At 54.9% G+C, this 138446-nt stretch overlaps 5 protein-coding genes and 1 long non-coding RNA gene across 10 annotated transcripts; 5 read left to right on the top strand and 1 right to left on the bottom strand.

Annotated features, from left to right (window-relative positions):
- Positions 1-77127: 77127 nt before the first annotated feature.
- Positions 77128-84790, top strand: LOC130141680 (uncharacterized). 2 transcript variants are annotated; one of them, XR_008819135.1, is made up of 3 exons: positions 77128-77401; positions 79679-79882; positions 84650-84790. It is a non-coding gene; the product is annotated as an uncharacterized LOC130141680 (long non-coding RNA). The 2 variants fall into 2 exon arrangements; XR_008819136.1 differs by lacking the exon at positions 84650-84790 and having other exon boundaries at positions 77128-77246; positions 77352-77401; positions 79679-81015.
- Positions 84791-89732: 4942 nt separating this feature from the next.
- THY1 (Thy-1 cell surface antigen) lies at positions 89733-95636 on the top strand. Its single transcript, XM_056322851.1, has 4 exons — positions 89733-89888; positions 92270-92341; positions 92484-92819; positions 93499-95636. The coding sequence occupies exons 2-4, from the start codon at positions 92305-92307 to the stop codon at positions 93609-93611; spliced, it is 486 nt and encodes a 161-aa protein (XP_056178826.1). The 5' UTR covers positions 89733-89888; positions 92270-92304; the 3' UTR covers positions 93612-95636.
- Positions 95637-98915: 3279 nt separating this feature from the next.
- On the top strand, positions 98916-114999 carry USP2 (ubiquitin specific peptidase 2). Of its 2 annotated transcripts, XM_056322876.1 has the most exons (13): positions 98916-99028; positions 102487-103250; positions 111058-111108; positions 111400-111523; positions 111771-111882; positions 111963-112073; positions 112241-112305; positions 112399-112502; positions 112576-112656; positions 112811-112889; positions 113006-113113; positions 113307-113427; positions 113544-114999. In XM_056322876.1, the coding sequence occupies exons 2-13, from the start codon at positions 102528-102530 to the stop codon at positions 113629-113631; spliced, it is 1767 nt and encodes a 588-aa protein (XP_056178851.1). In that variant the 5' UTR covers positions 98916-99028; positions 102487-102527; the 3' UTR covers positions 113632-114999. The 2 variants fall into 2 exon arrangements, with proteins under 2 accessions (XP_056178851.1, XP_056178852.1); XM_056322877.1 differs by lacking the exons at positions 98916-99028; positions 102487-103250 and adding an exon at positions 108118-108456.
- Positions 115000-115595: 596 nt separating this feature from the next.
- Positions 115596-120657, top strand: MFRP (membrane frizzled-related protein). 2 transcript variants are annotated; one of them, XM_056322774.1, is made up of 13 exons: positions 115596-115970; positions 116074-116185; positions 116434-116562; positions 116919-117074; positions 117155-117398; positions 117492-117622; positions 117780-117905; positions 118059-118135; positions 118295-118428; positions 118636-118766; positions 119281-119415; positions 119572-119699; positions 119778-120657. In XM_056322774.1, exons 1-13 carry the CDS (start codon positions 115917-115919, stop codon positions 120000-120002), a joined length of 1782 nt encoding a protein of 593 aa, XP_056178749.1. In that variant the 5' UTR covers positions 115596-115916; the 3' UTR covers positions 120003-120657. The 2 variants fall into 2 exon arrangements, with proteins under 2 accessions (XP_056178749.1, XP_056178748.1); XM_056322773.1 differs by having other exon boundaries at positions 115597-115970; positions 118280-118428.
- A 1479-nt stretch (positions 120658-122136) lies between these two features.
- Positions 122137-125045, top strand: C1QTNF5 (C1q and TNF related 5). Its single transcript, XM_056322914.1, has 3 exons — positions 122137-122286; positions 123197-123429; positions 124028-125045. Exons 2-3 carry the CDS (start codon positions 123216-123218, stop codon positions 124543-124545), a joined length of 732 nt encoding a protein of 243 aa, XP_056178889.1. The 5' UTR covers positions 122137-122286; positions 123197-123215; the 3' UTR covers positions 124546-125045.
- Positions 125046-130258: 5213 nt separating this feature from the next.
- RNF26 (ring finger protein 26) lies at positions 130259-134143 on the bottom strand. 2 transcript variants are annotated; one of them, XM_056322822.1, is made up of 2 exons: positions 132607-134143; positions 130259-131235 (listed from the first exon to the last, which is right to left on the bottom strand). In XM_056322822.1, exon 1 carries the CDS (start codon positions 134039-134041, stop codon positions 132614-132616), a length of 1428 nt encoding a protein of 475 aa, XP_056178797.1. In that variant the 5' UTR covers positions 134042-134143; the 3' UTR covers positions 130259-131235; positions 132607-132613. The 2 variants fall into 2 exon arrangements, with proteins under 2 accessions (XP_056178797.1, XP_056178798.1); XM_056322823.1 differs by having other exon boundaries at positions 130259-130638.
- Positions 134144-138446: the final 4303 nt, after the last annotated feature.

Genomic DNA, 138446 nt, shown 5'->3' with positions numbered 1-138446 from the left:
TACAGGCAGAGATGACTGAATAATTCATCAATAAGCCTACAAATTTGGCTTCCATTCCTGTCCGTGAGCTCTCTGCATGAAGATGCCTCTCCCAGAATCTATTCATTAGGTGAGGTTACTCATAAAAATGGCAAAGGGACTCTGGGCATGAAACCCTGGTCCTAGTGGAAGTTTTGAATTTGCTTTGCTTTGCAGCAGGAATAAGTTGCAAAAATTCAGGACTGAAAATGAGAGCTGTTTCAGATTGGCTATGCTGCTCACATGGCGTTGTCTGTCTCCTGAGTAGCTGAACTCAACCCCTGGAATGAGTTTCCAGGGTGAATAAGAATATCACATTTGATTTCCATTAATGTGCTATAACATTGCTTAAAATTCACTTCTCTCAGTCAGACTGATCTATCTATCTATCTGTCTATCTGTATAATTTTATTCCTAGAGCACCCATCACTGCACCATCTAATTATTAATTCGTCCACTAGAATGTTTGCTGCAAGCTCACATCAAAGGCGTGTAGATACAACTGGAGTAAATCAGTTGAAAAATGCAAACAGATACTGTCTGAAATCTGCTGGCCAAGACATTTCCCCATATCTAGTCCCAGTTTTCCAGGCCCTTTTAAACTGCTGAACACCACTGGCAAATCCAGAAAGGAGTGGGGGGCAGGGGGGATGAAAATAAACGTTTAGATTTGCTCAGGGGTGACACAGTTCCACTGAAAATGGCAGAATCTGATGTCAGGGAGAAGAGTATGGTTATTATTTGTATTGCTGGGGAATGTGGGAGCCCCCTGCCAAGTGTCAGGACACCGTGTCTACAAGCAGCCAGCGAAAAAACTAGAATGGCCCAAGAGCAGCAGGCAGGAGGCGGTGATAATTCCTTGAGACAAGGCACAAAAAAAAGGGATAGATCACATCTTGAGAAACATAAAAGAAACCAGCACAGAGAAGGGATTACTGGGCTCATTTAGGGAATGGCAAACCTCAAAGCGAAGGGAATGGCATTTTTGTCGAACAAAAGTGGAGGCTGAAAGGGCATCTGATATCTGTGGCGAAAAACAGCAGAAGAAAAAGAAGGAGGGACCTGTGGTCCTCCAGCTAAACAGTAACAAAGAAGGGGGGCAAACAGAGGAAAACCTTTGTGGTCAGAGCAGAAAGAAGGATGTTCTTTGCCATCAGGGCAACCAGACCCACTGGTATTTGTGAGGACAAACAATAATCAAACTGAAGATGCTCTCCACGCTGGAGAAGGTCATGGTCCATGGAGAGGACCTGCCATAGACCAGTGCCACTGGGGCTGCCTGCATCCCTGGGCACTCACTTTCTGGATGTGCCAGCACACTCCTCATCTGCAGGGGGCTGGTGCTGGTGGGGCATCACCTGCGGAGCTGCAGGACCCCTGACCCCTGGCAGAGGGGCAGTACCATCCAGCATCGCTCTCCTTTACCCCACCAGCACCTCACCACAGCCCGCGCTTTGCTTCGGCGCACAGACTTTCATGGAAGTGGAGGAAACAAGCGCAGATTTCACCGTCAGTTTTCCCATGGACCTTAAATCTTCCCCAGCTCCAAGAGAGGGAAAAGCAAAGCACGTTGCTGTCGGCAAACGTTGCATGAATGAGTCACTCTGCCCTCACCCTGGTTCCCCGCCGGCCCCACCAGGTGACAGTTCACGTGGGAGGATAAATATAAATAAAGAGAAGGAAGCTGAAGCATTTTGATGACTCATGTAATATTCATTTTGAATTAATTTGTACATGATTCTATAAAAAAGATACATTCCATAAGATTATTTTTTGCGAGCTCTAATTTGCTGCTGGCAAGGAGCAGCGTTTGGGTCTTTTATGGGTATTAGTTCCATAGTGTATAGCAGGAGGCAGAGGAAGTTTAATTATGATTCACTGAGCCACATTGTGGGTATGTTTTAAAGCCACTTAATTAGTGTAGAAATATACAGCTGTAATTATCCTGAAATATGGCCTAATTAACCTATCGAAAACCCATACACGTGGCTCAGGAAACTTGGAAGCATTAATAGTCTATTAATACACTGGAGCTGACAGCCCATCATGCTCACATTTGGAACAGGAAGGCAGAACCTCCTTGAGTGTGATCTCCCATTGAGAATCGCTACGTGTGAGGGTCAGGGCTGACCTCCCCCTGTGCTGGGAAGGGCTGTGGCAGGACCGGTGCTGTGAGCTGGAGTGAAGCTGCTGTGGTCCAACTCCTCTGCTGATCGTCCCAGCCCCTTTCCTCTGTTCTGTCCTTTCCTTTAGTCCTGAGACAAGTCTCCCTGTGTCTGTGTCCTACATCCTTCCCACTCACTAGAGCGCTCACTGGGCGGTCGTGGAGGAAGCACAGAGGCTGTGCTCAGCCACCACAGCCACGCTCCATCACTTCCCTCTCTCTGCAACTAGAGACCATTAAATGCTGCAAGGGACCATTCTCTGGTGGATGAATTCCCAGCCCTGGAGCAGAAAGCAGATGATCAGGTAGATAGCTAAAGCATAGCTAAAGCAAAAAGGTGATAGCAAAAGGTTTTGTGTTTATTCCTGGGTGTTAAAGCAGATAAAACCAGGAAGAACCAATTACCACTTCAAAGACACCTTGATGTGTAGGGTTTCCCAAACTATCTTGCAGACCCAAGAAATCCGGCTTGCATTTTGCCCTTGGAACACTGCATATAGGAGCCTTCACAAAGCAAAACCTCAAATTAGTGCCCTGTCCCTTGGCCCTGTCTCTTTACGGATGAGGAAACCGAGGCACACGCCTGGAAATTGAATTCCCTGACTATGCTTTCCTTAGCCTTGCTCTAACAATCAGATCATACTGCCTCTTAGCTGGGAAAACATCCTCATTTTAACAGAGCTTCATCTTTCAGGAAGGGGCATTTACTCCCACTTGAGCTAAAGAAGCAGCAGAAAGACAATCGGGATTGGTAGGGAGTGGCGATGAGGGCTGGAAGGAGTGAGGTAGAGAGAAGACAGGAAGGAAGCAGCTGGTGCGAGGTTCTTCTTTAGGCAGAGCACATAACCGAATATTCAAGCAGCATCTTCATCCTTTGGTGATCAAAGCAACAGAACATGAATCCGGCTGTAATCATCCACAGGGTAGTTTACTTAAAATTCCCCTAATTATGGAAGCGCAGAAGATTACTGCGCCATGATGAAACGAATAGGAAATTGAAGGCTCCCACGACCCAACCACTGCCACCACAGCTTAAAGACAAAAGGCGAGGGAGCTTCGGGAGAAAGGAGAGGCAAAGAGATACAGTGCAAGTGGCAGCATGTGTGAGCAGGCAGCCAGGGAGGGGAGCAGAAGATCAAGAAAGGCAGGCGACTGTCTCTCTCCCACTGTCTGGGAGGCCATGGTTTTGAAGAGCCGTGAGCTAAAGAGAGCACGGAGAGAAACACCAGCCTTTCTAAGCTGGCCCTTCCACTTTGCCAGCAATTCTGCTGTGGCACACTGACACTGTACCGCCAGCAGTATTTTATGCAGAGATGCTGGCTGAAACTCAGAGGACTCTTCTGAGTACTGTTCTGTCTGATATGCAAGGGTAGAGGATCTCTATATATAAATAATCAGAATTATTGCATCCCAGATAGTCCTTCCAGTGGCAGTTTTTCATGACAGATGACAGCAGGTACTAGAGAAGGCTCAGCCACCCCGCGAGGTCACATTGGGACAAGGGGCTAGGAGATGGTATTTTCTGTTAAGAGAAGATTTTCTCTTTAAAAAAATATCTGTCTCTCAAGGTGGTTCTCAGCCTGCTTAGAGTAAACCCTCCCCCTCATCCTCTTCAGCCAAGCTGCTGTGATGGGTGGCTCCCAGCTCAGCCCTCCCCTGCTACCAGGCAGAGCCATCTGAGTGAAGCTGTCCCACGCTGAGCCCACCGGTAACTTTCTCCATCTACTGTGGCTGCCTCTGTCCAAGGCTCCTGATACCGAGTGACATCCCAAGGGGGCATTCTGTTTTCTGTGGGTCTTTTGTCCTATTTAAGCAGGCAGCATCCTCCAGTGTCTCTGGGGTCCCTCCTCTGGACAAACATTTGCTGCGCTGTGGTTCCCTAAGAGGGACTCACACCACACTTATCTTGCTCTGGATGTTTCATATTGGGCGTGAGAGAGAAGCTGGTTCCATCTGTCTCAGGAGCACACACAGTCTGTGATTAAGCAGAACACTTCACTTACTTAATATCAGTGTCGCTTCAAAAGCCCTGTATTCACTCAGAATGAATGAGATCAACAGCACACTGCAGAGCATGTGCTTCCCACAATCACAGGCAGCTGTTTTGGCTCCAGCATCCTTCTCCCAGAACTGTGCTGTAGTACATCAAAAGCTCCTTAAAGGAGTCAAACAATCCTCCAGAGAATACCACCCCCATTACAAACCCGTGCTGGGGTGGGAAAACACCACAGACAAGTGTAATTCATCCCACCAGCATGTTTCTACTCAAATAAACCCTCCAGTTCTTTTGAAAGAAGCAACAACAGAAAATAACCAGTGACCTGAAAATGTGTGTTTTTGCAACTCTTCCTCTGCAGAAGCCCTTAGCAGCTGTGGCGTGGCACCCAGAACCAATCTTCAGCTGAGGGTTTAGTACCTATGATCATAGGAGAGCGCAGATGGGAAGGGACCCCAGGTGGTCTCCAGCCCAACCTCCTGCCCAAAGCAGGGCTACCTGAGAGTTCAGAGAAGGTCACTCAGGGCTTGATCCAGTTTGGTCCTGAAAACTTCCAAGGATGGAGACTGCACAGCCTGGGCAGCATCTCAGGGCAAAGATGATACTGAGTGCTTTATGGGCTTAGCAGACATCAATGGAAGAGAAGGAAAACAAGATGTGGGGAACAATGTGGCAGAGCAACAGAGGGGCTTTTGCAGGAGCAGGTTTTGTTCTGCAGTCATGAGGACTGGCTCCCTTTGCTGTCACAGTCGCTGACTCCAGCAATAACATGAGAGAGTTGCCAAGGCACCCCAGAGCCGAGCCCGCCTGCCAGCCAGCCGCAAGTCTCAAGCCTCTCTCTGCACACATCCTGGCTTCTGTTTAAATTGAGGTGTCTGCAGTTCCCGGTAATAACATGGGACATTAGTCTGCTGATGACTTTGCATAACAAGAGAATTGCAATTAACATGATGATCCTTTCTTGTGTTTGAGCACGCTTGCACGGGTCATGAAGCTGGTGTAGCAGAATGATCCAAAGGGAGTTATTTATCCAGTTGTAAAGGGGCTGTGCTCCTGCAGAAGCAAGAGCTCCCGCGTGAGGTAGCTGCTTACATCCATATGTGTCAGTCATTGCTTGCCCCGGCTCGGGTGGCACCGAGGGGACGTGGCATACTGATGGGTGCCTGCTGGCGGTGGCAGGACAATGACCCCAGGGGAGGGCTGGCCTCCCCAGCTGGAAACACACCCTGAAGCCTGCCGATATTCTCATGTCCTGTCCCTGCCTTGAAAATCCAGATCTCTGCCTTTTGCAGAAGGTCTGGCCCTGCCAGGTGAGCCGAAGGGATAGATCTATTTCGATGCCTCAGTTTAGAGACAAGAGAAGCTCAAGTTCATTAGAGGACCACGCGCGAGGCTCCTGGCTGTGCTCCAGCAGGAGCCAGTCCTCCTCCTGGCCAACTCCAAACGCCACGTCCTGGGCCACCGAACCACAAACACCCATACCATGCTCTCACCACAGAGGCATTCCCCTCCTTTCCTTTCTCTCTGCAAGTGCCAGTATTGATTTCCCAAGGCAGAGCATCCTGTAAACGCCTCTCCAAGCCCATGTCTGAACAAATCAGTGTTTGCTCCAGTCATTATCTGTGCAAAGACCTGCATGCCCAGGCACACACAAGCAGCAGACTGCATCTGATGATCTGCCATCCTCCTGCGATGGGAATCAATGTCCCTCCACTCCCTCTACCTCCACCTCTCCTGCTGCCACTGTAATCACTGGCCAGTAACAAATGAGAGGTATTTATGATTACTGTGTGGTTAACCAGCTTAGGGTAATTAATGGAGATGCACCTGAAAGTTTGCTGGCAAGTCCCCAGGGATCCCACTGTGCTGGAGGAGAAGCAAGGGCCTGTAAGAAAGAGATGCTTTCACTTGGACAGCTTCATGAGAGAAGCATCTCCCTGGTTAAATTAATTTTCTCTGATGAAGTGATAGGCTGACGAAGTGATGAAGTGATCAGGAGGGTTCTTTCATTAGAGATGTGTGACAGGGAGCTTGTGTGGATGAAAGTCAACCTCCACTCTCCGCCCCACTGCCTGTACAAGTGCTACAGGGTCCCAATGCCTGACCAGTCTCCAGGGGTTGACACGGCAGCCCTGTTTTGGGGCACATGCAGGTTGGAGGGACAGTGTCCCTGTGGGATTTAAGCTTTGCTGGTAGAGCCTCCCTATTCTGTCCTACCCTGACCAAGTGCCGATCACAGTGCTCTTGACCTAAGAGATGCCAGGACACGAGTTTGCAGCCTGTTCCGCACCACACCTCCTAAAGCCCCTCCACATTGTGGAGAAAAGCCTCCAAAACCAAATCCCCTGCTCCTCTGCCAGCACCAACCAGCTCTCAAGCTCCTCCAGCCGGCAGGTTCCCAGCACCCACCTGCAGCAGCCCACCTGGAAGAGCCGTGCACCTGTGGGAAAGGGGCAGCACCCCTGGCATCCCACCAGCACTCACGCAGACGCACAGCTGATGGGTTGGGTACACTCAGGCTGATGCCTCGCAATCCCGTTGGGATGCAGAACAGCGTGGTACCATCCGTACACAGCGAGGGCTGGCTTCAGCCAGGAGTCTCGGCCGGCTAGGGATGGCCAGGCAGCTTGAGCTGCAACACAGAGCTTTCCCCTTCCACCCAGCGGGAATAGTCGCTTCCCTCAGGTCGCGCATCGCCCACTCTGCAAGCTACGCTGGAGTAAGTCCAAAGGGCTGAGCGGACCAGTTGCACACACCTTACTGTAGGAACAGGCTGAAATGGGACCAGTCTTCTTCCTCTGTGCATGCCTGCACTGTCCTGCTGGGAGCCAGACCAGCAGCTGGTATGGACATGGGGAACACCCGGGGAGTCTGGGGTCCGGAGAGGGTGCTCTGGGTGTCGCACTGGTGGGCAGAAGCCGTGAGCACTGGGTTCCATAAATGCAGAGCCTGAAGCCCAGGCTCAGGGATACAGCAGGTCGGGAGCCTGAAGGCATTTCACACCAACTTGTTTCCTATCAGACTTTTTCAGATCCCATGAAGTCTTCCGTGCTCGCTCCACCACCCCCTTCAGAGCTTTACTAAAGTCCTGTGTCATTCCTGTCACTTCAAAAGACCATCCTTGCATGATTAACAATTCTAAGCAAGCTTCCCCAAAAACAAAGTTTCAATCTCTGCAGCATCTTTTTGGGGTCCTTAAACACTTATAGAAAGTAAGTAAAGTAGTAACCACGTGAGAACTGCTTTCTCAAAGAGGAGCAGCAGTTCACCAGGATGTAAAGCTCTCCAACGGAACAGAGCCTGGATGTCCAAATTGGCTACCCAGCCTTCTTGCACTTCAGAAGTTGCATGCACCGTCAGTGTCTATTCTGTATGTATCTCACTGTAAAGCCAGCTGAATACAGGGTTTTAACGACTTTTATTGCATGCTGTTGCACAGTACTATCTTTCTATTTCTTTAGCCCAGGTATTTCCCCCTCCCCCCAAGCTGTGTATTTCAGTCAACTTCCAAGACAGTTTGTACCTTGTTTTGCATAACTCTAAATCATTTCATTAATGAAGAAAACGAAGCCATTATAAAACAAATACACAAAATATGAACAGCTAATCTTTCCCTTATATTGCAAGTATTAACTAAACAGAAATATCAGCAGAAAGTATTCTAGACACGTTGGGCTGCCATAAAATTTAGTAGGTGAGCTGTTAATTTACATATTCCCAAAATGCAATAGGGTGACACTTTTGAAATTAAAAACTGATGATACAAATGGCATTTAAAGTTCATTTAATATTATTTTTTAAAATTCCACTGACAAATCTGTCACATATATATATATATATAGTGGATCCTATTACCAGAAGGAAAAAAAAGGCAATTGAAATCACAACCCACCCCAGTACTGAAGGGTCTATTAAGGCAGTAGATGAGAATTTGCATTATCAAATAATCCTAACAGGAGATTTTATAAATGAAAATGTAAACTGTAGAGGGTTTTAAATGTTAATTTATACCAATAACTAGTTTTATAAACAGACTTGACTATGTTTCTCCTCGAGACAATAAGGAAGTCTTTCCCTGGGGGACTGGGAGTACCCAAACAGCAGCAGTCGTATTTCTGAATAACAAGCCCGCAGCCACCTGGGATGAGGCTGAAGCACACTCAGCTGGGTCGTGCTGGGATGGTCGGTCAGCACACCAGGTCTCTCACTAGCCCTGTTTTTTGTCCCTCTGTCACTCTGAGGACAGCCCTTTCCCACCCATTTCTGACTTGCAGGTCTGGCTCCCACCAATGCGCAGCGCACCCCCATGGGAAAAGCCCAACCTCGGGCTTCCTCGCCCCCGTGATAACACTCTGAACCCCTTGATGATGCTGCAGCAGTGAATTCTCTCTGAGCTAATGCCTGGCATGGGGTCTCATCCATTGTATGGAGCCCTATACTGCAGGGACTGCTGTTGGCTCTCCCAAAAAATTCCCCTGGGTCTCTGGATCCTAAAAAACAGGCAAATCATGAGTCCCTGCAGCCAGGTAGTAATACAGAGCTAGTGATCCCCAAGATGACATAAGAGAAGGCTGCAGAGCACCAAAGGGGAAGCCATCCTTTGGCTTGAAGCTTGGAAAATTATTCCCAGTGGCCAAAAAGGCGCAGAGGAAGAAGAGAGCAAAATATCCTGATTTAAATGACAGGAGGTTCGTGCACCATCTAAAGGAAACTAGATATCAGGATTTCTTTTTGTTTGTTTATTTCCCCTTTACATAAATATGGAAGGAAAACATTGCAGGTGAAATGGTGCATGGAAATTAATCTGGTTCATAGTCCTCATAAATATTAACAGGTTGGTAAATATGTAACCTTATTTCTTTTTCCCTCTGCTCTCATCTCTTCCAAGTTATTTTCACCAGGGAAGGTTATGTAGTTGGGGTAGTTGTGTTGGTAAATGAAACCATGGCAAAAGGGAAGGTTTTCATCCTGAGCATGTACCTGTGGCAGTGTCACCAAAGCAGCGCTACCTACATGCAAAGTGACACTGCACCGTGATGGGGCTCTTAAATGTGTGGCTGCAGAGCATGGTCTGAGGAAGGTTCTGCCCCACAGGGCTCAACTGAGGCACCGAGGGGTGATGCAGCTCACCCCCAGCTCTGGCAGTGACAGGTCCTGGGGCCCTGACCTTGCCAGCAGCCAGAGCATCTGCTCTGGATCTGCCCTGAGGCATCTCAGAAATTAACTGCCCCGGACCAGTCCAGTATTCATCTCCTAAAAGCGGCTCTCCCACCCCATGCCCCACGAGGGATCCATCTCCCTGCTTCTTCCCTCCATGTCCCACCTTGTGCCTGGAGCTGCACAGAGCGGGGGGCTCACAGCCAGCCCACCTGCACTTCCCACACAGTATTTTACTGTGAGGAAAGGAAGTTCAGATGCCTGGGTTTCTCCTCCCCTTCCACCACAGCTCAAACCATCAGCCTCCAGTCCCTTGCTGCCAGAAAAAGAAATACCAACAGGCTTGCTTTCTCTCTTCTTTCTCTTCTTTCTTTTTTTCTTGTTTCCTTTCTTTCTTTCTTTCTTTCTCTTTCTTTCTTTCTTTTTCTTCCTTCCTTTCTTTCTTTCTTTTCTTTCTTTCTTTTCTTTCTTTCTTCTTTTCTTTCTTTCTTCTTTTCTTTCTTTTTCTTCCTTTCTTTCTTTCTTTTCTTTCTTTCTTTCTTTCCTTCTTTTCTTTCTTTCTTCTTTTCTTTCTTTCCTTCCTTCCTTCTTTCCTTCTTTCTCTTTCTTTCAAGAGAGCATTTATCTGTTCCATCCCCTTCCAACAATTTCACCAGCTAAAAAACTGAGTGAGAAATCAATAGACACTTTCATTTGCACTGTAATAAAGTGTGTGCATTTGAAACAGTGGAGGAAAACCTCATCTACAGATGAAAGCAACAGTCCTTGTCTCTAACAAGTTCGGCTGGGACCTTGAAGGACAGTGGTACACGCCTTGAGCTAGACGAGAGCTTTGTGCCAGAGGAATGACTCGAGTGAAAAGGGCTCTGTGGCATGAAATGCTGAAGTGGGTTTATAGCACTAGGATTTATCTGTGACTCTGAGCACTCACAATATTACTAATATGACTATTAGAAAAGCAAATGGATGGAACCATTAGGCCATATAATCCCTCAGAGTCTGGCTGCAGCTATAAAGAGTGAGTATTTGCGGGCAGTGCTCTTAAGTGAACTGAGGCAATGGATGCCCTGAGTGGGACCTGGGGAGATGGGGACAGGGAAAGGTCAGTGCTCCTTCCTGAGCAGCCCAGGAGGTGAGGGAGGAGGGACACCCCTCAGAGAGGAAAGGGTCCGCTGAGTCCCTCTGACCTTCAGGGGCTTAGGGGTGAGCAGCCATGCACAGCACCACAGAATATTAACCATGCTCCCTGCGGAGCATGCCTGTGTCACTGCAAACCGCTGCTGCAAAAAGCTGCTGAGGCTGGAGAAACTTGGAGGGTTTCCATTTCATCCTAAGCTTCTGGGTCACAGGGGGACGTTCTCCTCACATGGTCCCAGTCACGACCAAGGAGGGGGATCCTGCAGCACCCCACAACCAGCACGTGTGTCATGCAGCGCCTCGGGGGAGAAGTGCCTGTACTGCTGCTGTGCTAGGTGCACCCCTTGGGCAGCTGCTGGTGTCAGGGGAAGGCAATCGGCATGACAGAAAGCTTGTTCTCATTTGTCTGTGGGCCACAGCTGTCCCGAGCTGAGCCAGTGCTTTCCTCAAGGCTAAATCCATGCCTCACACTGCAAGCTGTTTGGAGTTCCCCTCGCTCCACACACCTCTCTGCTTGTGCCCATCTGCACCACTCTGCAACATGGAGCAAAAAACCCCACATTTCAAGAAGAGGAATGCCTTTTCCAAGGCACCCTGCCTCCTCAGATAGCCCAGGGCTGGTGCAGGCAGAGAGCTGGCAGCTGGGCTTGCTTGTTGAACAAAGCAAACACTCTGCCAGGGAGCCTGAGCTGCCTCCTGTCGCAGGCAAACCAGCACAGAAAGATCTGTAAAACCAGTGCACAGGATTGCACTGGCAGACCTCCAGATACGGGCAAGGTCCTTTGCCACCGGTCTGGTCCTCTCACAGCAGAAACTAAACACCGTGGAGGTGTGAAGTGCCGGACTCCTTCCCCTAAGCTCTCAGTCCCCATCCTGCCTGGCTTTTCGTGCAGAAACTCCTTTTATTGCCTCTAAAGGCAGCTGCCGTCCCTCCAGCAGTGACACCCAGGCTCTTGTGATGCTGACAAGTAGTATGGGCTAGCAAAAAGATCTGAAGCAGCAGGATTGATGGTGTCTCTCCAGTTCCTGTGGGTCTGGGCCAGGCATTGAGCTGGTGTCCTCCACACGAGCACCGGCAGAGCCACCACTGCAGTTCCTGAGCCAGGACAGGGAGCAAGAGAGGCAGAGAGAGACCAGCATACAGATACACACTCTTTAGGAAAGGATTGGCTTCTCCAGCAATTAGCACTTGTGTCCTGCTGGTTTTATTTCATGTGTCCATGTTTTTCCACCCAACAGCACGATGATGTAGGTTTCAAAGCAATCATGACATTTTCTGTTAGCTGATCTTTTAATGCCTAGATTTATGAAAGATGGCACCCTATATTTTTGTGTTTACATGGATCATTGGTGAATTGGAACTTATCCTGTTTTCATGAAAGGATTCCTCCCTTTCTGGCAGAGGAAGTGAGTTTGTTTTCAAATCTAGCCTGTGTGAAAGATCATGTGGCCATGAAGAAAATCGTGAATCGGTTCCAAATGGTGAATATCATGAAGGCAGATTTGTACCAAAACCTCTAACACTTGCAGTTTCAGATATTTTCAGCAGGGAAAATCCTCAGCTTGGCGAAATTTCACAGAGAAGACATATTTCACTGGCATGAGTTTTCCCGAAAGATGAAATTGTGAATCATATACAAAAGAAGAAGAAGGAAAAAAAGCTGCTGAGAATTTATACAGTATTGCCATATTTACATCCCTGAAAAGCAGCCATCACTGGAGAGGAGCAGAGCAGAGAGCCAAAAGCACAGAAATATATCAGGTGAGGATGCAGATGGGTACTTGGAAAGTTATTCAAATGAGGGAAGCAGAGGAGGCAGATGAAAACTGCGGCAGAATTGGACCGTGGCTCTAGTTTTTGTCCAAGCTACCAGGAGTAATCAGATATTGGAGATAACATCTCTCTGAAATCAAACCACTCATCTTCCCCAGTGGAGAAGGATTCTGCAACCCGGCCGCTGTCCTCTGCCCCTGCTGTGCGACACAGCCTGGACTCTGTCCCTTCATGCCCCTATAGCTCCTGTAATCACTGTTGGGCAATCCATTCCCTCTCTGTGCTGAAGCCGTCGGGCCTCGTCAGAAGTGCGGAGCTTGGGCAGTAATTGTTCTGTCGCGGACTGACATCTCCAGAGAGGCAGCTCGGGTCTTAGCAACAGCAAATCCAGAGGCAAGGCTGGAAAGCTATTAATGTTTTACACACAGAGAAGCTGCTGTCTGTCAGATGTTCTGATCACCCGAACCTGGCAGGCAGAACGTGTTAGCACATCTGAAGCTGCTGAAGGATTTTATCGGCTTGGCAGGACGAGACAATACCCGTCTCCCCTTCTGCTGCCTACCTAGCATCGATGTAAAGAAAGGGACCCTATGGAGCGGGCACAACCAGGCCCACAGGCAGCTTTGGCACATGAGGTTATTCCAGCAGCCTCAGGGGACTTTGCATGGACAGTCTGAGATGCAGCGAGATCTGTTGGCCAGGGGGCTGGGGCTGCGGCAAGGCACAAGGCACGGGACAAACGCTCCTTGCTGCTCCCAGCGATGCTGTTCCCAGCAGCGGCAGCTGGGACCAGTCCTGAAGAGGGAACAGGGGATTTACCTACAGCCCAAGGCTGAGGCAGTGGCAGAGGAAGGTTTCCCAACTCAAATGAATCAGATCTGCTTTGTTAGCGTGGGGAAAACTGTGAGTTTGAGCCTGGGGAAAACCGCTCCGGCTTCTGAAGTAGCCATGGGACAACGGGAAGAGAGCTCAGAGCTCCTTTGCCTGGCTCAGGAGGTCTGGCAGGGCACACAAAGCCTGGGTCTCTTGAGGAGAACCCAGCCTGGAAGAAAGAAAAAACATAGAATTAGACAGACTAAAAGGCCTTCCTGCATTATCCTTGTGTTTCAGTCCTCAGCCCCAGCTTTCAGTCATTTTTTTATTCCTGATCCTGTTAAGTTTTCCATGGAGGAATAGTTTTTCTGACCCCTGAAGACCTCAGTTAAGCCTGCTGACAACAAGTTGGCTTTTCTCAGTTTCTTCTTTGCAGCTCTTTAGACACAATCTGTTGAACCCCAACAATCTTCAAAGTGCAGGTTGAAAACCACTGACCTGTCGCATTTTGGTGTCTGCCACCTCAGCACCTAGCCTAAAACTGCTTCCTGACAACAGGGGATTGGAAAATGGGTCGTGGACCCGGATTCCTGTATGGTATTACCCAGCTATGTCTGAAAGTGATTCAGACGAACAACAAGGAGGCTGAGATTTGGGGGTGCCGATGGCTCTCTGGTGACTGTCCAAATGGCCCCATTTAGCTGTGGAGATGCTGGCTGTGTCTGTGTCTGAGGAAGATTGTGCTGCTGTACCTCAGTAAAATGTTTTATGAGCTCTGCTAGAAGATAGGCTAGTGCCGGGCTACTGCAGAGTGATGTTTTGATAACACCCTGTCTTGATGGAAAACCTTGTGGTTTTTTGTGTAGAAGGAACTATTTCTCTAGTAGCCCACAAAATAACACTTTACTTCACCCCCTGACTTTTGATGCCCATCAAAAAAAGTGCACAGGCAGAGATACAATCAACATCAGCTCCTGCAAGCCTCTCGCAGGACTCGCTGCCAATGCTCAGGGATGTCCCCTTCCCCTCAGCCTGCCCTGGGCACTGCCCAGCCCTCCTCACCTCTGCCTGGTCCAGCAAGCTCTCCAATTCCTCACCCCTAAAGCAGCTTTTTTGACGCCTCATCTGACACTGGAAATACTATGGAACAGAGTGCACAGCGTGGCTGGGATCAAGTCTTTGCTTCCACCACTAATTTCTTTTGTTGAGCCTGGAGGCATACCTGCTCATAAACTCAGGTGAATGCGCCTTTCCATCTCTGTGGCAGGCAAGGAGGAATTGTATTTTGTTGCACCTGGTGCATAGCTGCTCTGCTGAGTGCTTTCAGGCATTGCCAGTTCAGGAGAAAATCGAGGCGATGAAGTTAAAGGTTAAGACATCACTATGGAGACAGAGGCTGTGAACACGCTGTTATCAGCCAGGGGATCCCTAAAAGTGCTACAGAAATGGGGCTACATATTGCACGAGCCCCTTGCAGCCTGTCTCCTTAGAGCACCTGAAGCACTGCTCGAACCATACTTGGAGCCAGGACTTCTCAAGACTGAAGCTGTGTGATGCTTTTTCCAGATAACATGGGCCAGGCCATTCTGGCAGGCAGAGCCTCTGCAAAGTTTTAAGCATCCAAATTTCTGGCAAGAGAGGGTGCAAAATAGAAGGGGCCGGGCAGGGGCTGTGAAGTGCACAGACCTTCCCCCCGCCTGCACCTCCTCTCTTGGCTCCAGGAACACAGATGCCCAGCCAGAAGGAACCATTGATCGGCATGACTAATGGGGACTTTAAGGAGGAAAGTGTGCCAGATCAATATGCAATCCACAGTACATGAATCACTCCAGCTTTTCCAATTTATTCAGCTCCAAATCAAATGAATGAACAAAAGATAAATATATAGCCATGGGGAGGCTGGGGGTGGGGGGGGTGAGGAAGGCAGGTGGGGAGGCAGGCTCTCATAAGGGATAATTAACCAGCTTTTATCATTCTAACAAAGCATTAAGCCAGTAAATCTATGAAAATAGGAATACTCCAGAGAGTCGTTACTGGCATAAAGCAGAGACTCTGGGAGTCCTGGGCCTCTCCACCGAGTTGCTTGGGTGGAGGAGGCGAAGGCAGAGCTGCCCATGGGGCACGGCAGCTGCATCCCTCCTCTCCGGCTGCTGGTGCGCTGGGGCTTCGCCTCCCCGCTGCACTCCCAGACCTCCCGCAGGCTGGGGGAAAGCTGCTGGCAGGCTAGAGCTGCAGAAAAACTGGGTTGATTTAATTCCATAGAGGAGAAACAGGAGAAAACTTATATTCTGGGGATGAGACAGAGAAATGGATTATTTCTTAGGGTGAACTTGGAAGTTCCTTATATTTAAGTCAGAATATTTGGGTTGGCTTTGGGAATTACCCTGTGGATGGTCTGCCCTTTTCCTCTGCTGCTTTCTTGGAGGTGAAGGCTATTACTAGGTGACAAAATATGGTTTTAAAATGAGAGATAGTAAAGTGTTGTCTGGTACAAGTAAATGCCGGTTCAGCCTTTTACAAAAGAAAGAATTCAATGCTTAAATATGTAGACATGCCACATGGTTTCACTACCCCTCAGACCTTCATTTTAGGGAATCATTCTCCATTTCCTCAAAAAGAATAAAATTGCTGAGGGATCACACACCCCTGCAAATTCTTTTCCAGCTTATCCTTCTCTGAGTGCCCCCTTGCCTTTCTCTTGACTTGGCCAGGGCTGAGGTTCAGTTTCGCTCCCACCTCTGCTCCTCTGGCTGCCGTGCTGGGCCAGGCTCACGGAACCAGACACTCTTGTCACAGCCAGGCTGTGTGGGACTTGCCCAGAAAAGCAGCAGGGCAACATGGCCTAAAGCTCCCAGCAGCTGAAATCAGCTGCCTCTGGGCAATAGTCTCTCCTTGCCCTCGCCTGCACTCATCTCCCTTTGCAGCATCCTCTCCTTTTTGCCTTACGCCCCCCCAGAGTGCCACAGTACCTGGACCCCCCCTCTTTTTCAGTCTCAGAGCAGTGGCCAGGAGGTTTGTCCAAGACATGTTCCCCATAAGCAGAGGCCACTCTCAGGAAACTCAGCTGGAAACCCTTCTCTCTCTGACCCTTCTTCTTCTCACTGTCCACCGCCAATCACCCAGACAGTTCTGGATTTCCAGGCTGCATTTCCATTCCTCATTCATCCCTCCCCAAGCCTTCCCATCCCCCTGCGCTCTGGGGTTTCTCAGCAAAGAGATCTCTGGCTTTGCAAAAATGAATGCTGTTCCACTGCTCCAGCCTCCTGATTAATTACTTATCCAACAGGATTTTCTCTGCTTATTATCAACTTCATTAACAAGAGAGTGATGGGGATGGGGAGGCCTTTGAGGAGGGGAGCCAGGCATCTCAGACAACGAATTTTATTTATTTTAGTATGGAAATATTTGGGCAAAGCTCATGTTAGTTTCTTTCAGATTCTGCCAACATTTTCTGTTCCTCCTTATTTCTGCCCTGGCTTCAGGTAGTGCCTCCCTCATGGCACTGCTTCAACCAGACCTGGTGATGACCCCACGCCTCCTGTGGCTGCACCATCACCACATGGTACCCACCACCACTCACACCTTCTGCTCTTCCCTCACACGACCTCTGCCTGACAGCAGCTCCCCGCCAGCGACTGCAAGCCTCCTGCCCCTGCTCTGTTCAGTCTGCACACGCCTCTGGTGAGATGCCCTGCTCAGGACCACAAGCGATGCCTGCAGAAGGAAGAAATGAGGTTGCAAAGGAAAGGGGAAAGGGAAGAGAAAGAGCAGGGAAAATCCCACAGGTTCTGAAAAATATCAGGGTTTGATTCTGAGCATTTCCTGTCCCCCAGGCCCACGAAGGCAGAAAAGTAAGTTTAATTAAAACCGCAATAATTCTTCTCATATTGAGCCGATGGGCCTCCTGGAACCAAAATATGACAAAACCATGTGTGTGATGTGGGGTCCCTTCTGTTCCAACCCACAACCAGCACTGCAGCACCATGAAATATGGTTTTTCTCATCACGAGGTAGGAAGGCAGCCCCATGCCACACAGCAGAGGTGGTGCCAGCCCGGCACGGCGAGGGAGCTCCTCCTGCGATGTGCACCGGGCACAGAGGCTGCGGGGGCTGCAGGCATACCCCTCAGTATGCTCATGTCACACCATACAATTTCTTTTACTGACAGAAATCTACCTCAAATTGAGGTAAGAAGTCAATGTATTGCCAATTTTCCCAAGATGACCGGCAGAAATACAGTTTAGATTGGGTCACTCCACACTTTACTCCAATAACTTTAGATTGTTCCATTTTGATTTTGAGCTTTGGGGTATTTTAAAGCATACAACTTTAAACTTCAAGTGAAATGGTAAATTTCAGCTGAGACTCTCCCAGACCTTATGCCTTGATTATATGAGACTGGGGTGCCTTGATAATTTTCAAACTATGTTTTTCCAACCCAGAAAAGTCATCGTGAATGCTTCCAAATCTTGGATAGTTCTGCTGCAACAAATCAGCACTTCTCAGTGAAGGACAAAAATGCATCTTGGTGAAAAAATTGCCACAGTGTCTGCCTGTCAGAGGCAATCTCATGCTCAGCATTCTCCTTCCAGTCCTCTTGTTTCCTCTTAATCACGCCTTATTCCCGAATTATTGCGACATACGTGACAGCTTCCCACCCGCTGCCATACAAACACACACTTTGCTGTGTGCCCAGCTAAAGAGAGTCTGTTTTGGAGAGCAGGCAAGGGAAGGGCAGAAAAGCCCTTGGGTGCTTTACAGGCTGAAGTTATGGGGACAGTCTCAGGTGTGACTGCCTAATGGCTGTGAGAGCCAGCTGGTTTTCCTAAGCTGCCCTCCTGTAGAGAAGGAATTCCTCCCTTTTCCACAGCCCGTGGGAGTCCCTCCCTGGCATATCCCCTCTCGCTTGCTGTCCTCTTTACTATTCCCGCTGGGAACTTCTGTGCTGCCCAGCGACGTGCTGAGGAGGGAAGGGGGGCTTTATTGCCATGTTGAGATTTTTAATTTCCCCATGTGGCGATGGTATCATGGCCCTGACAGTGTACTAAATGCATGTCTTATCTCCCTGCCTGTGGAAAAGCAATATCAATTTTGTGGCGTTAAAGGGCTGGAGCGAGAACAATGCGCTGTGCATTGTTAAACAAGCCACCAACCCTGTGCTGTACAAGCGGAACAAGTGTAATCGGTGATACAGACTTTCAACATAATTACAGCTCACTAGTAAGCACAAAAACCTTCCCTGTCCTCCCTCCCTTCCCTGGAGTATCCTGTATTGCAACAGCCCTTGAGACTAACCTCACACCTTCTTCCTAGAGGGAGACTCCCCCTTTGCCACCTCTGCGCTTCAGTCAACCACACATCCAAGGGAAGTCCATGCCAAACGGCAGATGTGGTTTGTTCATGAGTCCCCCTGTGATGTCCCCTCCCTGCAGGGTGTGTGCCAGTGAGCCAGCGACCCCAACCACACCAGTACGCTTTGGCAACTATGGAAGGATCCATGTGAAACAGGTCGCCCATCTCCAGTTCCACTAGCCAAGATGCACAACCTGGGAAAGACATGGGGCCCTCCAGCTATCAGTTTTCCTCTCCGTCTTCTTCTTCATCTTCACACTATGGTGCTGCACCCTCCGGGCAGTCACCCAGCCTGCATGCATGGCAGAAAAGCCTCTGATCTGGTTTTGGCAGCCCAGTGTTTGAAAGGGAGGCCTCGAAAACCGAACTCTGCTCTGACAAATAGCATCAGGCATGGATTTATTAAATCTGTGCAGCTGGTGCTGCCCCCATCACCTATTTGATGCATGCAGGCCCCCTGCAGAGGAAAGCTCTTGAGCGTGCCTTGAGATTCAAACACTCAAATTGTCCTACCAAGTTCACAGGTGGGAGCAGGGCCCTGGTGAGGACCCTGGGGCTGTCAGTCTGAGCCTCTTGTTTGAGCACTGCGTTTACTTCATACTGGTATTAAAGAGTTTAAAGGGATAAACTTCTGCCAGACAAAAGCCCAGCACGAACCAGGTTTCATCATTAAAACAGCCCTCCAGCAGAAACACATGGGTTTTGCCACATCAGAGCCCCTCCAGCAGCCCCCCAGCGGTGCTGGGGATGCACCACTCTTGCACAGGTCACAAACCGCCTTTGCAATAGGAAGCCCTAAAGAAGCCGTGCTCCTGCCCACCTCCACCTCGGAGCCAAGCTGTCCCTCATGCATCCTCACAGTGAGGCGATGAGATCTGACACATGATGAGCCAACGCACAGAAGGAAATGACCATGGCCATTAGGTAAAGCATGCTAGGGGGCTTTAACATCCCCCAGCGTGGAGCTGTGTGCAGCAGGCTTATCTTGTTGAGGGAACCAAGGATGTTAGCGAGAAACACCTGCAAGTCTATAGAATTTGTTCTAGTGTTTAACACCTCACCAACTCACTCAACCAAATCTCATGGTTGGAGATTGCCACTGCAAACTGCCATCCCACTGAGCAACCTACAGAACCACATTGTCACCCTGTATTCAGCTGGTTTGAAGTGTGGAAGGGTCATCGCTTGGAGCCTCAAGGACAGCACTAGCCACGCTGTGTGTTCTCCCAGAGCTCTCCTACCAACTGAGACGGAGAAGGAACTGCCCCCATCCTCCCACCTGTATGCGTCCTTTTTTTAAAAAGCACATTGTAATGCTCTGAAGTCTAATTGCTTCTCTTAGCAGACAGATTCACATAATGACTATAGTGTTTTGAAATGTTGAAGAGCAGCTGTGTATCGGTAATACCTCTGGAGCAAGGTCAACTGCTCTGCAGTAAAACTCTATCCTGCCTTTCATATCCCATCAGCACAATCAGTGAATTGGACTCCTCTCCGAATACTAAATGCAGCAGCATACTCCAGAATGAGCTTCCTTTGCGAGCAACAGGCTCTGCTTTGTGAGCCGATACTAGATGCACGTTCTGGATGCTGCACTGCTGCTGCCGCCTTCCCCAGTCCCTGCTCAGGGCTGTCCCCAGCTCCCATTACAGGCAGGTCAGGCAACGCACTCAATAGGAGCATTGATCAACACAGCCAGGTGGACAGAAAGGTCACAGTGACCCAAAGTTGTACAGAAATTGATGGCAAAGCCCATCTCCACACAGCTTTTCACCCTGGCCTCCCAAAACCAGAGTCCCCCCTCCATCCATCACCCCTCCAAGCCTTGGGTCTGCCACCACCTTCCCGGACAGCAGCAGCACCCACAGCCCAACTGAATCAGCCTTATTTTTGTCACCCTCCGTTGTGGAGCGAGTCCCTCTGTTCCCTGCTCGTGCCCTCCATGGCAGGCAGATGAATGAACACTGCAAGGTCTGGAAGAGACGGATGAAAAACTGCACCTTTTCATGAGGTGGTTGATGGAGCAGGCAGGGGAGGGTACACAAAGCTGGTGGTGCTAGAGCTGCGTGCGTAACGCAGCACTTCCAGTACAAGTACTCACAGCCCTTGATAGGAAAAACACTCCTAGGAGAGAGTCTGACCCAGGCTAGCAAACTTCTTTCCCTGTTCACTGCTGCAGAGGCCAGAAGTGGCCAGATGAAGTGCGCCTGCTCTGCCTGAGCCTGTCAAACAAATCCTTCCTTGGCACAGGTACCTTTAGTTTGCTTCTGCTTTCTTAAAAAAGGAAAAGAGTAATGGGGAAAAAAAAATCAGTTTCAACAGGTTTTAATTTCCTCCTCCCCCCTTCTTAAACAGATATTCTTAAAACCCATGCCTGTTTTCCCATGGCTAATTAGCAGTGCAGATAATAAGCCGGTTTCATGGAGTTAGCATGCATCAGTGTCTCTGTTAAGTGGGTTAATTACACAGTGGATGGGCATTTGTTTCCTGTGAAGACAGACTGATGCTGAGAATGTGTCTCGGTTTCCCAGCAGATGCTGCAGTGCTTGGGAACACACAGCACTGAACAGGCTGTGTCTGATGGGAGTATCTGTGGGCTTCGCCAGTGGTGGTCCTGGGACCTGATGTAAAGTGGGGGTGTTAGTCTGCCCAAGAAAATCACATTCAGTCTTTCACTCACGATCTGGAAAACGGGCTCTGAACACCAAGAACTTGTTAACGCTTCCTGCCAGTACCTATGGGCAAGGAGGGAGAGGGGATGAGAGAAAGGGAAGGACAGATCTGCTTGGTGACATCGAACCACCCAGAGCCCAGCAGGCAAAGAACTTGCTCAGCAGAGCCAGGGGAATACACTGCCTCCCCCTCCTGTACCAGGGATTTGTCACGTGTGCTTCTACAGGTACCCAGCAAACCACCCAGCGCAGCCAACAAGCTGAACGCCGTCGCAGCTTGCTCCATCCCGCCTGTCCTGCTGGGTCTGGGGCAGCTCTCTGGGACAAGGAATCGTGCAATGGCACAAGGAGAGGAGCAAAGTGGCAGCACCCTGAGCAAGATACCCCTCACCAGAGAGCAAGGCCTGCAGCTCTCCATGAGTTTTTGCCAGGAGAGCCCCCATCCTAAGTCCCCCTCTGCCAGGGGACAGCCAGCAGCTAGAGACACGCAGGACACCCGTGTCAGCACGGGCAGCCGAGCAGTCGGTCAGAGCTGTGCCCGCAGGGTCAGTGTGGTCAGCGCCTCCATGGCACAAACCGCCTCCGGGTCAGGCACCGTCTGTTTTGCAGAGTTCGAGCAGGTAACCGGAGGCACCGCTGCTGAACTCAAGTCCGAGCGTTCCCAGCCACAACTCACCCACCATCCCTGCTGCTCCCTGCAGTATTTTAGCATTCAGCCTCTCTTTTCCCATTCCCTATTATCTCTGACAGCTGGGTGAAGCGCGTGACCCCCAGCACCATCACAGCAATGCTGCGTGCTGCTCCTTCGGTGGGGGCCAGTACTGGGGGGTGAGGGGGGGGCAGGGAGCTCACTGGCACCATGCTGTTGCCATGCCAACCCCATCCCCACTCTGCCGCATCCTGCCTCCCTGGCTTGCTCCGGCAGGCTCTCCTCCCTTTCCCGGAGATGGAGAAGGGTTACAGCAACCACCTCTCTGGTGGGGAGTGGGGAGGGAAGGCAGAAGGGACTGCATTTTCCTGCCAGAGGATGCATGTAGTTCATTCAGCTGGGGGAGAAAATTCCTCCCCCTGGGCCCCAGAGGAGAGCTCTAGGCATGAACCAGGGGATGGAGCTGCAGAGGGATGGCTCTTCAGCCGGTAGAAATCTGTTTCATTTCTCCGTTTGCCTTGCAACGTGCCTGGGTCCTGGCTGCACTCACTGCCCAGTTGTGGTGGGACCTCCAGCAAGAGGTGATAACAAATGGAACTAAAAAGTATTTCTGCACACCACGTGGCAAAGCACTCATACAGAAGGGGATGTGAGGCTAGGCATGGAAGGACACACAAAGGATCCTGGCAGAGAAAGCCACAGTATGGATCCTGAGAGCAGAAACAACCATTTGCCAGCCAAATCTTTACCTTGAAATAACTTCTATGATGGAGAGAGACACGCTGCAGAAAGGCTGGGGGGTGTCTCTTGGCCCGGCTCCACAGGCGGTGAGTCTGTCTCCTCAGGCCCATGAGGTTCTCTTACGTATTTCCATCTGCACCAGACAGTGGTAGCTTTTCTTAAGGGCCTAAATCACTGCCCTCCTCCATTTTTCCCTCACAGAGTGGCATCTTCTTCATCCGCAGGGCCAGGTCTTCTCTGGGTGTGAGCCAGCTTTACTCTAGTGCAACAGCAGCGCTGCTGTCAGCTGTGTACCCAGCCCTGCGCATCCCAGGCGGCTCACATCCACGGTGCTCCGAGCGAGGCATTTAACAAGTGACGTGATGATGGCCTCTGTCCCACACGGCCCCTTTCTCCTAAGAGCTGTTAAATTGCTGGTCAGTGAAGCGCCCTGAGCTTTCAGCATCCTGACCCTTTGAATTCTCCATATCTCACAGCCGACCTTTAAACAATTCTTCTGCAGATGATCTTTCTATTGCAAAGTGGCAAGCCAAAGGAAATGTACTGCTCCCTCTGGCTCAGCCAAGACATCTGATGCTCCCAGACTAAGTCTCTGGGAAGACAGGGGGATGACTGGAACAACAGCTGACATCACCCTGTCACCTTTTAGCCCAAAACACGTTACACATTTCATAAGTTGATTCCTCTGGCAGCGAAACGACATCTAAGATGAAAGTAGCCATGCTGTGGAGAGCAGAGCATGCAACAGCAAGAAGACAAGGCAAAGACACCAAACCAAAACCTGCTCTGCAGAAGGAGTAAGAGATGTCTAACTACACAGGAAGAAAATCTGGGTTCTCTCAGCTTTTGTTCTCAAAATGCCCTGGGAGACTCTGTGTGTGTGCATGCTTGGGTTTACCTGCAATTACCTATGCAAGGCAGTACAGTGCACACATACAGGGAGAGGCCAAGAAAAAGTGTGAATACATGGACAGCTTTCAGAGGGTTAAGAGCAACATCCCTGTTGGCAGAGGAGGGATGAAAGATGAATTCACAGGCTCCGGAGCAATTTCAGAATCCACTCAAGCTTCATGCCACTCTCTGAAATCTCAGTGCACCTCAACTAGATCAGAAATTGGTTTACATTCCCTTCTATGTGTTTATGAGTTTGTAAAAGCTGATTTATTTTATTCCGTTGCTACTCTCAGATATTATAGCAAAGGCATCTATTGGGAGAAGAACTAGGATTCATTATAAAGTTACTTAAACAAAGTCACTACTATCAGAATTGCTGGATCAGATAGTATTTTATTTTTATTGCACTGCAAGGAAATGTCTTGGCAGCAATGCTAACTATGGCCTAGTATCTGATGGGGGAGGGTGGAACTGTGGTCAGATGCAGTCAGTAGAAAAATTACTTTTCACTTCTCAGAGGACACAATTTCACCTGGAGGGTTTCATTTCTTACTAGGTTCTCTACTTGCTTGCACGATGGCTACGATTCCCCTTTTTCTATTCACTGTTAAGAGAAGAGACAGCAGTCTAAATGGATGCTGGGTGTGTCCCAGACAATCAGGTTTATTTTAACCATGATGTGTGGGCAAGTGTCACCGGCACAAAGATATTGGCCTGCCTGTAGCACTTCGCATCCTCTCTAACCACATGCCAGGCTCTGCAGACACAGGGCAGCAGCAGCGCTTGTGCACACAAGCTACTTCTCACTCTGAAAAGCTAAGAAACCCATCCCTTCTGCGGTGACCCATGAACTTACGTTGAAAACAACATCTTTCATCCCTCTTCTCATCTCTTCAGTCTCCCTAATCTCAGCCTCTTGGCTCCTTTCTGCTCCCTCCTTCCCAAATGCTTTTCACGTGTCAGTTTTGCCCTGCTCAATCAAGAGGTTCACAAGCAAAACCCAATTGTAAAACAATTTGAAAGCAATTTTGCAGCTGCCTCGTGATAAGAGGCAGAGCTAGTATCGGGGGTGTTCACTTTAGAACCATGATGCACAGAAATAATTATCTCAGCTCATGAAGAGGAAGAGAGGAGGAAAAAGAGAAAAAACATATGCAGCACGTGCCCAGATAGGCTGGCTGGCTCCTGCCTGGATTTCTGGGTTGCCATCAAATACTCTTGGCTGCTTGTGTTTTTCCCAAGACCTCTGGAGAGTTTTCCCTTAAGAAACAGATGCTGTAAACTACCCCACAACCATCCACGGCACTGACTTGCCCTGGTGCACAGACAGGGCTCGGTAACTTCTTTGACAGCAGACCAGCTTCGCTCAGCTGGTCTAAGCAGTGTATTTACATCCTCCGATCAGAAGGGAGTGAGTTAGAAAATAATGACATTACTTACATCCATCATTGTGATTCATTACTCATTGGTTAATTTCCTCGGTTATTTTTTATGCTTATTAGCATATCCGAGCTCTCTGGGGAGGGACTGCGTTTGCTGCACGCCCGTGCAGTGCGTAGCACAACAGCCCCTGGTTTCATCCAGCTTCACTTGATGCTACGATGATAGAACTGCATCGTTAAAAACTGCCATGACAGACCAAAAACTTGTCTCTTTTCCCTGAAACTAGAGTAAAAATAACAGTCTTCTCCCGGAAAGCTAAACCCAAATGCAGCCACTTCTAAAACTTTCACAAGAACTTTCTGATCCAGATCTGAAAATTGCCTGTCAAATCAAGCCAGCAAACGGCAGCGCTGCCCTTCCTCCACTGATTCTGTGCCAACATCGGCATTCCCGCCTGAGCTGCAGAAGGAACGGAATGAATAAACAGCCTTCGCCTTCAGACTCCGCACCTTTTCCTCCAAAGATGACAGCAGATAAACGCACACACTCTTGATTTAATAGCTGATTCCAGAGAAGATTAAAGCCGAAAGGAATAGGCCACATACAAGGAACTTTTTTCCGTAGCTGGGAGGGATTTCCTAGGCAGCCTTACAGGGGCGGCCACGCAGTCTGAAAGAGTGGGCAGAGGTTTCCTCCACCACCTGAGAAAAGTGCTTTCTTGTAGGAGATATGTCTCAAAACCCTTGGGAAGCAAAAGAAGTTGTTCCATGGACCAGAGGCCAGCAAAGGACTGAGCCCTTTAAATCCCCACAACACAACAGCCTTCAGCATAAGGCATGCCCCAAATGCCCGGGCACACAGCTCCAGCGACTCTGCCATGCCTGAGCACGTCCTACTTCACAAGTACTTGCAGAACAACTTTCAGATGAGAAACATGCAAGCGGTACACAGCCCGTGCCAGGGAGCAGCTTTCTGCCACAAAAACCCCGTGCAAGGGCTGTGTTCTTTTCTTTCCGAGTCTGAATTCCCCAGGCGTTCCCACTTACCCAGTATTTACTGGTGCCTGGTCACTGCCCGGTTATTTTCAATGATCTAAAAGGCCTGCCCCAAATATGCAACACAGAATTTGGTGCAAGGAGAGGACATGGAATAGAAGGTATTTAAGGATGAAATGCAACCCGGACACCAGTAGCACAGTCACTTAAAAATCAGTGGGGTGATACCACACCACTTGTGTATGAAATTTTGCCCTCCATAAGGATGAGAAGCGATTGAAATGAGAAATAATAACGTTGGATTGGGTAGATGTAATTACTAATAGAATCTCAGCAGTCAGGAGAGAACCGTGAGCTGTTCCCACATAGCTGCCTCAAAAACTCTTCACCAGCATCTGACTGGGGAACGTGCCACCGGCATTTGTACACAGCACGTCGGTCAAACGCCTTGCAGAGGCTTTTATCATTGCTGTTGGGGCTGAACTCAAACAACTCCTGTTGGCAATTGTGAGCGGAAAGGCAGACAGAAAACAAAAAGCATGAACCTGTCTGGGGACTGCTTGTCCCTCCCCAAGCTGTCTGACAGCAAAAGTGGCCCCTGACGGGGACCATCCTGCACAGAGCCCCAGCTACAGGCAGAGTCAGCACATCCCTACAGGATAACGGCAGCCCTGACAGTGCCCTGTGGTGCTGGAAACTGATCCAAAGGAGAGAGTAACCCAGGCACATTCAGGGTACCTGAAATACAAAATCTGTCTCTACTTGTAACAACTCCAGGAATTGCCACAGATGCTTCAGAGCTGGTCCTAAATCTGGACTTTTCTTTAGAAATGAGACGTTCTGCCTGCCTTAAATCATGGCTTGCCAAAAGTCATGCCCAGACAGGGGATATTATTCACATTCATTCTTCGTTCCTTCTTCAGACAAATCCTGATTTAAGGAATCCTGACCCTTGACTGGCAAATTAAGTCTGAGTGGGAACAGTGGGTGGCAGGCTTTGTCAGTGGCACGCTGAATGGGGTCCCATGTTGGGTTTGGGCTGGGTGGGCATCACATCTGGGTACCCCTGACACCTTCCCGCTCATCTTTTTGGGTCAAATGGGTTCTACAGCTTTTTGAAAATCCAAATCCCTAGAAACAAGTCCTCCTGAAGAGACAGAATATGCCTAAACTCGCTATCCAAGTGCCTGTTCCAAGCTCTGAGCTTTAATACAAAAAAGACAAACTGTGCACCTATTAGCACCACATCAATATCATTTAAAGCCCCATTCTGAGGAGGGCCTGGCAGCCCTGTTAATGCACTTAATTTCCCTGTGTGTCTGAATGGACATAAATAACTGTGCAGTGCTGGCCCTTCCCGCTCCATCCTCTCCAGCCAGACGGATTATCTCTTGTTCTTTCCCTAGATTTGGCTTCAGGATGCAAACGCCATTTATGGTCACTGATTGTTCAAAAGGCCAAGTGTATAATGTACCATAAAATGAGATTTTAATACTCAGCAGGAGATTAGAGCAGCTCTGTTTTGTTAAAGCAGCCTGTGTTCCCACACTTCAGTGATCCCCAGCTCCCAGCGCTTGCCAAGTGGGTTCAGGAGAACCTGGTGTGGGAGGAACACGCTGACCCAGCATGGACTTGGCTTAAATGATTCCGTCTTCTGCTTGCTTTTACCACTTTGCCTTCAGATTTTTGCCTTGCAAGGCTGCTCGTGGCCCTAATGCCTTGGAGATGGAAGAGTGACAGGGGAGGATTCAGGAGTAGCCAGCTCAGTGGAAGGGGAGGACAAGTGGTCAACGGACACATGGAAGATGCAAGAGGAAGGGAAGCCCTGCAAACACGGATGGCAGGCTCAGCACCTGGCAGCTCTGGAATGTTGTACCCACGAGGCAAAGCCGAAGGATCAGTATTATTCTCCATGTAACCTAGAGGCTGGGAAATTAGCAAAGCTGAGCCTGGGGAACAGACTGCAAGCAAGGGAGAGAAAATCTATCATGAATTAATCACAATAGGGCATCTTACCTCAGACTTCTATAAAACTCCAGCGTGATAATTTAGTGGTGAGAATATCCTCTAATGAGCTTCAAGGAAACTGCAGTCGTCTTAATGGGCTTCTTAATGAAGAATCATTTAGGATTTTATTAACACTGAGGAAAAACACATGGTGTTTGGTAGCTGTTTGGAGCTGGATGAACATGAATAATTGCCTCAAATGTTCAAACACAAGCGCTCTAATGGGCCCTGTTTGGTGCTTGAACAGGTATCGCAATTTTGGTCTCTGGGAAGTGTATCTAGAAAGAAGATTTTACTTTGGTTCCTAAACAGAATTTCCAGCACATCAAGCTCTGTGCAAGTGCCATCAGTACCATATGGTCCCCAAATGTTCTCACAACTAAAGACAGTTTGAAGATCCAGTGGAAACTGCCAGTGGATCTCAGCTTTGAATCTTTGTACTGGGTTTGCTCTAGGTTCAGCCAATGCTCACTGAGAGCACTCTTGGCCAAGTCATTGCGATTTCTCTTTCTGCTTCTACCTGTTATTTTCCATTTGAATCCTTTTTAAGTCCTGCCACAACGTCTAGTCAAATGGAGGAAAGTCTCCCATTGGCTTCAAAGGACTGTGACCAAGCCTCATCATCAACAGAGGATGTGAAGTCCCTGTAATTTTTCTCATTCCTGATGTGACTCTAGATTCTAAAACCTCATGTCTGACGTAAGCTGCCTGGTGACAAAAAGGAAAAAAGCAGGGTCATGACACACCAGTTGAGATGGACTGGGAGAGGAAGATGGAACACGTTGTCAGATTGTATCACAATTTACCTAGCTAATGGGTGTCACAAGTCTAATATCAGTAAAGAAGTTTGAGTTAACAAGGCCAAGAGTTTGATGCTCTGCAGCCATGTGGGGTTTACTCATTACATGACACAGTTGCAGCCCCCAGACAGACTCATGGTTGATCTTGCCTGTAGACCTCAGTTTCAAATGTCAGCAGCTCAGGGGAAATCTGCCTTTATAGTTACAAGATTAGCTTGAGATAGAGCTAATTACATCCAAGGGTATAGCAATCAGGCAGTTATACAAGCAGGGGTACTGCAAGAGGCAAAAGAGGTGCTAAGAAAGGGAGTCAAAGAGGTTATTTTTTCTCTCCCTTAGCCTAGATTTGCTGCAGGTGTTTTCTCCCAACCTCCTGTGATGACCTCCCTCCAGCCCTATTTGTTGTGTTCCCTACGACTGGTGTGAGCACCGGGCACCCTCCTGCCTCTGCAAAGCCTGATCCTTTACCTCCATCAGCAGAGATGACTGGTGAGCATTGCTATGAGGGGCACCGATGCCACCCTCTGAACTCTGCTCCTTCTCCTGTAACACTGGCACATCAGCATGGTCCTGGACAGGGAACAGCTGCTGGGGTCCCATCCCTCTGATCCGAGTGTCATGGCGATGAGGTGGGGGAGTACAACGAGCCCAGCGGCTTTTCCTGACTCCCGTGCCAGGGACGGAGCAGAGCTCAGGGAAATGAGGGCTGCCCTCCCCCTCACCCGGGTCATCCCTGCAGTCACTCTCTCTCCCCCACCCGTGAAGGCCACTCAGCTCTGCAGGGGGCTGAATCATCCTCAGGAGCTGTTTTTCCTTTCCTTTGTACAGCAGAGGAAGCCAGGGGACAACACTCCTACCAGGGCACCTGATAAATGAACCAGACCTTTCCTCACCATCTGCCTCTTTCCCCATTCTGGCCGTTCGTACCACAGGTGACAATGGGCAGGGATCCTCTGTCCCTGAGGGGAAGCTCCAGCTCCCCTCATTACACCATTACCTGCACCAGTGGCCAGTTACACCATTACCTGCACCAGTGGCCACATGCAGAGCTTCTGGCCTCAGCCACCCTGGCCGCACCAGTCTCCCCCTGGCCTGAGCGAGAGGCTTTGCCTAATGATAAGCTTTGCAAGGGACATCTGAATTCATCCCTGCGAGACCAGCAGTCAGGAAAGACAGAAATAACCATGAAATTACTGTCTTAATCTATCTGCTGCTCACTGTGCAATCAGAAGGCCAGCAGTTACCATACAATTATGGAGTTAATTAAATGGGTATCTGTGCCCTTAAACATAAAACACTACCAGGAGGTACCTGCTGTGTGTTGGATTTCAGAGAAATAAACAAGACAAAAGGCGGTGGAATGGAAACAAGCTATTTTAGATTGAGGAGGAGGAAGGAAAGGGTGTTCATCATTCTCTTTTCTGGGGTTCCAGTTTGCTAGATGCCAGGAGTTGAACTCTTGTTTAAACAAGATCTTGTTTTTCCAAGATCTGTGCCTCAGTGCAGTGGAAGCGGCAAAGGAGGGCTTCTGCCAAATTCAATAGAATTAGTCAATAATATTTCATTAATACAGAGGCAGTATCGCAAGCTTTTAAGTGTGGACACAGTAATCACAATTTATTTTCAAGCTAGATTTATTCTCCCTCTACAGCTGGCAGGAAAATAAATGGTAATATTGCCATTATAATTAATCTCTAACCTTGAAATTTTAGTAATGGCTGAGAAAAAGAAAAAGAAGCTATCTTTAAGGAGGAACATTCTGGGGAGATATTATATGCAGGTGGATTTATTCCACTTTCAATTAAAAGACTAACACTTCTGTTACTCTATCAGCTCTATCATCCCTAAGTGATGGACAATGTGTCTGGAAGCCAGTACAGAATAATAACATTAACTCTGTGTCTAACAAACAGGCTAAAGTTAAGAGAACGCTGCCAAAGAAACCCTAAGGAAGAGAAAGGGATGAAAATACAAATGATTGGGAAGAGATAAGAGACAAAGAGTCTAAACCTGTCTGGGGAAAGAGGAAATGAAAGCGGGAAAGTGGTATTCAATGGGTTTAAATCAACTCACTGGTTATCACAGAGTGACACCAGCTGAAGATCTGCCTCCCTGGATGATGCCAGCAGGAACTCAGCCCCAGCACCCTGCAGGCTGAACCCCTACAAGCTTTTCCCAGCTTTAAGGTTGCAGAGCCCGAGTTTGTTGTGTTATGCTCTTGTGTTGATCTCTAACACAGTCCCTTTGTATCCCCTCTTCCAATGAAGGCAAAAGAAGAAGGAACAGAATTTGGAAAGGCCTGGATTATTTTTGGTGCTGTGCTCTGCCAGCTTGCAGGCTGCAGTGCCAGTTTACACCTGAGACACAAACTCTTCCCTCTTTCCCAAATAAATACACACAGTACGACGTTACCAGTGCAAGACCAGAGTGCTCAGGTGGCTTCATCCTGGCATCTTAAGTTCCTCTACCGCTGCCTCCACTGCATCTAGGACCCCAACACTTAAGCGTCCCCTCTTTCTCAGTATGGTCAGTCCATCCTGGAGGATGGCTCAAGGGTGAGTACGATCAGATTTGCACACATAGATATGTTCGCTTGTGTAGTTAGAAGCTTCTCTTAGAAACGCGTTCCTTAGACATGGACAGGTTCCCCCATCCTAGAAGGAAGGATTTATGAAAGTGGAGAAAGTTGTTTTAAATTATTCAATATAAATGTAAATAGGAGAAAGGGTTCCTTTGAATAAATTGTATTATTTATGCTGAGCCCTGGAAAAATGGGCAGCAGGTTAGGATCTGCTTGCAAATCGAAAGCATTTGTTTTCCTGGTAGTTGATGCAAATAACATAAATATGCTTTACATTTTAGAAGGAAGCTTATGAAATATTAAAGCCAAATTCCCAGGTCCTATCTCCCATTGAAATTGAGTGCTCTTGAGGGAGACTCGAGGATATTGTGGTGGTAAAGCACAGGCAGGCTGAGGTGTGCGTGCCAGACAGAGTGAAAGTATAGAAAGGCATGGCTGGGAAGACAGTTGTGTTTATACAGAGGAAGAGATGGCTAGAGGGAGGGAGGGATGAAAAGAGAAAGGAGTATGTGTAACATCCATGTCTCCCAGGAGGGTCTCCCTCTCTCCCATTCCCTGTGTGTGTGCATGGTGGGGACTACGAGTGTGTCAGGGGGTGAGTTCTCCCAAGGGACAATAACAAAAAAGGAGCAGGGCATGGAAGTCCCTTGAATTATTCAGTGCTCATAAATTACCACTCTTTGTTGCTTCTTTTTCTGGAGGACATGTTTTCGTTTCAGGGGAGAGATGAAGAGACAGCATACGACCATGAGCCCTGACAGCGCGCACGTCATTCAGGCAGGATGCTGATAACTGGGCAGGGAGAGAGAACCAAGAACACAACTTTCCCCATTTTGCCATGTTTCCATAGCATGAGACTTATTTCTTCTCATCTGGAGTATCCAATTCACCACAAACAAGCAAAAAGTGAAGGACAACTCTCTAGCAAAAAGTAAGAAAAGCAGACGGCTTTGTTTCTCTCAGAGCTCCACATATCCTTCACACCCTGCACATCTCTTCCTGCACACTATGAAGTCCTGCAGATCTCCTGCAATATTCCAGAGACTCCTTATCCCGTGCCAGCAATGAATCAGTTCAAGCGGCTATTTTCCTACCCCATAACTAGGAACAGCCCTCCTGGCACACGGAGGCCACAGGATGCTCCACATCAGTCTGTGCTTGGAGCAGGCATTGAGAAAGGTGCTTTTTGGTGGGAGCGGGGAGGTGGTGGGGCTGAGTCATAGCAGCTCTTGGACCCAAGCCTGCCTTTACCTAGGGCAATAGCGAGTGCCCACACCCCAAGAAACAGATGACAGCTGTGCACTGCACTGGTGAAAAGGTGTTAGCCCTAAGGCACTGCTTTTTGTTTTATATTTGTGATTCCTCCATCTCTATCAGAGATTGGGATTAAGAAAATCCAGGCTCTGGGAGCGACTGGTGAAAGAGAGGGAAGGAACAGAAGGAGTGAAGTTTCTGCAGCCTGGGTTCATCACAGCAAAGGCACATTCCTGGGTGCTACACAAGGCTTCGTCTCATCTTTAACACAAGTTCTAGGGAGCCCCCCCATCATGTGCCAACAGGAGCAGGAGCCACGGTGTGCTGCCCACCAGGGGTTCCGCAGGTCCTGAGCTGGCTGGCCAGGAACCAGACCAAGGGGCTCACATGAGCACCACTGCCCATGCTTCAGCAACCCTGCTGTGCCCTCAGGCTCTCCCAGGGCTGCAGGGCACAGAGCTGCAGCTCTTGGAGTCTCTCGGGCAGGTTTCTGCAGAGCTCTGAGACCTATACACAACTCTCCCTACGTAGCTCCTGCACAGTCTCCTGCCTTCCCTCCATGCAAAGGCAGCAATCGTTATCTACCGGCAAGTCAAAGGTGGCACGGAGGGAGCAGGGCACCTTCTGGCAGAGCCTCACCCATGGGTGCTCTGCAGCGCTGGCTCGAGAGAGCATCTGCCCTACCTGTTTTGTCCTGCTGACTGCTAACCACGCCACTCCGAGGGAAGCAGGATTGCTACCCCACTGCTGTCAGGGTTGGGGCCTTCAGATGAAGGGGGCTATTCCACACAGCAGACTCGTTGGGCTGTTTTAAGAGAACATCCTTTCCATCCTTTTCCATTTCTCCATCTTGCAGGGCCCTCTTGCAGATCGGAGGGCTCTACCTTGCTCTAGCGGCCACCAAACTGCTGTAAGAGGACAGGATGGAAAAGGCAGAGTTTATCATCACAGGACAAATAACACAATCAGAGGTTGGGTCCCAGCCACACACCACAGCCCGTCTCCTCCCCTCCTTTGCTCAAAGACAGGCAGTGCATGCTCTGCCTTCTCCTAACGCTCCATCAGGGAGCCTGCGTGAGCAGAGTTAATAGACCACATCAATTAAACCTGTGGCTAGTCACCAGTGGGGTGGCAGTTGTCAGGGCTTGTTGCAGGGAAAGGAGGGTAATTATCAGCTGTAGCAGGGAGCAGGAGCAATCACCTGGTTTGGTGCTGTTTGATTAGCAGGCTCGGGGGAGCAGGCCCATGAAAAATGCAGGAGCGTGTATGCATGCGCGACTCAAACATCATTACTGCAACAGAGGAGTTGTGCAAGAGGCTGCAAGCTGCACCGCCAGCCCAAAGCAACCAGCAGCAATTCAGAGCGCAGTGACACCAAGGAGCACAGGGGAAAGGCTCTGGGAAACAAGTAGCCCTAGCTGTTTGAAGCACACCCTTGTATTGCTCCAGCAGTTTGGCTCCAGCCAAACCCGTAACACAGGGTTGAATTATATAGAACAGCCACACCGCATGGGGAGAAATATAGAAATAGAAACATGGGTATGTGCGGCACACTCGCAGACACCAGGGCATGCACAGACTTCTATATGTCAGCCAGCCAGTGGGTCTGCGAATGAAATGCGTAAGATGCAGGTCTCTGTCTTTAGCGGCCCCAGACCATGCAGGCTGGCTGTCCCCAACAGGCATCTGACACATGGGAGCAAGGAATAGATATTAGCCATGGCACTACCCTGCAGCTGAGAGGCAGAAGGTCACGCACACGCTTCTTTAACATGCCTTAAGCAAACAACCCAGCTTCTATTTTGTCTGATTTATTTTCTTCCTTCCCTCTTGAGATAGGCAGCACGGCCACTTCAGATATTTCTGGGGCTAAATAAGGAATACAGCAAGAGGCAGGCAAAACCAGGGTTTAAACATCTGCCTTCCCAGGCTGGATAGGTCCAGGGAATCTGAAAAACTCCAGGCATTGCATTCCTCTGAAAGACAAAGAGTTGATCGATTCCATCACTGTGGTAAGAGCAGGCTGTCCCTTAGCAGGCCACCTTTTTGCCAGGAAATCTGGTTTCTGAAGTTTTTACATTTCCAAAACACTTTTTCTTAATTTAATGCACATCTATAGTACTGCCAGTGCCAACCCTGAAGACAGCAGAAAGGAGGGAAAGAAAAAAGGGTACTATTTAACTTCCGATTAGGGAGTCTGTCAATTCTAAATAGGGACCAGCAACTTGTTTTGAACGTTTTTATAACATACAGCACTTCTGCAGCATTTTAAGTAGGACCCCAAAAAAAGACATCAGTTTGAACTCCTTGACTCGATGACTGATTGGGTCATTGCCTATGTCTGGAAGCTGTTATTTGTATTTACCAACAGGGTTTGAGAATCCAGCAATGCAATCATTTGCTTGAGCTCCCCAGGCAATGGTGTATAATACGTGGCTGTAAACGGTAATGGATATAGAAGTATTAGGGTAGAGTCTAACTGGCAGAGAAAACACGCGGCAGGCAGCGGAGCTCCAGGAAAGGCAATGCATCCCGGCAGGGCAGGGGGGCTGCAGAGACAAGCGCGTTTACCTCACCTGCCGGACACATCCCAGAGCTGTGCTGGCTGACCAGTGAGTACTGGCACAACCAGAGGCACTATGGAAAGGTAAACTGATTTGGGAACCAGAAGCACAATAAAAACAATCCCCCAATGCACACAGTTCAAAGCCTGCCTAACCAGGCTCCTTCCCCAGCACATGGGATGGCAAAGAATTTATCCAGCTCTCACTTCCATGCTCCTCTCCCTCCCCGTTGAGATCTGGCACTGGAGCAAAGCTTGTCCAGAAGTCACCTGGCCTTCAGGCACGAGGTGTCCCTCTTGTTCCTGTAGGAGAGCACATCTTTTGCCATCCTCCATCCGCCCAGCGTGCAGCCACCGCTCCCTGCCATGAGCGCACTGCGATTTCTGAGGTTAATCTTGGTGAAAACGAGAGACCCAATAGAATGAAATCTGAAACTTCAACAAAACTCCCATGGCTGCTTGTACCATGCACTGATAGCAGGAAGGCATGTATTGCCACCCAGGAGGAACGGGATTTTCCCCCCCCCTCTCCCTTTTTTCTTTAGGGTGCAGCAGCACCCCGAGCCCTGCACTCCTGGGACATGCTGCAGCAGCCCCGGTGCAGGGCTGGATGCTGGAAGTGGATCATGCAGGCTCCTCCTGCCAGCTGGATGCTGGTGTTGCCACCGGCTCAGCACCAATTATTTATGAAAGGAAATAGAAACAAAACTGCTTGACATTTGAAAAGAAATCATTACCACGCACTTGTGGCGAATCAGAGCTGGAGTGCTTTAAAGTTCTATCGTCCCAGTGCTTAATTAGAGACCAGGCAGCTTATGTTTAGCTCTCATGAAAAATTTAACCCCCAGATGCTTTGCCTGATTCCAGCCAAACCCCGCTGCTGGCCCAGCCCCTTCCACTTCACCAGGGTGCTGGGCTCACCCCTCCTGCCCAGAGACATCAGGTGGGACCGCTCGGGGCAAGTGTTCCAGCAAAGCCCTGACCCACAGGCATGGTTTGGCAGTCAAACCCCTTAGGACAGGACCTTGGGGCAGTCCCTGGGAATCTCGGTGAAGCCATCGGAGCCTTTCCCTTTCTCCCTGGGCCAGGAAAAGGCTTGATGTGACGGCTCTGCAGGCTCCCTGTCCTCACCAGGGCAGGATCAGCCTTGTCTAAACCTGGCCTGGTTTCCTCCTTGTTTTCACGAAGCACACCTCCATGGATGGCTGAGCTGGAGACTTTTTCCCCCCCCCACTTTCTTTCTCCCCTCTCAAAGGCTTTAGTGGCTGCACGGGGCACTAACTGGAGCCTACCCGCTGTTTTGGGGGTCCAGGCTCAGCTGCTCTCTCCCTCCGGATGGCACTGCTCACCTCCATCCCTCATCTATAAAACGGGTGTAGCAGGTGCAGTATGAAGATAAATAGGCTGAGTAGCACAAACTGCTCAGATAATGGGATCTATATAAGCTTCCACAGTAAGTGATCATTGTAGCTACAGCTGATTTTCCCTAATCTAGACAAGCCCCTGCTCTCCTGTCCTTCAACTAGCAGTTTAATTTGCATTAAAAAAAAATAAATAATCATTCCACGATGATGTGGATTGCACTTTTTTCCCCTCCCCTCCATGCTTTACAAGACATAAACATTGCGTCTTCTTTTTAAATGCAGCCTCTGGGTAGGGATTCCTGTGAAATTGAGAAGCAGGCCATTTTTCAGATAAATGATTTATACAGAAGATGCTATGGATGACCTGACACTGACCTGTTTGAATTAATTCCAGCATTTGAGCTTCCATTTCTATTAAAACTCCATTTACCAGGGAAGTGAAAAGGTAATTATCGTCCCCAGCTTTAAATCACTCTGCTGCTGAATTATTAAAGGGAAGAATTAAAAATAATCAGGCTTTTTCATTATATTTCATAGAGAGGAAATTAAAGGTGTAAGAATGTATTTTTTGCTTGAATTTAAGTATTCATTTCTGAGATTTATGTAGAAATTGAAATTATTCTCTCTGCGTGCCCAGCTCATTCTCTTTATGAAAGACACACAGACACACACACGGGGTAGAAGGAAAAAAGTAAAAACCCTCTTGTAGAGTTAAAAGAGGAATAGAAGGAAGAAGGGATTTAACATGAAAAAGTATAGGAGAGTGTTTTGCATTTTAATACTCTTTTTTCTGCACAATTACACCTCTGAGTGATCCAGCAGAGGGAGATTAAGCTGCTACTAATTTCAGATATACAGTTGTAAAATGCTAGGTTAGTTCTTATCAGGAGAGGTAAGAAAATCTAACACTGTCAGGCAGTAGGAGATAGCTGATTGCTTCCCATTTCTGAAAAAAAAAACAAAAAAAAAACACAACTCACAGGAGAAGCGCTACAGCAGGGGCTGACGCTGGATGGGAGCATTGTGCCAACATGCCTCCTTCCCAGGGAGAGGCACCCGCTGCTTTACACAAACCCACAGAATTCTCCTCAATAAATCCTAGCCCTCTCGGCAAGTAGGCAATAGCCTGTACCTTTGCAGAGCAAAGCTAGGATGGAGACAGTTGATCAGGGGGATGGATACACACAGTAAGAGCTAACAAACCTGTGGAAGTGTTCAGCACCTCCAAACCCAGGTAGCTCTGCGTGTGTCTCAGTCAGTATTTCACCTTGTTTCATAACTTAAGGCAGTGAGTTCCAAGGATAGGTCATGCCTACGAGCTCACCATGCTACCGTGTGGTTGTGGCTATTCCTTCATGCCTGTTTAACAGAACATGTTGCCATGCCCTGAAGCAGAAAGACCCTTCTTAAAGAATTTTTCTCCTGTGAATTCAGTGGGAAGAAGTCTAGCGGCTGACAAATCTGGTCTCTGACCATGAACAAGCACCTCTGGGGAGATCCACTCACCTATGTGGAAACAGGAAAAGTTATAGCCAAGAAGGGAAAACTCCTTTGTTCCATTTCAGATTCAAAGTTCCAAAAATCCAGGCTCCTGGTGTGATCACACAGCCCACTGCCACCTCCTGCTAGAGGGGCAGCTAGAGCCACCCCCGGCTCCACAGCCTCACACTGTCTCTCCTGCAATGCATCAAGGCGATGCCACCGCTTAGCTCCATGCCACCCAGTCCGGATGGGTCAGTATGGGCCAACAAGGTGCAACATCAAGGTGACAGATCTATTTAGTACTGGTTATCAGCCCCACTCCAGCCAATCACTGGCCATCAGAAACAAGAAAAAGCAAGGTGTAGCCTTCTGTACGATGTGGCAGCAGGGTTGCTGCATGCAAGTGCATTATTTGGCCAGCGGTAACTGTGTTAGAGGCTGAGAAAGAGATGCAGTGGTGCTGAGGTACATCTGAGTCAGAAGAATCTTTGTGCAAAGTCACTCGCAAGCTGGTTATGAATGCCAGAAGCAGATCTCAAGGGTCCTACCCAACGCACAATGCCAGGGGCATTTGCAGCAGGTCCTGGGGTCCTGTTACACAGAAGAGGTGGGCTTCCCAAACTAAATAGGGCCAACCAGCTAAACACGGTCCTGCATCAGTTCCCAATTCGGGTAGTTTCCTGGGACTCCCTTTCACCACTCCTTCAGGGATCAGTCTTGCCACAATCGGTGTTACAGACGTGCAGGGCATGTGCTTGCAGCTTAGTGCAAAAATACAAAAGAAAGTTAACAGCAAACAGCATTTGATAGCAACTGCTCTGTACTTTTCTCCCCCACCCATCTCTCCTATGTGTTAGGGCTCATGCCTAATCCAGTTCCCTGGAAAAGGAAGGAAATCACAAAATGTCAGAAGGAAAATGTAAACATGGTGCCTGTATTTCACAGCTGCCACAAGATTGAACCCGGGAATCTAGGCCAGTCAACATCTGTCCCTGGCAAAGTAATCAGAAAAGTTGATATATGATTCAATTGATAAAGAATTAAAGGAGAGAAATATAATTAACATCAGTCAACATGGTTTCATGGAAAATACATCTTGTCAGACAAATCTGATTTCTTTCTTTGATGAGATTACAAGTTTGGTTGATAAGGGTAACTGCAAAGATATAATATATTTAGCTGTTGTAAGATGCTTGACTTTGTATCTCACAACCTTCTGATTAAAAAATTAGCACTATACGATATCAGTAAAGTACATGTTAAATGGATTAAGAATCGGCTTTCAGGCAGTTCTCGGAAAGGAGTTGTCAGTGGAGGAGTGTCACCGAGCAAGCGAGAGGCGCAAGCGGGGCTTCTAGCATTTCTAGGCTTGGACTCAATTTTCCTCTATAATCTTGATATGAAGAATTAAATTAATAAAACGTGCAGAAAGCCCAGAGATCTAAGGAGAGGCATATGACAATAAAGGGGGGGGGGGGGGGGCGGAAACTGCTCAGAATGAGACCCAGATCGCTGGGAAAGCTGGGCCTGTTCCAGCTTCCTAGGACAGGGAATGGCACGTCTGTGGCTCCAGAGCAAGCAGGGGCAGGAGGCAGGGGAGTAAGTCAGGAGCTGGTGCTGACAGATCCCGGCTGCACCAGCCGCAGCGGAGCAGGGAGGCGATGCTTCCACTGGATACAGCTCCAACGAGAGCAAATGCTGCTTCCCACCTGCTCTCCAAAGGATGCTGCAAGTCTTGAGCCTCGCAAATGACCTGCCTGGGAGAACGTGCAGCCCAGCAAGCATCCACCTAGCAGGAGCTCACTGAAGCAGGGCTGGTGCCTGGACAACTGCTATCCCTGGTGAAGGCCAAGGGTGGATGCAGAGCATGCCAAGAGCACTGATCCATTGCTCCCTGAAGGGTGACCTAAAAAGCTCAGGTCCTTTTAGTTTATAAAACAGAGATTGAGAAGTGACTCTACTAGAGCAGATAAAAAAACCTTTGTGGGGAGACAATAGCGGGTACTAAAGGCCTCAATCTGCCAAAAAAGACATAAGAACTATCTGATGACTGCAAGATGAAGCCAAAGAAATTCAAATGAGAAATTAAGCCCAAATACCTGACTACAATGTGACTAAATACTAACAAACTGCTAGGGGAATAGCTCATTCTCCAGCTCCAGACACCTTTAGCCCTTTTAAAAAACACTGCTTTAACCAACAGAAGTTGGTGAGGTCATGTTCACTCCCTTTCTCAAGAACGGAGAAGGAGAATTAGAAAAAGCTTCAAGTGCTCCCTTCCTTCAATGCTGCCTAGGGGAAAATTGCTGAATACAGCTCTGTTATCAAACAAGTGCCCTATGCTGTTCCTGGCTGCCCATGCACCTATCTGTCCCCTTTCCAAGCTGTACAACCCCATCCTTGGGGAAGGAATAGAGTCAGACCCCAGGGCTAACACACAACACATCATCCCAAAGACATCCCTGCGCACACTTACTGACCCGCCTCAGACTCCCCTTCAATCCCACTTTAACCCAGAACCAAGATAATCCTCAACCTGATAACCCTGACTATATTGCCCTTCTGCTCAGTATCAATCTTTAAAAGCTCCTGGTCTGCAGCAGTCTTACCTTTTTACCATATTCTGCACAGAACTTACTACCAGATCTCTTGGGCAATGAATTTATTATCCTTTTAACTGCCTGAAAAGAACTTACAGCCCTTATAATAACACTTTACATCTCTCCAGGGTTTTCCCTTTAAGGATCTCAAAGAGCTGTGCAAATAACTATTATTCCTTACGTTCCCACGCATGGTATTCCTTTCCGTCATACAGATATGGAAATAAAGGCTGAGGTGACGTGATCTGCTCCGTGTTGTACATGGTGTCAGGGAAATGAGAGCAGGACGACGAGGTGCCAGCACTCCACCAGACTGCATGGCCTCTCCAAGAAGCTGCAATGAACTTGCAAAAACGTGCTGTTGGCTGAAATGTTCAAGACAGCCCACAAGAAAGTTGCAGGTCTAGGGGAGACACTAACTCTACAGGCTGAAGAGCAAACTTAGTTTGACCGAGTTGTTTCTGCTTTAATAGAAAAAGCAGGACACTACTGCCCTTTGAAGCATCCTCTCTCTCCACTGCCTCCAGCAGACAGGGGCTCTGCTGTGCCCGAAGCCAGCTAATGCAAACAATCAGCAGCAGCACCTTATATTACTAATTTGACCAATGCACTGTCACTGCTGCCACCAACTCAAACTCTCTGCCAAGCCTTACCTCTCTTACACTCTATGAAACCCCAAACATGCAGACATGACATGTTCTGTCCCACGTGGCACTTACCTGGAGTGGCATTTTAGGCTGGGCACAGCAGCATCCCCACACACCCATCCTTCACACCAAAGTCGAAGCTGTGCACGTGCCTTTTTTTTTTTTATACTAGGTTGTATCTCGCAGACGAGGATGTGGAGACATTTTCCACACTTCATCTGCTGTTTCTATCTCCAACACCCATAAATCCATCACTTTGGAAGACATTTTGATTAAAAAAATAGGTAGAGATGCCTTTCAATAAAGCAGAAACATAGTTTTGACACTGTTAGAAAGTAACACTTTCACTTCTTGTTTTAAGACCTGCCATGTCAGAACATGGCTTTTATACTATTACCTTTCCAGGCACAACTGAAAAGAAATTTGCTGTTGGCCCAAACAATGTTTCTTTCAAAAAATTGTATTTCACAGGAAACAGTAACAATGGATTTTAATTCAGAACAGGAAGCAGACACATCCTCATCCCCTGTTTGGATGGGTGTTGCAAACGGGTGTTAGCAAATAGGCGAACAGGTAAACAAGGGATGGAGATTGTAAACAGATGAATAGATCAGCATGTAACTAGAAGAAACGGAGGTAAGCTGGTAGATGAGATGGTGTGAAGGGAAGCTCAGATGAACATCCAGCAATTGTGAGTGGAAGGCTGGACACACAGGTGGAAGGACCAGCAGTTTCTCAGGGATGCTCGCTGGGGCTTTAGGCCCCCCAGGTGCAGCAGTTGCCGTTGGCACCAACCACCCTTGTAGAAGCAGCACAAGCTCTTGCACTGCTGCAGCAGCTCCCTGTTCCTTGTCTGTCTGGATTTTGTATCCACCAGCTGTTTTACATTTCCCTGCTGTGTGCATTGGGTTGATTTCACCTCTTATCCCTCAGGGATCCAGGAAACCATTCTCAGTAGCATTTCGCTTTTGTGCTCCTGCTCCTTACACCCACACCTGCTACCACCTCCTGTTCTCTAGTCACTTCACACCACAGCCTGATTGGCATAAGTATTGCCACCAAACAGAGACTGTCTGAACAGGTACCTTTCCGTTTATCTCCCCTCCCTTCCCACCATGTGAGCCTGTAATGAATTAGGAGAAAAGCTGCTGAGAGGTGTCAGAACAATTTCTATTAAACATAATTTTCTAATGAAAAGGTTATAAGTGACTGTGTCAGAGCTAATCAAAATTCAATCCCCCAGCCACTGCACAGCACAATCCTCTTCCAGCAAGTCTGACTTGGATGGTAGCAAGCCCTGCACGGTACATCAAAGCAGGGTGTCATGCCAGAGCTTGCTTTTGCAATGCCATCCTTTGCAAGAGTCAAGCACCTCCTGCTCTGGGAAGGAGATGCTATTGACACAGTTGTGGGTTCCAGCGACTTGCCAAGGGATCCTTTCCCGGCTCCTCACCAGAGCACAGCCCACTCTCCAGCCCAGGGAGCTGGGATAGAGTTTGCCCCTCCACTAGCGAGCAAACCACCCTCTTTCAGGGAGCGCTTCTTCCTTGCCTCCAGCACTTCCCTCCCATTTCTTTTTGCCCTTCCTTCCCTCCCACCTTTCCTTTCTTCTGTCTTTCCCAAGCCACTAGAGAGGATTGGAGACAGGATTACTTATTGATAGCAACAGCCACCATCCTAAATCCACTCAGGGATGGCAGCTAATCCTTTTAATGAGTTGCTTTAGCTCTGGCAGCTGAGCTAACCTGCACGCTAACTCAGCGGCTCTCCTCCCCAACAAGCTCTCACCCTCACCTCCTCCCACAGAGTCCCAGCGGCTGATCAGAGGTTGCAGACCAAGAGCTTGCCCTCAGCAGTGAGGAAGCAGCCCTAAGGTATTTTGTTATTCCATTAGCACTATGGAAGCAGTCTCGGAGTATGCCACATGTGCCAGGCAATCTCTAGTACCCAGAGCTGGAATGGTGGCCAGCGCCCACCAATCTCATGAAGATTGCACGTACGACAGGACAGGGGTAAAGAAATACCTTCCACCAGCAAAACAGGGAGACAGAACTCAAAACACCCACCACCAAACCAGAAGCAGCAGAGCAGCTCGTACTGCAGCTTCCTTCAGCGCCAAGCTGCTCCGCTGGGCTCCCCCGCGGGTGTCTCGGGGCACAGCCTGGGATCACACATGGCACAGCCTGGGCTCACAGGCAGGGCGACTTCTTTGCAAGCACAAGCCAGTGTCTTCCCTGCAAACAGAAATAAGGGTGGAATGACCCTGGGCTATCCGTGCACATTAGACTGAACTGAACTGCTGTCTCTAAAACTAGGCTTTGTGCAAGGGCTAAAACCTCTCATTGATTCAGTCATCAAACATCCATTCCCAAAGCTCGCTGGAGTGAAGGACATTTCCTCAGCTACAACAGGCACCTGCTGGGCTGGGCAGGGCTTTTGGCTGGTGTAAGAGCGGAGCATCTCTACCCCACAGCTCCGAGCAGCATCCCCAGGGAGGCAAGGTACACACCTCTGCTGCCTCTGAAGGGGGTGCTTTCACTAACGGCCAGAGTCCTCATGAACCCACCATTAGTCACTGTTCAGAGTCATTCAGCACTGCACAAACAGAAAACCCACTCCACCCCCCCCGCCCCCAGCACTCATACTGAGGTAGGACAGGAGAGGTGGGAAGATCCACTTCCCTCTGTTGAATACAGTTTGGGAAACGCTGTATCCAAGCATCCAAGGAGACAGTCTGGAAAGGTGCTGCCTGGTCACTACCAGCAAGGATGATGGGGGATACCTTCTTCCCTCAGTCTCAAGGCAAAAGTTTCTCTGCATGGGTAATGCATGGCAGACAGCATTACAGTGGCCTCATCCAGCCTTTAAGGCTGGTTCTTCGTTGTTTGGCACTCGTGCTACATTTCGCGCTGATGCAAAGGAACAGTGTAAATCAGGCATGAATGAGGGAAGATTACTGCTTCAGGAGCTTCTGACTGCCCCACATTGGCAGGTTTAATTGCTCTCACAGGGACCAGCCTAAATCAGACTCAAATTCTGAGAATAGAGGCATACAAGCAGTCATGCTGATTAACCACCACCCCCACCCCCACCCCCCGCGCTGGTCACAACGCTGCCGCAGTGTCTGTGAGCAGGAAGCTACCTACGAGGTCTGATGCTTTGTTTCTCCCCCTCTGGTTTTTAAGAGGGAGTCCTCAATCTGGTAGAAAGGCACTAGTCAAACCTGCCTAAAAGCATTACAACACAACTGTATTTGCTTCCCTTTTGCTCCACAAGAGTGGCCTGTGGCTGCCAGCACATCTCACTTGCCCTTCACTTAGAGGTGTCCATGCTGCCAGCCACAGCTCGGCTGTGCTGCACTGCCTTTCCATCTAATGAGGTCTTCCCTCTGCAGAACACGTGCCAGCTGGGTTTTTCCCTCCGTTTCTTCATTAAGATAAAGCTGTCACCAGCTTTCCCATTCCGCTGGTTTGTTGGGATGTTCAAAGCCTGGAATTGTATTAAATATTCAGCCTACTCCTTTTGGCTACATTTCAGAGCCTGCATCCCTCCCCTTAATTGCTCTGTCAAAAATAGATGAAAGTTTGATACTGAGGCTTTGACTGGGACCCACTCAAACACTTTGGGCTCTGCTGATTTATTTATATAAAGAGAAAATATCTGGTCTGTTCTGCTTAAATTAGGCCCTGTGCAATTGCTAAAGGCCTCTTTTTCATTTGTTCTTTCACTCATTCATGCATCCTTTCATTAATTCACTCTTTTCCCTGCATTTTTCGTTAAGCTGAATTATATGCATGTGCTTTCCTTTATCCCTTTCTTTCCATCTCTCTTCTGTCACCAAATATACATCTCCTCAAACACTTTTTCTAGAACAGTATAGTCTCACGGGAAAGCAGATAGAGAATTCCATCCAAGGAGATACCTCCCCGGGGCATTGTTCTACCAGCAAGGTAGCAGAAATCAGAATTTGGACAGAACTTTGCTGGCAAAGAAGAAACCACCACAGCATCCTCTGCATAGTTTCAAAAGCTCCCTCTGATTTACGTGCACCCAACAGAAGGTCCTTAATCTGCACCCTATCAGTTCGCTACCTGGCCCATCTCACCTAACAGGCTGAGCTCTCAGTCATGTCTCCAGGGCCTTTCCCTTCTTTTTGCCTCTCCTGAGCATCTTTGCTCTTGCTCTGAATACTGCTTACTTCTCCTGCGTGCAGAGGCCAGCTTTGCCAGTCTCCCCAGCACAAAGAGGCAGTTTTCCATGTGCAAATTCAGCTCCCTCCTCCTATTGCAGCCTGCAGCTGGAAGGAGACTTTTTGTTTGTTTGGGGCTTTGTCCTTTTCTACCCATAGCTGCATCTCAGCTGGTTCTCACTGAGGTCTGGAGCCTGTGGGTGAGCACATCTGTGCCAGGATGCGGGGGACAAGGTCAGCCCCAATCACAGGGCGGCAAACAGCAGCCACTCCAGCTGCACTGCCCTCCTGGTTCCTTTGATGTAATTAACATCCCTTTGTCATTGTCTGCAATCATGTCTTTCTCTGCTTTAATCATCATCTCCCAGCAATGAACATTCCTTCTCATTAGGGTCTTAAAAACCTCCATTACAAACATGTAAATGGGATGCAGTGAGGAGGGAAATATTTTACTCCTCCAATTTCCTGTTGTGCCACTGCCAGCAAGTCCTGATATTATTACTAAGCATCTCCAGTCAACACCAGCACCTACAGGACCAGACCTACATTGCACTTGCAACCAGCATCTGACAGTACACCAGTGGCATCAAGGTTTCCAGCCTTCAAGGGAGATTTCTCCTTTGAAGAAAGAGAGGAGACAGCAGACTTGGAAAGCCACTTTCCCAAGATCCAGCTTTCAATCGGCAGCACGCTCTCAAGGTAAAACTAGCAAACAGCCCCATCTTTATAATACAGAAAGTAAAATCTCAGTCTCTGGCAGCTTCATTTAAGGCCGCTGACCTCTTCAGAATTTTCTACACTGTTACCAGCCGAGCTGTGGCCCAGCAGGTGCCCAGCCCCAGTCCCTCACTGCATTGCAAGAGCTGTTCGATTCTGCCAGCTTCCCTCCCAGCTAGCTGGGGGGCTGCCTGTGAGTCTCCGTCTCCCTTCCAGCAGCGACAGAAAGTAAGAGTCTCCCAAGCACCAGTTTTGCAAGAAGAGGTCTGTCTGAGCATTCTCCCCCTTCTTTCAGAAGCAGCAAGGTCTTACATTTCAGAGGGACACTGACCTCTCCTTCCTGTCTCCACATGCTCCTATCCAGCAGGAATTTCATACAAGGAGAACTGTGTCCCCTGCATGACTTCTCTTACACCGAGACAGCAGCAGCATGCCAGCCAGGTACTACCAGGTCCCTTTCAAACAGGAATTGTTCAGCCCAAGGACACTTACAATGCAAATATCAGTTCTGTTTGCAAGCGTTCCAGGCTTAAGGGCAGTGCACGGGAGAACATACATCTCCAAAAACATGCTGGGAAGCACATCAAGCCAGATGCTGCTCACAGAGGTGAAAGGGTCTGGTCCTCTCTACAGCAGCTCCACAGAAGCAGATCTCCCAGTGAACCTTTTCTGCTCTTAAAAAAAAAAAAATAATCTTTTTGCCAGGCAGCCACTGTTTGGTGGAAGAGGTATCACGGCTGTTGTGTTACCCAGTGTACCCTGTAGGCTCTCCTGCCCTGCTTTGTTCTCAGAGGCCCACCAAGACCTTCCTGCCACAGTGGCAGGGCAGGTCTCCATCTCTTGGCCCCCCAGCACCACGGCCTGTTGCACAGATGCCCCATAGCTTTGCACATAGCTGCTAGCTTGCTCCTCTGGGAGATGTCTGTGCCAGGCCTTCCCAGCTGCCCCTAAGAGCATCCATAACCAGTTTAAGCTTCAGATTTTGACCCTCCTATGCCTGAAGCCCATGTTATGTTTTTTGCCTTTTTCCCCTCTCCTGTTTTTGTTTGCAGTAAGGGTACAACAGGCTCGAGCTGATCTCTCCAGATAGGTTTTCTGCCTTACGCATACTAAGGCCTCTGGAAGCAGAGCCCACTGAATACATATAAAGCATTTCTCACCCAAGGTGCCTAACAAACCCCTAAAGGCAGAAATTGCAGGCAAGGTGCAGAGAAGAGATAGCAAATCAGGCACTACAGTGCTTTCAACTCGGATCTCCTTGTCCTACCTCCTGATAAAACGTGGCTGAGACTTCTTCCATCTCTCAGTTCCTCTCTAGCACGTGGATTTGGCACCCATGAACTTTTTAATTTCATAAACCATCAGTGCTTTGCCTTCACTTTTGCACCCCTGTGCCTTCTTGGAGCTCTCTAAGCCAGGTGCAACCACCTGATAATTCCCTGTAATGCGATCAGCATCTGCTGGAGCGGGGCCTCCGCCAGAGCTGAACTGTGCTATCTGCAGCCCCAGCTCCGGGCGACCACCACCAGCAAAAGGGCAGAACAGCTGGGAGCTGAGAGCTCCCTCAAGCCTGAGCTGCATCACACAAACCACCCTGTTGTGCTGAACCCCAGCTCTGCTCCTCACCTTAACATCCACAGCATCCTCCTTCACGGCGAAGCTCAGCATGATTCTGTACCTTCACTTCCCAGACCCCACGCATCTCACCTCCAAGAGGAACAACAAGAAAACAGTAAAACCTTGGCTGCCTGATGAGTGGTTTATTGGCTGCCTGATGAGTGGTTTATATCCCCTGTGCACCTGAGGAACCGGCACACCGTGTGGGTGCTCAGTTAAACAAGAATCCCACACACCTTTTTGCACTCAAGTCATCAAGAACAAGACGATTGTGCTCACTCAGTTAAAGGGGTAAAGGCAGGGAATTTAAGAGAGGTTAAACAGACACGAATGCTCTCAGCCTTTTGTGCAAGACCTTGTGCTTAGGGGCAACCCCATCAGGTTTAATCCTCTTTAAGAAATGCACTGGCTTTGCTCCTGAACCTCTCAGTGTTCCCTTGGCGACAAGCCCTGAAAGCTTCGCTAACAGCCCTGAGTGCTCAGTTCATTGCCTTAGCTGATACCTGCTCCCACCACCCTGGGCTGTCCCTTGGCCAAGCTGTGGACAGACAGGACAGGATAAAACAGGGCAACTGCCTTCTGCAGCAGAAACTGCAACGCCTCCATCCAAATATGAGGAAAAACTTTATTTTGAGGGTGACAGAGTGCTGGCACGGGCTGCCCAGAGAGGCTGTAGAGGCTTCTCGGGAGACATTCACAACCTGTCTGGATGTGACTCTGCAACCTGGTGAACCTGCTCTAGCAGGGGGTTGGACTAGGGGATCTCCTCCCAACCAACTGTAAAGTACTCCTGTAGCAGCAGTTTGCATTTGCATGCAGATGCACAAGTTGTTCTTCATGTTCTCAGTCTCACGCGTCCTTGTACCAAGCTACTGCCACGGCTGGTTAGAGCATCTCCATCGAGGGATGAAGCACGGCCTGGGTGGGCACAAACTGCTCAGGAGTCCAGGCACCGGACACACTTGCAGGGCATGGTTTGTAGTGAAGTGCAACGTGTAGGCGAACACATCCGTCTGCCCAGAGACCTGATGCAAAACTGTCTCATGCATACCCCTCCAAACTCCACTCACCTAGAATTTAATACTTTTTCCTATTTATGTCCCCATCCTGCAGTCTTAAAGCATAAAACCAGCCTTTTCACAATGAGTTTCCATTGACTGCAGGGGAAAATCCATGCCTGCTTTTAAACACAGGGATGCCCTTCCTAGCTGTCTTCCCTAAATAACTTTCTTTTCTCCTCAATCAAAAATCGAACAACATCATCAAGTACACCTCACTCCTCCTTGATGCTCAAGGATCTGCTAAAAGGTTAGTTTAAAAGCAATAGAGGCCCAGTGTGTGGTGCTGGCAGAGTAGCAACTGTCTCTTCCTCTGGGTTCAGCCCAGGCTAGGGCAGGACTTATGAGTTACAATGCAGCATTAGGAATATTTAATAATGGGAAGAAGATTTGAACTCATTGTAGCGATAAGGCATCAGAATTACAGTGCTAATAAGGGTTTTAAGGGAGGCTTGCTCTTAAATGGTCATGAATGAATGGGGAGTGAATGAGGGTGGAGTGGATAGATGTGTATATGAGTGGGAATTAACAGTTGTAAAGAAGAAATTTGGCTTTCTGTTGTGGTTAGGGCTGGGATATGACAAGACTACCATCAAAGTCTGGATGATTTCAGCCTTTGCTCTGTACGACTGGCCAATATTCTAAAATCCCCTTTGTTTCACTTATTTGGAAAAAGATACATCTATGGATGCAGAGATTAAAATGGCTTTATTTCCTTGACACTTTGGGTGCTGATTTTAATCAGGGTTTTTTTTTTTTCCCCTTTCACAGCTCCATTTCTAAAGAAAAAGAACAGCTCAGAGAGAAATTGGAGCTACTCCCAGGACAAATGGGCCTGACTGGCAGTGCATAAAATTACCACTGTCTCTTCACCTTGCTTTCTGCAATCCCTTTATTAACTAACTGAATCCGCAGTCATTCTCTCTTTCCTAGCTCATTCATTCTCGTTCTTTCTCTCTCTCTCTCTCTCTCCCCTCCTTGCTAAAAGGTTCATTATTGCATGCTCGTGGACTAGTAATGCACCCGTGCCATGGAGGAGTGCAATTACATGTCCTACAAACGTCATTAACCCAAGCTGGAGGCAGGAGGCCAGTCTGGCCCTGCGGGAAATGCTGGGTCTGGACCTGGGAGCTGTGTCCTCCAGTGCTGCAGGCACTGGTGGGGCAGAGAGGTGCTGCAGCTCCCTCTGCATGGGCTTATGCGTCTGGCCGGGTGTAAAGGCAATTTATTTCTAGGATAAAGAGGAATCCTGCCCTCCTATGGCTCTGGCAATGGGAGGCAGGAAGAGGAAATGAGTCTGAATATGACAAAAGACTCGGCTATGTGGGATTTTGCCTCTAGCTGGGCCACAAGCCAACGAGAAAGCCCACGAGCTGTTGGAAGGGTTTAGCAAGCTCCTTGCTCCTGTCCTTTGCAGCTACCAACGAACCCACCTTCTGCGAACCGTTCTCTCACCCCTTCTCAGAGCCGTTCACCGAGCCCTGCCATCAACTGTCCTCATGATTAAAACGCCCCAGTTAACAGCCGACCTCCGTAACTGTAATTGGGCTACTGTGACTTCGGCCTTGGTGTGTTTTTTTCTGGGGCAGGGCTGAGGTGTACCAGAAGCCACGCTGTTTGGGTTTGAAACCAGCAAGCTGTCGGACTCTGCTCTGCAGCGCTGCCAAGCCACTTCTCACTTCAGCCCCTAAAAAAAGGAATCAGACATAACCTCCAGCTGTCAATCGAAGCACACATCCAGGTTTAAGTTCCAAGAGGGTAATTAATTTCCATCCAAAGACTGGAGGAGAAGTGTATTTGTTTAAAGAACGCATTAACAATTTGTTCTTCCGCTCAGTATGTGTTCTGGCATTTTATTAAGCCTTTTTTTTTTACTGGGGGTGGGGAACAAAGACTAATAAAATGTGTTAATGACAAATACCAACTGCGTGAAGAGAAGACATAAAAGGGAGAAGATGATTTGTGGGCTGAATTGAAAAAGACTGAACACTCAGTCCACAAACTGGGACGAGGAAGAGCTGACATTATGCTTACTTGAAAAAGGTGGTGTGCTTCTGGAACTTTTAAATCTTGCTCATTAGTGTCTATCTGTGGGGTGACTGTGTCTGAAGGAGGCCAGCCCTCTCCCAACAGGTGCTGTCTGCCACTTTACCTGTTCTGCCAGACTTCTTTTTCCTGGCACTCATGCCACCTTCTGATCCCTAAAAATCTCACTAAAGTGACCATGACCCTCAGGAGTGCCGTTATCCCACCTGTGGGCAGCTGGGACCCCCCCAGCTTACCAGCACTGTGGCTTCGTCCTTGGCACAGGTGAAGGAAGAACCGCACAGGGCTCCTCACCCCTGCCCTGCGAGCATCGCATGGGTCCCAGGCGCTGCAGGGCACCATTCGGGCTCCGGGGTACGGGTGCTGTCCAGCTGGTGAAACTGCCACCAGGCAGCCCAGCAGTTCCCACAGCTGCTTCAGCAAACCTTCCCTGACCTCTTCCATCACCTTCCTGGAGCTCTTCCTGGCTCCCACACCCTCTTGCTGCCATGGGAATGTCCTGGCACCTCTAACTACACCCAACCATGTTGCTCCTTGACTGTTGTGACTGGTGCCAGAGGAAAATCCCATTTCTGGAAAGCTGCTGTCAAATTGCTCCCTGCCCTGCTGTGGAGTCCCTCTCTTCATTGCTCCAGCTTGCCACTGAGCCGTGTTCCCTGTCCTCACCATCCTGGTGGATGGGATCTAACATGAAGAGTGCTGATGGTGATCCCATCTTGGGCATCTCATCTGATTGTTTTCAGATGTGACAAGAAAGGACAAGCTCAAGAGAAACTCTTGACCAAAGCCCAGCTAAGGCAGGAGGACATGTTCCTGCCTCTTTCCAGCTCAACAGCTTCTTCAGTGTGCTTTTTTTTTTTCCAAAAAGCCAAATGCGTTGTGCAAAACTGGCATTGCTCCCTCTGGCCATCTGCAGCACTACTCACTGCTTGCCTGTCCTCTTTGGTGAGGTGTCTGGGCTTCTTGCACGGGGTGCCCAGTTGCTCACTGTGCCTAGCAGTTTGCAGGGTGGGCAAGGCATCGTCATCTTTGCAAGGCACCTGATGGCACCAGGTGCATGGCAACACAGAACAAAAGGCAGAAATTAGCCACAAGGACACCCTGTCTCAGAACAAGTGAGGAAACAAGTGGAAGCAATTAGCAAAGAGCTGGGGTAAACCGGACATTTTTCTTTTCATTTTCTAAAGAAATCAGTTTCCCCATTTGGCCCTGGCACCTTTCTGTTCTCCCTGGACCAGCTTCAAGTGGAGAAAAGGGACCAGCCCCACTTTTCTCATTCAGAAGCTCTTTGCATCAGAACTTGCCTGGGACTTTGCCGCTTGCTTCCTGCACAGGACTGTGCAGGGAAGGATGTAGCCATGGATGAAGGCAATGGAAGGGGTTCCCAGGTTTGCCTGCCTCCTCCCCCCTCCCCCCATCACCCTTTGTGTCACAACCCTTTTATTTCCATGTGACTCTATCCAGCAACAACGTGGCCGGCTTTCCTAGCCCGGCTTTCCTAGCCGTCTGCTCTCCTCATCCCCGCTTGCTTGTGCACTCAAGTATGATGCTCCAGGGCAGTCTTGTTCTTTCGGCCACTAGACTATATCCGGGTAAATTAAAAATTTTTTATTTCCTTAATATTTTGTAGCTGGCACAACAATAAATAACTAAAATATCCATGGGTTTTTTTTGCTGCAAATGTTGTTTTACAGGAGATGAAGACAGATATGACCCTCAATATACTGCCCTTTGTTACAGTTATTTTCTCTTATATTTTTTGTGAAGTTTTCTAGAACCATTTATATTTTTCCATATGTCACTTTAAAATCAGAAAGAGCTTTAAAAAGAAAATTGCATTTTTCTCTCACCGCAGAATCTTAGCTTTCTTATTAGTCTTCTCTTTGATTTTTCTTTTTCCTAAAGTAAATAAACAAAGAAATATTTTACAGCACTCTCAAGAGGTTATATTCTGGTCATTTCTCATGATTTTTTTCCAGTGTTCAGTGATGATTATTACAAGAAAGAATGCCATTTTTTCCAGTTAAGACCTAGAATGGGAGCAGTCATGTAAACCACAGCTTCTAAAGGATGCAGCAATCCGGCTGGATCCACCTGGTAAAAAATCCTGGGAGCCCCATTGACCTTGGGTGCACTAAGCAGATTTGTACCAGCTGAAGAGATCTTGTGTTTTTTAACTTCTGCATCCCCTGACACCTCCAGCACTTTCTTACCTTGTACCTGATACACACAGAAGCTACTAAGAAAGGGTGTGCACATAACACCTTTATTTCTAGCACTTCTCACCTTCTGGAGGTGTTACCAGTTTCCCCAGTGTTCGCTCAGCCAGACACTGGGCTGTATCATCAGTGGGATGTTACTGCAATTTGCCAAGCACAGAAAAAGGAGGGCTCGGGGGTGGCTGCCCCTGTGCTCAGCCTCCCCGTGCCTGAGCTGGCAGGACACCGGGGGAGCGAGCCGGGATTTCTCTGGCTGATCATGCAGAGATCAGGTCGCGGCAGCAGGCAACCTGCCATTCTCTCAGCACAATCCAAAGCAGGATGAGACCTAGCGAGTGGCTTATCTCTCCTGTCTGGAGGCAGCCCAAAGTCCTGGCTAAGAGAAAGAACGTCCCTTTGGTATCTTCCCCTCGTCTCTCATTTCCCCCAAGTTGCTCCTTCCATCTGTTCACACATACCGGGGCTTTATTTTAACTGGAAGTTCTTCACCGTTAAAGGGAAGAGTCTGCCCCATGATACATGTAGCATGGCCCAGGCAACACCTCTGCTTTGATTAATGCCTCCTGCAGGTTCCAAGTGTGTCCCCATCTGTCATCAGCCCTATCTCCTCACAATGAAAACAAATCACAAGTCTGTACTTAATCACTCAGAACAAAAACAAGCCGTGCAAAGCAGAAAGGCTAGTCAGGAGGCAGAGCGCTGCTCAGCAGCATTTTCTCACTGTGCTTTGTGCCCTGGGAACCACTGAGAACAGGGACAGAAGAGCCTCAGGGACAAAATACCATTCAATGAACTCTTTGCTGCCTAATCTAAGCGTGCCAAACCGGGGAAAGCAGGGGGTGGAAGAGCAACAGGTCAGGGCACAGCTTGTCCACTTAAAAACGAGTTGGTTTTCAAAGGAAAGCATCAAAAACTTTCTTACTCACTTGGCGATGTCAGTCTCAAAAGGGGACAGGAGAAAATGCCTTCTTAAATGACTACAGGGTGTTCACATTGTGAATTCAGATGAAAATAAAGTGTGGTCATAAGGGACAGAGGCTGTCCCCTCCCAGCACAAGAAGGTGGTGTTCCTTTCAAAGTGGGAGGAGGCGGCCAGCAAATGGGGCTCTTGGTCCTGCGCTGAAGGGTGGCCGGGGTTCATCAGAAGCAGCTCACCAGCAATCACACTCTGAAGACAAGCTCTGAAGCCTTCCGTGCTTTCTCTCCGTCTGGTCTGAGTTTCTAACAATCGCCCCATTACTGCTGGTGACAGGCTTGTGATAACATTGCCATTTCATTAGCTGAGTATTGTTCAGGAGATTGATGGCTGGCAAGCTAAGAAAAATTGCATCTCCTTCTGCAGCTGCCTGTCCCATAGACAGCATTCATCACCAAGAGAAGGGGAGTGAAGAAAAACACACAGGAGTAGGAACCAGGTGCACTGGCATCCCACCGACGGCAAATGTCTACCTGCAAGCATGCGTGAGGATCCTGCAGTCCAGGCATTTTCCTTTCACTGCTCCAACCCCAGGAGAACATGTTCCAGAGAAAACAGAGAAAATGTGAGTGCCAGGACCACCCTCCCCAGTCTGAGCTCACAGAGCTGGTCCCAGTGGCCTCACCTCTCCTCTCTGCTCAAGAATTATTATTAAACAGACAGTTCCAAAGGAAAGCAAATATTGACATTAAGGAAGAAAGTAAATGCCATTTTGCTTCTGGGTACTTGAAGAGAGGAGAGACAATGTAGAGCAGAAGGAAATGAGGCTCTGGGAGGTTTTAGAGGGACTCAGGCCGGTTCCCCAGCCCCTTTCAGCATCTACACACTCTCCTGCTGGGAGGGAGTGACTTGGGGCTTTCTGATGAACACAGCAAGACTGCAAATGCAAAGGAAGGCAGCGAATGGAGAAAGCAGGCAGAGGAAAGGATAAAAGTAATACCAAAAGAAATGCTTTCACAGTTGTGTCTAACACTCCAACTTTCTTGACTGGCTTTTGCGAGTTTCTTCCAATGTTGCTGACCGGTTCTCAGGCTGGATGAAGCCAACTGTCCAATTTCCAGAATTTCTCCTATGCTGAGCACCTCCTTCCATGCTTTCAACACCTCTACTGACCTGAGAGGGGGTCTTGTGTGGTTTCCTACCAGTACTTGTGTGGTGTGTGATCCTAGGAGTCTGGATCCTTTTGGCACTATTGCTGAAGACAAGTTTTCCTAAGTCACTCGCTGCCCAGCAATATGCTGTTCTGCAACCAGGACATCTCCTGCGTGCTAGGAGGGGACACTCTAGTGCCATGTGTGACAAATAACCACAGCTTATATCAAACCGCAACCTACCCTGCCACTTCTGGAATATCATCCCAGTTTTATCCGGCCCTTTCCGTGCTTTTGGAGGCAGTTTCTGACGTGGGAGGCCTCAGAGAGCTCCTGATGCGATGAATAAAAACCACCTCGCAACTGTACACAAAAAATTAAAACCTCATTTGTGTCTGCTGAGCGAACAAACCACAGCTAATTAAATCCCATAACAATAGGACATTATACAAATGAGTACCGCCTCCTTAAAAAGCACAGCTGGGGACAAGTACAGTTATTTGTGCTGTGCCCCTCCGGAGTCATGGGGTGACAAGGCTTTCATGGCAAGGCTGCGCAGCAAAGGCAGGAGCTCCCTCATGTCCTGACAGATGAGCCAAGAAGATTTTTTCTTCACCAGTGAAAAAACACACATAGACACACACAGACAAACAGCATGAACCTCTCCCGCTGCCTCCCTGGGGAGCACTCCAGCTCTCAGCAATCACTCTGGCTGAGGGATGCGGGAGTCCCCTGCGTGCTCACAGCAAGCGCTTTATGCGGCACCTCACGCCATGGCAGCACAGCAAGGATGGAGCCCCAGCTGCACGGGGAGCGGAGGCACGGCACGGCTTGCAGCCACACTGCCCAGCGCGGCTGTGGGGTCCATCCTGCCGTCTGTCTCACATGAAGTGCAGAAGCCTGACACGAAGAATTTATTATTGTCTAACATCTGTGCCAGTGAAACCATACCCATCTCCAAGGTTTAAATAACCTCTTCTGCTATTGTACGGCATCTCCTCACTAGCTTCACACATCCTTATATCATGCCTATGGAGCAGGGTCATGAGTTGCTTTTCTCCTTTTTTTTCCAGACAGGGAGGTGTGAAGCACAGAGCAACCTAAGTGACAAAACTAGGGCCAAGAAACAGATGTGCATCAGTGCCCACATCTGCATCCAGATCTGATGCTTCCACGACTGCTGCCTGCCAGTTTTCTTCCTTTGCACCCCATGCCATCAGCCTGGCTGGGCTGGCATCACACAGGGGATGCTCTGCCCCTACCTGAAGACATCTGCTTGAGCAGAGCCACACCACACACAGCGGGAAAGGTCCCCACCCTGCTGGGGTGATTACTAGGTGTCTTACAACTGAGGCCCTACTTCCTATACTGTTTATTTTTCAGCCTGTTATCTGGTGTAATGTGCAAAATGTGTAATGTGCCTGTTCACAGCACTGGCTTTGCAGTAAATGGTATTTAAAAGTCTAAGGGTAGATTGGAAAAATATCTGCTTTGTATTAAAAGGATGAAGTTCATTCAGCTGAGCTCGGTCTGAACTGCTTGAGCAGGACAAGGGCTCCTTCACTGCCTACACCCATACAAGCTCAGCCTTTGTGATCTTTTTGTAATATCAGTTAACTTTCATTTCTGAACAAAATGGTGTCTTCTAATGTAAAGTGGTATATTTTTTCCATTTCGGAAATGTTGAAATGGGATGATTCACCTGTATCTTTCATTCTTTCTCACAGACAAATTTGTTATCACATTCCTCATAAAAATTGATGTATTTATGAAAGCGTATTCTGCAAAGAATTTCAGCTGCATTAAAGCAGTTTTCTGATGAGGAAGCAGATAATCAGAGAATACCTGACCTTACCTAGTTATATCTCATCTTCCCTCATTAGTACAGAGGAGCTTTTCTGACACAGCCAGCTGCAGAAGTGGAGGGGCTGGATTTCTGTGTTAACCATGATCCTGGACCAGGCATGTGGGGGACTCAAGGATAATCAGGGAGACACAACACCAGCCTGGAACAGGCAGGAAGCGGATGAGGAATTTAGCTCCTTTCACCCCAACCCTCCTCCGCTGGCAGTGATGGCAGCATCCCTTCTCTCATTTTGCAGTAGCTTGCATGGCACTTTTTGATCCCTGGGGGAACAAATGTCACTCCTTTCAAGCCTGTGGCTTGAAAGAGTCTAGAAGTACAAAGAGAAAATTAAAACAGAGTACCAGACTTATATGGTTCCGATGCAAAGTCAAACCAAGCCACTAATGCTTGGTAGTTTCTATCAGCAACCGTGACTTTGGCCATAGCCACGTGAAACAATCCACAAGAAGTGAAACCCAGGCGAGAGCATTACCAGTGTGCTTTCTCCATAGAAGTCCTGGAATATGCTGAGGCACAAATACTCTGCCTTCTAATACTGCCCTTAATTATCCACAACGGTGCCTTCTCTTAATGCTTTCTGTAGGACCATTCCTAAAGCCAGAAGTCTGGTAGAAAAGGACAGAAACAAAACTAAGGAACCAAGTGAATGCAGAAGAGAACCAGTGAATGGCTGTGAGGAAGGTGAGGGAGGCAGAGGATCAAATGACTGAATTTACTCTCGGCGCCGAACCCTGCTCTGCATTGCCGCAGGATGGAAGGGACTGTTCTGTTTAGTTTTGCAGGGAGTGACGGTGGGTTTTTAAGGTTTTCATCCCGATTTTACACCAGTTCTGTGGTTTCCAAACTGGCTGATTTGTGGCAGAATCCCCAGTGGCCATGCAAAACTGTCTCTCCCCCCTCACCTTCTCTTGCTTCTGAGGGCAGTTTAACTGACTCACCTGAAAGATTATTTATTTGGCAGTAAAAGCCACAAATAAAACACAGCTGGCTAATGAAGACAGCTTGGTAAGTCTGGACCATTTTTAATTTTAATGTTGCATGTAATCTCCATTCTGGTCTATGGACTTGTCAGTGATTTTACAACTTCTGATTATATGAGTGCAGTAGGCAGAGACAGCTCAGTGGAAGAGCTGGGAGAGCAGCATTAACAACTGTCTCTGGGGAATCCAGCCAAAGGAGCCAAGGATTTGTCTACACCGTCATTGCAATGACAGAAAGCAGAGGCTGAGCAAGCACTCTGTTGCGGTGTCCTTTTCACCACCTACCTGTCTACTTATTTATAGGTAGTCAAGTAGCTCTGGGCCTTACACACAAGGGAAGAGGAGACTTCTGCTTCACCTTCCATAGAGAGTGAGGGACACTTCACTGCATTTTACAGAAGGGCAACTGTTACAGAAGTAAAACAAATACTGGGAATTTGCCCATGGGTACAGGGCAGAGGGGCAGTGGCAGACCTCAGGGTCAAGCCTACAGCCAAGTTTGCAATCTCGGGCTATCCACCATTGCCTGGCTCCCCGTCCTCAAGACTGTCTCCACCAGTGAAGGGTCCCATCAATAACAAGCGAGCCAACCTCCTCTCCAGAGCACTGTCCTGCCAATAAAGCCCTCCAAACTCATTCACCTCCTTCCATTAGACAGGCTTGGTGCTAAACAGCTTACAGATCAGAGAGTAAATCTATCCATAGGCTAAGGATTTTCTGACAGAGAGATGGATACAGAGAAAGCAGTTTCCTTCCCAGCATGAATAGAGGCAAGCATAAAAGGGTTTGCGCATAAAAGCTCAGCGCTGTTCTTGTTCGGAGCCCTGTGACCCCAGCCATCCTGCACGGCTTGCTCTCCTGCCTGCAGAAGCCCCAGGCTCACCGCTTCCATTGCGCCATGAAGGATGCTCTCCACCACTCAGCAAGCACGCGGGTCTTTCTGCTGCCCTGCTGCAGTGAGCAGCTGTTATTCCTCCTGGCAGGGAAGAGAACACACCAAGGAATGCCTGAAGAGCACAGAGGCTGCTGGGGTTAACGCCACCGTGGGCTGAGGGAGCTGGATGCTGCCTCACAGCTGGAGACTCAGAAAGGAAATGTGAGCTTTCCTCCATGGGCAGTTTTGCCAGCCCAGGATCAGTGTTGAAGCAGTCAACAGATCAGCACGTGGAATTCCATTACTCTCCTAGATGTTGTAATGGCCAGCAGGAGCAGTCTCAGCCCTGAAAGGTTTGTACTCCCCATAGCCAAGGCAGGGCATACCCCAGCTTTTATGGCTAGAAGAACGGGGACCAGGAGGAATTATACAACTGACTTACAGGGAGCCTATGACAGATCTCAGAGTTTCATCCCAGTACTCCGTCACATTGTCCCTCCCAGCACTCAGAACAAGGTTTAATCAAAGCTGCATCCTTTCTCTTTACAATAGTGTAAATCAGGAGCGACACCGCTGGAAGTATGCTGTCCTTACCTGTCTAGCAGCCTGCTGTAAGGTGGTGAGCTGCAGAGCTGCACTCATAGCCTGGCCTCACAGGCATGCATGTGTTGGGAAGGCGGCCAGAGAAGATGCTTCAGACCCTTCAGGCCCCAGCCCTGTGCTTGCAGGCTCTTTCCTGATGCTGGGCCCCTTTTGTTCCTGGGGAAATGGTACTGCAGTGAAAAGAGTGCTTGGGTAAGCTCCACAGGCATCAACCCCTAGTGAGAAAGGAGTGGCCTTATTCCCCTGGCTCCCCTCCAGGGACCAGCATGCCAGCCACACAAGATGCTTCTCGCATGAAGTGTAGAAACTGCCACCAGCTGTGGAGCTGGTGAAAACTAGCCCAGCCATTGACAAATCTTTCTCTGGAGACAGCTGACTCAGATGCTGCTCTGCCTCCCAGGCACCTCCTGTCATGAAGGCCCTGTCATTTCTGTGTCTTAGAATTAGCCAGGAGGGTTTCCTGCCATCTGAATTTGACCTTCTAAGGATGTTCAGCTTCTTTCTGCATCTGGCCCATTAGGGATGTGTCATGTTTCACAGATGTGCAGGGCAGCAAGGCACAGGCTTTGCAGAGCAATAGAGACCTTGTTCCTCCTCCTCCCCTGCCATCTCTTTCCAGGGTCTGAAGGGACACTGTCTGCCTGACTCCTTCAGGTCCCAGCAGGGACTCTGGGGCAACGCACCACAGCATACCCAGGTGACCATGATCTTTTTCCTGGAGGAAGAAACATTGCCTCACCTCCCCCTATAAACGATGCTGTCTCTAATCTTGCTAATCCTTCATGAGCCTCCAGTCTGGTCCTGCCTGAGGAAGGGTGGTGAAGAGGACAGCTTTTGCTCTGGTCCTGCTACCTTGCAGTCAGTCCTGCTTTTAGCTACTCATTTACCAGCACACCGTTAGGAAGCATCTTTCTGCTGCTGCCACCCACTGCTCTGCAACCAGACCTCTGGCAGAAGTCTCTGTGGGATTATAGGCATTCAACTACAAAGCCCAGTAAACCTCCTACTGCCCGTGAAGGGGGATCTGCCTCTCTCAGGTGCTGTACCGCTGATTCTGAGTGCTGCTTAGTTCAGTCCCTTGACACATTCATCTGTCTCCATCCACGATGGAAATTCCTGTGCACTTCAGGGGCTCGCCAACCTGGGCTGCAGTTTGGCTTTGTACCAATACCTGAAGCTACCCTGCTGGCTGGGCTTCCCAAGAGGCAAGGAAGAGGCTTGTCTGTCTTTACAGGTAATTAAATCTGGATTAAAACAAGTTCTTACTGGAATCCAGCCTGGTGGAAATTATAAAGGGCTTTCTGGAGGTGAAGCTGTACAACCAGAACGCAGGAAGTGCAGTGCCCTTCCTCTGTCACCTGAAAGCAAGGGGGTAGTAAAAACCCCCAGAAGTTGGTTTGGGTACCTGTCCATAGCCAAAGACCAGCTTGGATGCTCCAGTACAACCCTGCTCATCACATGCAGCACTTTCTTCCACCTACGGGAATGGAGGTAGCCGTAGGAGAGCCCTGACTCAGTAAAACCAAGCTTAGTCCCTAATTATCCCTAAAACGTCACATGCTTGCCTTTACAGGGCTCCCAGGAGCGAGGTAGCAATCTCTTCGCTACTGCACAGCTTTGGAGAGGAGCTGGGCCTGGACTCTCAGCCAGGACCAGAACGAGCAGAGCACTGCACAGTACTCACTCCTCTGGGTGGCTTCAGGGCTTGCTCAGCTGCCCCTCGGTGTGGCCACATCGCCAGCGGTCCCACCGCAGAGGGGTGATCAGGATGCATCCTTCTCCAGAGGAAGGAAGAACTGGCTCGCTGAACCTCAGATTCTTCAAGGAGATCAGGCTGGACTGAGGTGGTCTTCACCTGAAAGGACTGGTTTGCAGAAGTGCTGGGTACCCTACAGTTTGCTCCTGTCAGCACACCTGGCCGGAACATGTTGTGCCCTGTGCTTCATCCCCAGAAGGGCTTTGCTAGGTGAATCCATCACGCCCTTTCCCCATGCCTCAGTTTTCCCAACTATAAAATGAGGCAGTGATGGGCAAACTGGTCTGGGTCTGTGCCCTCCTTGGTAAGTTGCACCAGTGAAAAGTACAGGCTTGCCCCCCCCTGAAAAGTATAACCCCCAGCCCACCGCTGCCTTGCAGGCACTTCTGCCACCAGCTTTTCCTCCTCCAGCCTGCTGGGCATTTCCTGTGGTGTGTCCTTGCAATGAAGCAGAGATCAGGGTTTGTGTTCCCTGCTGGGTACCCACAGCACCCCCGCCCACGCGCTTCCTCCCGGCTGCTGCATAATGGTCCTGAAAACACAGAACCGATATGCAAATCTGACATTTAATTTGGACATGAGAGTTTAATGAGGCTGTGGAGATTCTGCCACGCGCAGCCTCCACATCCTGCAACCTGTAGTCACACTCCCTTAATTGAACACATCCCCTCTACACACGTATGAATGCACACTCACGTGCACGTGCTCTCCAACAATCCACCCTTTGCAGAACAGTTGCTCCCGGCTCTCCTCTCTATCCGTGCCTCCTCCCACGCTCCTTTAGCCATGGGGCAAACACAGGGACTCTGAATCTCCAGTAACGACATCTGGTCTTTCCAAAAGCATCTCAGTTTGGAGCTGACATGTTTTCCCACCCCAGCTTTGGGACCTCTTTTAAGGTGATGCTTTGGCTTGGTGACTCCTAAAGCACTTGGCTCTGCTGCAGGGCAGGCAGGGCCTATTAACTGAGCCAGAAGGCTCGGGACATGCAGATCATGAGCTACTGTGCTAGCTTGCTCTTGAAGAGATAGACAATGTACTAGGAATTGGTTCTGCTGAGAGCTGAGGTGGAGAGGGAAAGGCACAGACCACCTGGTGAGGTCTCCCCTCTCCTCCCATCCCACAAGACTTGCAAGGCATTCGCCTGCTAGAACAAGCACTTTAATCAGGGAGAATGTATGCCAGCACTAGCCCCAATGACAAATATACCTTGTTGTTGGAAACAGGATCAACTCTTCACTTTAACAGCTCCATGCCAACCTCCTCCCTGAGTACTCACCTGTGCAAAATCCCTAGAGTCCCTTTTTTGCCACCCCACCCTCCTTTGCAAGGTGGGAAAGGAGGAAAAACACATCCTCCCCGATCCATAGACTCACTCTTGGCATGAAAGGCACCCCTGGAAACTACAGCTGAACTGTAACAAATTGAACCTTAATTAATCTGCCTCATCCACTGCAACAGCCAGAGATCAGTGTATTGCTGAGGGCTCCAAATACAGTGCACGTAGGATATATTGGTCCTGAAGAGGGCAACTGGGAACGAGCTATTAGGCCCTCTGAAGAATCCTTAAAACTCCCAGTGAAGAACAAACAAATAACAAAGCTCAAGCAAAACCCAGAAACGCCTACATCCAGCAAGGAGATACTCCTTTGTGCCACCTGCCTGAATGCAAAACCTTCCACCAGCTCCCAGCACAGAAACTTCAGTCTTTTTATTTGAAGAGGATTATGGAGCTGCCATTCAGTAAATGAAGTGCCACTCCAAACGGCTGCACTGTGGCCTGCCCTTGTTCAGACAGAGCACCTTGCTGGGGCCACGGAAGCTGCAGGTAAAGGCTGCTCCTGGCCTTGGAGTTCTGCAGAGCTAATTCACTCCTGAGAGTGCATGCACAGGAGCCGGGAAAGGGGTGAAGAAACAGGAGAGCAGCTTCTTTTCATCATTTCTGCTGCTGCTCCGACAGGTACAGCCAGGGTCTTCTTCTTCAGCAGCCTTCTTTCCTCCCAGGTTGCAGCCACAGCACTGCACTGCTCTTCTGGCAAATGAAATATAGATCCCATCTTCCCTGCTTTCCTGGGAAGGGGCAGAAAGACAGAAGAATATGTTTTACTCCCCTTCCCTGCTGTTTATGTCAAAACAAGTTGCTCCCAGAACCCGTTGTTGCCACAGTAATCAAGACACCCTTTGCACAGGGCTGATTACCCAGCATCACAGAAGACAAAGTGAGCTGGAAGCCCCAGCTCTAAGTGTGCCACATTAATTGCCAGGGAACATGAGCTAGGGAGAGGCCATACAGCTTGTAAAGAGACAGGGAGACCCGCTCTGCAGCTGGAAAGGGGAATGTGAGCTGCACCAGGGCAGGAGATTGGTGGGAAGAGGCAGGTACATCGGACATGAGTTCTCTTCAGCATGAGCAGGCTCCGGGATGAAATATTAATGCTGGCATCCTGAGAAGGCAGCAAGCAGCAGTGTCTGCGCCACTTGGCCATGAATAAAAGATGGTTCTGAAAATGGGGAAGAGCAGCAAACTAATTAATCGAAGCAAAAAGTCTCTCCACTCCCATTAACGAACAAGCCTGGGATCCTCCCCCATGCAGCTCAGCTTGGGGAACACGCAGGGGCACAGTGGCAAGGAAGAGAGCAGAGGCAGGGTCTTCTCCCAATGACATGGGGTCTCCCACTGTTCAGCAGTGTCTTTAAGCTCAAGTTCAGGTCCTGTTCCAATTCCCCATCATGTCTAGCCTGCAAGCTTTGAGAGTTCAGGCTCTCTGAGCTCGGGCTCCTCACCTGTGCCCTGACTCCCTCAGGTTTTAACTCGAAGCCCATGTAGGCTTCTTCTCAGATTGCTGTCTTTGCAGCGACCCCGAAAAACAGCCATCATTTCCTCTGCACTCGTCCCCTTCCTTTCCCTGGGCCAAACTCTCCCCTGACCCCCGGACCCCAGCAACCCCCCAAAGGATGCAGGGCTGGTGAAAACTGAATGGGAAGGGGCAGCCACAGCTGAAACGGTGCCAGGTAAGGGACGAGGTGGGAGCTGCCACTGCGGTCCTGGCGCAAACACCAGAAGTGGCTGGCAGGAGAAGGCAGAGGTGCTGCAAAGCTGCTGTATCACCCTAAGCAGGAGCCAAGACATTGCACCAAGATGGGCTGAAGGAAGGCTGCAGATCCCTCATGCTACGCCCCAAGAGCTGCACAGGCTGAAATAGCCCAGCTCTGAGCCAAACCCTGGGGCCCAGCCAGCTACTTCCAGGCAAACCAGTGGGAGGACAGGGCGCTCTCACTGGGGGAGGCCTTAGAGCTGCCTCTGCCTGCAAGAGAAGACAATTCAGTTTGGCTTCCCTCAGAGCTGGGAATTTTCTGGGTGCTGCTCAGTGGCTGCCTTGCCCAAGGCTAATCCCTTATGCTGTGCCAGTTGACTGGAAACAGAGCAGTGGGGGCTGCTGCAGATGGAGAGCCACCCTCAGCACCAAGAGACGACTGATCTCCTCTTCTGAAGCTTTGCCCATAAATTATAGATTTTAAGCAGTGTTTGTTTAAAATATTCAGCGTGCCACTTAAAAAAGAATACTCATACACACCAGGAATGGAGAGAAGGACCGGGGGTGGGGGCTGCGCTCCCACTTGGAGCTGGGGAGGGAAGCAGACAGGAGAGGTGTTTCCTCGACTAATGAGCCAGCATCCCTCCTGGTGGATGTGCAGTCCAACACGTGAGCCACCTGCACTGCAGCTTTGCCTGCCTCTCCCTTCGGCATACAGCTCAGGCCAGCGAAGGTCTGCAGGAGCAACAGCCTCTGCTTTTTCCACCTTGCATCCCAGTGTGCAGGTCACCCCACAGGCTTCCCTTCAAGCCTGCAAGACAGCATTGTGTTTGCAAAGTCAGAGCAGAGACAGCTGGGGTGTTGGGAGGGCAGGAAGGAGGTGAGGAGCTAGGAAAACACCCCCCTCTACGCACACACCCCCCCCCCCCCCCGTACCTAAAAGCACGATCATTGCTTTGATTAAAAATTCAGCTCTTCAGCTGACATGGGCACGGGGCAAGTCTGTAAAAGGTGAGATGCAGGGAGCAGTAGCCAAGATATTTCTCATCAATGAAAAATGCTCCTCTTCATCTCTGCTCTGGGCGCATCCCAATCCTGCCGGTCACCAGAGCCTGCATTGCCGCCTGATGGCGAAGAGGAGGCAGAGCCCTGCTGCAGGATAAAGGATTTTCTCCTTTAGGTTGCAGCACTCCCCAGCCTAAGGCGGGCTCTCACTGTGTTCTGGGGTGGATTTCACAGGGAAGAGACTGCAGATAGCATTGGTGAAGAGACACAACCTCACAGGAGATGACTAAAGGCCTATCTAAGGTTTTGCCTGCACCCAGAAGCTCAGTCATCTGCTCAGGCACATCAGCAGGGTACGGGCAGCAGCAGTCCAGCTGCAGACAGATGTTCAGGAAGGCACAGATCTCCTCCCAACAAACCCAGACACACCAAAGGGCTGCAGCTATGCATGCACTCTGCTCCTTGTGTAGAAGGACTGGAGGAATTCTCAGAAAGACAAAAGGCTTTCACTGTTGCGAGCTCAGTGCTTGGTGTTTATCAAGGCCTCTACCGGCAAAACTGAAGCGGTTGGAGGGAAACAAGGCAGTTACAGCCGGGGTACCTTTGAATGCCATCACCTGTCCCTTGTTGTAGCAGCACCTGCGGGGAACCTGACCTGCAGCCTTGGCTGTGCCACACTAGCTGCTGGAAAGCTTTAGGAAAAGGCAGCCTAGCTGAGGTCAGCAGCAGGTGAGCAGCCACACAGGGTCTGCACCTTGCCCAGAGGAGAAAGACAACAAAAGGAATGCCACCCAGGGTCAGACAGAGCTGGGGGAAAGGGCTGCAGCTTCAGATCTTGGCTACCCCGTATCTTCTGTGATTTTATCAGGGTCACACCCAGCTGGGAGCCAGATCTTCTGAGCCCCAAGTCAGTAGCTCTGTGGGATCTCCCTGTGATCTGATGATGGCTGGCTGCCAGGACCACCAGCCCAGGGGCACTTTGCCTTTTCTTCTTGCCACCTGGGTGATGCTCCAGGCCCAGCCTCTCCTCCTGGCACCTCATGTGTGTGCATGTGCCCGGACTGCAGAGGCATCTTTAAGCAAAGATACCTCCTTCTAAAGGGCCCTCCCAGGCTCACCCCAGCATGCAGGTAACCTAAGGCACAGCCTGGGGCTCATCCTGTCCAGGGAATACTAAGTGCCTGCCTGGGAAAGCACACAAGGTTGTCCAGGATACTCCTAATTCCAGCAAGAGGCAGCTGGGTGTTTCAGTCAGCAGGCTCAGGGGGTCTGCAGCTGAACCAGCCCTGCCTGCAGCTTAAGCACACTTGGGGCTGGCTCCACCTCACTTCCCCCTTAGCTGCAGAGGGGGAACAAAACACCCCGTGCCCCACAATAAGCAGAGAAGAGCTTGGTGCCTGGTCACGTTTCCCACATGGCAGAGCCAGGAAGAGAGCACAGCAAGCCCTGGAAAAAAAACAAACCCAGGCAAAACTTCTCCACATACCTGCTGCCTCAAAGGGTGCTCAAGGGCTGAGCCTCCCACAGCCCCTCTTCCTGTTGCACTGAGCATCCTGCAGGGCTGGAGATCTTTGCCCAGCCTGGTTTGCTCGCCAGCATGCCCTTTCTGGCCCTAGCATTCTGCAGGAAACAACCAAATAAAGCTCAGCCAGGTCCAGCCTAAAGTTCAGCAACGTGCCAGCTGCAGACACTGAGAGTCCCCCTGAGCTTCCATGCAGATCAGAGTTTTTCCCAGCCCACAGGGGCTTGAATTTGGCTCCTCTTCCGCCTGTCCCCCAGCCAGGCAATGTCATCCCCTGGCCAGCCACAAGTCATTTGCCAGCAATGGCAAGGAGCCATGGTTGGCTGGGGTCTCCCAGCTGGAACCAGGGATGTTCTGGCTGAAACATTTTTGCCAGTAGCCAGCTCTGACCTGCTCAGTCCCAAAACAGTGAGTCTGGACTCCTGGCTTCCCCACAAGCAATTCAAATGCACCAATAACGCCAGGGAAGGAATGTTGCTGAATGAAAAGTCTACTAAACACTTCCAAAAATTCCAAGGAAACTAATGAAAAAAGCCCAGAAGATCAAAGAGTCACCAAGTACCTGCTGATCATTTTTACTAGAATGTTCTCTCCTTGCAGCAATGTCTATCTTCAGGTATGCCCGCACCTAGACCAGGGCTACTTGCTCTGCCAATATATATAAGGAGCGTGAACACCAGCCCTGCTGCTGCAGCCCGTGTGTCCCTTAGCCGAGGGTGAGGTCCCTTTAGCCTCTTGGCACTGCCTGCCTCCCCACAGCACAGAAAGACCTCACACCTCCAGGCCAAGCCTGAGCCCAGCTCCCCTCCATCACCCTGGCAGAGCTGTGTCTCTTGCAGTCCCTCCCAAGAGACACTGACCGTTCCAGCAAGCTCTACACTCTATTTTTAATAAATTAGCCCTGAGTGACATTTGCGTGGATAAATATAGCATCAACCACTCTGCCAAGGCGTTTTTCTCTTGGTTAACGCATTCATCCAAGCTGCTCTATTTGTCTTTCCTCCACAGACTCATATTCTTCTGGATTCATTTTGTCAAACAAATTGCACAAGCTGGACTGCCCATTTACCCAGTGCTGTTTGATTACAGGGGTTATTTATGAAACAGCAAGACATATGGCATTAAGCTTCTTAATAATAATAATAATCAGAGAAGGGGGAAAGCACTAGAAGAGAGAAGGGGGAAATGTTTTTTTATTACAGACAAAAGCTCCTGCCACGAGTGATAAATTCCAGACACTTTTTGTAGTTGCTTTTGTGCTGCTGGCATGATGAATGGCACAGGCACCAGCATGCAGCTCAGCTGCAGGAGCATGACTATGGGCTGCAAGGAAAGGAGGGAAGTGCCGGAGCATACACACATGGTGAGGCTGGCTGAGGCGTGCAGGGGCCAGCACCTCACTTCCCAGGAGGGCTCATGCGGGTTGCAGCGATACAGGTAACCCCCAGCCCTGCCTACTACCAGCACCATGCCTGGAGTCCCTCATGCTGCAGGCTCAGAGGAGCCTCAGAGGCAGCGTGAGAGCAGATGACATGGCCATCCAGCAGCTTGCCAGTCCCCCACCAGCATTGCTTCTCTCAAAGCCCAGATGCTACAATGGATTACTGGAGAATTCTGTGTTTGGGGAGCAAGTTACCCTCTAACTCTGGTTGCAAAGCACAGCCTGAGGAAAGAACATAGTCCACAGAAAGGCTCAAACTACTTCTTACTGAGCGCTCAAATCATGTAAAAACTGTATCTACAGCCCAGTGATAATCTGGGCCAGGTCCTTTCCTTCTCCTACACTGTTCCAACACTAAATAGCCTCCATTTATGTAGCTAGTTTTTCTACTGCAACCTGTATAATTTCCAGGTGGTACTCAGACTGCCCAAGATATTTAATTTCTGCATAGAGAAACTGCTTTTGAACCCATTTCCCCCTCTTCTGATTTAGTCACTTATCCCCGAGAAGTTTGGGACCACTCTGTCCACCACAAGCAGAGCCCAGTTAGGTCTCTGAACTCATCCCCCTCTGACCTGGCTATCCTGGCTCTAATGACAGCTTACTGCAATTAAATCAAAGCTTCTTTCAAAGGAAGATGCTTGATTAGGGCCTGGGAGACCTTGAAAGTAGAGTCATTCCTGCAAGAGGAAGGTAATTAACTTTTTTAATCGGTGGGCACCGATCTCAAGGTCTAGAGAACAGAGTCAGCAGCAGACTCACTCCCACAGATACATAGCAGAGCCCTGTCCCACCACTGGAGACCCCAGGGAAAGCACTGGGAACTGGACTCAGTACACACTAACCTGCAGAGCTGCTGCATCATCTCATCCTTTTCCCTGGTGGAAGCAGCCTGGGCCATTCCCCTGAGGCAGACACCCCTTGTTCTTTTCCTCCTTCGTCTCTGATGTGAGCAAAGCTCCTGGTCTTCCCTTCTCAACCTGTTCCAAAACAGGAAAACACACCAAGCTTGCAATCACAGACAGCGTCGGTCTCTGGAGATAATTCCTTAGCAGCCCAGACTCCCCTCACCGTCTTACAGGGAAGACCCTGGCAATGGGATAAACAAGCACCAAGACTAAAGGCTTACCTCCAGCAGATGCAAATAGCTCTGCAGTACTAGCCTCAGCTTCTGCTTTCTTGTTCATCAGCTGGCACAGACCTGCAATGCCGGGCAGGCAGAGTTAATCAGGCCTCGTTTGCGATTACAATGAACTCCTGCATTTCATGGCCTGCATCCTAAACCTGCTTTCTAATTCCCCAAGGGACAGGGATTTACACTTTCAATTTTATGTCTAGTTAGTTAATGGTCCATTACTGTCAAAAGGATCAGTAGCTAGAAGTTAAATCCTACAGGATTTACGATAAGGAAGAACCAAAAGCTGCAGAAGAAAACGTGCCAGCCAGAGGGCACGGGGAGCATAGAGGTTTTCAGGTCCTCAGCGCTGTGACACTAGTGACTGGACACTGGCTCAGTGACAGCTCTGGAGCAAGGTTCACCCCATCACTCCCTGCTGGCTGGTTCTCCCTTACATACTATACTGGTTTCTCCCCCAAGTATCTCCTTGGAGAAAGTTTACAAGCCAGGAGCAAAGAAATTGGAGTAAATTCCCCAGCTTCCAGCAAGCAGGAATCTGAATTGCCAGCCACAGAGAAGGGTTCCACTCTCCATATGGAGCCAGGTACCAGACACCCAGCCTCCAGCAGGATTCACCACTGAGACTGTGTTCAGCTGGGGCAAATAGGCACCATGCTGGCTCTGCATATCTCCTCCCTGCCCCCATCTTGCAAACTCCAGGCAACCCCCAAATCTGCAGAAGACAGTGTGACCTTACTTGAGCATGGTCTGTTAGGGACCCTACTCCCCTGCCACTAAAACTGGAGTGATGGTATTCCAATACTGCTGGAAACTAGAAGGGCTGAGAAAGGCAATGCCATGGCACACATACAGTGCAAAATAGATTTTGATGAAACCTCCTGAGTCCAAGCTACCTTTCAGCCAGGATTCTGCTTGTTCCTAACACAGTTCTGACTTAGTTCCCCCTCATGGAAAAATGCGGAACTTGAGCATGGCATACTGCAGCCCTCACCTTCCCAAAACAGCTCTCCAGAGCCTCTCCAGGGGGAAGTCAGGTCGTTTCCCTCACCCCAGGGCCCCTGGCCAGTATTGCTCAGCAATCTTGAAAGCTACTGTATTTCCACAATGCCTCAAGTAGGAGACAAAATGAGGTGTTCACCACACTCCAGCATCGCTTAGGTAAAAGTAGGCCATTGCATGCCATTAAACTGTATGGAAAATCAGGTGTCCAGCGCTTTGTTAGTATCTGGCCTGCCTTCCATTAATGCCACTCACAGAGGGATTCCAAGCTCTGCTGTAGGTATAAAATTATGCAGTTACCTCTGAAGCAAGACACTGTCGTTATTCCATAGCACAGAGAAGCAGTCCTTGCTGCAGGCAACCAGAGGCTCAGAGCAGAACAGCAGCTTTGCCAGGAGTGGAATGGTTTTGCCTTGTTCATGTTGAATTCCTCCCCCCTCCCCATCAAGAGGCACTGAAAGGTCTCCACTTCCTTAGCAAGATAAAGGCCTCTGTGAAGTGTACACAAGCCTGCCAATAGCAAAAAATGTCCATCGGCTTCTGATCCTGTCCCCCGAGATGCATGGTGTTGCTGCTGTCAGACCAGAGGTATTAAAGCAGCTACACTGAAAGGTCTGTCAACATTACAGAGCTTGCTGTGCAGGGGTTTATAACCTGTCCATAAAAACTCACTCCAGGCTGAAGCAGGGCAAACAAGGTCCCCATGCCCCTCCACCAGGGAAGTGTTATTTTCTTTTTATTTTGCAAACAAGGAAACAATAGTTTTCTGCTGCCTGAATTTTTTTCTGAGTTGTAAATGGTGCCAAAGAGACAGAGCTTGGCTAGATGGGGCACAGGAAAATGTTTAAGTGATCAAAGAACAGTTATGGATTGTGTTTAACAACAGGCTGGAAATTATTTTTTAGGTCAAGGTAGTTTGAGCTGCAGCCAGGCAGGCAGCACAGTGGAACCAACCATCAAGGCAGGTTCAGAGTCCTTCTCAGCCTGGTCCATACCTGCAGAAAGACACGTTAGCCCTGGAAGGCAATCCAGGAGAGCTCCCAGTTCTAAGCCCCTCGCTCCTTCACCATGAGACACAGGTATGTCAGCAATGTTGCTGGCCCTGGAAAGCCTGGGACAGAGAAGGCAGACTTTAGAGACACTACCAGTCTGGCTTTTCAGCAGCGCTGTGATTCTCTCCCTGCCAACACTCCTCACTGAAGTCTGCCTTGCCCCTTAGATGCAACTGTACAGCTTCATGGAATCCATTACATACACTTTGCCAGCCTTCAGAAGTTGTACTGGTATTATTTTTAACCATTTCACCTAGTAAGCATCTAAGAGAGCAGCATGTTTTAATTTCTTTCTGTACAGCTAGGGTCACTCCTCCCTACTGAAATCTGTGCTTCCTCACAAAAGCCCTGCCTCAGTAACTTAGGCCTGCTAGCATAGACATGAAATAGATCTGTACAGCTCATGACAGGTCCATAGAGCTCACGTCTGCCCTACTAGGGAAGGCAAGGCTAAACCCTGAAAATCCAAGGATCATTAAAAAAACTAACAACACACAAAAAACAAAACCCACCCTACCAATAGACTGCAGTCCACAAACAAATCATAGGACTTTTAGCTTCTATAGTGCTTTTTTTTTTTTTTTTCATATTTAACCACAGGTTAAATCTTAGGATCCACCTGCTCCACCCCAACAAGTGTCCCAATACCTAGGGGAAAACGGCAGCACTAGGCTGCTTCCTACAAGCACACTCCAGCAAAAGACAATGCTACCCTCTGGTGCTTCCTAGCAGAATAACCACCCTTCCCAGTACAAACCAGAGCTAACACAGGGACTACCAACATCATACCGCTTCCCCCACATCCCTCCACAAAAGCCAACTTACCCGTACCATGCAGCTTTATTACTGAGAGTACCAGGCACCCTAAAATACCGCACAAGACCAACCATGCTGACTGGTTGACATGGTAGAGGGACCACCTCTACCATGGAAAGCCATTAAATACGTACAGCCAGGTGCAAGGGCCTATGCTCACACTCACCTGCGCAGGCCAGGGAGCTGATTTCTTCCCCTCCCCCTATTAAAGCTGTTTCTGACTCTTTTCAGCTGGTTTCAGTGTAAACTCCCTCATGGATCCCCACAGCAAAGGCAATGAATGTGGTATTAAGGGGAATGGAGGAAGAAGCTAACTTTATCAAGCTCATGCTTTGCATAAGGAAGACACACAGAGACTTCAGGGTGGTCTCCATTGGCCCTTTGCTTGATTAATTTTTACAAGGCTTTGCTTCCTTTGAATGGAGCTTTTTCTGATTTATTTCTAATATACTTTTGGAAATATAGCCCTGGTCTGGCACCACAGACTGGAATTGCATTAAAATAGGCTGTGGTTTGGTTCCTAGTGTTTATTTACTATACTTGTAGCGAACAGCAGATTACATTTCTTTGTGATGCCCTTTTTGTTAAGCGTGTGTTTGTATGTAAGTAGAGCCTCCCCTGTGTCTATGTGCATGCACGATTATAATAGCAATGTTTTCTTCTGAAAGTATATGTTTTTTATCTATTTCTTTCCCTGCCTTTCTCATTTTGCCCATCTCTCTGTCCCTGCCTCTGATTTGCGCCAACAGAACTTTTCATTTTTCCTTTGGTTGCAAATAACTTGCTTTTGGGGGGTTTATTCAGTTTACTAATGCATAGCCTCAGAAATACCTCTAGAGTATATCCTTTAAGTGAAGAAACAGCAAGCAACAAAAAAAAATATTATTGAATAAGATGCACAGAAACATGCACATTTCCTCTGAGTAACAGCTGCACAGATCCCAATGACATTCCCAGCCTTAGCCTATATTGTGGTCATGATCCTAAACACTGCTTTTTGGAGTATCTTGCCCAGCACGCTTTTTGGCTGAAATCTGAATCTCTTCAAAACAGAAATTTACAACATTAAAAAAAAAAATCTATTCCATGGAAAGAGTAAAATGACACACCTTAGGACTGACTCATCACAAACACCCTCCACTTCTTGTAGAGAACTATGTAAATAAACACATTTTATGTTTATACTAAAAAAATGTAGTCAGTAAGTATGTAAATAGCCTATGTAAATAAACATAGTAAATAAAGTCAAATTATTGACTTTATCCTTGCAATAAAAAGCCGAGAAACATACTAGTTCAAAAGGTTTCTAAGCCAGCATATGAAGTTAAATAGCAATTTCACTTTTTTTAATAATCTCATGCTTATAAGCTTCTTTTATAATCTTTATAATCTCATGTTTTATAATCTGGTTTCAAGACTATCTCAGAGGGCTCAGTTTCAGCAATCTAGGAGAGGTCATATACTCTACAGTGACAGCATTTTTGCATGTAAAAGGCCTAAAATATTTTGTTTAGAATTCAACTTCAGAATTATATAAATGCAAAGTTTAATGGATTTGCTCCAGAAATCAGGCTGGGCTGCACCTGGGAGCTGTTAATAGCCCCTCATCCCATGAGGCTGCTGCTAGTGAGGGCTCCTGCCCCCAGCATCCCAGGAATGCAGCTGGGACCCCTGTAAGTAGCTTCCCAGCAATGGGTAGAGGCTTCTCTTTGTGCTGCAGTCTGGTATGGGGGAGCTGGAGTTGTCCTTGCTATGTTCAGGAGTAAAGCCTCACAGAAAAACAGGTAGATAGAGATACTTGGCTGGAGGCTGGGACTAAAAGTTTTCAGAAACAGTAAAAGTTCCTAAAAAGGTCTTTGGGGGTTGTAGACCTTATAAATGAGCTTGTGTTTTATTTATAGTGGTTACCTGGGGTGGACAGGATATTCATCGAGCTTTTCTAGCTCTGAGTGAACAACTGCAGTGCTTGAGGGAGGGCTAGCGAGGCTGGGTGGTCTCGGAAGTGGTGTAATGCCTGTGGGAGCTGTGCCTGGGCAGGAGGGTGAGGTAGCTGGTGGAAGGTGTACAAGGGGATGGTGCCTTAGCTTAGCTTGGGTGATGCAATGCCTACTGTTGGAAGCAGATTGCTTGATGCCTGGGGAAATGTGGGTGCTTTAAAAAGGCTGTAAAGGATCGCTGTTCAAGTATGGCTTTGGGACCTCTTTGCAGAGTACTGCCTCCACTTGCGAGCTCAGGAGACCTTTGGAGACCTTGAGGAAGGCTAGGGGATTGCTGAAGGGAGGCTGGTCTGCCTGTAACTTAATATAGTAAGAGACCGTGATGATAAATCTTCCCTGTGCTTGGTAAGATTGGGGAGTAATTGCACTGGGTTGGTGTGGTATGCTGGCAGCCTGCTCTCTGGACCAGATTTATCAAGCAATAGAAATGGTCCTGGGGGATGCAAAGTCTAATTTGGGGGTGAGAGGGAGGCACTTTGCAGCTACGAGATGCCCGTTGGGTGGTTAAGCCTGTGTTAGTAGCTTGCTTTGGCTTTATTTAGTCTACTCGCCAGTGTGCTTGCTCTGTGTAACTTTTGCCAGTGGTTTGACCCCGGAGGCTTGAGTGGATGTGTGGGGGCTGAGCTGCCTGCCTTCCTCAGGACTCTGCTGGGTGTCAGTGCTGCTCCTTTTCCCAACAGTGCTGGGGCCGTGGGGGGCTGTCAGCAGTGTCCTGGGCTGCCCCAGAGCGTGGGCCGGGAGCTTTCCAGGCAGCCTGTCTGCCTGGCCAGAGGTCTTTTCAACTGCTGCAGGCACAAGTGTCTCTTGTGGGTGTTACTGGGCGCAAAATAATGCCTTGAAAAGCTTAGAAAAACAATGGGAAAGAGACAGCTACCTTGCCAGACCCAGCATTGTATGTCACTGCTGGTATCTGTGTATTACCTGCTATAAAGCTGTCCCTTGCCTTGAGACTGCTCCCTTTCAACAAAATTTCTCGTACCTTTTTAAAGTGTAGCTGTAGCAGAGTGCTGGTTTGCATTGAGTAGCACTGGATCCACATGTTGGTGGGTTACCTGGCAATGAAGGCATTGTCCAGATCAATGCACAAATGGGTTTTAGTCCCATCTGCTGGCACACACGGAGCTGTTTGTGCTGGCTCTTTCAGCTGCGGGAGCACAAATGATAGCCTGTCCGGCACGTACCTGCTGGGACAAAGGTTCCTCCTTAAAAATAATAAATTATATATATATATAGGAACACACCTGAGTCAGCAGAGTGAACTAGCAATGATGCAGCATTTCAAGTTGGCACAGTATCTCTAACCTGGTAGAAGACACCCAAGGCCTGGATGTGAGCTTCTAGTTCTGCTAAACATTAGCTTTTTAACTTGTAGGAGTGCTAAGAATCTCCAGAGAAGATAATTAATGAACCAGCTATGGGGGTCCTGCCTTGCCTTGTTCAGGGGTTCCTCTTGAGTCCCCTCGAGCTGAGATGACTAGATAGCTCACCACCTCACCCTTGATGCTGCAATATAATCCTGGACTTCAGAGCCTCCATGCAATCCCTCTTCCCACCTGTTGTGCCAAGAGAGATGATGGAGTAGGGGGGACTCAAATGCCAACCCAGTATTCAAAGTACACTGACTGAATGCTCAAAGTTCTTTTTTTTCCCCTTTTGTGGCTGCCTGAGCAAGCTGAAAGGGCATGGCCAGCAGCTAGCCTTGTGGTGTTAGAGGGTCCTGAGTAAGTTTTACAGACGGAGATCACTTACCCCTGGTGCCTCTGCTGACCTGAGGCTGCTGGTGTTTGTCTGTCTCACCCCTCAAAATGGCTGCAGTGGTTGCCCAGTCAGGTAGGATCCCTGAGGGATCGCCCACAGGGCTGCAACCTGACCTAGGACTTTGTTTAAAGGGAAATTTATGTTTTGCTGCTGTGGTAACCTCTGTGCAGGTGGGAAGATCACAGAAATGCTTAAAAATGTATGGGGAGCCAGACTTTTTTCCTTAACTTTTCCAGAGCTTTCTGACCATGCGTTCCAGTGCAAAGTAGCATACTCCCTTTGGAATTATTACTGGCAGAGGAACAGTGCTGCCAAAGCGTTTGTTATGGGGAAACAGCAGCACAAACGTGGAAAAGATTAAAATGGATGTGTTTTTGTAAAAATCATCATAAGTGGGTGCATGTAGTTGAAAACTTGGGCAAATCACATCAGAACACATAATGCTTGTTTTTATTTTTTAAGAAATAAATAAAATAAAGGAAATAAGAGGGCCTTTTGTGTTAAGCTGAGCTCTGGAGTAGCCTGTGGCTGGCTGGAGTGAAATGTAGGGACTCCACCAGGGTCTGGCTGGGAAGGGCGGGTGGGAAGGAGGTTAGAGGTGCTGCGCCAGGTCCTGGAGGTGGGGGACATCACACAGGCATGACAGCAGTGGGGACAGAACAAGGACAGATGATATGCTATGATGCAGGGGGATAGAGGCAGCAGGTAGGGCCAGCTTCTGGCCAGAAGTTGTGGCATGTGCACAAAGCAGTTCTGGGCAGGAGAGCTGGTGGGGTGCCCTGCGTGTCACCGAGGGGCCGTGAGCGTCCTGAGGGGAGTCACAGAGGGGTGGCCGTGCCACAGAGGGGGCTGTGGGTGTCCTAAGGGGAGTCACAGGGAGCTGGCTGTGTCACAGAGGGGGCTGTGGTGTCCTGAGGGGAGTCACGGGGGGGGGCGGGTGGTGGGGGTGGTGTGGCTGTGTCACCAAGGTGGCTGTGAGTGTCCTGAGGGGAGTCACAGTGAGGTGGCTGTGAGCATCCTGAGGTGAGTTACAGGGGGAAGCATGGGGTGGGGTGAGGAGGCTGTGAGTGTCCTGAGGTGAATTGTGTGGGGAAGGCGGGGGGGGGGGCGCTGACTGTGAGTGTCCTAAGCTGAGTTAGGGGGTTGGGGGTGGCTGCGAGCGTCCTGAGGTGAGTTACTGAGTTAGTTACTGAGTTACCAGTATGTGGCTGTGTCACAGAGGGGTCACAGCGCGGTGCCGGGGATGGCGGCCGGGCCAGTGCTGCGCGCGCGCAGCGCCCTCCCGCGCCGGCGCCCCCCGCCCCCGCCCTCCGCGGCGCTGAGGTGGAGGAGTCGCCCGGGGCAGACGTGGGGCTCTTGCCGTGGGCGCGCAGGGCGGGAGGCCGGAGCACTGCTGCCTCGGAGGACGGCGCGGTGTTTCAGTAGAGTTTCTGAGGGAAAAGCTGAGGTAAATCAGAGAGAACTGAGTGAGCTTTGTAGGGGAGAAAGCTGAAGTAACTTCGCAGGGCCGTTTCGGTGTCAAATCTGAGGCAATCTGTCTGTATTACCTCAGGGTAACGCTGTCTGAGGGGGACAGTGAACATTTTGGAAGGAAAAGCTGAGGTAAGTTAAAGGAGACAAAGGTGACATTTTTGACAGAAAACCTGAGGTAATTTAGATGAAACAAAAATACTTTTTTTGGAAGTGTGAATCTGCAGTGATTTGTGGGGGGAGCATATCTGAGGGAAAGTCTGATGTAATTCAGAATACAGGCAGCATTTTGGACAGGGAATCTGATAACAGAGGGGACAGAAGTGATATTTTCAGCTGAAAATGCGAGGTACTTTAGAGGGTATTAAACAACTGTTTTTGTAGGAAAATCTGAAGTAATGTAGAGAGGACAGATGGTATTTTGGAGGGAATAGCTGAGGCAACTTAGAGGGGACCCACCAGACAATCTTTGTGGAAAATCTGAGGCACCTCAGGATGCACAGGGTAAGCATTATCAAGGGAAAGGCTTAGGTTTAAGGGGTACAGAAACGCATTATGGTGTTTGTCTTCCCAATTAACTGTAACGTGTGATGGAGCCCTGCTTTCCTGGAGATGGCTGAGCACCTGCCTGCTGATGGGAAGTGGTGAATTAATTCCTTGTTTTGCTTAAAACAAGTGCTTGCTGGCACCCCACCTCTGGTAGGAGCAGCTCAGTGAGAAACAGTAAGGAAAAAGTACGCCCAGTTAGACCACCACTGCAGCACTCCAAATAGAAGAATGGGCACCTAAACTACTTCAAAGACAATGGTGGAAGTAAACCTGACCCAGGGTGTGAGAGTAATAGCTGATGATTCACAGGGGAAAGGACCTGTTTGGGTCAACATAAACAAAACTATGAAATATACTGAAAGCTCCAGGGAAAGTTACAATCGTTATTTGTGGCTTCCTGAAGGAAAACCCTGAGAGGTAAATGCTTCCTCTTAGAATTTTGAATGGGGCAAAGACATTACTATAGGAATTCCCCCATTGTCATCAAAACTAAAATGTGGGCAAGAAAGCATGAGTTTACGTCAACAAAGTGGTTCTCAGCCAGGGCTTGGATATCCTTGGAGTAAGATATACTGTGTCATAAGTGACAGAACTCTGGGAAATTCTGAGCTGGAATCAATGGAACCCAGAATGGTTCATCCAAATCCCATAGCAATAAGGGGGAGGACCTGGGGCTGGAAACAACTCATGAGTGGTGTTGAGTCCCTCCTCAGTAAGTATATTCCTTGCTTCATTCTAGCCAACAGTCCTAAACAACCTGGTAATACATAATTGCATTAAGATTCTAAATTGTACCACAATAACACAAAATGGGAAAGCATACCTGTTTCAGCCTGGATCCTTCCTGAAAACGGGACCCTACTCCAGAACATGTGTAACTGTTGGGGATACCAAATCCCACTGGGAAATTCTACAAACATGTCACCCTTCACGTGAGGTTGCACTAGTTCCCAGAATTTTTGGGGCGTTCCCTGGCCTCACTTACCAATAAAAGGTGTGAAAGTAGATAACAATTTCTGGATGCTACTGCTCCATAACCAATGTGATTGTACTGACATGGTCTGTTCTACCCCTTTGGGCTTGGCCTGGGGATATTTGGATGGCAGATTCTACTCACTCTTAAACTTACAAGAGCAAAGTAGTTTGTTTTGTGGGTTGTAAATGCCTACTATGTGTCCCTCAAATTTTCAAATTTACAGTACCATATAAACACAGGAGATGGTGACAGAGCTCTGAGGTCCAGACCTGTCCAGACTGTGTGGTACATGGTGTTGCAATACCCAGCTATTACACATGGGGAAGGACCATTTCTTTAATGTTGGAAAATATTTATCCCACGTGTAACCCTTAAATGACATCAGGTTTTTTTAGAAAATATTACTTGGCAAATACATGTATTAAGTAACTGGACAAGACAAATGTTCTTGGGAACCCAAATTTACAAGTACATCAAGTATCTAAAATGGCCCTGCAAAGTTAGTTAGCTTTACACATGTTACTACTGAAAGAGCAAGAGTGTGCGGAATGTTAAACCTCACCAAAAGTGAATGTTGTATTACTATTCATAATGCTGCCACCACCATTGAGGAAGCATGTGAGAACATGAAGGAAGTTGCTGGCCAAACTGGAGAACTTTTCCAAGTAATGCAGTCCAAAGACTGGTTTGATGGATGGAGTCAAAATCCCTGGTTGGAATCACTTCTTCGATCATTGGGACTAACAGGGTGGGGAAAATGGTTTATGCAAATAGGACTAATGTTGTTGATAGGATTCCTTTTCCATACAATAGGCACAGGTATTGTTTGATGTATGGTAACCATTTATGCTCTTCTGTCTCTCTTCTGTCCTACTATATGCTAGGCAAAGGATCACCACCCTTGAAGACAAAATCCAAGAAGCAGCCAAACAACTCTTGAAGTCATGAGGTGGAATGAGGAAATATTAACCAGTTCATGTTCACCAGTACGCAAAGCCCCTCCTCAGCAATGGAAAAGGACAAGAGATCATGGGTTAAAAAGTCACACGCCACCTCTGTCCCTATCTGCTACCTGAAGACTCTGTCAGGTGTGTAGAGATTGCAGATCCAGGTCACATCAGACCCAAGTGTGATGAAAATGTTCTCTCTTCTTCTATCCCTATTTTATCATCAAAATCAAGTATATGAAATTCAAGATTACTTTTGTTTTCTTCTATGATGAGATTAAGAATTCAAATTTAGGAATCTTTCTCTCTGACATACCAATTGCAATAAGCAAATCAGCCAGAAAAAGCCGCTGTTACACACCAAGTCTTTAACTAATCCTCCTTAGAACTAGATCCTGCACAGATAATTCAAAACAACCTGTCCCACACACACCGAGTGGGGTGGCAGCTGCTTGGAGGGCTCCCCCTGTAACCAGGGGGTATCTCTGGCCCCGGCCTTTCAGAGGTGTGGGGCCAGGTGTATGCCCCCCCTGTTCTCGGGGCTGGGGCCCCGGCCCCCTGGCCTTTGGCCGTGAAGCTCCGCTGCCTGGCCGCCAAGTCTCATTCCTGTTGCTGTGGGGGAAAGCCGAGCTCTGGGGCTCCCTGGGTGTCGACCTGCCTGTAATCAGGTGGCGGGTCTGGGAGCCTTTTGCTCCACTGGCAGCCTGTGTGGGGCGACCCCCTCGCTTAGCGGGGCAGCCCCTGACTATCGGAGAGAAGCAGCCTCCATGGGCCTTCGGGACAAGGGCTGCCCTGTAAGGTGGGGACCAGCCAGCACCCTGGGGTCCCGGGCACTTTGCGGTCCAGGCAGTGGCTGGAGCCCCCTGGCAGGAGGGGTGTGGCAGCTCTTTGGCTGCTGCTTCACATGCCCAGCTCATTTGCCCAGGGACGCCTGCCTCCAAGCCCAGTTCCAGCACCAGCGGGAGCTGTGCTGTGTGTCATCGCTTTGGTGAAATAACTCTTGTTGTCTCCACAAAAAGGACAACTTTTTGGGTTTGGGTTGTGAGATTTTCATCAGATACTTTTTTAGTGGACATTCCTTTTGTGATTGTTATTTTCAGCATGTTTCTGCGTTAGGTGTTTAACTGTGGGGAACTGGCGTATTTTGTATAATGGATGATTGTTTCTGTGGGAGAACTCTTTTAGGTTGTTTGCTTTATTTTGTGTGTCAATTGGTTTGGTTTTATTGCAGCCTCCTCACAGGGTTTAAAGTTTCTGGACCCAGTCCTCCAGAGAAACATTGTTCTTTCTGTTCAGTAAGAGCATGTGTGGCTTCACTTTTCCCCATTATTGTATGTGCTGATTCTTCAATAAAATATTTTTTTAAACTGTGTGTTACAGTAATTTTCATACCAAATCTTTCTGCTACTCATGCTTGTAAGGTTGTACTATTTGTGTTTTTTCACCTTTGCAACAGCAGTTGCAGTTCCTGCTGTCAGGAGGTTGTTGTGTATTTATTCTAGGTTGTTCCACATGGCTCTCGGGTATCATGAGAGGTGTCCAGTACATGACATTGCATTACTATAGTGGACATCTTACAGGGTAGAGCTCCAGGACAGCTGACGGGTGTCCGGAGTTACTTAAGTAACTTAAGTAAGTTAAGTTAAGCAAGGACTTAAGATCTTGCTTAACTGGTGTGCAAGGATTATTCTGAAATCCTTTCAAAATAAAAAAACAAAAGGGAGCATGGCTGCACTGTTGCACTTGGTGTTATTTATGTATGTCTTTTACTCAGCACATGTTTTTAAATAGCTCTGAAAGCCTATAGTAATAGAAGTACTAGAGGAGAGAAGCGTGCGTTGTAATGGTGGGGAGTTTTTTGGGGCCGCATTGTGGTACTGCATATTTTGGGGGTCTGGAGTGGCTGCTTGCAAGAGCTTGGCTGAGCGCACTGGAGGGCAGGTGAGGCTCTGCCGGCTTTGACAGCATTCACAGCCTGTTGCCCAGGTGGTTTGTTTACAGAAAAATACAGAGTTGTACATTTAACATACAGGATATTGTTAAGTTGTTTAGAGGCAATACAGAAATTAATAAACCATGTAAAGTATTTGAAAAGGATAGGAGAGTAAGTTAATGTGAGCAAGTGCTGGCTGGCAGGATCACAAACTCCATTAAGGTTGGATGTTCCGCCAAGTGGTATGTAGCTTCTGATTCTGAGCATGCTCAAGGTATCTGAAGCCACAGGAAGAGATTCCTTCCAGTAAACATTGGCGGGGGGAGTTTACTTTTTTGCAAGGAAGACTTTTTAAAAGTTGCAGAGGTTTATTCTTTATGCGTTGCCTTTGTTACTCGTTTCTAGTGATGGTACGTGGCTGTGCAGTTTTTCAGCTGTTAATCCCAGGGAAGAGGGCCTCTAAACAGAGCAGCTGGGCTTGTCCCAGCATCTGGTGTCCCTGCCTTGCCCTGGAAAATAGGAAGTGTTTGGAATAAACCCACTGGTTGGTGAAAGTGACAGCTTTGATGTGAAACTCCTGGGGAGAGATTTTGGTGTCACTTAAGGGAGTAAATGGCAGGTGCTGCAGTACTGAAGTGGGATCTGGCAAGGAGCAGTTGGTGCCAAACGGACAGCACTGCCTGGCATGGCTGTGGCCCCTGCCATACGTTTCTCCTCGGGGTCTCACCAGTGACATCCTCCTCTCAAGTGGTTCCATTTCAATGCTTGTGGTTGCAGAGCAGACAGTAATTACCAGCTGTGCTGTTGTACCTTGACGTCCTCGAAGCGAGAAGGGTGCTGTTCTGTTTCTTGTTAGGTATGTTGTGCTACTAGGCCAGACTTAGAACATGCCGGACACGGGAGGGCCTCAGCTTGTTCAGTTACTGATGCTTTACATAAAGCAGTAGCAGCTCAAAAAGATGAGATCATGACGGGGAGCTATGCTTCCCAACACAGAGACCAACACTGCATGCGTTTGTGTTCATGGGGAAGTGGTGGTGATGGGGTGAAACTCATCAATAAGAAGGATTTCGCTGCCAACTTATGCTTGCAAATGGAAAAGTGCACTCCATACAAAAAGTAGTCCTCAGATCTGCCTGTGGAGGAAATATGTTTTATTAACATTTTTCAGAAGAAGTCAAGGTTCACCTTGCAGTTTGTTTCCAAAGTTTAAGTGCTGTATGAATTAGACCTCTGCTAAATCTCCAACTGCACTTTCCCAAAAACCTGCTTGCTATTGATAATTCAGCTCCAGAGACTTGAGTTCGTTCAGTACCGAAAACCTCCTCGAGAGGGCACGTCCTGGGGGTGACCGTGGCCCGTTTAACACCGCTCGCTCACAATGTGGGCATTCCAGCCATTGCCGCTCTGGTAAAAAGTCCTGTACATGCAGACTGACTTGTTCTGCTTTATCGCTGCAGAGGTGAAGCAGGCCTGCAGCTGGGCCAAACCCCACCTTGTCTTGTGCCTCCTTCCACTTCTCTCCGCGGTGAAGTGCTGCGTTACGCTGCGCTGCTCCTGGCTGTTGGGCCAGAGCCCTGCCTGAGCGTTGCATTTTCCCTGGCAGGAGCCTGCTTCTGAGCAAACTTTGGCTCCCTGGAAGTGCCTGTCTTTGGTGCCCCAAAGGTGCAGAAACACCTGGGGAGGTCTCCACAAGAGCTGTTGTATCACAGGGTAAGGGGCTCCTGCTGGGGCCTCTTGCCTGCCTGGGGTGACAGGAGGATGGAAGGAGCCCAGGACAGCAGCATTTTCAGACACTTGATTCTGTACCACTTGGAAACAATTGTGTGGCTACAGCAGAAATGGTTGTGTTTGCTGGAGGGCCCCCAACTGCCACCTCGGTGCTCGTAAAAACTCAGTGAATACGTTGAAGAGCACTCACGCACCAGCATTGGTCTTTAGTAGGAGTCCGGGTAACTTCTCCCCTGCTACAATCAAGATTTTTTTTTCTTTCCCTTTTAACTTTTACTTGTGTCTTCAGATTTCTCTTTACAAAAGCTCAGTGATTCTTTTTGTCCTGACCCACAGCCTGTCTCCTGGAGACTTAATGTTTCAAACTAGGGGGTTGGCCTAGACAGAGGCGGAAGGAATTTCTTCAGGCCGTGTTTTTCTGTGGCAAAACTGACGCACAGAGAGATGAGGTGACCCGCTTCCTGCCCCTGAAGGAGACTGTAGGAGAGATGGGGATGGGGGACCCGAGCTTCCTAGCTCTGCTGCGGGAGCCCAGAAACACAAGGTTCTCCAACCTCCTAAGCAAACAGAAGCAGACAACAACGGGTAAAAAAGCTGCCTGGGAGGCACTTGAAAACCTCCCTCTGCTCCAAACAATTTGTCATTATGGACTGGGAGGAATTGCTGAGTGACTAAGCATGGCACAAGGCTGGTTGCGCGGCCAGATGTGGCTGGAGGGCTGCTGGTGTTTGTGGCTCTGTGCTGAGCAGGGTGATGCAGGGCAAGCTGAGGGCCTCTGGGGAGAGCTGGCATCAGGCCTGGGCTGTCTCCCCCTCTGCCCCGCCACCCGGGTGTCCTTGGGGCAGGAGGGCTGAGGAGGCACGCCGGCAGCACAGGCTTGCTGGCTCGTGTCAGCGGCAGAGGCAGGGAGCGGGGAAAGCCCTTCCTGGCTCAGCCTCGGTGCAGCTCCCATTGTCCCCGCTGACAATGGGGGAGAAGAGCGAATGCTGGAGCTGATGACACAAGCCCAAGCACGGGGAGCAGCTGGCTGGCTGCTGAAGGGAAGCACTGTGTGCTGTGGCGACAGCCGCTGCCCTGCCAGTGCTGCCAGGGTGAGCGCCAGGCCTGACAACCTCCAGCCTCAATGTAGAACCCGGCTCCGCTCTGCCTGAAAGGGGCGAACCTGCCTGCCTGTGTTTAACCTGCCTGTATTTAACCTGCCTGCCTGTGTTTAACCTGCCTGTATTTAATCTGCCTCTTTTCAGAGCAAGGAGCTTCCCAGCTGGCTTGGAGCACAGGGGGGACCCTGCAAGCAGCTCTTTCCAGCAGCTCTTCTCCTCCGGAACTAGCCACAGGAACCCACACGGTGAGAGTTAACCACCCTGGCCCAACGGTTTCTTCATAAATAAGGGTTATTAATAAACAGTTTCCATTCCTTATGGCTCAGTCGGTAGGAAGGGGAAATTGGGGAAAGCTATTTCTGTTTTCTGTAGCTTGCATTATTCATCTCTCCCGAGAGAGAGATGAGAAAGCTAGGCTGGGGCTGGGGAGCAGAGGCAGTGCAGTGCTCTGCGCCCCTTTCTCTGCCCAGCATCTTCCCAGGAGGCCACTAGGGGCTTCTCCTTTCCCACACAGGTAAATTTCCCCAGGACAAAGGGGTTTAAAGCTGCTCTGGGAGTCAGCGGCCTGTCTGGGGCTTCTAATGCCACACAACCTGGGATAAGCCCCTATAGGTACTCCCCTTGACTGCCAGCTTAAGGGGGGGGACAGGGTGTGTGTGCGCTGTGTCACAGGGTAAGGCGTTCAGCTGGTAGAGGAGGGGAGTTTCACCGTCTGAAGTGGCACCTTTTCCCGGTTCCAACTCTGTCCATGTTGACTTTCATACAAAGAGCCCATGGGACGTGGCACCCTTGCAGAGAGGTTGAACACAGGCTTTCTGGCCCCCCACCCTGCAGGTAAGGGGCACAGCTCAACTCTGAGCTGGGAGCTGAGTTATCTGCCAGACCTGCCCAGTTCAGCTGGCAGAGATGTTTCTCCTTCCCCCAGGGACAAGTCTCCCTTTAAGCTCAGCAGAGATCAGGTTTGCAGGGCACGGTGTGGAAAGCAGCTCTCCCATCCCAGCAGCTGCGTGGGGAAAAAAACTAGCCCATGCCAAGCACCAGCAGGATGCATTACTGGCTGCAATGGGAGGCAATGAGGAGGAGGCTGGAGCAGGCAGCCAAGCACCACTCCCACTCAGTCTGGAGACCAGATGGAGCAAACCGAGAGCTCTGTGCCTCAATCAACACCCTCTTCCAAGCTGAGCTGGCTCCTAGTGTCCTGGCTGGCTCCCACAAGGATTTCCAAGTCTCTTGCAGGAAGATTTTAGTGGCCTTGGGCAGGAAGGGCTAGAGGCCAACAGAGATGGTCACCCGCTCCTCCAGATGGATAGCAGATCTCAAGGAGAATGGCTCTACTCTGGTTGGGCAGGAAAGCCGCGCTGCTGGGATATTGCCTGGTGGCTCCCAGATCCCAGGAGGGTGGAAAGGCAGCAGTGCTAAATGAAGCAGAGATTTAAGAGGGGGGAGATCCTACACTGTAGTGAATACTCACTGCTGGCAGCCTCCCAGAGAACCCTCTCTTCAAGGCAAACCACCACAACAAGCGGGAGGGCTCAGCATCCCCATCCTTGGGGCACTCTTGCATGACTGGGTGCAAGCACAGAGCCAGGACTTTCTGCTAGTCACAGCGCACAGGCAGACAGGGAGGAATGGGGGAAAGGGAGGGATGTTCCTGCTGGCAGGTGTGTCAGTGCAGGGACTGTCCTTAGTGTCAGTGCTGGGTCCTCACATGCACTTCCCAGCCCTGGATCCCTCTCTGTTAGACTGAGGCCTCCAGTCTCTGGGGGTTCTCTGTACCAAGGATGCAGCCATGGAACAGGTCGAGGCTACCAAGGCAAACTGCAGGCAAAGCACCCTGGCAGAGCTGGGACTGTGTGTGAGCCAGCCATCTCCTTTGATGAGCTGGTGTGGCTGCTTGAAGCACAGCAGACCCCAGGCCAGTGCTGCAGCAGGAGCTTTGCCTGCCCCTGTTTTCCATGGCTGTGTGCAGGAAGGAGGGGAGCACAGTCTCCTCCACCCCCGCTCTGTGTGGTGGTGCCACAAAGCCCAGGGGCTTCGTATCTGGGCCATGCTACATATAGCATCCGTAGGGCCTCACTGGGCTCCCAAGGGCCATTCTGTCTCTCCAATCAAGGGCAAAGCTCTTCTGCAGCCACGCTTTCTTGTCCCTCAAAGATGGGGTGGGAAGGGCCCAGGTTTGGCTCAGTGCAGTGAGAAGCATGATTCCTGTGCAGCTCTCCTACCAGATGGAGCTCTGGGCCTTGCCCGGCCTGCCAGCCGGAGTGGGGATGTGCAGGGGCAGGCGCTGCGCTGCGCAGCAGGTGAGCATATCCATCAGTCCAGCCTAGAGCTGCGATCTCTGCCAGATCTGCCAGATCAATAACACCGATTCTCAGATACCCTCCCTTACTCCTCCGTCTCGTAACTCCCCAGCTCTAATGGCCTCAGAGAAGATGCCAGGAGTCTCCCCCCAGGAGTGCTGCCCCCAGGTCCTGTCAAATGGGACCTCATGTCTCCCCCCCCAGCAATTAGCAGTGGGAGAGCAAATCGTTGCTGGTAGGGACCGGCTGCTGCGTGGGCATCCTGCTGTCACGTTTTGAGCAGGACCCAGCATGTAGTGCTGCGCAGTGATTCACAAGCAGGAGGAAGAGAGAGAGAGACTCTCTTCTTCCATGTTGGGGGATAGGCTGAGGGCAGGGGAGAGATGTTCCTCTTGGAAAAGATGTGCACCCACCTTTCTCCTCGAAGAGGGGTGTCCCCTACAGCAGGATGTCCTTGGGGCAAGGCCGGGTTTTAATTGCTGCAGCAGCACCAGACACCCGAGTCATTGTCCCCCTTGGTGCTTCTGTGCCCAGCCTGCCTCCCGCAGCTACTGGAAATGGTCCTTGAGCTACTGGGAGCAGCGATGCCCCCAGCACACTCCAGCAGAGCAGAAGGATGCCCCACATGCCCTGGCTTTCTCTCCAGAGCTAGGGGCAGCTGGGCTGATCTGGCCTCCTAGGAGAGCTGCCTGTGCCCTGCCTCTGCCTGCTTGTCCGTCTGTCTTGCTGCATCGACCCGTGCCTGCTGGTATCGGCACTGCTGTGCTGCACCATGTCTGTCTGGCTACCTCCTGGCCCCTGTTTATGCTTGGCTGTCTCTCTGTCTGACACCTGCCAATACAAATGCTGCCTGCCCCCCTCTCCATTTGTTGGTCTGTCTGTCATCATCAGATTTTCTCCTCCTCACCCTTTTCTTTTCCTTTGGCCAGTATCTGGAGGCCTCTGCATTAGGTGTGACTTGGGGACTGATTTTCTCTGGTTTATGGATAGCAGCCAGGCTGCAATCTGCAGTGAAGGGACTATCCAGCAGGAGAACCTCTGCAAGGAGCCTCCTGTAAATACCTAGGCAGGATGCTCGCTGCCAGCACTGCCCAGAAACTGCACAATCACGCCTGTCTCCACAGCACCACAAGGAAGAGATTTAAAGGGAGCCAAGACCTCTTGTAATGGGACTTGGGCAACTGCATTCCTGCAAAACGCAGCCCCTTGAGCTTGGACCCCCTGGCTGCCTGTGCTCGCATAGCTGGGGGGAGGGTGGGGATGTGGAGGGGACATAGTTGTAGAGATATGGCGCTAGATGTAAAAGCGAAGTGTGCGTGTGAGCGCACGCATGTGTGTGCGCATGGTTACATGTGCTGCCCCACATCACAGCTGTGTCTTGACGCAGACCTCGCACTTGCTTTTTTTGCAACCTGACAACCTGGCAACACACCTCTTGCGTTTGTCTGTTTGCGTTGCATCGATCTGCTTCCAGTCGTGGCTTTCTGTGTCAGTTTGCCATGCCTTTAATCCCGTCCTTCGCCAGCACTGTCAGTCTGTACCATCCCAGGTCACCAGTGTAGTTGTGCTGCTGTGCACCTGCAGCAGCATATGACCCCCAGCCTGGGTCCGTTCGATAGGCAGCTGCCACAGCAGATAGGGTCAGGCCTTTGCCCTCCTCACGGCAGCACGCTGGGGGCCCTGCTGCACGTGCCCTGGGCCAGCTGGGGTGTCCGGCCCCGTTTGGGGCAGCATGCCCGCAGCCCACGTAGCGAGCAAGCAGGCAGAGGTCAGATTTTGTAGAATTAGCAAAACCCCACGGCACAGCCAGCTTGCAAAACCTCAGCACTCGAATGTCACCTGGGATCAGGTTTTGCTGGAGCAGAATACGACTTTTCATATCAACTTTCACAGCGCCAGCCCTTTTTGCAGAGCCCGGCCAGGGGGTGCGGGAGGAGGCGAGGACAGGGCAGGCCATCCTGCATGGCTCCGTTCCTTCCTGGGGTGCCTTGGGACCCCAACTCCCAGTGATGCTGCCCTCCTCTCCTGTCATCCCCACCTTGCCCAAGAGCTGGGAAGAGGTCTTTTGCCGGGCTGCCTTCTGGGTCCAAAGACATTTTTTGCCTGTGTAGGAGCAGCTCACTGAGCCCCTTCCCAGCCACGTGGGGGGGGACCCAGCCCGTGTTCACGTCCCCACTGCCACCAGCCCCGGGCCTAAACCTTGAGGCTTGTGGCCGTTGGCAGCACGGGCAGAGCTTCAGCTGCGTCCCCGCAGTTCCACCATTCCCTGCTTGGAGACCGGTGCTGCCTGGGTCTGTGGTGACCTGGTGCAGGCTGGCCTCGTCGGGCCTGCTCGTTTGGGGAGGGGGAATACTTGCCCCCTCCTCAGCAAAGCCCAAGCCAAGCTCTTCTTTCCGCTTCCAAAGCAGAGCAGCAACCCAAACCAGGGGAGGGTGAGAGCTGGCAACTCCTCTGCAAAATGCGATGTTCCCATGGCGATGGGAAACTGCCGCCCTTCCCAGTCTGCAGAAAGAGGGGAACGGGAAGGGGGGGCAGGGAGACGGACACACCCGCCCATCCCCCGCACCACTGCGTGCCCCGCCAAGCCCCCTTCCCCCTGCGCAAGGGGCTGCCCCCCGGCCCCGGTGTCCCAGCCTTGGCCCGAGCCCCCCGGGGCCGGGACAGCCACAGCCCGGGGCGGGGGTAGGCCCGCAGAGGCAGCCCCCCGCGCAGAGGCAGCCCCTCCCCCCGTAAAGGCAGCCCCCCCCCAGAAGGCAGCCTCCCCCGCAGAACCAGCCCCCCGCAGAACCAGCCCCCCCCCGCAGAGGCAGCCCCCCTCCCCCCCAAAGGCAGCCCCCCCCCGCAGAGGCAGCCCCCCCCCTCGCCGCAGGGCCGGGGGCCGAGCCTCCGTGACGCCGCCCCGCACTGATTTGCTGGGGCCGCCCGCCCGGCCCTTCCCAAACTGCGGGAGCGCCGCACCGCCCACAGCCCCGCCGGGCAGCAGCGCGGGCAGCGGCAGCAGCGCGGGCAGCGCGGGCAGCACCGGACAGCGCCGGCGGCCCCGCGGGCGGCAGCGCGGGCAGCACCGGACAGCGCCGGGCCAGGTAGGCACCGACCCGCCCGCCCCCGCCCCCAGCGGCCGTGCCCCGGCCCCGCGGGGAGGGGGCACGGGGCTGGGGCCGCTCCGCAGTGCCCCCCGCTCCCCGGTGCGCCGGTGTGGCAGGGGGACCCTCTCGTCCCTGCCGCGGTGGCGGCGGGCAGGGGGATGCTCTGCGGGGGCAGCGGCCGCGGAGGGGGATGCTCTCCGTGCCGGGATGCTCTCCGTGCTTTCGCATCGGTGCCGGTGCCCCCCCCCCCCCCCGCCCAGCACGGGGACTGCGGCATTGCTCCGTGGGCACGCCCGCGCGCGCACCCCCGCCCCTCGCCCCCCACCTCCCGCTCCCACGCGTGGCTGCTGCGCCCCTGCCCGCTCCCCGCAAAGGGGCCAGCGCCCACCCGGAGCCCTCCCGCCCCCTGCAGGGCCAGGGCACAGGTCTCACCCGCTCCGCTTTGCCCCCAGTGCCCGGGAGCCCCCGTGTGCCCCCCTTTTGCTGGCAGCTCCCCCCCCCGCCCCCCGTCACGGCCAGGCTCGGGGCCGGGGACTTGGTTTCTCTCAGCCCACCAATCTGGCTCTCTCCTTCCCCAGCATCACTCAGCCACCGCACCACCATGCCCACAGCCCGCTTGTCACCCTTGGCTTGTCACGGTGGTGGGCACAGGGGTACGGACCACGGCACTGTGGCCCCAAGCAGGTGGCAGATACTGCTCTGCCAGAGCCGGAGTCACCCCAACACTGAGTCACCCCAACGCTGCCATCCTCGGGGGTCCTGTCCCCACGCAAAGCCTCTGGGATCATGCAGGAGCAAGAGCTAGCTCCGCTCCCGGCACCACTGTCAGGAGGAGAGAAGGGGTACAAGGGATCCAAGGGCTCCTGAACCCAGAACCTAGAGGATCTGAGTGCTTTTGCACACAGCTAGGAGGAAGCCCCCTCTCTGGGAGCTTATTTGCACTGATTTTCTGGAGGAAAGCCTGGCTGTGACCTAGATAGTGCCCCAGGACACTGAGAGAGGAGTGGATCCGAGCTGAGAAAGGACAAAGCAAGGGACAGGGGCTGGTCTCCTACATCACGCATTTGCCCCCATTTGCAATGTCTTGGTTGCCAAAACCAAACAGAAGGGAATTTTTCTTCCTGGCCAGGGTTTGGGGTTGCAGATATAGAGATCTTTCACAGCTTCAGAGTGAGCAAACGGGTTTGGTATTTCCTCCCAGAACATTGCGTGAAAGACCCAAAAAATGCTAAAAAGAAAAATCCAGCTGGTTGCAGTGCAGGCAGTTCCTAGCTCTTCTCTGGATGCTTGGGCAGGCTCAGAGGGAGCAAACTGGGGGTCTTCTGTCCCCTCTGCCAGCCTGGAGCCCCAAAGGTGGTAATTTACCTCCCCCTCTTGGACCTGCCCCCACACCCCCAGCCTGGAGGACCGACTGCAGCGCGCTCGGTGTGTCCTTCAGCCCTGGTGTCTGCTTTGCTGCTCCCCCACCCTCTCCCTCCATTCCGCATGTCTGCGGCTGGATTCCCTGTGCAGCTGCTTGGCTGGGCTGCAAACCTTTAATTGATTCCTTTCAGCTGGATTGGAACCCCCAGCAGCCCTGGGGTTTTGACAGCACATCTGCGGGCTCCTTACCCACCCAGACCAGCAGGCAGCTTGAAGGGAGAGGAGCATCATGCCAGGGACCCAGAGGGTGGACTCTGCCACCCCAAAGACCTTCCACCCCATGGCCGGGCAGGCTCAGCTCAGCTCCTGGAGACGTGGTGCCATCCCTCGGTGGTCTTGGCTCCCTGTCCAGCTGCCGTGTCCCTCCTTTTCACTGCTCTTGGCCCCTTTCCCTCACTGCATTGCAATGAGTCATCTTTGCTGAGCTCACCCGCTGGAGCCGCAGGGGGGCTGGCAGGCCTGGCACCCGCCGGCGCGAGGGAGGGTCCCTCACCTGGCAGCACGCTCACCGTGAGCCGCAGCCCCCCGGCCATGATGTGCAGGCACCGGGGCACATCCCGATTTCTCCTGCCTGTCCCTCGAGTGGGCACCCAGCCTGGGCACAGGGCAGGAGGAGGGGAAGGCGGCACGTGTGGGCCTTGCTGCAGGCAGCTGCAGGTCTGCGCCACGCTCATTTCATGTCTGACGCAGGGGATCCAGAAAAGAGACCGTGGCCAGCATTGCCTGGGGATGTGGGAAGCACAGTGCCCGATTCCCTAGCTCGTTGCAGGGCTAGCTGGTCCCTGCGCAGCGAATCAGACCTCATGACGAGGAGCAGAGGCTGCAGAGCATTACTTGTGCGAGAAGAGGCAGCCTGGCCACCTGTGCCATGTGTGCCCATGTCTGTACCACCAAGGGCCCACATCTGTGTGCTGGGGCCATGGCCTGGCTAACTGCCTCTCTCTCTCCCTGCCCAGACTCCCCTTTTGCTGACAGCACCTTGAGCGGAGAGATGAACCCCACCGTCAGCATCGCTGTCATCCTGACAGGTACAGCCGGCAGACACGCATCCCCTCCCTGCTTTCCAGTGAGCCTGAGCTCAGCCCAGAGCAGCCGGGCAAGGGCCAGGAGGCTGCACAGGCATCCCCAGTCCTCACTGTTCCCTGCCCAACCCCTGCTTGCCTCTCCCAGTGCTCCAGGCTGCCCACTGCCAGATGATCAAGGACCTGAGTGCCTGTCTGCTGGGCCAGAGCCTCCGGGTGGACTGCCGTTATGAGAACAAAACCAGCAACCCCCTGACCTATGAGTTCAGCATCACCAAGGACAACAGGAAGCATGTCATCCACAGCACCATCAGCGTCTCTGAAAATGTCTACCGAAGCCGAGCCAACGTCACCATGCACAAGAACCTGGTGTGCCTCTACCTGCAGAGCTTCACCACCAGTGATGAAGGTGTCTACATGTGTGAGCTGAAGGCCACCAACGACTACACTGGCAACCAGATAAAGAACATCACTGTCATCAAAGGTGAGACGGGCAGCGGCGCCTAGCCTCAGTCCCTCCTTCACACCTGCTCCTTGGCTTGGCAGGGCCAGTAGAGAAAACCACAACCCCCTATGGCATCCCCAAACCCAGCCTGAGCCCCATAAATACTTCCCAGCCCTTGCATGCCCTTCCTACTGCAAGCAGAGCGGTCAGCCCCACAGATGGCCTCACTGCCCCATCTCAGGGTGCTTACCCCTGTCTGTCCTGGGCGCTGCCTTGGGTGCATTGATCAGGTGTCCTGCCACTGGTGATGCTTCACAATCAATCCCAGTCACCAGTCTGCTGGTGAAGGGCTGAAGAGGTCTGGGCTCCAGAGCGGGAGCGCAGTAGGGATTTTCCACACTCAGGTTCCGCAGGAGCAGTCCTCCAGCTGCAGAGCCCTTCGTCTTACCTGGTGCCCATCCCCTTGTCTCCTCAGTCAGGCAGAGGCAGGGTTATGCTACCCAGGGTCTCTGTGCCCCCCAAAAGCTTTGCCACCACATGGGCACAAGGTGGGAGGGGAAACAGGCAAAGAGGCCACGATGGGACTTGGTTGAATTTCTGTGTCAGAGACAAGGCAAGAAGCTGAGTCCCAGTACTCCTTATAACACCCAGCCTGATCCCTGTTCCCAAGGGATTTCATCGTGTCTCTTCTCTCCCTCCCTGTTCCCTGTCCTCACAGACAAACTGGAGAAATGCGCCGGCTTCAGCCTCTTGATCCAGAACACTTCATGGCTCCTGCTGCTTCTCCTTTCCCTGCCTCTGCTGCAAGCCGTGGACTTCGTGTCCCTGTGAAAGGAAAAGCACACACACACACGCACACGCACGCACACACGCACACACGCACACACCGAGTACCCCAGCAAACCTGCCTCCCCCGCCAGAACGCAGCCCTTGGAAAGAGAAGCTGAACCATTTGGAACAAGTGAAAACTCTCTGTGTTATCTCTATATAGCCGTGTATCTAACGCTAACCACCGTCCTGTGCCGAGACCCACCATTACACGCACACATGCCCTGCTCCGAAGCATGGTGGCTCCGCTAGGCAGCGTTGCTTCTCCCATCACACCTCCCCTGCTCGGTAGGCTGGCTGGTTTGCTCGTGCTGGGAGCACTGGAGTCTCAGCCCTGCACAGCCTGCTTCTCCCATCCCTTTAACTTTTGGGGTTTGCCTGTTCTGAACTGGGGAAAGACAGCTGGACTGGCAGGTAAGAGACAGAGATGATGCGAGAGCGTGCAGAGGGGTCCCCGCGCCGGGTGCTGTGCCCACAGCCCCTGGAGGGGATGAGGCTGCCGGCGTCCCTGACCCACCCTGCCCACCAGCCAGGTGACTTGCTGATGCCTCAGCCTGCTCCTCTCGGCCTGAATCACCCCGAGCTGCCGCGACTGGGAGAGGGCAAGGCAAGCCCTGGCTCAGAGCAAGCAGGGAAGAGACAGAGGGACCAGGGGAGGCACAGGATGATGCTGGGCCTGGCCAGGCTGTGAGGAGAGCGGGGAGCAGGTCTGGGAGACACCCATCAAATGCCCCTGCCTCCGCAGTGCTCTTCTGGGGCTCTGGGAGGGGGGCTCACTGCAAACGTGCTTTGGCAACAAGTTTTTCCTAATCTGTTTTTTGCAGCTGGGCTGGAAGCAAGGCCTCCTCCAGACACCACCTGGCACCTTTGGGCTGCCCGAGCCAGCGACACCACTCGCTCTCCTCGGGGATCAGCCCTTAGCTGTGACGAGAGAATTGCTGCCAGCCCCCACGCGCAGTGGAGGCAAGCAGAGCCTCTCTGAGCTAGCCACAGCCCTGCCTTCGCCCCTTCTCCCCTCCCCAAGGCCCCCAGAGCTGGACTGAGGCAGCGGTGGGGAGGGGGCTCCCCTACGGGAGCCTGCACAGGGATTCCTCTGCACCAGCACCCTGTGTTCCCCAAGGGAGCACCTGGGGGCCCCAACCCCTCCAGGCACACGTCCCGGTGCCTGGCGTGGGTAGGCTCAGCAATCTTCCTCCAGTCCCACCATACCGCTGGGAGGAGGCCGTGTGCCCCCTCCCTTCTAGCATTTCCCTGTCTCCATTTAAGAGCAGAAAAGGGCCTACAGGCAGCCCAGCTCCTGGCCACCACCTCAGTAAGGCCAGGACCTCCTCAGGGGGCAGCAGGAGCAGGGAAAGGGATGCTGAGGCCAGCCCAGGTGCGCCCTGATGCCCCGCAGGACCCCGAGGAGCTGGTGGGCTGCTGCCCCGGTGTCCCCAAAACCTGGCAGCTCCCGGGCAAGGAGCAGCCCAGCCGGCTGTGGGAGAGAGACCGTAGGGACAGCCCTGCTGTGCCCTACGCAGGGGAGGGCATGGGGGCAGGGGGAGATGCAGGTAGGGGCATCGGGGTCCGTGGGGTGAACCCCAGCCCTGCTGAGCTACCCGTGCAGCGTGGGCTGTGCCACCAGGGCTGAGAGCAATTCACAGCAGCGGCTCCCCACTCCTTGCTCTTCTCCAGACACCATGAGCTGCCTCCTACCCCTGTGCCCATTCCTTGCCCATCCCTGCCTGCTTGCTTGCTGTCTAGTGCTGCTGAGGCCACATATAGCCGAGGCCTGGCTGTGCCCAGCTCCCTGGGTTTGCTGGTGGGCACCGGGGCGGGCGCAGAGCCCAGCCGGCAGAGCACGGATGCGTCTCGAGTCTCATTTTTTTGTGAACATTTGTAGTTGTTTCCACAGCTTGTCATAAAAGAAATTCTGTTCAGGGGGATAAAAAAAAAAAAAAGAACCCTATGAAAAGCAACAACAAAAAACCCCTGTCCTCCGGGAGTGTTCCTCTGTCTGCACAATAAAACCCTAGGTTGTGTGTTGAAGCCACGGCCACCCGTGAGTGCGGCGGTGGGGCAAGGGGCCATGGCGGGGCTGGGTGCCAGCCTGCAGTGAGGGCAGGGACCGCCTGTGCTGGGGGGGGGGACCCTTCCCGGGCAGCCCCCACCATTCCTCTCCCAGGCATCCAGCAGCCTGAGCCCTGCGGGAGAAAAGCGGGCAGGGACAAGACTTGCCTTTCCCAGGGAGGGTGATACCCTTCTGCCCACCTGGAGCACGGACCCCTGCACCCAGGCCCTTAGCCCCATCCCCATCCCATCCCTGTCCCTATCCCATGCCACTCAGTCCTAGAGACCCCCCCTCCTCGCCCCGCTGTGAGCCAAGGCTGCCCACTGTGCCGGCAGGGAGGCAAGGCAGGGTAGGTACCAGCGGGCACCCCAGGGCCGGTCCTGTCCCAGCCATCCTCCGGGAAGGGAATTGCTGGGACTGGGAGCACGTTTGGGAGCAGGGCTGGGTGTGCACGTGCATCCTGAAGCTCCTGGCCCTGTGGTGCTGTGCCTGTCTTGCCAGGGTCCGTCCTGCTGCCCATGCCCCTGCACACTGCCCGCGGGGCTGCCAAGGGCCCCGCATCGCCGAGAGCAGCTGGATCAGCCTGCCCGGGGTCAGGGTGCTGCCCTGGGAGCTGGGGACCGTGGGGCACGCTCCCCCTCAGGATTGGGAGCAGGGCCCTGCCACCACCCTGTGACACCGCCGATGACCCCATAGCAGCCTCCCAGGGTAACGCTCAGATGCATCCCTTGCCCAGCCCTCCCTGTTTTTAAGGGCTGGAGCCAGGCAGGAGGGAGGAAAATGCCACCATAATTACATCCCTCCTAATTATCCTCGGCAGGTGCTCACTGAGTCACAGCCGCTCAGGCGCTGACATACCACGAGGCCTCGCCACCCTGGGCAGGTCAGGCGTTGGGGAGCGGTGCCCGGTGGGTGCCCTGGTGTCCCCGTGGAGCCATGAGGGGTGGGTGCGCTGGTGCCCACGCCACCACACCAGCTGCCCCATGCCCACCTCTGCTACAGGCTTAGGGGGTTCTTCTCCCTATGACTTGCCCCGAGGGGGGCAAAATCTAGACCACCTCCTCTCCTTACCTTGATGCTCCAGACCTTACTGGCAGCCACGGGCACCCCCTCTTTCCGCCTCCCTGACCCCCACACCACACTGTGTCCCGCCCTGCTCCCTCTTAATGCTCTGTCCATCCTTTCTCTCCCAGAACTCCATCTCCCTCTCCAGATCTCTCTCCTCCCCACACTTACCCTCAGCCATCCTTCCCACAGCCCCCCTGCCTCCGCAGCCTCCCCTCCCAGCACCCCCTTGCCTCGAGCCACCAGCCCCCTCGGGTTCACGTCCCCTTTAAGCCTCTCCAAAGCTGGAATGCGAGAGGAGCATTTCTTCGCCCTGTGAGGTCAGATAAAGACACTATATTTATCTAGCCGGTAACCTGAGCTGTGAATTTCTGCGGTGGTGTTTTTACGCAGCCCCACAGCCCTCTGGCTCGGCCCCCTCCGGCTATTGCGTCCGTGGGGCAGCCCCTTCCCTGCGAAGGGCTCGGGTGCTGCTGGCCCCTTCGCATGGCTCGCTGTCCTCCAGCCCCAGAGGAAGCACCCTGAGAAGGCAGGATTGGCTCCCCACGCTCAGCCCCACAGGCATCACCCCACGGCCAGCCGCTCGCCCCTCGCCATGCCGGCCTCATGCCCCTGACCAGCCACCGGCCACCTGCCCCACCAACCCACACGCAGGTGAGTGGAAGGGGTGCCACGGGGACACCGGCCCCAGGGAGGGGGGCTGCAGTGCCAGAGGCTCAGCGGTGCCAGCAAAACTGCCTCCCCTCTTCCTTCAGCTGGGTAAAACCGCGGGGCAGAGCTGTGCAGTCGCTGCACCTCCAAAGAGCAGGATCAGAGCTCGCGCATGAAAACCTGGCAGCTCTGCCAGCCAGCGCGCTCCCCAGCACCCGCCTGGCCCCCGGCACGGGCAGAGCTGCGTGCCCAGGCACTTCCCTGGGGTCCCTTCTTTTTTCCCACCCGCAGACCTCAAAGCAGTAACGCATGCCCTGGGTCTTACGTCAAGGTTCCCCGTGGGGTTGGGGTTTTACTGCCCTGGGGGTGGCCCAGGAGCGGCTGGCAGCAGGTTGCGCAGCTGGGTGGGTGTGTGTCAGCAGCACTGAGAGAGTCCAGGGCGATGACTCCTGGCCAGCACATGTGGCATGAATTTGGAGGGTTCTCAGGCCCAGTGGCTGGTAGGGGAAGGGCCCTGGCCAGGCTGGCCCCAGCTGCACGTGTGACCTTGGGCAGGTCCCATCGCTCTGGGGTGGGCGAGCAGTGAGGGGCAGCGCTGGAGCCAGGGTGGCTTCTCCCTGAGTGATGGAGCAGGGCTGTGAGAAAGGCTGCCGGCAGCGCGCCGGGGCGCTGGGGTCTCTATCTGCTGACCAAGGACACCCCTTGGTGACTCTGGCCCCTTGCAGGGACCAAACACTTTGTGGCACATTCCTCCCAGGGCTGCCTGGGGACACCCTTTCTGGAAGGAAACCAAGATACCCAGAGGGATCCCTTGCCTTGTCCCCCTTGGGGAATGGGCAGGAGGCTGTCCCACCCCTCCGGCACTGTCAGGTGGGCACAGAGCCCCTCCACCCCAAACCCCTTGCGGGTTGGAGCAGGTGACGTTGTTGACACAGGGTCCTGCCTCTGCCATTGCGGAGGGCTGGGAGCTCCCATGTAACCTCCAGGCTGGGACATTGTGTCTCAGGGGAGAGGGGACACAGCTCCAAGCCTGCGTAAGCGAGAAGCAGCTGTGCCGTAACACCTTGGATGGAGCAAGTGCTGTGTAAACTGAGCCCGTGCTGGGGCTCCACGGCTGCCGAGGGGGACAGCTGCCACCAGGCCACCGGCAGGAGAGCTCAGGCAGAGGACAGCGGCTGGAGAAGGAGCAGGATCTCTGCTCCTCTGCCCCCAGGGTGTTTGCCTCCCAGCTTTGGGCTGAGCTTCCCATCGGGAAGGCTGATGGAGCTGGTGCCTGGGACAGGCGTCCCCAGCAGCCCCACGGTGCCCCAGCTCCCTGGCGCTGGCTGCTGCCTGGCCATGTGATGGCAAACCGGACATTCCTGTGCCTCAGCTTCCCCTGACACGCCGGGAGGATGATGAGGGTGCAAGAGGCCTGACTCAGCCATGCCAGCCCCAGGGCTTTGCTGGGCAGCAGGGAAGCTCAGCACCATTACGGGCAGGGAGGGGCCAGGCAGGCCAGGAAGCGATGGGAGGAACTGGGGTTTTCTCACACCCCCTCAGCTCCTCGGGCTCCTGGCACGCTCTGCTCCACCGCAGCCCTGGGGTCTGCTCTGATGTGACGGGGGGCACTCCGCAGTGCAGGCGGCCCTAGCAGATGCAGCACTCCTCTGGGGTAAGACCTCTCTTCCCACAGCACCAACGGGTTAGTGAGCTGCTGTGTCTGGGGCAGTTCTCCCTCTCGGGCCCTGCACCCCTCCATTGGCTTCCCAAGGCACATGCTGCCCTGTAGACACCTGTCCCGCTGCCAGAAAGCACCGGCTGCTCTCCCGCTCCCAAGCCGGCGGCTTTCCTGGGGGCAGACGCACCCTGCGCACACCCATGGGGAGCAGCGGCTCCACAGCCGTGGCATGGCACAGTGGGAGGGCGCAGACACTGCTGGCAGTGGGCGATGGCACAGGGTGCTGTCAGAGAGCACGGGCAGCCCTGGCAGTGGGTGATGGCACAGCGTGCTGTCGGAGAGCGTGGGCACCGCTGGCAGTGGGTGATGGCACAGGGTGCTGTCAGAGAGCACAGGCACCCCTGGCAGTGGGTGATGGCACAGCGTGCTGTCGGAGAGCGTGGGCACCGCTGGCAGTGGGTGATGGCACAGGGTGCTGTCAGAGAGCACGGGCACTGCTGGCAGTGGGTGATGGCACAGCGTGCTGTCGGAGAGCACGGGCACTGTTGGCAGGGGGTGATGGCACAGGGTGCTGTTGGAGAGCACAGGCACTGCTGGCAGTGGGTGATGGCACAGGGTGCTGTCAGAGAGCACGGGCACTGTTGGCAGTGGGTGATGGCACAGTGTGCTGTCAGAGAGCACGGGCACTGTTGGCAGGGGCTGATGGCACAGGGTGCTGTCAGAGAGCACGGGCACTGTTGGCAGGGGGTGATGGCACAGGGTGCTGTTGGAGAGCACGGGCACTGCTGGCAGTGGGTGATGGCACAGGGTGCTGTCAGAGAGCACGGGCACTGCTGGCAGGGGCTGATGGCACAGGGTGCTGTCAGAGAGCACGGGCACTGTTGGCAGGGGGTGATGGCACAGCGTGCTGTCAGAGAGCACGGGCACTGCTGGCAGTGGGTGATGGCACAGCGTGCTGTCAGAGAGCACGGGCACTGTTGGCAGGGGCTGATGGCACAGGGTGCTGTCGGAGAGCACGGGCACCGCTAGCAGCAGGTGATGGCATGGGGCTGTGCCAGCACTGAGGCACCTGTCCTGAGCCCAAAGGATCATCTCTGCTGGCAGTGGGGACGGGTGGCAGGGGCAGCCCAGAGGGGGTCTCTGTGCCAGGCTGCTCTGTGTCCTAGCAAGGCAGGCAGCCAGGCGTGTGCTCCCTGGGAGCTGAGGGGCTCCAGCACTCCCAATCCAGCCCCTGTAGCGGGTGCCAGTCCCTTGGCCAGGGTCCCATGTCCCTCTGAGGAACATTCCCCACTGCACATGTCAAATCCCAGCTGGCAGAACCACCCCTGGGCCCTCCTAGTGCTGGCAAGGGTGGCCGCAGCCTGGCCGGGAAGAGCGGAGTGTTTCGTGGAGTCCTTGCCTGGGAGCAGGTCGTCCACACCTCAGCCTCTGTTCCCAAACAGGTCTGTGCGCTCCACCTTGCTCTTGCTTGTAAATAGTTTCCTCTGCGCTGTGGGATGGCGGTTCCCTGGGCAATAACAGCAACCGGGATGCAGCCGGCTGGCGGGCGAGCTGGGCTGCTGGCCAGGAGGCCATGGCGCCTGGATGCTGCTTCCCACCACCGTCTCCTAAAAGCAGCCCCCGGGCGTTTCCACGCCGGGTTAGTTGGGCAGGGGTGGCTGGGGGACCTGACACCGCAGCCACCTCAGCCCCCGCCCCAGGGTCTGTGGAGCCAAGGGGGGCTCATCTCCACCGTGCACACCTCCCTCCCACCACTCTGGTTTCATGGGGGTCGCTTCTGGCAGCCTGCCATGGAGGACGCCGGGCACACGGGCAGGGGCCACAGCAGGGCGGCTGGGGTGGCTCCCATCCCCGGGGCGATGCTTGCAGGGGGGTGCTGCCAGCTCCCTCAGGCAGGGGGTCCCGCTTGGGGCAGGCATGGCCGGGGACTCCTGGGCTCTGAGCAGGAGCCTGGATCCCAGCCAGGGTCAGGCAGGGAGCGAGTGATGCTGCGGTGGCTCCTCTTGCCGGGGATCCAGTGCCCGTCCCCAAGCCTGGATGCTCCCTGGGTGCTGCCGGGGCTGCGCAAGGGCTGGGCCAGGCACCATCTCCATCTCCGTCACCTCCTGGCTTGGAGCTGGGCCAGAGCCCGCCCTGGCGGGGCTGGGAAAAGCCTTTGAATCAGGGTCATCTCCCAGGTGACTGGAGACTCTCAGAGCCACATGAGCCACTGTCCTGCCAGGGAGGGGACGCCAAGCACCTGGGGAGCCGAGCGCCAGCAACGCCAGGACCGAGGAGCTTGGCTGGGGTCCTGCCTGCCCTGCTGCCAGCCTCAGCCCCAGGACAGGTAGGGGACCAGCCACCAGCCTGCCAGCCTGAGTGCTAAAAGCAAACTTTCCCCTGGCTCCGGGCAGGTGCTGGAGGCTGCTGGCTGCCATGCTGCCCTGTCCCAGCTCCGGGCTGGCTCCACGTGTGCCCTGGCCACCTCCATCCCTGTCCCATGTATCTCCTGCTCCGTGCAGGTGCCACCTGTGGGGACAGAGGGCTGGGCTGGCACCCACGCCTACAGGCTGGCTCTGCCTGCCTGGCGGGGGCACGGCAGCCGCCTCACCGGGAGGACTTGTGTCAGCTTGAATTACTGACGGGAGGGCAGCAGGGCGCAGCCGCGGCAGGGAGATGGGCAGGCTGCTTGGGTGGCCCGGCCTCTGCAATGAGGGGGTCCCTGGCTGTCCCCACAGTCCTCCAAAGGTGGTCGTGGCTACACCAAGGTCCTTACCTGCTGCCTGGTGCCAGGCACCAGGCATAGAGCAGGGATGGATGGCAAGGACTCCCACGCTGACGCCCTGACCTTGTCTCAGGCTCCTCAGCCAAGCAGGGGTGTGTTAGCAGTGAGCTGGAAATGACAACCCCCTGCCAAACCCCAGTACTCACTCTGAATAACAAGGGGAAGGTGCTGGTCTGGCTGGATCAGTCCATCCCGCCTGCCTATCTCGGCCAGAGTCGGACAAAAGCATCATGACTGTGATCATGCAACTGCCTCCCATCTGGAAGAGGCACTGGGGACACCTTCTCCAGCCCCAAGAGCAGGACAGCCACGGGGCTGTGTGGTAGGGATGCCAAGGCTGGGGCAGGGGTGACTGCCGCAGTCCCCTGACTTCAGTGACTGTGGGTGCCAGGATGCTGGGTGCCTCTGGCTGCGCCCCAGGGCTCCCTTCTGTGGGATGAGGTGCCTGAAGGCACATGGGTGGCAGTGACAGCTGGGCGCTGCTGTCCCAGGCTCTCCAGGAGGGCTGGCAGGCGGCAGGAGCCATAGCCACGCTGCACCCCACAGCCTGCCCTGCAGCCTTCATGCCCTGGGTTCCCGTTGTTGCCTGTCTGCCTCTCCAGGCAAGGCAGGAGCCAGTGGGCTACTGGGTGGGTGCCAGTGGTGGTGGGCACCTGGTGGTGCTGACCCCTGGGCTCTTCTCTTGCAGTCGATGCCTCCAGGAGAGCCTGCTGAGCCCCAGCCTCCAGTATGTCCCAGCTCTCTTCCACCCTGAAGCGGTACGTCGACTCGTCCAGGTATGCCGAGACCACCTACAGCAAGGTGCCCAGCGGCTACAGCTCCTACACCTCCTATGGATCCACCTTGGCCACATCCTATGCAGACAGCGACAAAATTGGCTTCAAAGCCAGCTACCTGGCCTCCCCTCGGTACCACCACACGGGGCTGTCCCCAACCAGTGGCTATGACAGCAGCCGGCTGCCTCTGTACCCCGACTCCAGCATCCGCCTGAGCCCCACGTACATCCGCACACAGCCCCAGCCACCCAGTGGCAGGCTGAGCGGGGGTGCGTGCTACCCCTTCGTGGGGGGCCCTAGCAGCCCCCCAGGCTACCTACCCACCACAGCATCTCTCAGCCGTCGCAAATCCATCAGCCACTCGGACCTGGCACGGGAGTTTTCAGGGCTGCACGCCTCGGACAGCACCTACACACCCAGCGCCCTCAGCACCCGGGGCCGCCAGGAGCTCGGTGCTCTACAGGGTCTCTACCAGGCTGCTGCACACTCCGACTACGTCCGCGGCTACCTGGAGAGCTATGGGAGGAAAAGCAGTCATGGCAGCCTCCCTGCTGGCCCCCTCAGCCCCTCACAGGCCACCCTCAGCTCTGCCCTGCCACCCTTGGGCACCCACTGTGCCAGGCAGCCCTGCGAGAGGGATGATGGCTACTGCGATGTGCCCACCCGGGACCCCACGGTGAGTGCTGCCTGCTGGGGCGGGGGGAAAAAGCTGTGCTGCGGCGGGGGGGACGGGGGGACACACGACGTGGTCCATGCCTGCTTGTACTGAGCCAGGGAGCCCGAGGCACCTTGTATGTTCTCCCTGGGAATTTCGGTGCGTTGCTCCGTGCCTCAGTTTCTGCATCTGTGCCAAGCAGGGCTGCTGCTGCTGCCCCTTCGAGCCGCCCGTGCCAGCACAGCAGCCCTGGGCCAGAGCTGCTGCGGCAGCCATGTACGGGGAGGCACGTGTCCTCCGCGGGGCTGTGCTCCTCGCTGCCTGCGCTGCTGGGAGCACAGCTCACGGGGTGCCCTGTGGCGAAGGGTGCCCATGTGTCAGCAGCAGTGTGCGTGCTGCACCTTTCTGCATGCGTGTGTGACAGCGGGTGACAGCACGGGCAGGCACACTCACACCCCCGTGCATGTAAACCTGCGTGGGCACATGCCGTCCACTGTGTCCCCACACAGCTGGCTGCGCCCGTACCCCCTGCCCTCTGCGCCCTCCCTGCCCTGGCCCAGTGCTGGGCCAAAGAGGGTTTCCTGCTGCCTCATCCCAGCTCCAGAAGGTGACACGACAGGGCTGGGCACTCGCCATGCTGGAGACACCCAGCTGGGAAGGCTGGTTTGGCTGGTACTGGCTCTGGCACAGTGACTGGGAGCCCCGCTGCCAGTCAGGTGTTTCACTGGTGCCCCGCGATGCCTGATCCCAGGCCATGGTCTGTTGCTGCCATCCTGGAGCCCTGCGCCCCGGCCACCAGCACGGGCCACAGCAGCCAGGGAAGCGGCAGTCTCTCCATGGCAGCGGCTGCTCTGCACAGCATCGTGCGTGGTGGCAGGCGCTCGGCGTCCCAGGCATCAGTTGGTGCTGCACCATCCCCAGAGCCTCAGCCCCGGGCCAGGAGCAGGCACCACACACAGCCCGGCTCGGGCACGCAGGGGAGCAGCCTGGTAATTTTCCACTCAGGTTTCCTTCCAAGATCTGGTCGGGCTCTGCCCGCATTGTCTCCCGCTCTCTTCCCAGTCAGCCATCGCTCACCCACGGTGGAGGCGAGTCTGCCCCGGCACAGGGTCCCACCTGCCCTTTGCTTCCCTGTGGCTCTGTCCCGCCATCGTCCAACCAAACCAGGAGTATAAGGGCTGGGGGACTCTTTTCTGCTTCCCTGCAAGCAGGAGAGGAAGCTCTTTCCACCCAGTGCCCCCACATCCCTCCCTGTGCCCAAGGGCCTGGGAAAAGGGCTGTGGGAGGCGCAGCTGGAGCACGGGGTAGGGAGGAACGGAGGCTGCTCCTGCCTGCCAGGTGCCCGCAGTTGGGGCTTAGTGGGAAAGGTCTCCCCCGACCCCCTGGAGCTGCCAGTTCCTGGCAGGGCTGGCTCCCCTCTGCCCTCTTCCTGGCACCCACCTGGGTTTTCAACCCCCACCCAAGTCCCCAGGCACGGGAGCAGGGGCCTTAGAGGGCGTGCGGCATCACAGCCCACTGCTGGCATCTCACCTGCCCCTTCCCCAGCGCCCTCCGCCCCAGAGCCAGCTGCACCGCACGCAGTGCCAGCAGTGCCCTGCCCTGTGTGGGACCCCCTGTGCCCAGCCTGCCTGGTCCCTGGACCCCGGCCCTGGGGCGAGGGAGCAGGATGGGGGGCTGGGGGGAGCGGAGGAGGTGCTGTGGAAGGGAATTCCTGCCTCCCCCTCTCACCCAGACCCTGGGAGAGGGGACCGAGAGGGGACCTGGCAGGTGCCGCCAGCCATGGGCACTCAGTAAAGGGCTCGCCACCACTGCTAGGACAGGGGTCCCCACCCCCCGGTGCCCACCCCCCGCTCCAGTGGGTGCCAGCCTGCTGCCAGAGGATGGCCATGGGGCAGCAGGGGCTGCGCTGCTCCCAAACCACTGCCTTGTGGTCTGTGTGCCAGTGCGGCCGGGGACTTTCCAGCCAGGGCTGAGGGGTGGCAAAGGTGAGCAGGGCTTGGCAGCTGGCACAGGGTGCTGGGGCGGGCACCTGTGCCAGGGCAGGCTGGATCGGTGACACTGGCTTACGTTTCCTTCGTGCTTTGATGGGCACACCTGCTATTTTCCACTCCTGTGCTTTTTTTCCTCCTTTTCCCAAGCCGGGAAGCAAATGTACCGATAGTAAAACAGACTCGGGCACCTGCAGTCGTGCCAGGTGCCGGAAACAAGCGCATGTTGCAGCCACAGCGCTGCCATCGGTTCTGCCCCATTACCCAGCCCCGAGAGCAGCGCCGGCAGCACCCGCTCCCGCTGGAGCCAGGGCATGGCAGGGCTGGCTCAGCACCTCCTCCCGTCCCTTCTTTCCCAGCCGCCTCCTGCCTCTGCACCACGCCAACCACCACCCAGAGGAGTTTGCAGCCAGGAGGTGAGGGTGCCCACGTTTGTTCCTACCCACGCTGTGGCTTTGTGCCTCAGTTTACCATCCCACAGGGCAAAGGGAGGCGCGAGCAGTGCCCGCCGAGCCGCCAGCTCCACGCAGGGCTGTGCTGGCTCCCGGGAAGGGCAGGCTGGCGGGGGGCAGGAGCGGAGCTGTGCCGCCCCATTAAGCACCCTGGGTGAACATAGGGTCAGAAGGCCAGAGCCACCCACAAAACCGCCGGCAGCTCTCCGCAGTCCCATCCCGAGCAGCTGACATCTCTGGCCTGCAGCCAGTCCCGGCCCTGCCTGCCTTGGCGGTGCCAGCCGGGCCTGTGGCAACCTCTGCCTGTGGCAGAAGGTCACCGCTGCAGAGGGGACAGCCGAGGGCAGGGAGCTGGCCCTGAGTGACGCCATCCCGCCAGGTCTCCCCTTCTCCCTCCGGCTCGAGCCTGGCCCCGAGAGCCTGCGTGCCGCCCAGGCTGCAGGGGGATTTGGTCCTTGGCCCAGGGCGCCCGATGCCACCAGGGCACAAGGTTCAGCACGGGATGTGGCTGAACGCTACCCCTCTCACCGTGGAACTGGCTCTGCCGGCACGCTGCATCCCCAGGGAGGGTGCTGCACCAGCACCCTGCGCAGTGCTTGGGGCAGGCTGCGCAGTGGGGCAGATCCTGCCCCCAGGTTACCAGCGAGCTGCAGGGCAGGGTGCTGGGAGCCCTGGCCGGCGTGGCACAGCGTGGCGCACGCCGGGGAGCCGTGCCATGGCCCATGGCCCAGGCTGCGACCTGCCACGGCTGCAGGGGGCACCGACACAGGCTGTGTGAGGCCGGTGGGTGCACACCCCCGTGTGCACACCGTGTCCCCGCGTGTGTACGGTGTACACACCACGGGGTGTGTATATATATATACACATGCGTGCACATGCAAGCGGGGATTACGACAAGCGTCCTGCTGTGATGTAAAAAGCCCTGGCCCCGCAGATGAATAACTGCAAGATGCCTCCTCAGATATTTTTGCTGGTGCCAAAAATAGCCTCCCTCCCTCTCCCCCCTCCCTCTCCCCCCTCCTTCCCCAGTCAGCCCTTCCAGTGGCTGCGCCGAGCTTGTGCCGCGGACAGGGGAGGCTGCAACTGCAGCAACCGGGATTCAAACAGCAGCCACCGGCTCTGGCTGGGCGGTGCTGGTGGGGGCTGGCATGGGGGGAGCAGTCTCTGCTCCGCACCTCCAGCCCCCTCGGTGAGGCTGGAAGCTGTGGCTGTCCTCGGAGCAGCCTGGCTGCGCTCCCTGCCCTCCGTCACCCATGGAAATTTCCCCGAGCGGTGGGTAAGGCACCTGGGCACGCACAGCAGTCGCAGGGCTCTGCTGCGGTCAGAGGGGTGAAGCAGCGGGAGACGCAGGACCGGGATGCAGGACACCTGGGCTCCCTGCCAGCTTCCTCACCTGCTCTTGCTGCAGGGGAAGAGCTGGAGCTCTGCCCGCCCCGTGCCTCAGTTTACCCAGCGCTCAGAGGGGACACACCAGATGCGGTCTCTGCTCCACAGGGGATTTGGGCGGGTGTTCCCCAACGAAGGCACTGAAATACCCTCTGAGCTCAACGCCAACGCACTCCCCAGAGGAGGGGGGGTATGCATTGCCTACTGTTGCTCATTGCCCCCCAAATGGCACTGCCCAGCAACCCCCCAACCCTCTCAGCCAGCCCCTGGTACAGGCACCCCATGCACCCACAACTGTGTGAGTGTCCCCGCTCTGCCAGGCAGGTGACCCCAGGCTGGGGCAGACCCCCAGCACCCACCCAGCCCCCGGGCCAGTGCCGTGCTGCCGGTGCAGTGGGAGGGGGACCGGCAGTGGGAGGGGGGGCCCGCTGCCCCGCTCCCCGGGAGTGCGGGGGCTTGTGCCAGGTGCCACATTGCCCTGGTCAGGCTGGTGCTGGGGGACAGGGGATCCCAGCGGGGGGGGGGGGGGGGGGGGGCACCGATGGCTGCCCGCCACCTGCCCATTGCCCCCGACCGGTGCTGGGGGGGGCACCTAGGGCTGCCCACCGCCTCCCCATTGCCCCCGACCGGTGCTGGGGGGGGCACTGATGGCTGCCCACCGCCTGCCCATTGCCCCTGGCTGGTGCTGGAGAGGCACCGAGGGTTATGTGCTGCTTCCCCCTTGCCCCCGGCCAGTTCTGGGGGGGCACCTAGGGCAGCCCACCGCCTCCCCATTGCCCCCGGCCAGTGCTGGAGGGGCACTGAGGGTTGCGTGCTGCCTCCCCATTGCCCCCGGCTCATGCTGGGGGGCACCTAGGGCAGCCCGCCGCCTCCCCATTGCCCCTGCCCGGTGCTGGGGGGGCACCGATGGCTGCTCGCCGGCCCCCCTCCGTGGTCCGCGGTGCCGGGACCGTGCCGGCGCTGGGCCCCACGGTCACGGCCGCCCCTCGCGGCCCCCCCCCGGCCCCCCCCGTACCACGTGGGGCGGCGGGGCCGGCCGTCACGGAGCGCGGTGCCTCTCCACCCATTTGATGTCAGAGCCGCTCAGGTGCCGTCAGCCCCGGCCCCGGCACCCGCACCCGCACCCGCACCCCAGCGCGGCGGGCTCCGGCCGGGCCGGCAGCCTGACCCCTGCCCCAGGCCCCGGCTGGCCCCAGGCGAGGGGTGCCCACCCCCCGGCAGCCCCCCCCCGAGCCGCGGCTGGCCCTCGCGGGGGCCATCATGAGGGACTCCTACACGGTGACGCTGCCCGAGGAGCCCCCCGCGCTCCCCGACCTTCACAAGGACCTGCGCCCCCGCACCTCCATGCCAGGGTCCCTGCTGGTCTCCACCTTCGTCGGGCTCGTCCTCAACAAGACCAAGGTACGAGCCCCCGCGGCCGCCCGCAGCCCCTTACCCTCCGGCTGGGGGGCAGGGGAGGGGGCTGCCCTCCCCGGGGAGCGCGGGGCACCCTCCCTCGCCGGAGGATGGGGTGCCTGGGGCTGGGTGCCCGTCCCGGGTGGCCGCGGGGCCGGCGTGCCCTGGTGCCCTGCCTGCAGAAGGGACATGGAGCAGGTGATAGCACGTGTCGCGACGCCTGGGTCCCTCTCCCAGCCCTGCCCCTGCGGTGACCTTGGCCAAGTCCCCGTGCCCCAGCCTTGCCGCTGGAAGGATGGGGCTGCTGGCCACGCTAGCCCCTCGGCCGTGCCACCGGGCTCAGGCTGGCTGTCCCTGGAGCCACAGTGCCGGGGCACATCTCCCCCGGTGGGAACAGCAGGCGCAAGGGGCAGGGAGGGCACTTACGTAAGGTGGCTGCTCCCGCTCCCCTGACACCCCGGCAGGCGCTTGGCCTGAGGACCCAGATGGGGAAGGACAAGGATCTTGTCCCTTGTCCCCATCCCTTGTCCCCTGTCCCCCTCCTGCAGTGCAGCCTCAGGGACTCCCCAGCCACCATCGCGTGAGCCAGCTCTCCTTCGCCGCCTCCGAGCAGCACCGTGTCCTAGATAAAGCCCTGGACGGGCAAGGGGGATTAGCTGGAGTTGAGTCACCCAGGGGAGGGAAAAGCAGGGTGTGGGGGGGAAATAAGACCTCGGTACACGCAGGCTTGTGCTATGGTATGGGAGCACCTGCCCCCCCTCCAGCCCCAGCCCTCCCCTGGGGTGGCTCCAGGCTCTGGGAGGGCACTAGGTCCTGGCCTGGCCAGGCAGCGGGCGAGTGTGAGGTCCATGGGGAGGTTTGCACCCACGCTGGCCAGTTCCTCCTGGCACACAGTGGGAGCTGCCAGACCAGGGCGACTGGACCAGCAGCATCCTGGTGGGGATGGCTGGGGCACATGGGGCAGCACCCAGGAATTGCTGCTAGCCCCCCTGCCCCGGCACTGTGACCTTGCCCGCAGTAGGCATGGGGACATGAGCAGCCAGCTCTCGGGGGCTTGGCCTCTTCAGGGCTTGTAGGCTGTTGGGACACAGACCCACCTGTCTTGCTGCCTGCTCAGCCCTGTCCGCTCAGGGACTGTCACCAGGCCAGCTCCGCCAGCCGTGGTGCAGCACTGACCCACCACAGCCTTCTGGCACCCCTCACCTGGCTGAGCCTGCCCCCCAGCCGGGGGGTCCTGGCCTGGGACCGGTGCTGGGGTTGCCTGGCACTTCTGCACAGCCACCCCCCAGGACTGAGCACCACGGCTGGGGACACCCCTGTGCGCTGGGCACTGCGGGGGCACTGATGCAGCACATGGGTACACGGTCTGTCCGGCAGACTCGCGTGTGCCCACACCGGGTGGCTGAGTCCCCACCGGTGCTGGTCCCCCCTGAGGTGGGTGATGCCTGCGCCGTCGCTAAGGAGCACGTGTAACTGGATCTGGGTTATTTTGGGCTGCTGTCAGGGCTGGGTGCTCAGCACCTCCCACACACACACACCAGCTGCTGCTATTTCAGAGCTGCTGGGCCCCCTCCTCTCCTCCTCCCCCTCCTCACGCCTGGGGTGGGCAGCTGGGGCATTTGCCTGAGGATCCTTAAAACCCGGTCATCTGGGGGGGTGTGTCTGACCCTGCAAGCCCTGTTGGCCCCCCACCCTGCTTGGGCACAGCTCAGGGGGGCTTGGCTCCACCACTGCCCTCTGCGCTGGGCTTGCATGCAGGGCTGGGCGCAGGACCCCCCCCCGGCTGCCACTACTCATCCCTGCCAGCATCTGGTCCCCTATGCTGGGAGAGGGGTGGGCAGTTCTATGGCCCCCCAGACCCCACCGCGCTCTCGGTCTCTCCAGCAAAGAGTGGTGATGCCTCCTGACCCCCCCAGCCCCCGTCCGTGCCTGGTGTGAGCCTGCCCGGCTCAGGGAGCGCCTGGGCACCTGGAAGAGGCACGGCACAGCCAGGCCAGCAAGCGGCTGGGGGGGCACCGCTGGGCATGCAGCCCCGTCCCCCCAGCTGATTGCCGCAGGGCTGGGCTTGCATTTTCCCAAGTGGACTTTATCCTGCAAAACAGCTGTGCCAAAGCCTGGGCTGTGCTTGTGCAGGGTGTCCTGGAGGGGACAGCCAGCGTGGGCAAGGTGGGCAGCAGTGGGGCACTGGGCACCTCCTGCAGCTGTGGGGCAGGCACAGGGCATTGCTGCCCCCCAGGTTCCCGGGGCACAGGGCTGGCAAGGGTAGGCAGCAGGGGGGGGTGGGCTGGCCTGCAGCCCGGGGCATGGGCCAGCAGTGTCGCCAGGCAGGGAGAACTTTGAGCCCTGCACATTATCCTGGGCCAGGGAGCCAAGCAGCGGCAGCGGCCAGGCAGGCGGGATGGGGCAGGCAAGCGCTGGCTTCCCACCAGCTCCTCAGCCACGGTCCTGGGCGCAACTGGTGCAAAGAGCAGCTGTGGTGCTGGCTCTGCCCATGATGCACACGGCAGGATGGGGCCTCTGCTTGGACTTGAAGCTCTGCTCCACGCAGATGCCTGCGGCACGTGGCCTCACTGGCCCCCGTCTCACCCCCGTTCCCTCTCTCCGCAGAGCTCTAAAACAGTGCAGGGGCTGACCGGCCTGCGAAACCTCGGCAATACGGTGAGTGCTTACCCCGGCACCCGGCCGCGTGGCCCCAGCTCACACCGTGCTCTTCTGCGGGCTCATCTGTGGGGCAGTGGGGAGCCCTCTCCCTTCACCTCGCTGCCAGCACCCACACTTGCCCCGGCAGCTCCCTGCACCCCGCTCCTGACGGTGCTGGCTGAGGAAGAGCTTCCCATGCTCCGCACTGCTTCATCCCTACCCTCTGCCCACCCGCCCCAGGTGTCCCCCTGCAACCGCCTGCCTCCCTCTGCCTCCCGTTGCCATGGTTTTCTCTTCTGCCTCCCCCAGTGCTTCATGAACTCCATCCTGCAGTGCCTGAGCAACACCAAGGAGCTGCGGGATTACTGCCTGCAGAACCAGTACCTGCGGGACCTCAACAACAACAGTCGCATGCGCACCGCGCTCATGTCAGGTAACCGTCAGTCACCGGCGCCTGCGGGGCTTCCCTGCAGCACATCCCTGCAGCAGTCCCTGCTTTCCTGAGCCAGAGGTCAATGCTTCTCCCCACCCTTGCTGGGGCAGGTGCTGTGCTGTGGGTGCCCAGGCAGTGGGAAGGCTGGGTCTCCCCTCCAGAGTTACCCCGGAGTGGGTGGCTGAGCTCTGCCCTGGAGGGCATGGCAGTGCCACCGGGCACCGCTGACCTGCCTCTTTGCCCACAGAGTTTGCAAAGCTGATTCAGCTGCTGTGGACCTCATCGCCCAACGACAGCGTGAGCCCCTCTGAGTTCAAGACGCAGATCCAGAGATATGCCCCTCGCTTTGTCGGCTACAAGTAAGGGGTGGCAGCGCAGGGGTGGCAGGAGGGAGCTGAGCCCCTGCTGCTGCTCACCAGCTGTGCCCCGTGTCTTGCAGCCAGCAGGATGCCCAGGAGTTCCTTCGGTTCCTCCTCGACGGGCTGCACAGCGAGGTGAACCGTGTGCTGGTGCGGCCACGGGCCAGCACGGACACCCTGGACCACCTCCCGTGAGTGCTGGCTGGGGTGGAAGCAGGGGACAAGCCCCACCGATGAGCTCACTGCCTGCAAGCACGGCCCAGGGACAGTGACCGCATGGGTCCCTCTGGGCTGGGTCACAGGGGCTGGCGTCCCCCAGGTGACACTCAGTACCACTCTGTCTTCCCATCTCTTGCAGTGATGACGAGAAGAGCCGGCAGATGTGGAGGAGGTACCAGGAGAGGGAGGACAGCCGCATTAGTGGTGAGCAGGGCTGTGAGGAGAGGAGGGCAGGGCTGCGCTGGGAGCAGGGTTGGGAACCGGGGGTCTCACCCTGCTTTGTCCCATCCCCACCAGACCTCTTCGTTGGGCAGCTGAAGAGTTCGCTGACCTGCAGCGAGTGCGGCTACTGCTCCACAGCCTTCGACCCCTTCTGGGACCTGTCCCTGCCCATCCCCAAGGTAAGTGGTCCCTGCTGGCTCCCGGCCCCCTGCCCCACACACCCTGTCCCTAACCCACACTGTGCTCCCACAGAAGGGCTACGGGGAGGTGACCCTCATGGACTGCCTACGGCTCTTCACCAAGGAGGACGTGCTGGACGGGGATGAGAAGCCGGTACGGGACACGGGGCATGGGGGTGTATGGGCTTGCCTTAGTGCAGGCTGGGCCCCTTTTCCTCCATGCCTTTGTTGCCAGGACTGTGGGCTTGTTGCCCGGTGGAGCTGGCCACTGCCCTCACCCTCCTGCTTGTGCTGTTTGTCTCTCACAGACATGTTGTCGCTGCAAAGCCAGGACGAGGTGCACAAAGAAATTTAGCATCCAGAAGTTCCCCAAGATCCTGGTGCTTCGTATCCTTCAGGCAGAGGGACAGGGACAGGGGGTGCTGGGGTGGGGGAGGGGGTGTGTGCAGGTGGTTCCTTACAGGTTCTCCTTTGTCCCTTGGCTCCTTGACATGACCCCCCAGACCTGAAGCGCTTCTCAGAGGCCAGGATACGAACGAGCAAGCTCACCACCTTCGTCAACTTTCAGCTGAAGGACCTGGACCTCCGGGAGTTCGCCTCACAGAGCTGCAGTGAGTGCGGGGCTCTCATGGCTCCAGCCCAGCCCTGGGCTCCCAGCTGGGTCCCTCATGCCCCCAGGGTGCTGCAGCCTGCGGTGGGAGCTGCAGACATTCGGGGTGCTGGTCCCTCCTGGCTCCAGCTCCATGCTGGGGGGCAGTGGGGCAGCCACCAGCATGGCTTGAGCACCACCCTTGCTCCCCGCAGACCACGCTGTTTACAACCTCTACGCCGTCTCCAACCACTCGGGTACCACCATGGGGGGACACTACACTGCCTACTGCAAGAGCCCCGTCTCCAGCGAGTGGCACAGTTTCAACGACTCCCGGTGAGGCTGCATGTGGGACAGGGTGGCGGTGGGATCAGGGCGAGCAGGGACCCCCTGCCCAGGGCACCCCGGTGCCTTATCCCCGTTGCTCACAGCACATCTCCCCATCTCCACAGTGTTACCCCGATGTCATCCAGCCACGTCCGCAGCAGCGATGCCTACCTGCTCTTCTATGAGCTGGCCAGCCCGTCCTCCCGCATGTAGCCAGCCCTGCCTCCCTGGGGACCCCCCGCGCCACCCCTCAGAGCTGGCCCCTCCAGGTTTCGGCCATTTGCTCCCCGGGTGCAAGAGGGAGGTGAAGAGGAGAGACCCCGAGGTGGCTGCAGGGGGAGGCTGGAGGTGGCCAGAAGACCCCAGGCAATGACACCCCAGCTCCAAACTGAGGAGGGCAGCCCACGGCGGGGCAGGGCCCGGGCAGCTCAGGCGCCTCCTGGTCTCTGGCATTTGGTTTTTGCCTTGGGGTACGTTTTAGTTTCTTTTCTTTTTTTTTTTTTTTTTTGGTGGTGTGTAATAAAAGTACTGAGCAAGGGACTCTGCGGGCATGGGGCTGCCTGCCCCATTGACTCAGCCAGGACCTCTGCTCCCCTGGGAGAGCAGCCAGAGCTGGGGGACCTGGGAGAGCCTCCCGCATCCCTCCGGGCGTCTTGGCACTCCCATTCCGCTTGGCCATCCCAGAGGATTCGTGAACTGCTCCTGGCCTCCTCCTGGCACTTGGGAACCTCCTGGCAAATGAGCCCAGCCCTTCAGTTGCCCATCGCAGGCAGCACGTCCCCACCAGCTGCCCCATGCACACTCCTCAAAGCAGCCTGAGTTCAGGCCCAGACTCATGGACAGGAAGAAGGAAAACATTTTGTGGAATTTATATGTATTTATAGTGGACTTCGCTCAACCTGGAGCAACCCACTGCTTCCCGGCTCTCCAGGGACTTGTGCCGGGGGATGCTTCAGGTAGATTTTTACCTGCCTCCTCATACAACGGTGCCTTAAACCATTTAGGGGAGCGGGAGGCCATTGGGGTTGCACAGGAATGTCCGTCCTGCGGAGGAGGGGGAGGTGAGGACAGTGGCTTTCCGGGACCATCTGCAATTGGGGCTTTCTTCTTCCTGCGATCAGGAGCCCCCCCGGGTGCCCGGGGATGCGCGTCCCCACCCACCTTGCTGCTCTGTCCTCCAGCTAGCAAACGCCAGTGGCCTTTTTAGCCTTTTCTCTAATTTATTCTCCCCATCCTGCCTTGCCTGAGGTGCAGCGGGAGGAAAGATGGGCCCGACCCAGCACAATCCCAGCCCCAGCCTGCAAGGCAGCTACATCCAACCCAGCAACCCATCCTGCTTCGCCCTCGCTGGCCCTGCGGGCACAGGCAGAGCACTCTGGCGTGGTGAGCATCCAGCCCAGCCGGGGCATCCCGGCAGGGCCTGGGGAGGGCAGGCCAGGATGGAGGGGCTGCCCGCGGCAGGTACCGAACTGGGGCAGCGTTGCTGCTTGGCAAGTGGCTTGTTTACTGTGTAAGCAAGATGGGTGGGAAGTGTCTCGTACAAGGGAGACTCGTGCAGGAATAAATTTTAGCTTGAACAGAGCGCTGTGTACGTGTGCTTGTCTCTGGGTGGGCAGGTGAAGGGCTGCGGCTCCAGCAGCAGGAGGGAAACCACCACCACCGGTGCCGGAGCAGCCTGCCCGTGCATGGCTCCAGGCGCCCAGGGCTTGCTTGGAGCAAGGCAGGCATGCGTGCAGGCGGCAGTCCCTCTCCTCTCGCGGTGCCCGGAGGCAGAGGGAGCCTTTCCTCCTACTCCAGCCCTGCGGAGCTCCCCAGTGCCCATGCTCTTCCCCCAAAGCCCTTGAACAATAGCCCCTTTCTCCCCTGCTTAGGGATGGAGACGGGCACCGAGGCATTAAGCGGCAGTGGGAATGCAGGTGGCGGGGCTCAGGCACCCAGTGCTGGCGAGATGCGAGGGAAGGAGGGACACATGGTTCAGCCTGGGGTCCCCAAGGCAGCCCCTTCAGTGCTGCCCTGCGCCGGCGGCGAGCCCGGAGGCGGCAGGCAAACCGGTGGTGCTTCTGTGCGCCCAAAAGCAGTGTTCCTGGCAGGACGGGCTCCCAGCGGGGCGGGTGCGAGCACACCTTCCCCTTTAAGACGCTGGTTCTCTGTGCCAGAGCCTGACCTCGGCATCCTCAGCTGAGCTGGATTAACAGGGCGAGGGGGAAGGGGCCTGCAGAAGGGACTGGGGCTGCCGGCCTCCCGGGGTTCCCTGCATTCGCAACGTGGCAGGCATGGCCCTCGGGGCTCCACGGGGTCTGGTGTTGGGGTGGCACATGTAGGCACAGCTGGCGCTGCCACCGCCTGAGCCCCGGTGCGTGGAGCAGGGGTCCCCACGCTGCCCCAGGGTCAATGGGGGCAGCTGGGGAGGAGTGGGTGGTGGGGCGGGCGGCTGCGCTGGGGGGCAAGGCGCACTGGGGAGGCTTCTAGCCAGGCTGCCCTGGCAATCATCTGCCGCCATGAAAGACTTCACTGAAATCACGCTTTGCCCCGAGACTCTGGATCACAGCAAGGTAGGGCTGGGGGAGTGGGTGCTGCCTCGGGGTCCCCACCTAGCCACCCGCGGGTCCTTCCAGCGTGTTCCCTGTGGTACCACCCATGCTCACTCTCCTGCAGACTGAGTTCTGCAACCCTGTCTTTGAGGGCGAGGAGCCCCGGGCAGCGCCAAGCGCCGAGCGCCCACCGGGCGAGGATGGGACCAGCCCTGCGTCACCCCGAGACGGCCTCGGTACCAGCCTGGGGGTTTGTACACGCGCCCCTGTCCACGGGGACCCAGAAGCAGTCGTGGGTCTGGGAGGGGGGGTGGCAGGGCAAGTTCCCCACAGGGCTTAGGGGACCTACTAGTCCTTGTCCCCCTGGGGACAAGGGGGTCGGGATGTACCCAGCCAGGGCTCAGCCAGCTCTGCGGGAAGGTGGCAGCGTAGGGGTATGGTGAGCAGCAACCCGGGTCTGCCCGCTTTCCTCGCCTCCCTGCAGGCTGGCGGCTCTGGGGCCAGGCAGGCTGGCAGTACCGTGCGGACTGCAAGTTCACCTGGCTCTGCGTGGCTCTGATGAGTGCCATCCTCCTCTTCCTCATCAGCCTCCTGCTGGGCATCGTCATCCACCGTGAGTGCCCGAGCAGGGAGGGCTGGGGGGACAGGCTGTGACCATGGGGTGGGGGACACAGAGCCGGCTCAGAGGGGGAAAGGGGCACAGAGAGGGCATCCATCCTACACTGGTCTGCCCATCGTGGGGAGAGAACGCACCCACGCACAGGAGCAAGGGGGGTCTCCACCACCCTGGGATGTGGCAGGGCACCAGGCCCCCTGAGAGCTGGGTGGGATCCCCCGAGTCCTGCACACGTGTGGGGTAGGGTGGGAGCACAGGACGTGGGGCTGGGTGGGCTTCCTAAGCCCCTTCCCTGCACTGCAGCCGTTTCTCCCCGCTGGGGCTGAGCTGTCCCTGCTCTTCCCTGGGCACAGAGCTGACGTCCCCGCAGCCACCCAGTGCCACAGCCCTGCCTGCCCGTGGCACTGCCACCACCACCGCAGCACCCACCCGAAGGGACCCCCCAGCCCACAAAACAGCTGCCACCCCAACCCAGAGCTGGCTGCCCACAGCCCGCACAGCAGCACCGGGTAAGTCCCGCGTGGGGCCGCGCGCCGGGACGGCGATGCCCTGCGGCGGGAGCTCATGCCCACGCTGTTGCCCCGTGCAGCCTGCGGTGGGACCCTGCGGGGCCCCGAGGGCTCCTTCAGCTCCCCCAACTACCCCGGCCCCTACCCGCCCGACGCACTCTGCATCTGGCGCATCACGGTGGGCCCCGGCCTCGCCATCCAGCTGAAGATGGAGACGTTCAGCGTGGAGGGCACTGCCTCCTGCCTCTTCGACCGTGTGGAACTCTACGAAGAGCAGGGGGCCGGTGGCGTGGACCCTTCCCCAGCACGGGGGGCCCTGACCAGGTAGAACCCGTCACAGCTGGGGAGCGTGGTGGTGCAGTGGGCAGGGGGCAGCATCTCCAGGGCGAGCAGTGTCACCCCTTGTTCTGCCCCCAGGTTTTGCGGCAACGTGCCCCCCCCGACCTTCAACACCAACTCCAACCACCTGCGCGTCACTTTTGTCTCCGACAGCAGCGTGGGCGCCCCAGGCTTCAGCGCCCGCTACCGCGCCGTGGCTCCCAGTGAGAGTGAGTACCCCCACCCCCAAGCACTGCCAGGACCCCTCGCTGCAGGCAGGCAGAGGTAGCACCAGGGGGTCTCCGGTAACCCCCAGGGGCACTGGGGGAGGGGAAGGTGCCCGGTGGGACCCCACCACCAGCCTGGCCGTTTCTGCCTGCACTGCAGAGAGCTGTGCCTGGGACGAGCACTTGTGCGACCAGGGGCTCTGCCTCCACCTGGGCTTTGTCTGCGACGGCTTCCACGACTGCGTAGACAAGAGCGATGAGGCCAACTGCAGCCTGAAACACAAAGGTGGGCCAGCCCCCCACCTACAGCCCCCAGCCCCCACGGCACCCAACCAGAGGGCACAGCGATGGGCGGCGAGAGGCAGGGGCAGGGGAGTGGGGAGATGGAGTGAAGGGAGAGGGGCGGGGGGTAAAGCTGCACGTGTGTGTGTCCCTCCAGAGTGCGGGGGGCTGCTGACTGCCTTGGAGGGGCACTTCTCCACCCCGAGCCATCCCCAGCCGTACCCACACCAGCAGGTGAGAGAAGGGATGCTTGCTGGGTGGAGGTGGGAGCAGGGTGGGGGTGAAGGCGGGCAGGGAGGAAGGCAGCCTCCCACTGGGGAGAGCTGGGGTGCCCCTGCCCGGCTTCATGGGTGTCGCTGGCTGCCCCCTGCCCTGCAGCTGTGCCTCTGGCAGATCTCAGTGCCCGTGGGCCACATCATCGACCTGCGCTTCCACAACTTCAGCCTGGAGTCGCATGAGGACTGCAGCTTTGACTTTGTGGAGGTGCACGACAGCGCTGGCACGGGGGCCGCCAGCCTCATGGGCAGGTACAGGCACCCCTGGTGTCTCACACTGGTGGCTCACCCCTGGTGGCTCACCCCTGGTGGCTCTGGCTCTGCTGCACCAGCCTGGGTGCACTGGGCTCCTGTGGCTCAGCTGGGGAAACTGAGGCACAGGGCAGGCTGGTTTGGGTAGGTGCTGGTCGCACCCCACTGCCCACCCTGACCCTACCCCTCACCCCACGACCCCGGCAGGTTCTGCGGCCACCAGGTACCGGGCACCCTGACGTCCTCACGCCATGTCATGACTGTCCTCTTTGTGGCGGACGAGGGAGTAGCAGACGATGGTTTCTTTGCCACCTACCAAGCCCGCAATGCCACAGAGAGTAGGTAGCCAAGCAGGGGCGCAGGCGGCCCAGAGGGGCTGTGCAGCCATCATCCCTGGGGGCCTTCAAGGCCAGACTGGATAAGCCTTGGAAAAAACTGCTCTTACCCCGTAGCTGACCCTGCTTGGTGCAGGAGGTTGGGCTGCAGGCCCCTGGGGTCCCTTCTCACCTGAATTACCCCACGACCCCATTGATGCTAGCCATGGGAACATGGCCTGGAAGGGCTCACCCGCACACAGGCACAATCCGTCACCTGAGGGCTGCCCCCAGACAACCCAGGGAATTTGGGATCCCCCCAAGCTGGGCCAGTGATGGTCGCCTATCGGCCATGGCTTCCAGGTGGAAGTGCTCTGCAGCCACTTGCCATAACGTCCCCTGGCCAGTGACCAAAAAGAGCACAGGCAGGGGTGGTCAGCATGGGGACAGGCTGACTCCCAGCCACAGCCAGCCTGCTCTCTGCCCGTGCCCGTGCCTGAGCCCATGCCCTGCCGCACTGGCCCCTCTCGTCTCACAGAGACCTGCAGCCCCGCAGAGTTCTCCTGCGGGAACGGTGAGTGCCGGGCGCTGGAGTCTGTGTGTGACGGCTGGCACGACTGCCCCGACGGCACCGATGAGCTGAACTGCACTGGGGTCTCCTACCCGGCCTTTGGTGAGTACCACCCCTGGGTGCTCCACTTAGCCCCCCCTGAGCCCACCTGCCCCAGGAGACACACTGGCAGCTGCCCCACGGCTAACATTGGCCCCGAGACACAGCTGGTGGTCATCGCTGCCACTATAAGAAGTGAAGCACCTTGCCCTGTGGCAGGGTCTGTCTGTGAGCCGGTGGAAGTAGAGATGTGCCTGGGGCTGGGCTACAATGCCACCTCCTTCCCCAACATCTGGCTGGCCATCCCAGACCAGGAGGGAGCCGCTGAGGTGCTGCAGGACTACCAGGTGAGCTGCAGGGGGGCTGCCGGGGGGGCTGCCTGCCCCACACCGTACCGTGTCACACTCATCGTCATTTTCCTACAGACGCTGATGGAGCTCGCCTGCTACCAGCACCTCCGCCTGCTCATCTGCAGCCTCTTTGTGCCCAAGTGCACCCCAGATGGGGGTGTCCTGCAGCCCTGCCGAGCCGTGTGCCTGGCTGCCGAGCTGCGGTGTCAGCAGTCCCTTGGCCTCCTTGGCATCCTCTGGCCCATCAACTGCAACATCCTGCCTGACTCCAATGACCCCGTAGAGTGCTTCCAGCCCTGATCCGGCAAGAAAAGAGGAGCAGGGGTGAAGCAGCATGCCCAGAGCTGCCCCCCTTCCCCTGCCCCTCCATGTCCCTCCCATCCTCCTCCTGTTGCAAATACCCAGCTGCTGGGGTGGTCCCCATCAGCAGCACCCCATTGCCAGGCTCCTCACCTGTCAGCCCCTCTGCTCAGTGCTCAGCTCAGTGCCTGGATGCCAGGGGCTTGCCCGCAGGACCAAGTCCCTGGGGAGCAAGTGCCCCTTCCCAGCCTTGCTACAGGGAAGGGCTGGTGCTGGAGGGGCTGAGCCCACAGGCTGGAGCTGTTCGGGAGACACCGTGACAAGTCCCCCTGCCAAGCAGCAGGATGGTGGCAAGGGAGTTCGGCGCTGCCTCCTCATCCTCGGCCAAGCCCAGGCGTGCTGGCCAGAGCTGTGCATGGTTCCCAGCCCACTTCTCTCTTCCAGCTTCTGCAGGCTGTGCACGACCTCTTTCCTGCAGCCCTCAGGCAGCTGCTAGCCTAGCTGGGGAAGGGTTAATGCCTCCCAAACGGAGCAAGGCTGGGCCGAAGTGAGCCAGGCTGAAGGCAGAAGAAGAGCCCAGGGCTGCCTGTGTCCCACAGCCCCAAAGCCAGAAGAATAAACAGCGTGAGCAGCTGAAAAACCCAATGAAGCAGGTGGCTCATTCGGGGAAGGTCTATTTGTGGGTCCTTCCAGATCGCGGGGAAACTGAGGCATGGGCCAAGGGAGGGAAGCCTGGGGGACGGGGTCTGAGCAGGAATAGAGGGGCACAGGGGAGACTGCCTGTCTGCAGGGGGGAACAGGCTGCTGGCTGTGCCCTCGACGGGCTGGGGGGGTTGCAGGGCCCCAGGGAGATGGATGGATCTCAGAGGGGGTCAGGCTGGTAGCCCTACGGTGCATGGAGGGGATCCTGCCCCAGCAAGGGCTGCTGGCTGGGCTGGCCCTGTTGGCTTCAGGCCACCCTGATGGACACAGGCCCGGCAACACCCCGTAGCCACAGGCCTGGCAACACCCCATGGCCACAAAGCAGCTCCCAGCTGGCCAAAAACAACAGCCCCTTCACACCTTCGGGGAGAGGAGCCAGGCGGCTCCCAGCCAGCGCCCGGCCCAGCCCCAGGCACCCGGGGCAGGAAGGCTCAGCCGGCAATGTCACCCGCACTGCTGCGGGCCCTGGCACAGGGAGGAGGAAGCCGGCAGTGCCGGCATGCTTCCCGCTGCCCTCATCCGCCCTGAGCACGTGGGAAAGTCGCCTGCCCAGATGGCGTTACTGGGAGCAGGACGCACTGGGGTCAGCACCACTCTGCCCTCGCAGCCAGTTCCGCGCTGCTGTTCCCATACAGCAAGCCCTTGCCTGGGGGGCCTCGAGCCCACCCGGCTCCTTGGCTCCCTTCGTGTCCCAGCTGCTGCAAGCTGGCTGCGAGGCACAGGGACTCCCCCAGCCACAGAACCACCCCACCGCTCGGCAACCGATGGTGTCCCTTGGACGCACTCGGTGCTGGAACGAGTTAAAGGCGAGCTTGGGAGCGCCTTCGAAAGCTTTGCCTCGTGCTCTGAGGTCCCGCCGGGCTAGCCCTGCTTCCTGGCACGGCTGCGGTGCTGCGCTGCCTGCGCTTCCACCTGCCTCCTGCTGCCTGGCTCATCCCTGCCTGCTCAGCCCCACATGCTGCCCCCGGGTCCCACGCCAGCACCGCTCGGCTGGCTCCTGCAGCTCCCTGCAGCGGCTCCCGAGGCTGGCACTGCCAGCCTGTCTGCACCCTGCTGTCCCCCTTGCCTCAACCCTGCTGCCAGGGACAGCCCTGAGCCTGCCAGTCGGGGGGTCCGCACACCCCCAGGGTTCCCCTTTCTTTCTGCCGCTCCAACCCTGCCTGCCTCTGCTGGGTTTCCCTCCCTTGGCCTTCCTCTTACTCCAGTTTCACTCTGCTGCCTGTTTTCTCGTTTCCCTTCCCGCTGTCCCGCCGCCGGGGTGTCCAGATGTGTTCGGCTGAGGTGGTTTGCAGCCCGTGCCTCCTCCCCCTTTGCCAGGCTGTTTGTCTCGCTCTCCCTTCCCCCTGCTTACAGCACTTCTGACACCATGGGATTATTTTTCTTTTTCCCCTTGTCTTGTAGCTTTTGGCTCCCAAGGCCCTTGATTTCCTTTGGAGTTTGGGAGGAGAGACGTGAGGAGGAGGGGGGGGGTGGAGAGGCTGCCTTTCCTAGGGCCTTCGTCAGAGTGAAGTGGTCAGGAAGAGCCGCAGCCCTTCCACGCCGGAGAGCAGCGAGGCGCTGGGGCAGGAGCCGTGGGATCGCAGTGAGTGGGGCTACCCAGCTCCGTCCGCCCCGTGCCGGGGGGAGCTGGGACTCGCTGGGGACCTGGCTCTGGCGCCTGGGCGGAGGAGAGACACTGTTCTCCTCCTTTTCCTTTTTGTTGCAGCCATCGCGTCCAGGAGGGGGAAGAGAGGCAGCTTTCCCAGGGCAAGGCCACGGGGAGGGGGCCAACTCCAACTGAGGGTCTCCGCTCTCGCTGCCCAGAAGTGGGAAGGGCTGGGGGCAGCCCGGGCAGCAGGATGGTCCCCGGCACCGCGGTGGTCCAGCGCGGCTGGGGATGCTGCAGCCCCAGACAGCCGTGCCGCAGGGAGCTGGCCGGGTGTGGAGCAGAGCCGCCGGCAGCAGGGATGCTGCCAAGGCTGGGCCAGGACACAGCCCCGCGCTCCCGGAGCTGCTGCCCCGCCACACACCGCCCGCATGCAACAACCGCACCCCACGCATGGCTCGCAGCTCACCCGCTGCCCTCCAGCTGACACCCCAGCAGCCCCCCGCCACTGCCCCCACGCGCACCCACAGCCGGGCACGCCACCGAAGTGGCAGCTCCCACCCCAAACAGCCCCCAGCCGCACGCACAGGGCTGCCGCCTCCCGCACGTGCCGCAGCTCCCGCCCCAGCTCCATGGCCCTGGCGCCCCACCAGGAGCCGTCCCGGGGGGGGGTCACGCTGGTGGGCTGCAGGACGATGGCGCAGGCAGCGGTGGGGATGCTGCAGCAGGTGCGGCCAGCAGTCAGGCCTTGCTGTGGGGAGCAGCTGAAAAGGCAAAGGAGAAAGAAGGGAGGAATGGTGCCCCGCTGAGCCCCCCGCGCCCACTCCCCGCTGAGCACGGCAAGCTCATTTCCCAGCCCTCGTCACTTCATCTCCCAGAGCCGTTATCCTTCTCTGCCCCCTTCCAGCCCCTCCACGGCAGACGAGATGAAGCAGCTCTTCCTCCTCTTCCTCCTCGAGCTCGTCACCAGCTCCTTGCAGATCGAAGACAACAAGATCCCTGGGCTGTGCTCAGGGCAGCCAGGCATCCCAGGGACGCCGGGTCTGCACGGGGGCCAGGGTCTGCCAGGCAGAGACGGACGAGACGGCCGGGACGGGGTGATGGGGATGCCAGGGGAGAAGGGCGAGATGGGCCCTCCTGGTAAGAAAGGAGACATCCCGGCTGGGGAGGGGGACCTGCTCTGCCCTATCTGTGGGGAATGCCCTCATGCCAGGGGGCGAGCCCTGGGTGCTGGCACAGCCCCACATCACCAAACCAGGAGCGAATCCTGCAAAAGTGCCCCTTTCATGCCACCACCGCCCCTCCAGTCCTGCCTGTGGTGGTCCTGTGCTCCCGCAACAGACAGCGGCTCCCCGTCGCTGGCAAAGCTGCATTCCTCCCCATCCCCACTGCCATCCCTCTCTTCCACCTCCTGCTTTAGAGGGGCCCACCAAGCTGTCCCCAGAATATGGCTGCATCACCTCTGCCCCGGCTCCTGGGCTGGAGTTTCTCCCCGCCTGTGGGGGTTTTTCCAACTCTCCGCTGCCGCTGTGCCCGCTTACCGCATGCACCCAGCCCTCCCCAGTTGTGCTGCTGCCACACTGGCCATGGCGGGTATCCACCTCCCGCGTCCTGGGGGAGGCTCGTCATCCTGGTGGGATTGGGGCCGGGCAGGGGGCCTGGGGGAGCTTGGCTGGCGGGGTGCCGCGCTGGTGGCGGTGGCTTAGAGGTAACCCTGTCCCTTCCCTGCCTGCCTCAGGAGCACCTGGTCCCCGCGGGGAGGTGGGCAGCCCCGGCATGAACGGCATGCACGGTGAGAAAGGAGCGCAGGGTGAGTGCGCGGTGGCCCCTCGCTCGGCCTTCAGCGCCAAACGCTCCGAGTCGCGCAGCCCGCCGCTGGCTGACCAGCCCATCCGCTTCGACGTGGTGCTCATCAACGAGCAGGGCCACTACGACCCCGCCACGGGCAAGTTCACCTGTGAGGTGCCCGGCCTCTACTACTTTGCTGTCCACGCCACCGTCTACCGTGCCAGCCTCCAGTTTGACATCATGAAGAACGGCCAGTCCATCGCCTCCTTCTTCCAGTACTACGGGAACTGGCCAAAGCCCACCTCGCTCTCGGGGGGTGCCCTGGTCCGCCTGGAACCCGAGGATGAGGTGTGGGTGCAGGTGGGTGTGGGGGACTACATCGGCTTCTACGCCAGCGTCAAGACGGACAGCACCTTCACCGGCTTCCTCGTCTACTCCTACTGGCAAAACTCGGCCGTCTTCGCCTGAGCTTGCCCTGGGCTGCGGCCGGGGCCGGGGCACGCGCCCCTTCCCAGCCACCGGAGCCCCGGGGGGGTGGTGCCAAGGTCCGGCCGCCTGGGAGCAGGGACACCGGGACCCCTGCCCCGCTCTGCTGCAGCTGCCCCGTGCAGGGCAGGAACACGGCCCCTCTGCCGCCTTGGAGGTGGCGGGGAGCACCCCTTCAGCAGCGCTGTATAAGAGCTAAGTATTATGTCGGGCTCCCGGCTCCGGGGCAAGACGCCCACGCCAGGGAGCCGCAGTAACCTGGTTGTTATATATTACCCGCCATAGCCGCCCGGCCCGTGCTGCCAGCTTCTCCCCATGCGCAGAGCGAGCCCAGGCTGCCTGGCCGCGGGCACGGCCGGGAGCCTGTCCTGCTGCGGTCCTGGCACGCCCCAGGGCTGGAAGCTGCCCCTCTTGTCACCCTCACTGCCGGCCCTCTGGTGCCTCCCCCCCTCCTTCCCCCTCAATAAAGGGCTCCTCAGCCACGTCTGTGCCCGCTGCGTGTGGCTGTGTGCCATGTCCTGCCATCCCCTGGGGTGCCAGCAGGGCCATGCTGGGCTTGAGGGGTGCTATGCTGGGCTCACTGGGTGCCAGCACCCCTCTGGGGGGGCTGTGCCAGGCTCATTGGGTGCTGGTACCCTTCTGGGGGGCCGTGCCAGGCTCACTGGGTGCCGTCACCCTTCTGGGGGTGCCATGCTGGCCTTACTGGGTGCCAGCACCCCTCTGGGGGGGCCATGCTGGGCTCACTGGGTGCTGGCACTCCTCTGGGGGAGCTGTGCCAAGCTCATGGGCTGCCAGCACCCCTCTGGGAGGGACGTGCCAGGCTCACTGGGTGCCAGCACCCCTCTGGGGGGGCCATGCTGGGCTCACTGGGTGCGGCCAGCCCTCTAGGGGGGCCGTGCCAGGCTCACGGAGTGCCAGCACCCCTCTGGTGGGGACATGCTTGGCTTGATGGGTGCCATGCTGGGCTCGCTGGGTGCCAGCACCCCTCTGGGGGGGACATGCTGGGCTTGATGGGTGCCATGCTGGGCTCGCTGGGTGCCAGCATCCCTCTGGGGGGCCGCCCCCGGCGCCAGGCCTGCGTGGGCGCTGGGGTCCGCAGGAGCCGCGAGGGGTGCCGGGGGTGCGGGCGGGGGTCCCGGCCCGGAGGCCGCGCAGGGCCGCCCGCGGCAGCCACTAGATGGCGACAGCGGCGTCCCCCGGCCAGCGCCGGCCCCCCGCCGCCCCCCGCTGCAGGGCTCCCTGCCGGGGCTGGGGGTCCCGGGGCGAGGCGGGGGGGCCCGGCTCGGGGGCGGGGGGGGGCGCTGGCCCTGGCCCCCCCGCTGCCGGTGCGGGCCTTGCGGGGCCCCTTCGTGCCCGCCGCCCGGGCAGCCCCGCCGCAGCGCGACCGCCGCGACCCGCCTGGGGAAAGGTCCCTATTTTTAGCGGGGGAACGCGGAGCTTCCTCATTCCTGCCCGGAACAGGCCCCGGGGAGCGGGGGGGGGGGGGCTCTTGGCCGGGGGCCGAGCTCCTTAGCGGGCCTCGCTGGTGGAGCGCACTGGGCTAGCTGCTCTGCCCGCACGGCCTGCTGGAGCCCCCAGCCCCGGACCCCCGCACACATCCAGCCACCCCCGGCCTGATCGCCCCCCTCCGCCGTGCTGCACGGAGCCCCCAGCACCGTGGCCGTGCCCACCCGCGAGCTGGGGCAGGCTGGCAGCAGCCCTGGGGCCAGCCCCCCACCCCCACCCCGGGGCCGGGGACCAGCAGGGACCTGGGGCCAAGGGCATGTCACCCTGCAGGCCGCCTGGCTCAGGGGGACGGGGGACACACAGCCCAGCCACCCCGAGAGCTGCCCCCAACGCAGAGGGGGGGACGCACAGCCCAGCAGTCCCAGTGCAGAGGGGCTCTGGAGGTGCTGGGACCAGGGCGAAGCCATGCTGGGGTGCGGAGGGGCTCTGCTACCCATCTTGCAGGCTCCTCTTCCCAGCCCACCCGGCAGCAGCGTGTCTGTTTGGGTTGACGATGGCCTTTGCTGTAAGCAGAGCTGCCCAGGGGCAAACAACGCCGCAGAGCGGATCGATGGCCTGTCCTGTCTATTCTGGGAGGAGGAAAATTATTTTTCTTGAGATGAGGCCAGGGAAGGTGTGTGGAGGCTGGGAGCATCCTCTGGTCCCCATCACAATGTGGGGGAGCACAGCTAACAGGCAGCCACAGACATAGCACTTGGCACCACGGTTTCTGGGCTCTGCTTACTTTGAGATGCTCTTGGTTTTCAGGACACTTTGTCTGGGATCATTGGGGAGCAGCTGGGAACCCTCTGAGGAACACAGGGGTGCCTGCTGCCAGCTGGAGAGGAGGAAGAGGAGGATAAGGGAAGGAGAGCCACAAGAGACCTTGACTTCTGGCAAGTTTCTAGTAAGCTCCAGCTGCTTCTGATGAGCTCCACCAGCTGCCCCCGAGGAAGGAGTGCTTGAAGCCCCTGTTCCAGCTGAGCCCAGGTTAGGGAGGGGGCAGCATCCCTTAGCCAGTGCAAGTGAGAAGCCTATATAAGAGCCAAGCTCAGCTCACAGGTATTGTGGTGCAGCCAACAGGCAGCAGCTTGTGCAGAAAGGTGGTTTGATTTGGGTTTGGTGGTTTTGGTTTTTGTTTGTTTGTTTGTTTCTTTGTTTGTTTTTTTAAGGGTGTGTGTGTGAAGTACCAGCACATGTGTCCTTGGCACACAAAGGTCACAGTTTCCAGCAAGCATTGGAGCAACTCTTCCTGCGATGCTGGAGGATGCAGCCTGGCCAGCCCTGAGCTGTGGAGGGTGCTGGACTGCTCTTGCTGGGTGCACCTGACTAGCAGCCTGCAAGAGGTGTGTGCTTGTGCACATCATGGAACTGTGCGGCCAAGTGGAGGAGGTCAGCAGGCTGTGTGGCATCAGAGAGGGCACGAAAGAGATCAACTGGATCATCTCTGAGACCCTGCAACTACAAAAACCCAAACCTTCAACTATGGTGACAGCACGCACCTGCCTGGTTCAAAAGTGGAAATACCCTTGGTGGTGGAGGTTGTCCTGGTGACTCCTGGCAGCAGCAGGACAGTCCTGCTCTATGGAAAAGCTTGCGGTTATGGCATAGGTTCAGCACCCTCAGCAAGGTTCAGCGCCCTCATTGCTGACACGGTGCAGGGAGCACTGTCCAGTCATCTTCAGGTGACCTCTGCCAGCAGACCTGGTAAGGAGAGCTTTAAACTGGGAATGGCAGGGGAGGGGAAAAGCCCCACTCAGGTAGGGATGTGGATGGGGTGGGCAAGCAAAGGATGGGGGAGCATGAACAGCAGAGACTCTGTCACCAGATAATCGATTAAGTCCCTGCCAGCCTCAGCCATCCTGTGTCCCTGAGGCCTCCCCGCACCCAGCGCTGCAGCTCCGTGCTGGGGTTGCCGCTGTGCTCGGGGAGCTGGTGTGGCTCCCTGGGCTGAGCCGCTAATGAGAAAGCAAAGCTGGTGCTCGGGAGCCGCCCAAAGGCCCCCCACGATTTGGCTGCTGATCATCACCTGCTCCCTCCCTGTTGGCCCAGTATCATTAGCTGCTCATGCTGCTGTGCATCTGCAGCTTCTGTCATGCCAGCTCCCTGCTGTCAGGCAGATGATGGCTGCTGTCCCCAGGCTGGGACTGGTGGCTCATTAGGGCTGGGGGGTTGCAGCTGGGATGACAAAGGGATCCTGGGGGCTTTCCCAGGGCCTGGGCGGGGGAGGTTTCAGCAAGCTATCGGCCCCGCCACCCCAGTGCTCCTAAACTGGAGTAACTCGGCAGCACTGTGCTCCCCCCTCCCCGGAGAAGGGAGAAGGGTGTTGGCACTGTGAAGGGCTGACACCAGCCCACTTGGCTTATGTGTGAGGCTCCCAAGCAAGCTCTGGGGCTGGGACTACCCCTGGGGACTCCAGATCTTGTGCCCTGGACTGGTCTGGGAGCGTTGCTGCTGCTGGACACCCTCCCCAGGCAGTGCAGCCCTGCACCAAAAGCCACAGTGCCAGAGCAGGCAGGTCTGGCATGGCTGACCATCAGTCTCAGCGACTCTATGCGCTGCCCGTTAGCCGGGAGGTGGTTGTATTTTCCTCCCATAATTGCTTGCTGCTTGGCCAGCAAGGGGGCCAAGTGTGTGCAGGATGGCTCCCAGGGGAAGGCTGTGTCCTGCACATCCTGTTGTCTCTTGGCAGGCACGGCTGCAGTGGCCTGAGGTGGCTGAACATCCTCTCTGGTCCCCACTGGGGCTGGCTGAGGGGGAGTGTGGGCTGGGAGCACCCTGCCTGTGCAGGGGATGGCAGACGTGCCCCTGATGGCCCCGTCCTCCTGCCCTGGGGCAGCTCTGCAGCCTCCCTGGGTGCCCAGCCTGCCTGGGCTCACACACCCTGCGAGCAAGAGAGGGAGGCTCAGTAGTGCCTCAGTTTCCCCAGTTGTTACCATTCTGCAGCCAGAGCCCCACAGGGCTCCCATGGCTGCCAGCATGGGCCTCTTTCCTGTGCCTGGCAGAGCTGCTCCTGCAGCAGATGTCTGTCTGTTCCTGGCCTCCCAGCAGCTCCCACTCTCCGCACTGTGATTTTCATCCTGGTTAAAATTAGCTCGTTTGGCATGGCCCTGCCAAGACAGGTGAGTTTAGGGCAGGGTGAGCCAGAACTCCTGGGGTCTCTGCCCATCAGGGTCCTGAAACATTTTTCCAAACAATTTACAAGGAAGCTGGAGAAGCAGAGGGTGCTTAAAAGCACACAGAAGCCTGCCAAGAGCTCAGATCGTGGCCAGGGAGTAACTTACTCTGCAGTGAATGCATCTGCTCACCAGTAGGCCAGTGCGGCTGAGCCTGCCACAGCCTTTCTGCGAGGCAAGACCGAGCCCTGTGCTGCCTGCTGCTCCACAGCTCCTAGTGCTTTGGGTGCTGCCTCCATCCCTGGGACAGTCAGGCTTGCTAACACCCTCCACCACAAGCAGCAGGAACTGAGGTGCCAAGGACACATGTGAGCAAGGATTAATTGTCCCTGTGCATGTTCCTGCCAGCCTAGGAAATCCCAGAACCTCCACTTTGGCCTGCTCAGGCCTTGGGGAGCTCCAGCTCTGGAGAAGCTCAGCATGAATCCCTTTGCTCCAGTAGAGAGAACTGCTGCTGCTCCTGACAGGAGAGGAAGCTGTGTGTACGGGCCCCCCAGCAAAGCAGCCACTGCTGCTCGCTGAACAGCTCAAAGTGACCTGATTTAGGCGTGGAGAGATGGCCACCAGTCCTGGGCCGTTGCCAGCAGGAGCTGCCCTCACTGCTTTGCCTGCTCCCAGGCCCAGAAGAGGCTGCAGCAGCAAATGCATCTCCAGGCAAGATGCAGACGTTGGCACTGGTGCCTTGCAAGCTGCACTCTGCTCCCTTGCACAGCCATATCCACGACCACTTCTCACTGTGGGTTACCAGCGCAGGGAGGGGGGGATGCCAGCCTTGGAAAGCCCACCCGCTATGTCTTTGGGTGTAGATTAGTCTCCTGTGTGCCAGGCTTTTCCCGTGCAGCAGCCTGACTTCAGGGTATTCCACAGCACTGCCCTTCTGGGTGCAAGTACCCCTGAGCTTGCTGGTGGTATTGGCCACGCAGCTCTGACCCTTGGTGGGGAGTGATAGGCTTCCTCTGGGGCCTGGGTTGAGCAGAGAGGAGAGCCCATCCCCCTGAGAAAACTCTTCCCAAAAATGAAGCAGCAGGGAGCTGTTGATAAAGAAGACTTTAATCTACTTGGTATCTACTCCTTAGTGCAAAAAGTTAACTTAAGGCAAAGCTTTCTCTTTCCTTTTTTTTTTTTTATACAAACAGGCAGCAAACAAACAGGCTCTAAAACAATAAGCGTGACTGCTATAACAGGGGAAAAAAAAAAAAAAAAAAAGGTTTGCAGAGAGAAACTGTAGTCCTGCAGAGGTATCCTTCCCCTCCTGTAACTCATGTAGGAAATGTTGCATCCCAAGATCTGAGCTGGTCCGAACCAAACACCACCACCTGCAGTCAGCAGCATGGCCACAGTCCCACTCCTGAGTGTGTCCAGAGGCGTAGCCAGGGAAGGGTCCAGCTTGTCCCAGGCGCTTGCAGAAGTCCTCCTGGAAGGAGAGAGCTGCTGGGGAACACAGCCTCCGGGGCTGCGCTCGCTGCTCTGGCAAGGGCTGGGCTGCTCCATTGCAAGTGTCACTGGCTGCAGCCACAGGAAAGGTGGCTGGAGGGAGCAAACATTGACGTGGGTGGCGTGCATCTGGGGAGGCACAGGGACAAGAGGCTGAGCAACAGGGCTTGGGCAAGGAGCTTTGCCTCTCTGCAAGGTGAGGTGGAAGCAGCTCACATGGCCCTTCTCACACCCGTTAGCACTCGGGAGCCCAGCTTGGCCCAGGGAGTCCCTCCAGCCCCCAGCGAACACAGGGGCAACCGGCCCCTGCGCTGCCTCCCAAAGCAAAGCCACTCTCCAGCCAGATAGTCTTGCCACAGTTCATGTTTACAGTACAAAGGCATCTCCCAGCATGGCCTGGCCTCTCTTCTGCCTCTGTTTTGGCTTAAATCACTAATCAAGAAGGAGAACAGAGAAGCAAGACCATGCCAGCCGTCCTCAGGCTCTTGGCTTGCAGTTCATAAGTCAAGACTCTTTCCAGTCTGTCTGGCTCCATCCAAAAACTGGCTGTGGTGCATGGCTGACCTCAAGCAAGCAGCTGGAAAAGGAAAAGCTTTTTAGCATAAGGCCCTCTTGCAGCCCAGCAATTTCTTGGAACAGTGCTGGTTGACCAAGCTGGGATTGGATGCCCTCATTAGGCTTCAGGGAACACTTCTAAATAAAACTGGCTGCATTTCTGACAGACACTAAGACAGAACAGCAGTGTAACCTTGCCCTAGTCAAAGATAGCCATGGTCCTGGTACTGCTCCATGCACGCAACTGCAGATCTGCAACACAGATATGCAGGACTCATGCCTGGAGCTGGAATGTCTCAGTGGGCTCCCAGGAGCTTTGGGGGTGTCCCCTCTCTTCCCAAAGAGTTACTCCCTCCAGCCAGCCCAACCTGGGAAGCAGCAAGCAAGCACTAGTGTGAACCACTAGGTTCCATGGCATTCTGAGCCTGCAGAAAATGTGTATTATCTGGAAAGGATCCTCCAGCATTGGCTCAGGCGTGCGCTGCTGCTGCCAGGGCTGTGAGCACTGGCTGGCCAGCCACCCCTCCGGTTCCCCAAGCAGCACCACCACCCCTGCAGAAAGAGTTAACTCCCCCTGGCCTCCCCATGCGAGTAACCTGATGTGTGCTTGCTAGTCTTGCATAGGTGATGTGTGGAAGCAGCAGCAACACTGCGTGCTGCAGTCAGCTGGCCTGCAGGGAGCCTGCATTCATTGTGGCTCCTTGTTGTCCTGGCAAGGGGAATAGGAAGCTCAGAAACCAAAGTCACAGGATGCTGAAGTATCCCAGAAAGCCTGCTCTTTTCCAGCTGAGAGCCATGCTCAGCCCTCTGGTAGCAAAGCCTAAAAATCTCAAGTGTGCTCATTGTTCTCCTAGGGCCTTGCAAAAGGGGCACACTGGGCCTCCTCCCAGGGAGGTTCCCCCACTTAAGATGGTGGGAGGGGGAAACAGAGGCCTGAATGCAGTCTGCCGGCTAGTTTTCTGATTAGACTTTGGGAAAAACCCTCCCTTGCCCTGCACCAGCCCCTGTGATTCCCAGGAGGGCACAACCTTCAGCCTTTCTATCAACTTTGGCTATGAGGGACCAGAACATCCTTCTGCACTCTGCTTTGGATCTCAGACTGCTGCAGGCTCGAGCCAACAGGCCCAGAAACTGCAAAAGTTGTCAACAACAACAACAAAAAAGGTAACTCTGCCTGCTGCAGAGATTGGTTAGTGTGCTGGCTAGCAAGAGCTACAATCTAGGTACGTTGCAACTGTGGCTAGCAGACACCCCCAATGGCCTTTTGCCCTTTCAGCACCACTCTTAGTTCTTTGGAAGCTGCTCAGGTCACCCGTGGGAAGTTCTGCTTCCCAGCAAAAGGCACACAGGGTGCCCTTGACCTCCTGGGAAAATGACACCAGCCACCCCCCACCTTGGGTTTACAAGTACACGTTGAGTGTCTGGAGGATCATCTGGCGGCACAGCGGGCAGTTGCGCTGGTAGATGGCCTGCCGCAGGAGGACTTCTGTGCACTCTTGACACAGGCACAGGTGCCTGCAGGGCAGAAGCAGGACTGTCTTGGTTTGGTCTTGACAGATGACGCATTTCTTATGTTCCTCTTGTTCTTTCAGGAGCATCCAGGGGTCGTTATCTGGGATACCCTCAGCATTCCCAGCTGCTGCATTCAGCTGCTGCTTCCTCGGAGCTTTCCCCCAGGAGGTGCTCGGTTCCTCCCTGGGTGGCTGGAGACGCTGTCCTGCCAGTGCACTTCGACTCGGAGGAGGATGCAGTTGTGGTACCTGCTCCATGTCCAGCTGGTCCTCATGCTCGGCTGGCAGATGGCCAACTCCTGCCAGCGCTGGCCTGCCAGGGGCTGCAGGTCTGGTGGCGAGCAGAGCTGCCCCTCGCTGGTTTCTTTCCCGGTTCATCGTTCTGCCTCCTCGGCTCCAGTCAGTCACATGCAAACTCCAGTCCACCAATCTGCGCCAGGCCTGAGAGGTCATGGCCATACCCAGGGTCAGGACTGCCACCTGATAGAGCCGCCACACATCCCGCTGCAGGCGGTGGTAGGAAGGCAGCGCGCTGAAGTAGCCCATCATGTGGCCTGTCAGTGTCCACAGCAGCCCGGGGTTGAAGACAAAGGAGCTGACAAAAATAATGAGGAGGAGCAATCCCAGGCCATAAATATTGACGAAGAAGATGTTGATGAAGAGCTCAGCAGCGGAGGCCAGGAGCTTGAAGGCCAGCTGGCAGGGCGACCACAGCAGGATGGACACAGCAATGGCGCCGCTGGAGACGTGCGCGAGGAAAGCAGCCAGCAGGTCCGTGACCCTAAGGAAGGGGCCGGTGACAGAGTCCCACAGGGCCACGAGCAGGGTGAAGAGGTTCTGCGTGCCGATGAGGCACACGTTGACCAGGCTGTTGATGAGGTAGGCCAGCAGGCTGGTGCCGATGGCCAGGCCCTCGCAGAGCTGCCTGGCCAGGGCCTGCCCACAGCCCAGCAGCCCGCAGAGCCCGCGGTGCAGCAGCTCCCGGCTCCGCAGCATCAGGTGTGACAGCAAGTTCCCCGCCACCTTCAGCCCCTCCAGGCCGCAGCAGCAGCCGCGCAGCAGGCCGGCCAGTCCCTGCAGCGTGCCCAGCGCCAGGCCGCAGGCCGCCCGCGCCAGCCAGGCCAGCGCCAGCAGCAGCCCGTCCCAGCAGGCCAGAGCCCCGGCGGCGGCGGCCGTGGGGAGGCTGTAGGCCGCGGCGATCAGCCAGAGCAGCGCAGACACCAGCGAGGACACCAGGAAGAAGTTGACGTCCAGCACCAGGACCAGCAGGTCCAGGGCCAGCCGCAGGCCGCGGAACAATGCGAACAGCAGGTCCATGGCGGTGCGGGGCCATCAGCCTCGGTCCGCCGGGGAACGGCCGCCGCCGGGCGCCGCCATCTTCGCTCGGGCTGCCGCGCGCCGCCGGGCCAATGGGCGGTGAGGGCCGCGCCTCTCCCCGCCGCCCATTGGTCGGTTCGCAGGACGCGGCGGGGGCACGGCGCTGGGGGCGTGGTCGCTGACGGGCGGGGCGCCTCCGACTGGCTGCTGCCGCCGCTGCGGGCCCCGCCCACTAACGCCCATTTAAAGGGTCCGCAGCGCTCGTTTAATCGCGGCGCTGCCGCAGAGCCCGGGGCGCCTGCGGCGCGAGAGCCCTTACCCTGGTTCCAAGCAGCGCGGGGGCACCCGCCACGTCACCCACAGGGTCCCTGCGGCCACACGTGTGATGAGTTTGCGACAGCCTCAGCCCTGGCACGGGGAAGGCTTGTGCTGGCCAGCGGGGTCCCTGGGGTCGGGGTGCTTGGGACAGGGTCAGCCCGGGTGGCAGCGCTTACGCCCCACCGAGCAGTTTCCTGCAGGAGATCCTAGAATAAACTCATGGCCGCGGCCTGGCCCAAGGCTGCACAGCCCCAGCGCGGCTCCTGCTCTCCCTGCCGGCTCCTGGCGGGGTGTGGGGCTGGCGGCGTCCGGCCTCCGCTCCGCTGTGCCCCGGGAGATGCTCCAGCTCTGCCGCCCTGACGCTGATGACAGGCTCAGGAAGATCCGGCCCTGGAGCCCAAGGCAGGGGAGAGCGAGTGGAGCCGATGACCCATGGGAAAGACATCTGCAGGTCCGGGAGGGGCTGAGGAGGGAAGCGCTGCACCCGCAGGCAGCAAGGGGGGAGCTCCGAGGGAGCAGGGTGCTGGGGTTCCCCCCTGCAGCCACCTACCCCTGCCCCTGCATGACCCCTGCCCCAGAACACGCTGAGCCGGGGCGGGGGGCGCATCCTGGCACACTCCACCTGGGCTGGTGCTGCCTGGGGCCATCCAGCGCTCGAGCCGCAGCCCTCGCTGGGCTGCCAGGATGGCAGATCCGTGTCGGGGGGTGTCTGTCCTGCCTGGGGTCTGTCCTGCCGGCTGGCTCCCCGCCGGCCCCGGCCCCTCCCTGCCTGGCCTGCTTTGGCCATGGGCTCCCTCGCAGCAGCTGCCTGGATCCCCCGGTGATGTGTGCTCCTGTGCCCACGTGATAGAGCCAGGATGCTTTCAGCATTTATGGTAATGTTTGGATTTCTTGTTGCTTTACCAAACAGGAGAAGGAAAAAAAGAGCCGAGCCAAGGGCTGGGCGTGCTCCACTCCTTCCCTGCCTCCAGCCACGCACCTGCCTCCCCTTCCCACTGCTGGCACCTGCCCAGGCCCCTGCCCTTCCTGGGGCTCTGTGCTCCCGCTGGAGAGGTGCAGGGGCTGCAGGGTTTAGAGGTCGTGGATCCGTAGCAGGGCTTCTCTGCCATTGCTCCATGCTCCGGAGGGCAGAGGGAAGCCTGTGCCTGCTCTCTCCTGCCATAGAGTGTCCAACTCTGCAGCATCCAGACCTGCTGGAGAGAGGTGCAGGGCTCAGGCACCCCGGCATGGGGCAAGGAGGGGTGCCAGGGGCTGGGAGCAGCGGGGGAATCTGATCAGGTTGGAACACTGATTTGACTGGAGCGGAGTAGAGCGGGGCTCCCAGCGGAGGGGCTGCAAGGCTGGGGTGCAGGGGTGGAAGATGCCTTCCCGGGGCCCTGCAGAAGGGACAGAGGTCCCTGCCAAGGTGCCTGGGAGCTGGGCTGTGGCCAGGACCCCTCCTTGTAAGGAGGGTCCCTGCAGCTGTCCCTGCACTTGCTGGAGGTCTGGGCACAATGCCACTGCACTCCCAGCTGTGCCAGTGGCAGCTGCCAGCAGCCGGACAGCATGGGCCCTGCTTGTGAGCCCCCTCCCCTCATCAGCTTCTCGGTGCTCATTTGTCACAGGGTAGACTGGGCTCTGCTGTAAACTGGACTGCACTGGTGCTAACTGGAGCCACCACAGCCCAACCTGGGGGTGCAGGAGCCCGGGGATGTATGTGCCCCCCTGCCTGCCTGAGACCCAGTGCCAGCCAAGGGCCATGCAGCGCACTGACTGCGCTGGCACCGAGCCCAGCCGCGGGGCTGCTGCTGCATCACGCCTCTGAGCTGCCTTCCCGCTCGCTGCTGAGCTCACCGCAGCAGGGCAGCTGCCCCGCATTTCGGGAAAAACAGAGCAGCCAGAGCAAGCCAGATATAGGTCTGTCTCTGCCCTTACAGCTGCTGTGTCCTTGCAGCTTTGAGCTGGAAACAGAGGGAGCAAACCTGGGGCTGGGCGTCACGATGCGTAAGGAGCTCTCCGGAGCCCAGCATGCTTGGGGATGGGGGGATCAGTACCCTGTGCTCTGGGGTCCAGGCTGTGCGGAGCCTGGGACCAGGCTAGCAGCGCTGGGGCTGCCTTGCATCGTACCCTGGGCACGTCCCAGAAGACTGGCTGGGAAACAGGCTGTGGGTGGCAAAGGAATGGGAAAAACGAGGCAGACAAAGGGCTGGCAGCACAGCCTGCAGCCACAGAGTTCGGAGACGGTACTGGGGACCACCATGGCTCCCTCCAGGCCTGCCTCCGCAGATGGACATGCAGCTTCCCCAGCTCCAGCAGCTTCCCCAGCTTCCCTAGGCCCCTGCTTCGTGGGCATGTCCTGCCCTGCCACTGCCCTGAGGCAGGAAGGGTGTTTCTGAGATGTGGGTCTTGCTGGCATCACGCCAGTGCTCCCAGCTGGCCAGGCAACTGGAACCATCCCCAGGGTGCCCTTGCCTCACCTCGGGCTGTGCGGCACTGCCAGCACCTGGGAGAAGCCAGCCAGCATGCTCCTCCTGGGTGCTGCCAGCAGCCTTACCTCGGGTCTCCTCAAGATGCCCTTGCCAAGGGCTGGGCAGATGCCTCAGCACGGCAGCAGGCACCTGCAGCCCCGCGCTCACAGGCCAGGCTGGAACAATAGCTCGTTCCGCTGCATCCGCTCCAGGGAAGTCCCCTGTCCCCACTCGGGCTCAGCTCCAGGATGGTGTGGCTCGCTCTTCCTCTGGCCTTCGGCTAGCCTTGGAGGTGCAGCTGATGGTATCCCCCACCGTGCACATCCCTGCTGGTGGGGAACAACAGCCAGCATCCGTTCCACGTGCCGCATGGCTAAGGCTGCTGGGCAGAGCCCATGGGAAGGCTCGGGAGCTGGAGGGTGCCCATCCCGTCCATGTCCCCAGCAGTGGGCACCTTCCGCGGGTGGAAGAGTGGGAGCATGAGGACTGCCCGCCGTGGTTCTGGAGGGCTGTGTGGCTCCCCACGAAGGGAGCTGGGATATCTCTCTCCTCCTGGAGCCTGGCCAGACAGCCCTGGGAAAAGCAAGTCTTCTTCCATGGGAAAGTCCTGTAAGGAGAAATCCCTGCTCAGCCCGGCCAGCCCCACCGTCCCCGTGGGCCCTGGTGCTCCGGCGTGTTCCCAACACTGTGGGGCCAGGCAGGGTGCAGGGCCAGTGGTGTGGGGAGGTGGCATGGGGACTGTGCCCTGCTTGCTGCCTTCTCCCAGGCAGCCCTGGTCTGCCCTTGCCGCTACTCTGTGTGCCCTTGCAGCAGTGGGAAGCCTTCCCCAGAGCCCTCCAAAGAGATCCCCCACAGCCCATGGGTGCCAGAGGAGACCCCCAAAGCTGGGGCTGGCCTCACCACCTGCCTGGGGCTAATCTCTCATTGAGCTTTCTTGCAGTGGCTCCAAATGAGCCGTCCTGGGGGAGCCCCAAGCCCTGCAGACAAAGCCAGGACAAAGACTTCAGGGGGTGATGCTGGGCCCCATGCTGGCTTCTTCTCCCTCCCCTGGCAGGGGGAGCATGCTGCTCAGCCACACCGCAGTGAGCTGGGGAAGCTGGGTGACCTGGAGCGCAGGGCAGGGACGTCCCTCCAGGGAGCCATGGCACGAGAGTTGTGGCGTTAGCAGGGGTGACGAACGAGCGCGGCCAGGACCCCCGGCTGCCTCGCTCTCGGCCCCACAGCCCATGCTGTGAGGTTGCCACGCAGGCGCTGGCGGCAGCTGCTCCTGTGGGGTGTCCCGCTGCCGGACCCCCACTGTCCGGGCACATAATCCGCCCCATTGTGTGGGCAAGTGCCCGGCCCCGGCCCATCTGGCGCCAGGACAATGGGGCCTTTTTCCGGCCGGCACTGGGGGGAGATGGACTCGGAAGTCTTCCGAAGGCAAAGGCCAGTTTATAAATAGCTGTCCCCAGGCTCTCAGCTTCCCCCCGTTGCCCCCTCAGCCCCCATGCCACCCAGCCCAAGCCCCAAAGCCTGCCCCTCGCCCCAGGGCAGCAGAGCACCGGGGCTGCGAGAGGACCCCGGGCCACGTACGTGCCCAGCCCAGCCGCACGCGTGCGAGCGAGAGGGCAGTACGTGGCTATTCGCACACTGTCCCA

The sequence above is a fragment of the Falco biarmicus genome, chromosome 20 (assembly GCF_023638135.1).
Source record: "Falco biarmicus isolate bFalBia1 chromosome 20, bFalBia1.pri, whole genome shotgun sequence".
Taxonomy (NCBI): Eukaryota; Metazoa; Chordata; class Aves; order Falconiformes; family Falconidae; genus Falco; species Falco biarmicus.
Note: the sequence above shows the minus strand (reverse complement) of the source record. Positions and strands in the feature narration are given on the sequence as shown.

Coding starts and splice junctions, on each gene's coding strand:
- THY1 (XM_056322851.1), top strand. CDS start 92,305: ATGAACCCCACCGTCAGCATCGCTGTCATCCTGACAG. Junction 92,342..92,483: donor CATCGCTGTCATCCTGACAG/GTACAGCCGGCA, acceptor TGCCTCTCCCAG/TGCTCCAGGCTGCCCACTGC. Junction 92,820..93,498: donor GAACATCACTGTCATCAAAG/GTGAGACGGGCA, acceptor CTGTCCTCACAG/ACAAACTGGAGAAATGCGCC.
- USP2 (XM_056322876.1), top strand. CDS start 102,528: ATGTCCCAGCTCTCTTCCACCCTGAAGCGGTACGTCGACTCGTCCAGG. Junction 111,109..111,399: donor TGCGAAACCTCGGCAATACG/GTGAGTGCTTAC, acceptor TGCCTCCCCCAG/TGCTTCATGAACTCCATCCT. Junction 112,657..112,810: donor TGGACGGGGATGAGAAGCCG/GTACGGGACACG, acceptor TGTCTCTCACAG/ACATGTTGTCGCTGCAAAGC.
- MFRP (XM_056322773.1), top strand. CDS start 115,917: ATGAAAGACTTCACTGAAATCACGCTTTGCCCCGAGACTCTGGATCAC. Junction 115,971..116,073: donor AGACTCTGGATCACAGCAAG/GTAGGGCTGGGG, acceptor ACTCTCCTGCAG/ACTGAGTTCTGCAACCCTGT. Junction 116,563..116,918: donor GCTGGGCATCGTCATCCACC/GTGAGTGCCCGA, acceptor CCCTGGGCACAG/AGCTGACGTCCCCGCAGCCA.
- C1QTNF5 (XM_056322914.1), top strand. CDS start 123,216: ATGAAGCAGCTCTTCCTCCTCTTCCTCCTCGAGCTCGTCACCAGCTCC. Junction 123,430..124,027: donor GGGCGAGATGGGCCCTCCTG/GTAAGAAAGGAG, acceptor TGCCTGCCTCAG/GAGCACCTGGTCCCCGCGGG.
- RNF26 (XM_056322822.1), bottom strand. CDS start 134,041: ATGGACCTGCTGTTCGCATTGTTCCGCGGCCTGCGGCTGGCCCTGGAC.